The sequence below is a fragment of the Equus asinus genome, chromosome 6 (genome assembly GCF_041296235.1).
Source record: "Equus asinus isolate D_3611 breed Donkey chromosome 6, EquAss-T2T_v2, whole genome shotgun sequence".
NCBI lineage: Eukaryota > Metazoa > Chordata > Mammalia > Perissodactyla > Equidae > Equus > Equus asinus.
Genome location: NC_091795.1, coordinates 8,264,226 through 8,408,404, shown reverse-complemented (window position 1 = coordinate 8,408,404; position 144,179 = coordinate 8,264,226). Strand labels below are relative to the sequence as shown.

Here is a 144,179-nt window from a genome sequence, read left to right as displayed (position 1 = left end):
TTTTTTTCTGCTCTATTTCTTCATCTTTAAATAGTTTTTCTTGCCTAAAAATGAAAACAAAACTGTCAGCCTTCCAGTTACCTGTGCTCTGCTGTGTGCTGTGTTTTATTTTTATCGTAATCACGCACATTTGGCAGGAAACCAGGTTTCTTGCCAGCTTCTTGCAAAGGACTCTAGTGAGGGTGAGGACAGGGATCCATCTCATATATGTGCTTTTAGATACACTATGAATGGGTCTTTTTTTCTTTCTTTTTTGCCAAGGAACAGTCACCCTAATCCAACATCTGTTGCCAATCTTCCTCTTTTTGCTTGAGGAATATTAGCCCTGAGCTAACATCTGTGCCAGTCTTCCTCTATTTCGTGTGTGGGTCTCCACCACAGTATGGCTGACGAGTGGTGTGGGTCTACACCCAGCATCCAAACCCCTGAACCTGGGCTGCTGAAGCAGAGCACGTGGAACTTCAACCACTCGGCCATGGGTGTGGCCGCTGTGAGTCATTTATAAAATGAGGAAAATGACCAGAGTAATGATTCCTAACTTTTTTTAATTAAGATTATGATAGTTGACAACCTTGTGAAATTTCAGTTGTGCATTATTGTTAGTCATGTTGTAGGTACACCACTTCACCCTTAGTGCCCTCCCCCCACCCGCCCTTTCCCCTGGTAACCACCGATCAGTTCTCTTTGTCTTTATGTTAACTACCACCTCTGAGTGAAGTCATACAGGGTTCGTCCTTCTCTGTCTGGCTTATTTCACTCCACATAATACCCTCAAGGTCTATCCAGGTTGTTGTGAATGGGACGACTTTGTTCTTTTTTATGGCTGAGTAGCATTCCATTGTATATATATCTATCATATCTTCTTTATCCAACCATCAGTTGCTTGGCACTTAGGTTGGTCCCATGACTTGGCTATTGAGAATAATGCTGCGGTGAACATAGGGTTGAATGGGACTTTTGGAATTGCTGATTTCAGGTTCTTAGGCTAGATACCCAGTAGTGGGATGGCTGGGTCATAAGATATTTCTATTCTTAACTTTTTGAGAAATCTCCATACTGTTTTCCATAGTGGCTGCACCAGTTTGCATTCCCACCAAAAGTATATGAGGGTTCCTTTTTCTCCACAGTCTCTCCAACATTTGTCACTCTTGGTTTTGGATATTCTAACAGGTGTAAGGTGATATCTTAGTGTAGTTTTGATTTTCATTTCCCTGATCTTCCTGCCTTTACAACAGAAGTAAATATTTAAAGGATGGTTATTTCTTGCTATTAACCCATGACCTATGCTAATTACCCATGCTTTACAAATGCTCCTTGTTTATAGATTGTTTCATTAGGTTAGTTAAAAAGTAACTAGGGAGAAAATGATGAGAGGTGAACTGAGGTCAAATGCAGACTTTCAACTTTAGGATATCACCTCCACTAAAAAGCCTTGTTCATCCCAACAGGGGTACCTCAGAATCCCATTAACTCTGAATCTTTCTGAAAAGATTGTAGCTTCTATTTAACTGTCTTTTAATATCAGAAAGGTTTTAAAAAATTAAAACCAGATTAATCTGGTATTACTGATATTAAACGATCTTTCCAAATTTTTCTTCTCCTCTTTTGCTTATACATTACTTTCACAAAGTACTGGAATAACTTTTAATTTCACTTTATTAATGAGTAGAAACTGTTTAGTCTTGAGAATAAGTAGTAAAAGTTCCCTATCATATACTGAGGGATTATCCAAATTTGGATCTCTGCCTTCAGAGAATATATTTCCTCAATGCAGTACTTCTTAGAATTTTTATTTTTTAAAGAGAAATTTTAAGAAAAGAACTCAAATTTCTTGCTAAAAGTAGGTATATTTAATAATGCAAAGAAAATTGGTTAGTATATTCCTCTATAAATGTGTATGCATGCACAAAAATGGAAAGTTATTATATTTTCAAAAATAACTTTTTATCTTTATCAAAAGTAGAAGTTTATTCTAGAAAATATACAAAACAGAGGGAAAAGTAAAGGGGAAAAATCCTACACGTATAGAGCATGTTCATTTCTTAGTTTATTGTCACTTCTATAAAAATAAGATATTACAAACTGTTTTAAATCAAGCTTTTCCCCTTCAGCAATATCTGGTGAAGATCTCTAAACATTATCTGGTGAAGAGCTAATTTCTCATTTTCAAATATTTGAAACACAAAAGTTTGTGCTATTCCTTATGGATTAGTAGTCACTTTGATTCTAGTCACTTTGACTCCAATATTTCAAAAATATACTTATCATTTATCTTTATATATACTCATTTTATTTCCAGCAGACAGTTCTTAAGAAAAGAATTGCTGGAATGAAAGATGTATAAATATTTAATTTTCATAGAAGTTGCTCCTCTATTTTTCTTGGAACACTGTGCATTTTCGACTTTTTAATTCAGGCTTCTTAGATTTTTATATCTGGTTATATTTTTGGTTTAATTATTACAGTTCTTTCCTTAAAAGGTGCCAGTAATGTGCATGCTGATATCCCTTTGCCAGTTTACCATTTTCTTTCAACTCATGTTAATATTTTGTTCATTTCAACTTAATTGGCTCTACTATTCAAGCACTTGCCTTATTTTCATTAGTGATTATTCTGTTACTCATACTTCTGATTTGACCTTCCTTTCTGTGATGGCCTTATTTTACTCTTCAACATTTGTTCTTGAATTATTCTATTTCATTTTGTTATTCCTTTCCTAGATTTTTTCTGTCAGCCACTCATTCGCTTCTATAAAGATAATTCCTTCATTATTATTTTTTTTAAATTCACAATAATATGCAGCCATACTTCCTTTGTGGCAAGATCTTTAAGGCAGTGTTCTCTCTTTGACATAGATTAATGGTTTATTCATCTTTTTCTTATCTACTTTATATGTACATATATATATAATATATATTAACACACACATATATATTAATTTGATTTATTTTTAGTTGTCATTCTTCTTTCTAAAAGTTTCTGTCTTCCTGGAGTATTCAGAAAGTTCATAAGGGAGTAGCAAGATAAATATTCCTAATTCCCGTGACACAGTTTTGTCTTTATGAATTAGAGTCCATTTAACATTTTATGGACAAACATAACCCAACACGGACAGCAGCTCCATGAGCCTCTATTCTACTCCTTGTGGGACAGTCGCCTAAGTCTCTGCCAAATGAGTTTAGGAAGCCACCTGGCCTCAGACTATCTATACTGGCCAAGGAAGGAGGGGTCGGGGCCCTCCCATGGTCTACCACCTGCATGTACTTCAGCAACTGACAAGTTCAAACCCAACTACACCAGAGGGTCCAAGAGGTGAGAATACTGCCGAGTATTACTGAGATCTCTGAACAGATTCCCAGGGCCCCCAAAACCACTGAGCTATTTTCTTGGCTGGTCTTTTCAAGGTGGAACCATGACTATGGACTGGATCTCAGATGGTTGCTTGTGAGATTATAGTACTTGCCTCTCTTTTTACTGTTTACTCTCAGGGCTACAACGTGCCTTACCCCTAATAGCTGCATGAATTACCCTAATTTCAAATTTTCACTGAAGAAAATCTGCTCAACATAAAATACACCATTTTAAGTATTTGAAAGTACACAAGTCAGTGAGGTTTAGGACAATGATAATGTTGTGTGGCTATCACTACTATCTAATTCCAGAACATTTGTAATACCTTGAAAAGAAACCCAGCCTCGCTGTCTCTGTGCTTTGCCCTAACCCAAGTCCACGGAAAGACCTTATCTGTTTCCTCTCCCTGCAGATTTGCTATTCTGGGCATTTCATTCAAATGGAATCATAGAATCTGTGGCTTTGTGTACCACTTCAATTAGCACACTTTTTTGAGGATCATCCAGGGCCTAGCACGTGGCAGTGCTTTCTTCCTTTTTAGGGCTGTGTTATATCCCATGGTATCAATATGCCACATTTGCTTTATGTGTTCATAATTTGGTGGAAAATTGGGTTTATTTCATTTTTGGACTACTGTGAATACTGGTGCTTTGAATGTCCATGGACAGGTTTTCCTGCGAACATATGTTTTCCATGTTCTTTTGGAGATGCCTCACAATGGACTGTCCAACTCAAAGTCAATGATTGCTTGAAGATCTTAAGAAATGCAAAGGTGTTCTCTACAGTGGCTGCATCATTTTACGTTCCCACCAGCAATGTATGAGGGCTCCCCTTGTTCCTCATCTTTACCAACACTTGTGATTTTCCTTTATGTTGAATACAGCCTACACATTGAGTTCGAAACAGTAGCACATTGTGGTTTGAATTTCCCTTTCCCTAATCATGAATGACATCGAGCATCTCTCTTGTGCTTATTGGCCATCTGCATATCTTCTGGAGAAATGTCTATTTCAACCGTTTGCCTAGTTTAATTGTTTTATTTGTCTTTTATTATTGAGTTCTAAGAGATATTTATGTATTCTGAAGACTAGATTATACAAGTTGAAAGTCGGAGAATTCAAGACCCAACTTTCAACAATGGATAGAACATCCAGCCGGAAAATAAGGACATGGCAGAAATAAATGACATTAAATACTAAGAACATTTTATTGAAGAGCAGCAGAATACACCTTCTTCTCAAGAGCACACAGAGTATTTTCCAGAAGAGATCACGTTTGAGGTCACAAAACAAATCTTAGCAAAATTAAGACGATTGAAATCATACCAAGCATCTGTCCTGAACACAATGGCGTGAGACTAGAAATCAACATCGGGAGGAAACCTGGATCATTCCTGAGAGATGCAAATTAAACAGCAGCCTCTTACACAGACATTAGGTCAAAGAGGAAATCAAGAGAGAAATTAAAAAATAGCTCAAGACAAACAAAAAGAATTAAAAACACACCAAAATTATGGGATGCAGCGAAAATAATACTGAGGGAAGTTTACAGTGATCAACTTGTAACGTCTTAAAGAAGAAGGACCTCAAATTGACAACCTAAGTGACAACACACAGAACTAGGAAAAGGGAAAACTGAATCCAAAGCTAACAGAAGGATGGAAGTCACAAAGGTGAGAACAGAAGAAAGCAAATAGAGGAGAAAGACAAAAGATCAAAAGGATGAGTCAATTTTTTGAAAAAATAAAATTGACCAACCCTTAGAAGACAGAACGCCTGACAGAAGAAAAGAGAGAACAATCAAGTAAAGTAAATGAGAAGTGAAAGAGGAGGCCTCACAATCGATGCTTCAGAAATAGGATCATAGAGACGCTTCTGAGCTCTTGCTCACTAACACACCGGGTGACCCAGCAGACTGAGTGAGTTCCTAGCAACAACCTACCCAGTCTCACTCATGAGGAAACAGACAACTGAACAGATCAGTGACCGATACGGAGGCTAAGTCAGTGATCACAAATCTATCATTTAAAGAAAAAGACCTTTCTAATTTCCACTAGACACACTTAAAACAGGTTACACGCCAAGCCAATCTTTATTTGAGTTATTTACTTAATGTTAAAATACAGCTGATAAATATATTCACAATGCTCTTTTATGTAGAGAGTTTGAAGGTAAAGTTTCTTGAGAAAACTACAGGTTCTTGTACTTGGTATACAGGGAATGAAATTCTAAAGCACGGAGAATGCGCATTTCTTCACATGATTAGCGCCCCAGTTTTAGTGAATACCTCTGAGAGATGAGCAAATACAATAAAGTGTATGACTAAAGCATCACACTTAACTCAAGACTCATTCTATATAGCCACCCTATCTGCAAATATTTAGTATGTTATTTCTAATACTTCACAGTATCACTGCCATCGATGATAGTAATACTAAATTTCCCTTTGAAAGCATCCTAACTTGCCAATTTCTTTGACTTTCTAATACTAGAACACTTACACAGGTAAACTGAATATGTTAAAAATGAAATGGAAAACAAGGTAAAATTAAGCTAGCATAACAAAATTATTTGACGTACTTAAATATTTGAAGAAGATAAAGTTAGGTAAAATTTATTGGAAAAAGTAAAATGTCAACAATTTTAAAATTAAATAAGGTGTTTGAAAAATGGTTATATGCATTTAAATGTAATGTATTTAATATTTATAATTAATTTTATATTTGTATGATTTAGTGATGCTGCAAGTATACATTTTTACCAAATCAAATGGGTGTATATTAAAATTAATTCCCTGTCAAAGCCCAGCTCAATGGCAAACATTGCTAAAAAGAATAAGCTTCTGAGATTAAGAATTAAATCTAAAAGCGGAAAATTTTTATTATCAAATGTAAATTACAAAAGTTGTTTTTCGTCAGATTTTTTAAAGGAAAATTATTTCTCAGCATTGCCGGATCTCACAGCATGCACAAGATGGCAACATTCTAAATAATACCCACTTTCTCCAGAGGGGTGTGGAGAACCACATTAGATTTTGGCCAGCTCTGAAGTGGCTGCCACCAGGTTGTTTGTCCTAATTCTCTAATAGTAAATGAACTTGACAAAGATTTCTCTTTTTTTCCACACTTGGACTTGAAACATTTCATTGTTTGTGGTCAAGTAGATTGATTCAAATAATCTCACAAAGTAAAAGGGTTCGTAGCTCAGGGAAGATGCTTTCCGAACATTTCCTGAATTGAGTTTGGATTGTTATCCTCATTAGATCTTTTACTTCTCGTGTTTCTCATACGCCTGCTGCCTGATTAAAACTCATCCTTACAATATGAATCAAGACATGTGGCCAAAGAAGGAAGTGATTGGTTTTCAAAATAGACAGATAATCTCTGAATTTTTAACTACGAAGACATGCCTTTTATTCTACACGCATTGAATAATGCACCTTTCCTGATACAAAATGTTAAGGGCTCTTTAGAGCAAGCAGCAAATTAGAATCCCCTTGACTGTCAACGAGTGGTTCCAGCAACATATCGATTATGACTGCTTGTAAAATAAAATTTGTCCCCAGTTTGTGTTATTATTTACAAAGTACAGTATTTGCTTTTTGTGTGTGTGAGTAGAAATTTAAACTTACTTGTTGGATATTGTTGAAATTATGCTGTTGATTTTCCCTCAATTTTTATTATCAAAACACTTACGTATATAATATAGTTAAATAAATACTTTTACTCCTTCTGCACAGATTTCACGGTTGACCTCGGGCCTTGTTTGCTGACTCTCCCTCTCTCTCTTTTTCTCTGTCTCTCTTTTATTTATTTTAAATCACTTGTAATTCACGTATAGATTCCATGATACTTCATGCCTAGATAGTATATTTATGCTCTGAGTTTTTCCAACAATGACTTCATAAATATTTTTAGATATATGATACAATTTAATTTCACTCGTTGAATTTGGTTGTTACATCTTCTTAGTCACTTTTCGACTCTCAGCTTGCTTCAACTTTTGTATTTTGTGACATCAATTTCTTATGAACTAATGACAGTTGTCTTATAGATTGTCCTGCTTCTGGATTTACTTAATGATTTCTTCTTAATTCCATTTATTTCCTATAATTTAGAAACAAGGTTTAAGGAATTAATTATATTTAGATTAAATATTTTAGCAAATATACTTCATGATGTATCATATCAGAAACACCATCAGTAGTTGCTTTTTCATTTTCTTTCAACATCATGTACAAGTTTGTGACAAGGCAAAATTTTTTTCCGCTTTATTGAGATACAATTGCTAAGGTAGATCTTAAAAGGTCTCATCACCAGAAAAAAAACTGTAACTACATGAAAATGTGCTTTTAATATCATTTTTAACTAGTGTCTGGTCTTTGAGGAAAGATAATGAAAACGGGCTTCTTTCTTCCCCACATTCAGCAATTCTGTAACATTAGGCTATGTGATAGTCACAAATAAAGGGTTAAAAGAGTATTCAATTTTTGCAATTCCTACCTCACTCATGGACTTCATCATGCTTGTTTCATGAGCTTTAACATTTGTGTGACTCAAATATTTCACCAATATCTGAAAGTCAATATATAGCTATTAGCATCATTTTATCAACGAGCTTTCCTCATGGTATTGGTGTTTTATTCTAATTTGAAATGAAGGTAACCTAAAAGATTTCACAGTTATTAGTCAAGAATATGCTCGATCAGCAATAGCAGTGTGAAAATCAATACACAGGAACCTCACTTAAAATAGAGTTGAGAGGCCAGAAAGGAGAGCTCTCACATGTATTAACCATTGCAGAGCACAACAGGAAGAAGGCTTCCTCTTCCTGCCCAGTAATAGCCAATGAGAGACTGTCACAACACAGCCAATGAAAAGCCGCCACGCTTTGATCTCCCAGTCTCCTCCAATGGACTTTTTGCTTACAATAGCTCTCCCAACTTTCTTTGCCCCTCTATAAGAGGGTTTCTCCTCCCCTTGTTGCTCAGGACTTGCATGTGGCTCGCCATAGTTGCAGACTCCAAATTGCAGTTCTTTGCTGATCCCGGTGAAGCCATTTTTGCTGGAGAAATAATTGGCTGTCTGTTTCTTTAAGGTCAAGACCAGAAACAATGTTGAAGTCACCATGTAATAGAGCCTTCTAAATACTGACACTGAAATCAAATTGTAGATTAAAGCTCTTGTTTAGTTTATCCCTAACATGTGAATGCGTTTGCATTTGTATAATGCAAAAATGAACAGTTTCTTATAGAAAAATGAAATCTAAAATAAAAGTCTCTCTGTATCTTGAATCTAACTTACAATTTCCACTGTGTCATTCTATATCGGTCAAATGTTGCCAAAATAATATTGTGAAACAAACTACCCCAGAATTCTGGATCCTGAAATGGGAATCATTCATTTTCATCTGTGCGTTTGTACGTAAGCTTATTTAGGGTGGGCTCATCTGGGCTTAGCTCCAAGCTGGAGATTGCCAGTTTCTTTCATCTGTCTCCCATCCTCTATGTATCAGCAGGCTAGCAGAGGCATCTTCTTCTTCTTCTTCTTTTTTTTTTTGAGGAAGATTAGCCCTGAGCTAACATCTACCGCCAAACCTCCTCTTTTTGCTGGGAAGATTGGCCCTGAACTAACACCTTTGCCCATCTTCCTCTACTTTATATGTGGGACGCCTGCCACAGCATGATTTGATAAGTGTGTGTAGGTCCACACCCGGGATCGGAACAGGCAAACCGTGGGCCTCTGAAGCGGAGCATGCGAAGTTAACTGCTATGCCACTGGATGGGCCCCAGAGACATCTTCTTACTGTGGCAATACAGGAACCTCATGAAGGAAAGTCCAACTGTGCAAGTCCATTTTAAGCCTCAATTTGCACAATGTCTGCTAGCATTCTTTGAATCAGGGAACCACATGCCCCAGTCCAAAGACAAAGGTTAGAGAAATAACCTCTGCCTCTAAAGGGAGAAAACGCAGGGTTATGTGACCAACTGCCTGGATACAGAAAGGAAAGAAGCATTTGTTCCAATTACTCCATTTAGTACACTTCCGATGTATTGTCCACTATGGACTCATCAAATGTAATAAGTATTTCCTGAACTTTCTATAGGCTTTCATGCTTTGGGCATTTAATTTCATTTGCCAATGACTTTTCCTAAATTTGTACTCTTTCCCTCTGTGTCTCCCTCTGTCTCTGTCTCTCCCTCTTTCTTAGCCTATGAAAACAAGATGAAGTGTATATTCTCAGTGAGTTATTTTTCAAAACATCTAAATTTTTTTGTCTGTGACAGAGAGCAAAGAGAACAGAAAAAATGCGAAAGTCGTTAAGATATTTCGGGGGATAACTGAACTAACGAGGAGGAAGAGTACACAAAACAACCTTGGTTACCTGTCCCCCTTAGCGAACAAGTGTGAGGAATGTGCCCGTGCAGGGTTTCCTATTGACCGGGTCCCGGCTTCCTTTGCACATGTAGCGCTGTACAGAGATCTGCGCTCATGCTCTCCATCAGTACTGTGAATACAAAGTACACTGTAATTACAATGCAATCCACTGCCGGGAACTGCTGAGAGGCTAATTAAGTAATTTCTACAAATTACTTTTAGGTGCTTCAAGGAAAGTAGTTTATGGATGTCAATTGTAGTATCGAAGTATTTGCTGCTAGTTATTGTCTGAAAAAGATGACTACTCCCATCTTTGTTTAATGTGTTGAATATTGTCCTTAGTTATATAACGTGTTGACAATTTTCCCTATTTTCCTTCCTAGAGAAGTAAATAAAGTTTTGTTCAAATTAACTGTGAACATAGAATTTTTCAAACAAATAAATGGAAAATTACCTTAATAGATATTAATAAGAATAATTAAATAGAAAACAAATCACATGTGATTCTATAACATCAGAATAATTGTAAAATCTCAAAATACTTTATTGAGATGTTAAGGAAACTTCGAGCAGAACTTTGTGTGTCATTAACCATGAAAGCCTCTGTTCTTCAAAAGTCGAAGTAATTTTTATTATAATCTTGCTAAGAGAATTTTTTCTGTAAAAACATTTCAACGATGCAATAAATGGACAAAGAATAAATCTATAGAGCTATGCACAGCTAGATACATGGATAATCCACAGCTTCCTGGATGTGGGAGTAGTTCTACAACTCCATCATTCAGCATTAAAAAAGGAGTATTTTTTAAATATATTTTACAAAACAAAGATACATGTGTGCATCATTTAAAGCGATTAGAAATCTACCCATCTTTTTATTCTAGTGGGGGATTCTATAAACATTTCATAATACTGTAATGAAATGGAAAATGAAAATGACTATGAAAAGTAAGCCAGACCAATTATCACAAAAGGAGGAAAGTCCGCACTATTTCTAAAATGACATTACCCCTTTTCATTTAGAAAATAGTAGGGAATGTCTTCATTAAACAATTAGTAACTTTGAATTTGGGCACGTTTAAAGAAAATTTCCAAGCATTTCAATATTAAGGAATATAATGTATGCAGAATATTCGTGTGTGAATTGTGAACAGAAAAAAATCAGCATATATAAAAAGGACATTTTGTCCTAGACTTATAGTCTCTTTTATTATATGATATTTATATATTGCTGCTAGTATTTTTCTATTGACACTTCTACCTAGACTTATCTAGACTTACTTTTAACAGTTTCAAGCTGAATATACTTACACTTATAAGTATGATAAAAATGATGTGATAATGTTTCTCATACACTTTAATGCAAAAAGCTTAATTATATTTCACATTATATCTTAAATATATCAACAGGCCAAAATACAAAAAACTGTGTTTTCATGACATAATTTGCATCTCATATCTTAAAACATTTTAACTGACATGGATGAATATGAATAAACATCAACTGAAATATTAATCTTATGGACCAAATTCAACTAATTATCACTCTCAGAAGAAGGCGATCTTTCTTTTGCTTTCTTTTTATTGAGGAAGATTCACTCTGAGTTAACATCTGTGCCAATCTTCCGGTATTTTGTGTGTGGGTTGCTGCCACAGCATGGCTGCTGATGAGTGGTGTAGGTCTGTGCCCGGGAATAGAACCCAGGCCACTGAAGCGGAGTGTGCCAAACTCAACCTCCAGGCGGCGGGGCCAGCCCCTAACACTTTTTTAAGATTGTAAAAATTGTAAGGGAAAACAAACTTTAGAATACGCATACACACACACACACGTATTCACAAAATAGTTCATTTAATAAACATTTACTAATTATTAATTAATAAATGAATGAAATAGTTAATAGATTAAAAATTCTCAGAATTCTCTAATTATAGCCATTTAAATCAGCATAGCCATAGATGTATTTGGAAAAATTCCTATACCGTTTTTATGATTATACAAATTTAATTAGCACAACTTTCTCATTAAAAAGGTTATCCATAGCATCAGACTTCAGATGCCCCTAAATTGCTATTGTTATTGGCAAATGAAATTAATAAAATAATATAGGGCAAATAAGAAACCTAGATGTTGTTTCTCTCACTGAATTTGATAGACACTGGCAAGTGACCCTAACCTCCTGGCAAATCCCTTACCCTCTCTGCACCTCAGTTCCCGCCACTGTAAAATGAATGGCTGTGCTAAATGAACACCACATTCACTTCGTTCTCTGAGATTTCCTGCACCTCTGAAAAAGACTTCTGAATAGTAGGATGTAAAGACTCTGATTACCTGCTAAACCTTACATTTCTATTTTGTAATATGTTCATTTCCTAAAAATTTGAAACTTTGTTTGTACATTTCCATTATGTTTATTTATGGACTTTTCACTAACAGAATTTTGAGCATATGTATCTTCCTAGAGCTTAAGACATTTCTCTCAACTTCACCTTCATCTGACTCACTTTTGCAAATAATTAAATGTCTCAAGGTGTCAAAACTAATTTGTTCACAGTAAGATGTAGCTTGGTTGTTCAGGGTTCTGAAAAGGGAAAGGCTAAAAGGGTTGGCAAATGGATTGCACTGTGAAAAATGAAGAAACTATGGCCTTAAGTTGTATATCTTTAAAACTTTCTTGAAAAAAATAGATCACCTCGTTTGTACTTTCCTATGCTGTGTTATAGCTATGAGAATACACAAGTTGTAAGAGCGCTATCCTAGGAAAATAACATGTACTCTTTTTATGTTTTCTCTTACAGTTTTGATCCTTTAGCTTATAGTTGATTAAAAACAAAGTAATAGAGAACATTTTAACTAAGAATTTGCCCCATTAAATTTCTTAGTCTTGGAATTACACAATTGTCATTATTTTAAATGCTGAGAAGTAAATAATATATAGTATATGCCAAAACAAAAGCAAACAACACTTATAGAAATACCTGAATGTGGATATAGGTCCATAGCCATTAAAAAAAATCACTGGCTTTGGCTTACAAGAGGTGAAGTAAGTAAATCTTGAAAATTGGAAACTAATTCCACTTTACTTTTCTGAAGTTTTCATATCTTAAATCCATGTTTCTAAAATCTATTTCACATGTATTAATTAACTGAAGTTCAGTGTTTATTTTATTTCTTAACTATACATAATATCACTTTCTAATTTTATTTATATACTAAAATAGCACATTTTTGCTTCAGATTATTGAATGAATTGGACTTTATTAAACCAATTTAATTCTAATGTTTCCTTCTAATCATATTAATATGGACATCCTATTGCTTTTCACTAGTCAAAGTAGAATATCATTACTTTGATCCTTAAACTCAATACACCTATATACAATTAATCTTAGGAAGACAGAATTTTTAAGGAGTACTATTTACTTTTTTTTTTTTCTGCTTTATCTCTCCAAACCCCCCGTACATAGTTGTATATCTTAGTTGTAGGTGCTTCTAGTTGTGGGATGTGGGACTCCGCCTCAAAGTGGCCTGACGAGTGGCGCCATGTCCGCACCCAGGATCCGAACCCTGGGCTGCTGCAGCGGAGCGCGCAAACTTAACCACTCGGTGACGGAGCTGGCCCAGTATGATTTACTTTTGACGGATCTGAGCGTAGAAGTTTGGTACATTAGAGTCAGAGCTTTCTATCCCTTTCAAGTTTCAAAACATAGGATCCCAACACTCAGAGCTACATTAATATTACAAATAGATTGATGATAATAAATTAAGCTACACAATGAGAAGTAGGATTCTAAATATGTCTACCTATTGAGTGTTTTAAACAAGCCAGGCACTGTGTTAATTATGTTATAGATATAATTTTTAATTCTCACAGCCTTCAAGTTAGGTATTTTTCTTCTTTTCATTTTTCAGTGAAAGTAATTAATTCACCCAAAGTCACACAACTGAAGGTTGACCCAGTATTAGAAGTCATCATTTCTCCAACTCCAAGGCATTTTTTGACTTCTTGATTCTACACACTAATACGTGACAACTATAAATAAAAGAATCGTGTATCCTGCTTTGCTCAAGTGAGCCCGTCTTTCCTCCTGTTGTCTTAGAAAAATAAATATAGAGCTTTCTTCATTATCAGAAAAGTCCTGGCTTGGATGAAAAATTATATGGTGTCCCTAAATACAGAAATTACATAAGGGATTTTTACTTTAATATCTAATCAACAAGGCATTTGTGAAAATCATTAATTAGCTCAGGATAATCTGTATTCCAGTAAAGTCTAGCTCCTTTTCTGTGGTTCCTCAGCTGCTGTTTTCTCATTACGACTGTGCAAAGTGCCAGTCTGTTGTGTCAGGAAACTTATTACTGAAATTGTGATTGTTTATTACGTTGTTCAGTGCATAGTTCTTTAAGCGCCAGATTGTCCGTTGATTTCCGAAGAAGGCTTTGCCAATTCCAGTCTGCCTGTTCTTGGAATTGAAGAGTGGGGGTAAAATTTAGTTCTGTTTAATCAAGCAACCAGTTCTATGGTTGAGCCTATATGGGTTTTTGTTTGTTTGGATTCTCTATGTAGATACACCTGGGTCAAAGTTCAACATGTTGGCAGGGTAGGAGGTGTATTTTTAATTTTTCCTGGCAATGTCAGTTGAAAAATGCATCTCTCCTCTCGTAGTGCCATAAGATCCTGAAAAACGCGGCTAACCCTTACCTGGCCACAGCAGTTAGGGAGCAATTCTGATTAATGACGTGGTCACCTGCTTAGAGCAGGTTATTACACATAAACATCCATTTCTCGAAGAAGCATCGTGGACCTCTGGCCTTGAATAAAACTTGTAACTCCACATTTCTTTTTAAACTACTTAAGATCTACAATTTCTCTAACTAATGGAAAAAGCAGAATGTAGAGTATGAAGAATAGGTTGTGAGTCATATAGATGCAATTGTTAATCCATGTCCTGCCACTTATCAGGATGTGACCTCAGATAAATCTCTTAAACACCTTCAGCCTCCAGGTTCTTATCATCATATAAAGATCTGAGTGCATAATACACTATGCTGTCCAAGGAAGATGTGATTTACAGCTCAGACAAAGCGTTTATCTCAGGGCCTGGAGCCTAGTACTCGCTCAGTAAAATATAGCTACTATGGTATGATTGTTACATTGCACACTCAGTTTTAAACATCAAGTTTGCAACTACCCAGAGACACAAAATTGTGAAAATCACAACATAACTTCCACAGTCTAGATAGATGGACTGTAATGCAGAGTGAAAATACAAACTCAACTATTTTAATTGTAGATGTGAGAACACTTTATAACATTTGAATTCATCATTAGTATTTATTATCTTCTACTGGTTTCCATACAAAACTCTTTTCCTCATTTTCTTAAAAATAGACTCAAATAAATTTTAGGTAAATTAATGCCTTAAACAAAAATCAAGGTATCTGCCTTCTAGTTCCTAGACTGACAATGTGTTCTTTGGGGAAAAAATATCGAATTGATTAATCCTTATTCATAAGGAGGAAATGTGTAAAATAATCTGTCCACAACGATAAAGATAAGATTTCTGTTAACTCTTGTAGGAGATGGATTTGTGGCTGCTAAGTTTAATACCTAATGGGGAAAATATCTGTTAATATTCAGCAACTCTTAGGAATATGTGTTTGTTCCCTAAAATGAAATAAATATGATGGAATATTTACAACAGATAAAAATCAATAACATTTCACCCATGTTATTTCAGAACTAATATGACTCTATGGGAGATCTTCATTCCATAATTTCTTATGTTATAGAAACTTTTTAAAGACTCCTTAACTATATTTTTTTCTCAATGGTATATTATTTTATGGTGAATACCATTCTAATAATAGTAGTTAAAATTTATGATCCCCATATCAATAATACGATTATGTTTCCAAAGACACAGAGTTTCTTACATGTTTGACAAATAATTTTTAAAATTTTACTTAATAATTTTGATCTGAGTAAATCATTTTGAAACTTAATACCCATTTTGTAATCTTCACCGTGTCCATGGTGACTTCACAACAGTCCACGCCCTTTTTATAAATGCAGTTAAGCTTGTATCCTTAGCAGATCAAGTACAAATGCTTCCACTCTGTTCTCTTAACTTTTAACCCACTATTTTTCAACTCCAACTTAAAATTCTCATTTTACCCTCCTATTTTTTTCAGATAAAAGTGGCCTTCCATATCTAATAGAACAAAGGTTTATCTCAGTTCAGGGAAAATAGTTATTCTAATTGCAAGTGCCATAGAATATGTTTTCTGTAAAAGATGAGATTTTGCTAAATACACTCACAAATTAGTTCATCATACTTTTTCGATCTCTCTAATGTATACCAGGTAGTTCAGCTTCTGATTATTTGCTAATATTCAGGGACACTGAGCATTAATAAGAAACCATACCCTTTAATTTGTGTGAAATCATAGATTCCTATAGAAAGAACAGGAACCTGAGTTACATTGCTATTCAGGAAGTTTTGGAAATTATCACGTGTGAAGATGTGTTGAAGAGTTAGGCGTGCACTAAAAGAGAAACCTAAATATTACTGTGGGACTTTGCCTTTCCAGCCTCAAACCTTGAACTTCATATCATTGTTTGTGTTCTCTGATGAAGCAAGAATGTGGTTGAAATCAAGAACCACTTTCCTGAGGGCAGCAGAGCTTCTTCAGGACCCATGACCGCCTGTGCAAGTAGATTATTAGAAGAGGAAGAAATTCAGATAGACAAAGAGAAATATCAGACAGCATTGGTTAAGAGACAGTTAGCAGCAGCATCGGCAGCAATCCATGAAGAGAAAAATAATAATAATGTAAAAGAGTAGTATGAGTCCCCTCCACGTTCCTCCATAAAGATCCTTGTTTTCTGAGATTAATAGAAACGATACTACGGTGGAAGACATTGGATTTGCATGGTAAAGAAACAAGACTACTTCTTTGGGAAAATGTCTGTGCATACCCTCTGCCCATTTTTTGATCAGTTTGTTAGTTTTTTTGTCATTGAGTGGTATGAGTTCTTGTATATTTTGGAAATCAACCCCTTGATTTGCAAATATATTCTCCTGGTTGGTGGGCTGTCTTTTCATTTTGTTCATGGTTTCTTTTGCTTGCAGAAGGTTTTTAGTCTGACATAGTCCCATTTGTTTATTTTCTCTTTTATTTCCCAGGCCTGAGTAGACACGGTATTCAAAAAGATGCTGCTAAGACTGATGTCAGTGTACTGCCTATATTTTCTTCTAGGAGTTTTATGGTTTCAGATCTTACATTTAAGTCTTTAATCCATTTTGAGTTAATTTTTGTGTATGGTGTCAGATAATGGTCTACTTTCATTCTTTTGCATGTGACTTCCAGTTTTCCCAACACCATTTATTGAAGAGACTTTCCTTTCTCTATTGTATGTTCTTGGCTCCTTTCTCAAAGATTAGCTGCCCATAGATGTGTGGTTTTATTTCTGGGCTTTCAAATCTATTCTATTGATCTGTGTGTCTGTTTTTGTGCCAGTACCATGCTGTTTTGATTACTATAGCTTTGTAGTATTCTTTGGAGTCAGGGATTGTGATGCCTCCACTTTTGTTCTTTTTTCTCAGTATTGCTTTGGCTATTTGGGGTCTTTTATTGTTCCATATAAATTTTAGGATTCTTTTTTCTATTTCTGTGAAGAATGTCATTGGGATTCTGACTGTGATTGCCTTGAATCTGTAGATTGCTTTCACTAATATGGACTTTTTTTTTTTTTTTGAGTAAGATTAGCTCTGAGCTAAGGTCTGCTGCCAATCCTCCTCTTTTTGCCGAGGAAGACCAGCCCTGAGCTAAGATCCATGCCCATCTTCCTCGACGTTATATGTGAGATGCCTAACACATTATGGCTCACCAAGCAGTGCCATGTCCATACCCGGGATCCCAACCAGCAAACCCTGGGCCGCCAAAGCAGAACATGTGCTCTTAACCACTGCACCCCCCGGCCAGCCCCTGAGCATTTTAACTATGTATGTTCTTTCAATCCATAACATTGAATATCTTTCCATTTCTTTATTTTATCTTATTTTATTTTTCAGTTTTTTTTATTGAGTTATTGATAGGTTACAGTCTTGTGAAATTTCAATTGTACATTAATGTTTGTCAGTCATGTTGTAGGTGCACCACTTCACCCTTTGTGCCCACCCCACACCCCACCTTTCCCCTGGTATCCACTAAACTGTTCTTGGTCTGTAGTTTTAAATTCCTCATATGAGTGGAGTCATACACAGATTATCTTTCTCTCGCTGGCTTATTTCACTTAACATAATTCTCTCAAGGTCCATCCATGTTATTGCAAATGGAATGATTTTGTTCTGTTTTGCAGCTGAGTAGTATTCCATTGTATATATGTACCACATCTTCTTTATCCATTCGTCTGTTGATGGGCACTTAGGTTGCCTCCACGTCTTGGCTATTGTAAACAGTGCTGCAATAAACATTGGGGTGCACAGGACTTTTGGGATTGCAGACTTCAAGCTCTCTGGATAAATACCCAGTAGTGGGATGGCTGGATCGTATGGTAGTTCTATTTTTAGTTTTTTGAGGAATCTCCATACTGTTTTCCATAGTGGCTGCACCAGTTTGCATTCCCACCAGCAGTGTATGAGGGTTCCTTTTTCTCCGCAACCTCTCCAACATTTGTTGCTATTAGTTTTAGATATTTTTGTCATTCTAACGGGTGTAAGGTGATATCTTAGTGTGGTTTTGATTTGCATTTCCCTAATGATCAGCGATGATGAGCATCTTTTCATGTGCCTATTGGCCATCAGTATATCTTCTTTGGAGAAATGTCTGTTCATGTCTCCAGCCCATTTTTTGATTGGGTTGTTTGATGTTTTGTGGTTGAGTTGCGAGAGTTCTTTATATATTAAGGATATTAAGCCTTTGTCAGATATATGACTTGCAAATATTTTTTCCCAGTTAGTGGGTTGTTTTTTTGTTTCAATCCTGTTTTCATTTGCCTTGAAGAAGCTCTTTAATCTGATGAAGTCCCATTTGTTTATTCTTCCTATTGTTTCCCTTCTCTGAGAAGACATGGTGTCCGAAAAGATCCTTTTAATACTGATGTCAAAGAGTGTACTGCCTACGTTTTCTTCCAGAAGCCTTATGGTTTCAGGTCTCACCTTTAGGTCTTTAATCCATTTTGAGTTTATTTTGGTGAATGGTGAAAAAGAATGGTCAATTTTCATTCTTTTACATGTGGCTTTCCAGTTTTCCCAGCACCATTTGTTGAAAAGACTTTCTTTTCTCCATTGTATGCCCTCAGCTCCTTTGTCAAAGATAAGCTGTCCACAGATGTGTGGTTTTATTTCTGGGCTTCCAATTCTGTTCCATTGATCTGTGCACCTGTTTTTGTACCAGTACCATGCTGTTTTGATTACTGTAGCTTTGTAGTATGTTTTGAAGTCAGGGATTGTGATGCCTCCAGCTTTGTTCTTTTTTCTCAGGATTGCTTTAGAAATTCGGGGTCTTTTGTTGCCCCATATGAATTTTAGGATTCTTTGTTGTAATTCTGTAAAGAATGTCATTGGGATTCTGATTGGGATGGCGTTGAATCTGTAGATTGCTTTAGGTAGAATGGACATTTTAACTAGGTTTATTCTTCCAATCCATGTACATGGAATGTCTCTCCATCTCCTTATGTCGTCATCCAATTCTCTCAGAAAGGCCTTGTAATTTTCATTATATAGGTCCTTCACTTCCTTAGTTAAATTTACCCCAAGGCATTTTATTCTTTTTGTTGCGATTGTGAATGGTATTGTATTCTTGAGTTCTTTTTCTGTTGGTTCATTACTGGAGTATAGAAATGCTACTGATTTATGCAAATTGATTTTATACCCTGCAACTTTGCTGTAGTTGTTGATTACTTCTAACAGTTTTCCAATGGATTCTTTGGGGTTTTCTATATAATATGTAGCCTTTTCAGTCTGGCTTCTTACCCTGGGAGATATAAATTTTAAAGTTCCTCCATTTTTTTTGTGGCTTGATAGCTCATTTATTTTTTTCTGTGAAAATATCCCAGTGTGTGCATGTACCGCAGTTTTTTCATCTGTTCATCTATTGAAAGATCCGAGTTTCTGACTCACAGCATTTTCCTTCTTTCTGAAGAACATTTTAACATTTCTAACAAGCCAAGTTTATTTTCTGAGTCTGTTTAAGAATTATATTTCTCTTTCTTCAGATGTTAGAAGTTTCTTTGTGGGAAGTTGCTTACTTAACAAAAAAGTTTTTATTATTTTTCATGCATACAGAGATATTCAAATTTTCTATTTCTTCATGGGTCATTTGTATCTTTCAAATAGTTTGCATATTTCATCCAAGTAGTCAAATTTTCTGGCATAAAATTTAATACCATCTCTTGATTATGTTTTTAATGTCTTAATAACTATAGAAGTTCCTCCTCCATTCTCCATACTATTAATTTTTGCCTTTGCTCTTATTTGTATTAGCCTAATTAGAAGTTCATCCCTCTTATTGATTTTTTTATACTTTTTTTATTAATGTTATGATAGATTACAACCTTGTGAGATTTCAGTTGTACATTTTTGTTAGTCATGTTGTGGGTACACCACTTCCCCCTTTGTGCCTTCCCCCCACCCCCCCTTTTCCCTGGTAACCACTGATCTGATCTCCTTATCAATATACTAACTTCCACCTCTGAGTGGAGTCATATAGAGTTCGTCTTTCTCTGACTGGCTTATTTCGCTTAACATAATACCCTCGAGGTCCATCCACGTTGTTGTGAATGGGCCAATTTTGTCTTTTTTTATGGCTGAGTAGTATTCCATTGTGTATATATACCACATCTTCTTTATCCAATCATCAGTTTCTGGGCATGTAGGCTGGTTCCACGTCTTGGCTATTGTAAATAATGCTGCGATGAACATAGGGGTGCAACGGACTCTTGAGATTTCTGATATCAGGTTCTTAGGATAGATACCCAGTAATGGGATGGCTGGGTCATAGGGTATTTCTATTTTTAACTTTTTGAGAAATCTCCATACTGTTTTCCATAGTGGCTGTACCAGTTTGCATTCCCACCAACAGTGTATGAGGGTTCCTTTTTCTCCACAACCTCTCCAACATTTGTCACTCTTGGTTTTGGATGTTTTTGCCAATCTAACGGGTGTAAGGTGATATCTTAGTGTAGTTTTGATTTGCATTTCCCTGATGATTAGCGATGATGAACATCTTTTCATGTGTCTATTGGCCATATTCATATCTTCTTTTGAGAAATGTCTGTTCATGTCCTCTGCCCATTTTTTGATCGGGTTGTTTGTTTTTTTGTTGCTAAGCAGTGTGAGTTCTTTGTATATTATGGAGATTAACCCTTTGTCGGATAAGTGGCTTGTAAATATTTTTTCCCAATTAGTGAGCTGTTTTTTTGTTTCAATCCTGTTTTCCCTTGACTTGAAGAAGCTCTTTAGTCTGATGAAGTCGCATTTGTTTATTCTTTCTATTGTTTCCCTCAACTGAGGAGTTATAGTGTCCGAAAAGATTCTTTTGAAACTGATGTCAAAGAATGTACTGCCTATATTCTCTTCCAAAAGACTTATTGTCTCAGGCCTAATCTTTAGGTCTTTGATCCATTTTGAGTTTATTTTGGTGCGTGGTGAAAAAGACTGGTCAATTTTCAATCTTTTGCATGTGGCTGTCCAGTTTTCCCAGCACCATTTGTTGAAGAGATTTTCTTTTCTCCATTGTAGGCCCTCTGCTCCTTTGTCGAAGATTAGCTGTCCATAGATGTGTGGTTTTATCTCTGGGCTTTCAATTCTGTTCCATTGATCTGTGGACCTGTTTTTGTACCAGTACCATGCTGTTTTGATCACTGTAGCTTTGTAGTATGTTTTGAAATCAGGGATTGTGATTCCGCCGGCTTTGTTTTTCTTGCTCAGGATTGCTTTAGCAATTCGCAGTCTTTTGTTGCCCTATATGAATTTTAGGATTGTTTGTTCAATTTCTGTGAAGAATGTTCTTGGGATTCTGTTTGGGATAGCATTGAATCTGTATATTGCTTTAGGTAGTATGGACATTTTAACTATGTTTATTCTTCCAATCCATGTGCAAGGAATGTTTTTCCATCTCTTTATGTCATCGCCTATTTCTTTCAAGAAAGTCTTGTAGTTTTCATTGTATAGATCCTTCACTTCCTTGGTTAAGTTTATCCCTAGGTATTTTATTCTTTTCATTGCGATTGTGAATGTGATTGAGTTCTTGAGTTCTTTTTCTGTTAGTTCATTGTTAGTGTATAGAAATGCTACTGATTTATGCACGTTAATTTTATACCCTGCTACTTTGCTGTAGTTGTTGATTATTTCTAACAGTTTTTCTATGGATTCTTTGCGGTTTTCTATGTATAAGATCATGTCGTCTGCAAACAGCGAGAGTTTTACTTCTTCGTTACCTATTTGGATTCCTTTTATTTCTTTTTCCTGCCGAATTGCTCTGGCCAGCACCTCCAGTACTATGTTGAATAGGAGTGGCGAAAGTGGGCACCCTTGTCTTGTTCCTGTCCTCAGAGGGATGGCTTTCAGTTTTTGTCCATTGAGTATGATGTTGGCTGTGGGTCTGTCATATATGGCCTTTATTATGTTGAGGTACTTTCCTTCTATACCCATTTTACTGAGGGTCTTTATCATAAATGGGTGTTGGATCTTGTCGAATGCTTTCTCTGCATCTATTCAGATGATCATGTGGTTTTTGTTTTTCATTTTGTTGATGTAGTGTATCACGTTGATTGACTTGCGGATGTTGAACCATCCCTGTGTCCCTGGTATAAATCCCACTTGATCATGGTGTATAATCTTTTTGATGTATTGCTGTATTTGGCTTGCCAAAACTTTGTTGAGGATTTTTGCATCTATGTTCATCAGTGACATCGGCCTGTAGTTCTCCTTCTTTGTGTTGTCCTTGTCAGGTTTGGGGATCAGAGTGATGTTGGCTTCATAGAATGTGTTAGGGAGTTCTCCATCTTTCTCAATTTTCTGGAACAGTTTGAGAAGAATAGGTATTAAGTCTTCTTTGAATGTTTGGTAGAATTCTCCAGAGAAGCCGTCTGGTCCTGGACTCTTATTTTTGGGGAGGTTTTTGATTACCGTTTCTATTTCCTTACTTGTGATTGGCCTATTCAGATTCTCCATTTCTTCCTGATTCAGTTTGGGGAGATTGTAGGAGTCTAGGAATTTGTCCATTTCTTCCAGGTTGTTCAATTTGTTGGCATATAGTTTTTCATGGTATTCTCTTATGATCTCTTGTATTTCATTGGTATCTGTTGTGATTTCTCCTCTTTCATTCCTAATTTTATTTATTTGCGATTTCTCTCTTCTTTTCTTGGTGAGTCTGGCTAAGGGTTTGTCAATTTTGTTAATTCTTTTGAAGAACCAACTCTTTGTTTCATTGATCCTTTCTATTGTCTTTTTTGTTTCAATATCGTTTATTTCTGCTCTTATTTTTATTATTTCCCTCCTTCTACTGACTCTGGGCCTTGTTTGTTCTTCTTTTTCTAGTTCTGTTAGGTGTCGTTTGAGGTTGCTTATGTGAGCTTTTTCTTGTTTAGTGAGGTGAGCCTGTATTGCGATGAATTTCCCTCTTAGGACTGCTTTTGCTGCATCCCAAATGATTTGGTATGTCGTGTTCTCATTTTCATTTGTCTCCAGATAAAATTTGATTTCTTATTTAACTTCTTCAATGATCCATTGTTTGTTGAGAAGCGTGTTGTTTAGTCTCCACATTTTTGCATCTTTCTCTGCTTTTTTCTTGTAGTTGATTTCTAGTTTAATAGCATTATGATCAGAAAAGATGCTTGATATTATTTCAACTCTCTTGTATTTATTGATGTTTGCTTTGGTTCCCAAAATATGGTCAATCCTTGAGAATGTTCCATGTGCACTTGAGAAGAATGTGTAACCTGCTGTTTTTGGATGAAGTGTTCTACATATATCTATTAAGTCCATCTGGTCTAATTTTTCATTTAATTCTATTATTTCCTTGTTGATTTTCTGTCTGGATGGTCTGTCCATTGGTGTTAATGGTGTGTTGAGGTCCCATACTATTATTGTATTGTTGTTGATGTCTTCTTTTAGTTCTATTAAGAGTTGCTTTACAAATTTTGGTGCTCCTGTGTTGGGTGCATATATATTTATAAGTGTTATGTCTTCTTGGTGGAGAGTCCCTTTTATCATTATATACTGTCCCTCTTTGTCTTTATCTGTTTTGCTTTGAAATCTACCTTGTCTGATATTAGTATAGCGACACCTGCTTTCTTTTGTTCATTATTAGCTTGGAGTATTGTTCTCCATCCCTTCACTCTGAGTCTCTGTTTGTCTTTGGGGCTGAGGTGTGTTTCCTGGAGGCAGCATATTGTTGGATCTTGTTCTTTGATCCATCCTGCCACTCTGTGTCTTTTGATTGGGGAGTTCAATCCATTTACATTTAGAGTGATTATTGAGATGTGGGGGCCTACCACTACCATTTTGTGTCTTGTTTTCCGGTTTTCTTCAATTTCCTTTTTTTCTCGTCCCATGGTTTAATCTGTTCTGATGAAGAGCTGCTACTCTCTGTTGTTGTCCTTCTACTTATCTCCTCTGCTCTTGGTTTTGTTGTCACTTTCCTTTTTTGGGTTTTTCAGGAATGAGGGTTTTCCTGAGGATTTCCTGAAGAGGAGGTTTTGTGGCAATGAACTCCCTTAATTTTTGTTTATCTGGGAAAGTTTTTATTTCTCCATCGTATTTGAAGGATATTTTCGCTGGGTAGAGAATTCTCAGCTGTAGATTTTTGTCCTTCAGATTTTTGAATATATCATTCCACTCTCTTCTAGCCTGTAAAGTTTCTGCTGAGAAATCTGCTGATAGCCTGATGGGGGTTCCTTTGTAGGTTAGTTTCTTTTGCCTGGCTGTCCTTAGTATTTTCTCCTTGTCGTTGACTTTTGCTAGCTTCACTACTATATGCCGTGGAGTTGGTCTTCTTGCATTGATAAAGTTTGGAGATCTATTGGCTTCTGTCACCTGAAGATCCATCTCCCTCACCAGATTTGGGAAGTTCTCAGCCATTATTTCTTTGAATAGGCTTTCTGCCCCTTTCTCCTTCTCTTCTCCCTCTGGTATACCTATAATCCTTACGTTGCATCTCCTAATTGTGTCTGATAATTCTCGGAGAGTTTCTTCATTTCTTTTTAGTCTTGCTTCTCTCTCCTCCTCTGCCTGCAGCAATTCTATATTGCCATCTTCCAAATTGCTAATTCTTTCCTCCATATTATCGGCCCTACTGTTCAGAGCATCTAGATTTTTCTTAATCTCCTCTATTGTGTTCTTCATTTCCAATATTTCTGTTTGGTTCTTCTTTATCGTATCAAACTCTTTTGTGACATAGCTCCTGAACTCGTTGAGTTGTCGGTCAGAATTCTCTCTTAACTCATTGAGTATTTTAATGATGGCTGTTTTGAAGTCATCATCATTTAGGTTATATATCTCATTTTCTTTGGGGTTGTTTTCTGTGTATTTGTTATTTTCTTTCTGTTCTGGAGATTTAATGTATTTTTTCATATTGCTTGATGTTGTTTATTTGTGCCTCCGCATGGAGATAGAGTTTAGTTGCTCCTTTCACTTGTTTCAGCTGCTGTGGCAGGGGAGCAGCTGTTTATACTGCACCAACCAGGAACCCTGTCTGCAGTTGCTAACTGGGTCTGGGCCCCTCCTCGTAGTCACAGTGGTCCTTTGGATTCCCTTCTCTGCTGTGGGGGCCATCACAGGGGGGCTTCAGGCTGCTGGTGCCTACTGTTGCAGCCCACCTAGACATGCTCCCTCCTTGGGGTCTGCAACGGTGTTATGGGCTTTTCCAGCGGCCAGGGGTGGGATCACTTATATTTGTCGCTCCGTTGCTGTCGGCACCCACAAAATCTCACTTGTCCACTATGGGTCGCAGGAGAGCTGTTGGCATCTTCTACAGTCTGTGGTTAGTTCACCTAGATATGCTGCTTTTGTCCCGGGGTCTTCCAGGTTTGTGGCTGCCGGCTGGGTGCTTTCTACTGGTGCTGTGCAGAGGCTTTCCCTGAGGCTGCTGTGAGCCTGTAGGGTTTCCCCCTAGGCTACAGAGCTGGGTCACTGGAACTCCCCCCAGCCCCAGTCCTGTTCCCCAGGAACTTGGGGAGCCCTTTGCCCTGTCTTGGGGGGATAGCCGGAGATGCTGATTTCAGTGGTAGCTGGTCAGCTGCTACCCTGCCTAATATTCTCCTCTCCGGGACCCTCCCGGTATTGTGGATGCTGGGTGTGGCCTCTCCGCTAATAGCAGACAGAGAGTTTTGTCTGCTGCCCGGGCAGAACTCTGGATCTTCCCCTCTGGGGCATGGAGCGGGCCTCTGGAGCTTCACCCAGCCCCAGTCCTATCCGAGATCTCCGGCAATCCCTAGTCCCACGGGGCGGGCAATGGCAGCTGGGGGTCACCCCGCCCTCTGGGATTCTCTCAGGGACTTTCCCACAGTTGAATGCTGGGCGTGGCCCCTCCGCTAAAGGCAGACAGAGAGTTCTGTCTTCTGCCCAGGCAGAACTCTGGAGCTTCCCCTCCGGGGAGCAGAGCTGGCCTCTGGAACTTCCCCCAGCCCCAGTCCTCTCCGAGATCTCCAGCAATCCCTAGTCCCACAGGGCAGGCAATGGCAGCTGGGGGTCACCCCGCCCTCTGGGATTCTCTCCAGGACTTTCCCAGAGCCGTGAATGCTGGGTGTGGCCCCTCTGCTAATGGCAGACAGAGAGTTTTGTCTGCTGCCCGGGCGGAACTCCGGAGCTTCCCCTCCAGGGCGTGGAGTTGGCCTCTGGAGCTTCAGCCAGCCCCAGTCCGCTCGGAGATCTCCAACAATCCCTAGCCCCACCATGCCGGCAGTGGCAGCTGGGAGACCTCCGTACCCTCAGTGACTCTCTCTGGGACCCTCCGGGCACAGCGAACACCAGGCGGGATCTCCCCGCCAATGGCGGGGAGAGACTCTCCCCACAGGCCCAGGTGTGCAACTCCAAAGTTTCCCTCTGCGTTTAGGAGTAATTGCGGGGGGTTTAGGTAGGGTTCTGGTCACCTGTTTCCACCGTCTCTCCTCTGTTGTGTGCTCACTCCTGCCCTAGATGTGTGTTGATCTTCTGGGGGCGTCCATTGGAAGAAAGCCGCTTGCGGGTACTAGGCTGTTTGGTCGGGGTCGGAGAGTTTTCACCTATTTCCACATCCTCCCGGAGGAAAGTCCGTCCACCTTCCAATGTATAGTCGCGTGGGTATCTCAGACGTCCTGAGATGCTGTCTGGATATCCTTTGTTAAGCGATAAGTGTCCAAATAATTGTAGACTCGAAGGGGGAGAGACAAAGAGGACTACTCACGGAGCCATCTTGGATCCCCTCCTCCCTCTTATTGATATTATTAAATAATCAATTTTTCATTTTATTAATTTTCTTCATTGTTTTTCTATTTTCTATTCCATTGATTCCTGTTCTTTATTAGTTTCTTTTATTTGTTTACCTACTGTATAATTTCCCCCTTTTTTTTAAAGTATTTTAACCAGGAACCTCAGACCATTGATTTTATAACATTTGTCTTCTCCAATATTATCATATATGGCTTTATTTTACCTTGTAAAGACTACTGTATCTGGATTTCAACCATTTTGAATGTTGTATTTTTACTATTATTCCTGTTGAAATCTTAAGAAAATATTGTGAGAAACTTTCCCAATATTTTCTTAATATTGTGCTCAAGCAGTGGGGACATTTCTCTACAAAATGAACATGTAAGCCCTCGCAACAAACCAATGTAGAGATGCCAGTTATGGGATGTGACTGTAGTTCAAACAAGGACCATGAGAAATGGAAAATCTCTTACAGGCTGCATGAGACCTGGAGACAGAACACAATGTGAGTTGACCTTGGAAGATATGATAAATATCCTCATGACTAAGCTCTGAGCTTGGCACAAGGAAAATGGGTGATGCCAATAGAAAAGATCAGAGGCCCTTCCTTAATATTTCTGATGTGGTAAGCATCAAGGCCTTGATCATCAGGTGGGAGGAGAAGGGAAAGGAACATTACTGTAACTAAATGTTTTCCTATTCCAGGTTGGGTCAATTTGAGTGCAATTACTTCCACTTAGGACAGCAAACTTTGTGGCGTTGCCTGCTTCTGAGTCTTGAGAAGCAATTTTCGCAGGTTAAATTTTGCAAACAAAACCAGCAATGTATAAAATAACCATACTGGAAATCTCTTAACAAAGCATTAATTTCAATCTCTGCAGGTGGACTCAACTGATTTATGACAAATAAGTTCTAACCGTTTGAGCAAACTGACCTAGAGACAAGCAACTCCAGTCACTGTTGATTTGGGGCATGCCTCCGGTTTATGAAGAATGAGAAATGATCCTGCAGAATACTTTATAGTGCTGGGGCAGATAAAATGCAGGCAATTTTTTGCTCAGAAAAAAAGGGGCAATAAAAGAAGCTTTATTAGAGGTTGTCAATAAAATAATCATTTTTTCTCTAATTCCAAGGATAATGCTGAGAAAAGGAAGTTCAAAGACAATGATATTGAGGCCCTGTATTTCAGATTCTAGATTCATTTTACAAAGTGGACAATTTTACGGAAAGAAGATTCACAAAGAATTAAAGTTTGGACAAAATCCGGCATTACGATTTTCCACAAAATCTTGAACAAAACAATAAGCACTGTGATTTTTCTTATACCCATGCGGCATGATGCAATCTGTACAATGCATTAGCTTTGTAATAAGAAGCTTCAGATCCACGAGTCAGTGGTTAGCACTCTTGACCTATGATGTGGTAGGTACCTAAACCCATCCCAGTATAGCGATTTAGATGGTGTTGTGGCACAGAGCTGGCTGTGGGCATGGCCTGCAGAAGAGAACATTGTGACAGTGCCTTTGGCACTTTATTTCTAAGTAATCTGTTAACCTATCAACACATTTCACTATATGATCTTTGGAATAATGAAACTTTAATTATTCAGATACCTTCAAAAATTGGAACCTCACACACTTCATGCATTTTAGATATGTGATGAATGTTTGGCAGACTGAGCATTAGTAGCCTTGAGTCCTCGTAAACTGGGGATGCACTGGGGCATTTTCATTGGCCCACTAAGGGGAAAAGAGGAGAGGGCCGCTCTACTTTCTTACACATTGTACAGTGAACAGGAGAAAGCATGCTTCTCCACCTGAGTAAATTAATCTAAGCCTGATCTTGCTTAGTTTACAAGAGAAAATTTTCCAAAAATTGTTAAGAGTAGAGGAGAATGTTGTGCCAGTTATAAAGTTTCCCCAAATCATATAGCCAACAATGCTTTACTACAGGTTTTCAAAAGATTTTTTCCCTTCTCAATGCTTTGCCACTTGCTCATTTCCAAAAACAGTTCTGCTGCTGCTGGCAAATTCTCTGTGCTCCTGTAAAAGGCCTAGTCTCCTGAGCCACAGAAACACGTGCTGTAAAATGGAAGAACATTTGCTTTCACTTCTCTAAGAAACATCCATGTACTATAAGGATTAAATCCATCTCCATTTGTTTAAAAGTTCTCTTATGTCCCAAAGCCAAATGGTTACACCCTAAGATGGGCACCTAAGTTAGTCAGGGTGAACCACTAAGACATCTCCCTAGGGACTGTCGTTTCAAGGAGAAATAAGACCCAAGGGTTGGAGACACCTCTAGTTGGTAAAAGCCAAAACCGTGAGGCTGTCTGACTCCTGGAGAGAATATTTACATGCCAAAGGGTTCAGTTAGGATTCAGGCCCATTGTATTTCAGGAGGGAACAACTGCCCCCTTCCCCTTTATAAGCAGAAGTTAGTCATTTTCCCCCATATCTTGCCTACGAAGTGTCCAGCTACTCATTAGGACAACTGACCTGGCTCTCATCAGGTTGCTCTAGGGGTAAGGACTAGGGCAACGGGCACCAACAGACATATTACTTACTGGGAGGCATTTCATGAGAAATCTGTCTCTTATCTAGAATACTCTATGTACACATTCAGGATTAAATTAATAAAAACAAATGTTAAAAGCCAGCGGGAGCTATCTTTCATCATTGCCTTTATTTCCTCCTGTTCTCCTTTTATGGTTTAAAGTGCCCCAGAAAAATATTTTATATTTAGGGACAAATTGTGCATTTTAATATGATATTTAAATTATGTAAGCCTATTTACATTTTTACATTTGATATAGTTTTTTTAACAACAAAAGGAATACCATGGGAATATTTCTTCCATGGGATCGTGGAAACCTGTGCTTTAGTATCTCATCCACAACAATTAATCCTGGCTCTACATCTCAAGAATTGTGTGACACAAGAAAAGAGTTAGTCCCTCCTCTGAGGGAGTGATAGCAATTTTAATTGCCTTTAGATTGATATAATGATAAAAATAAAAATTTAGCCATAAATTCACCAAAGAATTCATAGCACATATTCAGAATTTAATAAATGGAAGAACCCTTTGTTTGCTAATAGAAATTGTTAATACTTTAAATTAAGTTAGAATTAAAACTTGGAAGTGAAGGAATACTTCACTTGCTGGTGAGTGGATACACATAAAGACACTTCTCTGAACATCAGCACTCTTGTTTTTCTTTTCAATTATTTTATTGAGGTCATAATGGGGGTTATAACATTGTGTAATTTCATGGTGCATTATTGCTTATCAGTTTGTGTATAGACGGCATCATGCTCACCACTAATAGTCTAGTTTTCATCTGTCACTATACATATGTGCCTGTTTACCCGTTTTGTCCAGCCCTCCAACTCTTCTCCTCTGGTAACCACTGATCTGTTCTCTTTGTCCACGTGTTTGTTTGTCTTCCACATGCGAGTGAAATCATGCAGTATTGGTTTTTCTCTGTCTGAATTAGTTCGCTTAACATCATACCCTCAAGGCCCATCCATGTTGTTGCAAATGGGACAATTTTGTCTTTTTTATGGCTAAGCAGTATTCCATTGTGTATATTTACCATATTTTCTTTATCCATTCATCAGTTGATGGGCACTTGGCTTGCTTCCATGTCTTGGCTATTGTGAATAATGCTGCAGTGAACATAGGGATTTATAAAGCTCTTTGAATTGTTGACTTCAAGTTCTTTGGATAAACATCCTGTAGTGGGATAGGTAGGTTGTTTGGTATTCTATTTTTAACTTTTTGAGAATTCCTCATACTGTTTTCCATAGTGGCTACACCAGTTTGCATTCCGACCAGGAGTGTATGAGTATTCCTTTTGCTCTGCATCCTCTCCAACATTTTTTACATTTTGTCTTGGTAATTATAGCCGTTCTGATCAGCGTAAGGTGATATCTCAGAGTTTTGATTTTCATTTCCCCAATAATTAGTGATGATCAAAATTTTTTCATGTGTCTGTTGGCCATCTGGATATCTGCTTTGGAAAAATGTCTGTTCATATCCTTTGGAGCAGAAATAAAGGAATGGAAAGATATTCAATGTTATGGATTGGAAAAACATACATAGTTAAAATGCTCAGGGGCTGGCCGGGGGGTGCAGTGGTTAAGAGCACATGTTCTGCTTTGGCGGCCCAGGGTTTGCTGGTTGGGATCCCGGGTATGGACATGGCACTGCTTGGTGAGCCATAATGTGTTAGGCATCTCACATATAACGTCGAGGAAGATGGGCATGGATCTTAGCTCAGGGCTGGTCTTCCTCGGCAAAAAGAGGAGGATTGGCAGCAGACCTTAGCTCAGAGCTAATCTTACTCAAAAAAAAAAAAAAGTCCATATTAGTGAAAGCAATCTACAGATTCAAGGCAATCACAGTCAGAATCCCAATGACATTCTTCACAGAAATAGAAAAAAGAATCCTAAAATTTATATGGAACAATAAAAGACCCCAAATAGCCAAAGCAATACTGAGAAAAAAGAACAAAAGTGGAGGCATCACAATCCCTGACTTCAAAGAATACTACAAAGCTATAGTAATCAAAACAGCATGGTACTGGCACAAAAACAGACACACAGATCAATAGAATAGATTTGAAAGCCCAGAAATAAAACCACACATCTATGGGCAGCTAATCTTTGAGAAAGGAGCCGAGAACATACAATAGAGAAAGGAAAGTCTCTTCAATAAATGGTGTTGGGAAAACTGGAAGTCACATGCAAAAGAATGAAAGTAGACCATTATCTGACACCATACACAAAAATTAACTCAAAATGGATTAAAGACTTAAATGTAAGATCTGAAACCATAAAACTCCTAGAAGAAAATATAGGCAGTACACTGACATCAGTCTTAGCAGCATCTTTTTGAATACCGTGTCTACTCAGGCCTGGGAAATAAAAGAGAAAATAAACAAATGGGACTATGTCAGACTAAAAACCTTCTGCAAGCAAAAGAAACCATGAACAAAATGAAAAGACAGCCCACCAACCAGGAGAATATATTTGCAAATCAAGGGGTTGATTTCCAAAATATACAAGAACTCATACCACTCAATGACAAAAAAACTAACAAACTGATCAAAAAATGGGCAGAGGGTATGCACAGACATTTTCCCAAAGAAGTAGTCTTGTTTCTTTACCATGCAAATCCAATGTCTTCCACCGTAGTATCGTTTCTATTAATCTCAGAAAACAAGGATCTTTATGGAGGAACGTGGAGGGGACTCATACTACTCTTTTACATTATTATTATTTTTCTCTTCATGGATTGCTGCCGATGCTGCTGCTAACTGTCTCTTAACCAATGCTGTCTGATATTTCTCTTTGTCTATCTGAATTTCTTCCTCTTCTAATAATCTACTTGCACAGGCGGTCATGGGTCCTGAAGAAGCTCTGCTGCCCTCAGGAAAGTGGTTCTTGATTTCAACCACATTCTTGCTTCATCAGAGAACACAAACAATGATATGAAGTTCAAGGTTTGAGGCTGGAAAGGCAAAGTCCCACAGTAATATTTAGGTTTCTCTTTTAGTGCACGCCTAACTCTTCAACACATCTTCACACGTGATAATTTCCAAAACTTCCTGAATAGCAATGTAACTCAGGTTCCTGTTCTTTCTATAGGAATCTATGATTTCACACAAATTAAAGGGTATGGTTTCTTATTAATGCTCAGTGTCCCTGAATATTAGCAAATAATCAGAAGCTGAACTACCTGGTATACATTAGAGAGATCGAAAAAGTATGATGAACTAATTTGTGAGTGTATTTAGCAAAATCTCATCTTTTACAGAAAACATATTCTATGGCACTTGCAATTAGAATAACTATTTTCCCTGAACTGAGATAAACCTTTGTTCTATTAGATATGGAAGGCCACTTTTATCTGAAAAAAATAGGAGGGTAAAATGAGAATTTTAAGTTGGAGTTGAAAAATAGTGGGTTAAAAGTTAAGAGAACAGAGTGGAAGCATTTGTACTTGATCTGCTAAGGATACAAGCTTAACTGCATTTATAAAAAGGGCGTGGACTGTTGTGAAGTCACCATGGACACGGTGAAGATTACAAAATGGGTATTAAGTTTCAAAATGATTTACTCAGATCAAAATTATTAAGTAAAATTTTAAAAATTATTTGTCAAACATGTAAGAAACTCTGTGTCTTTGGAAACATAATCGTATTATTGATATGGGGATCATAAATTTTAACTACTATTATTAGAATGGTATTCACCATAAAATAATATACCATTGAGAAAAAAATATAGTTAAGGAGTCTTTAAAAAGTTTCTATAACATAAGAAATTATGGAATGAAGATCTCCCATAGAGTCATATTAGTTCTGAAATAACATGGGTGAAATGTTATTGATTTTTATCTGTTGTAAATATTCCATCATATTTATTTCATTTTAGGGAACAAACACATATTCCTAAGAGTTGCTGAATATTAACAGATATTTTCCCCATTAGGTATTAAACTTAGCAGCCACAAATCCATCTCCTACAAGAGTTAACAGAAATCTTATCTTTATCGTTGTGGACAGATTATTTTACACATTTCCTCCTTATGAATAAGGATTAATCAATTCGATATTTTTTCCCCAAAGAACACATTGTCAGTCTAGGAACTAGAAGGCAGATACCTTGATTTTTGTTTAAGGCATTAATTTACCTAAAATTTATTTGAGTCTATTTTTAAGAAAATGAGGAAAAGAGTTTTGTATGGAAACCAGTAGAAGATAATAAATACTAATGATGAATTCAAATGTTATAAAGTGTTCTCACATCTACAATTAAAATAGTTGAGTTTGTATTTTCACTCTGCATTACAGTCCATCTATCTAGACTGTGGAAGTTATGTTGTGATTTTCACAATTTTGTGTCTCTGGGTAGTTGCAAACTTGATGTTTAAAACTGAGTGTGCAATGTAACAATCATACCATAGTAGCTATATTTTACTGAGCGAGTACTAGGCTCCAGGCCCTGAGATAAACGCTTTGTCTGAGCTGTAAATCACATCTTCCTTGGACAGCATAGTGTATTATGCACTCAGATCTTTATATGATGATAAGAACCTGGAGGCTGAAGGTGTTTAAGAGATTTATCTGAGGTCACATCCTGATAAGTGGCAGGACATGGATTAACAATTGCATCTATATGACTCACAACCTATTCTTCATACTCTACATTCTGCTTTTTCCATTAGTTAGAGAAATTGTAGATCTTAAGTAGTTTAAAAAGAAATGTGGAGTTACAAGTTTTATTCAAGGCCAGAGGTCCACGATGCTTCTTCGAGAAATGGATGTTTATGTGTAATAACCTGCTCTAAGCAGGTGACCACGTCATTAATCAGAATTGCTCCCTAACTGCTGTGGCCAGGTAAGGGTTAGCCGCGTTTTTCAGGATCTTATGGCACTACGAGAGGAGAGATGCATTTTTCAACTGACATTGCCAGGAAAAATTAAAAATACACCTCCTACCCTGCCAACATGTTGAACTTTGACCCAGGTGTATCTACATAGAGAATCCAAACAAACAAAAACCCATATAGGCTCAACCATAGAACTGGTTGCTTGATTAAACAGAACTAAATTTTACCCCCACTCTTCAATTCCAAGAACAGGCAGACTGGAATTGGCAAAGCCTTCTTCGGAAATCAACGGACAATCTGGCGCTTAAAGAACTATGCACTGAACAACGTAATAAACAATCACAATTTCAGTAATAAGTTTCCTGACACAACAGACTGGCACTTTGCACAGTCGTAATGAGAAAACAGCAGCTGAGGAACCACAGAAAAGGAGCTAGACTTTACTGGAATACAGATTATCCTGAGCTAATTAATGATTTTCACAAATGCCTTGTTGATTAGATATTAAAGTAAAAATCCCTTATGTAATTTCTGTATTTAGGGACACCATATAATTTTTCATCCAAGCCAGGACTTTTCTGATAATGAAGAAAGCTCTATATTTATTTTTCTAAGACAACAGGAGGAAAGACGGGCTCACTTGAGCAAAGCAGGATACACGATTCTTTTATTTATAGTTGTCACGTATTAGTGTGTAGAATCAAGAAGTCAAAAAATGCCTTGGAGTTGGAGAAATGATGACTTCTAATACTGGGTCAACCTTCAGTTGTGTGACTTTGGGTGAATTAATTACTTTCACTGAAAAATGAAAAGAAGAAAAATACCTAACTTGAAGGCTGTGAGAATTAAAAATTATATCTATAACATAATTAACACAGTGCCTGGCTTGTTTAAAACACTCAATAGGTAGACATATTTAGAATCCTACTTCTCATTGTGTAGCTTAATTTATTATCATCAATCTATTTGTAATATTAATGTAGCTCTGAGTGTTGGGATCCTATGTTTTGAAACTTGAAAGGGATAGAAAGCTCTGACTCTAATGTACCAAACTTCTACGCTCAGATCCGTCAAAAGTAAATCATACTGGGCCAGCTCCGTCACCGAGTGGTTAAGTTTGCGCGCTCCGCTGCAGCAGCCCAGGGTTCGGATCCTGGGTGCGGACATGGCGCCACTCGTCAGGCCACTTTGAGGCGGAGTCCCACATCCCACAACTAGAAGCACCTACAACTAAGATATACAACTATGTACGGGGGGTTTGGAGAGATAAAGCAGAAAAAAAAAAAAGTAAATAGTACTCCTTAAAAATTCTGTCTTCCTAAGATTAATTGTATATAGGTGTATTGAGTTTAAGGATCAAAGTAATGATATTCTACTTTGACTAGTGAAAAGCAATAGGATGTCCATATTAATATGATTAGAAGGAAACATTAGAATTAAATTGGTTTAATAAAGTCCAATTCATTCAATAATCTGAAGCAAAAATGTGCTATTTTAGTATATAAATAAAATTAGAAAGTGATATTATGTATAGTTAAGAAATAAAATAAACACTGAACTTCAGTTAATTAATACATGTGAAATAGATTTTAGAAACATGGATTTAAGATATGAAAACTTCAGAAAAGTAAAGTGGAATTAGTTTCCAATTTTCAAGATTTACTTACTTCACCTCTTGTAAGCCAAAGCCAGTGATTTTTTTTAATGGCTATGGACCTATATCCACATTCAGGTATTTCTATAAGTGTTGTTTGCTTTTGTTTTGGCATATACTATATATTATTTACTTCTCAGCATTTAAAATAATGACAATTGTGTAATTCCAAGACTAAGAAATTTAATGGGGCAAATTCTTAGTTAAAATGTTCTCTATTACTTTGTTTTTAATCAACTATAAGCTAAAGGATCAAAACTGTAAGAGAAAACATAAAAAGAGTACATGTTATTTTCCTAGGATAGCGCTCTTACAACTTGTGTATTCTCATAGCTATAACACAGCATAGGAAAGTACAAACGAGGTGATCTATTTTTTTCAAGAAAGTTTTAAAGATATACAACTTAAGGCCATAGTTTCTTCATTTTTCACAGTGCAATCCATTTGCCAACCCTTTTAGCCTTTCCCTTTTCAGAACCCTGAACAACCAAGCTACATCTTACTGTGAACAAATTAGTTTTGACACCTTGAGACATTTAATTATTTGCAAAAGTGAGTCAGATGAAGGTGAAGTTGAGAGAAATGTCTTAAGCTCTAGGAAGATACATATGCTCAAAATTCTGTTAGTGAAAAGTCCATAAATAAACATAATGGAAATGTACAAACAAAGTTTCAAATTTTTAGGAAATGAACATATTACAAAATAGAAATGTAAGGTTTAGCAGGTAATCAGAGTCTTTACATCCTACTATTCAGAAGTCTTTTTCAGAGGTGCAGGAAATCTCAGAGAACGAAGTGAATGTGGTGTTCATTTAGCACAGCCATTCATTTTACAGTGGCGGGAACTGAGGTGCAGAGAGGGTAAGGGATTTGCCAGGAGGTTAGGGTCACTTGCCAGTGTCTATCAAATTCAGTGAGAGAAACAACATCTAGGTTTCTTATTTGCCCTATATTATTTTATTAATTTCATTTGCCAATAACAATAGCAATTTAGGGGCATCTGAAGTCTGATGCTATGGATAACCTTTTTAATGAGAAAGTTGTGCTAATTAAATTTGTATAATCATAAAAACGGTATAGGAATTTTTCCAAATACATCTATGGCTATGCTGATTTAAATGGCTATAATTAGAGAATTCTGAGAATTTTTAATCTATTAACTATTTCATTCATTTATTAATTAATAATTAGTAAATGTTTATTAAATGAACTATTTTGTGAATACGTGTGTGTGTGTGTATGCGTATTCTAAAGTTTGTTTTCCCTTACAATTTTTACAATCTTAAAAAAGTGTTAGGGGCTGGCCCCGCCGCCTGGAGGTTGAGTTTGGCACACTCCGCTTCAGTGGCCTGGGTTCTATTCCCGGGCACAGACCTACACCACTCATCAGCAGCCATGCTGTGGCAGCAACCCACACACAAAATACCGGAAGATTGGCACAGATGTTAACTCAGAGTGAATCTTCCTCAATAAAAAGAAAGCAAAAGAAAGATCGCCTTCTTCTGAGAGTGATAATTAGTTGAATTTGGTCCATAAGATTAATATTTCAGTTGATGTTTATTCATATTCATCCATGTCAGTTAAAATGTTTTAAGATATGAGATGCAAATTATGTCATGAAAACACAGTTTTTTGTATTTTGGCCTGTTGATATATTTAAGATATAATGTGAAATATAATTAAGCTTTTTGCATTAAAGTGTATGAGAAACATTATCACATCATTTTTATCATACTTATAAGTGTAAGTATATTCAGCTTGAAACTGTTAAAAGTAAGTCTAGATAAGTCTAGGTAGAAGTGTCAATAGAAAAATACTAGCAGCAATATATAAATATCATATAATAAAAGAGACTATAAGTCTAGGACAAAATGTCCTTTTTATATATGCTGATTTTTTTCTGTTCACAATTCACACACGAATATTCTGCATACATTATATTCCTTAATATTGAAATGCTTGGAAATTTTCTTTAAACGTGCCCAAATTCAAAGTTACTAATTGTTTAATGAAGACATTCCCTACTATTTTCTAAATGAAAAGGGGTAATGTCATTTTAGAAATAGTGCGGACTTTCCTCCTTTTGTGATAATTGGTCTGGCTTACTTTTCATAGTCATTTTCATTTTCCATTTCATTACAGTATTATGAAATGTTTATAGAATCCCCCACTAGAATAAAAAGATGGGTAGATTTCTAATCGCTTTAAATGATGCACACATGTATCTTTGTTTTGTAAAATATATTTAAAAAATACTCCTTTTTTAATGCTGAATGATGGAGTTGTAGAACTACTCCCACATCCAGGAAGCTGTGGATTATCCATGTATCTAGCTGTGCATAGCTCTATAGATTTATTCTTTGTCCATTTATTGCATCGTTGAAATGTTTTTACAGAAAAAATTCTCTTAGCAAGATTATAATAAAAATTACTTCGACTTTTGAAGAACAGAGGCTTTCATGGTTAATGACACACAAAGTTCTGCTCGAAGTTTCCTTAACATCTCAATAAAGTATTTTGAGATTTTACAATTATTCTGATGTTATAGAATCACATGTGATTTGTTTTCTATTTAATTATTCTTATTAATATCTATTAAGGTAATTTTCCATTTATTTGTTTGAAAAATTCTATGTTCACAGTTAATTTGAACAAAACTTTATTTACTTCTCTAGGAAGGAAAATAGGGAAAATTGTCAACACGTTATATAACTAAGGACAATATTCAACACATTAAACAAAGATGGGAGTAGTCATCTTTTTCAGACAATAACTAGCAGCAAATACTTCGATACTACAATTGACATCCATAAACTACTTTCCTTGAAGCACCTAAAAGTAATTTGTAGAAATTACTTAATTAGCCTCTCAGCAGTTCCCGGCAGTGGATTGCATTGTAATTACAGTGTACTTTGTATTCACAGTACTGATGGAGAGCATGAGCGCAGATCTCTGTACAGCGCTACATGTGCAAAGGAAGCCGGGACCCGGTCAATAGGAAACCCTGCACGGGCACATTCCTCACACTTGTTCGCTAAGGGGGACAGGTAACCAAGGTTGTTTTGTGTACTCTTCCTCCTCGTTAGTTCAGTTATCCCCCGAAATATCTTAACGACTTTCGCATTTTTTCTGTTCTCTTTGCTCTCTGTCACAGACAAAAAAATTTAGATGTTTTGAAAAATAACTCACTGAGAATATACACTTCATCTTGTTTTCATAGGCTAAGAAAGAGGGAGAGACAGAGACAGAGGGAGACACAGAGGGAAAGAGTACAAATTTAGGAAAAGTCATTGGCAAATGAAATTAAATGCCCAAAGCATGAAAGCCTATAGAAAGTTCAGGAAATACTTATTACATTTGATGAGTCCATAGTGGACAATACATCGGAAGTGTACTAAATGGAGTAATTGGAACAAATGCTTCTTTCCTTTCTGTATCCAGGCAGTTGGTCACATAACCCTGCGTTTTCTCCCTTTAGAGGCAGAGGTTATTTCTCTAACCTTTGTCTTTGGACTGGGGCATGTGGTTCCCTGATTCAAAGAATGCTAGCAGACATTGTGCAAATTGAGGCTTAAAATGGACTTGCACAGTTGGACTTTCCTTCATGAGGTTCCTGTATTGCCACAGTAAGAAGATGTCTCTGGGGCCCATCCAGTGGCATAGCAGTTAACTTCGCATGCTCCGCTTCAGAGGCCCACGGTTTGCCTGTTCCGATCCCGGGTGTGGACCTACACACACTTATCAAATCATGCTGTGGCAGGCGTCCCACATATAAAGTAGAGGAAGATGGGCAAAGGTGTTAGTTCAGGGCCAATCTTCCCAGCAAAAAGAGGAGGTTTGGCGGTAGATGTTAGCTCAGGGCTAATCTTCCTCAAAAAAAAAAAGAAGAAGAAGAAGAAGATGCCTCTGCTAGCCTGCTGATACATAGAGGATGGGAGACAGATGAAAGAAACTGGCAATCTCCAGCTTGGAGCTAAGCCCAGATGAGCCCACCCTAAATAAGCTTACGTACAAACGCACAGATGAAAATGAATGATTCCCATTTCAGGATCCAGAATTCTGGGGTAGTTTGTTTCACAATATTATTTTGGCAACATTTGACCGATATAGAATGACACAGTGGAAATTGTAAGTTAGATTCAAGATACAGAGAGACTTTTATTTTAGATTTCATTTTTCTATAAGAAACTGTTCATTTTTGCATTATACAAATGCAAACGCATTCACATGTTAGGGATAAACTAAACAAGAGCTTTAATCTACAATTTGATTTCAGTGTCAGTATTTAGAAGGCTCTATTACATGGTGACTTCAACATTGTTTCTGGTCTTGACCTTAAAGAAACAGACAGCCAATTATTTCTCCAGCAAAAATGGCTTCACCGGGATCAGCAAAGAACTGCAATTTGGAGTCTGCAACTATGGCGAGCCACATGCAAGTCCTGAGCAACAAGGGGAGGAGAAACCCTCTTATAGAGGGGCAAAGAAAGTTGGGAGAGCTATTGTAAGCAAAAAGTCCATTGGAGGAGACTGGGAGATCAAAGCGTGGCGGCTTTTCATTGGCTGTGTTGTGACAGTCTCTCATTGGCTATTACTGGGCAGGAAGAGGAAGCCTTCTTCCTGTTGTGCTCTGCAATGGTTAATACATGTGAGAGCTCTCCTTTCTGGCCTCTCAACTCTATTTTAAGTGAGGTTCCTGTGTATTGATTTTCACACTGCTATTGCTGATCGAGCATATTCTTGACTAATAACTGTGAAATCTTTTAGGTTACCTTCATTTCAAATTAGAATAAAACACCAATACCATGAGGAAAGCTCGTTGATAAAATGATGCTAATAGCTATATATTGACTTTCAGATATTGGTGAAATATTTGAGTCACACAAATGTTAAAGCTCATGAAACAAGCATGATGAAGTCCATGAGTGAGGTAGGAATTGCAAAAATTGAATACTCTTTTAACCCTTTATTTGTGACTATCACATAGCCTAATGTTACAGAATTGCTGAATGTGGGGAAGAAAGAAGCCCGTTTTCATTATCTTTCCTCAAAGACCAGACACTAGTTAAAAATGATATTAAAAGCACATTTTCATGTAGTTACAGTTTTTTTTCTGGTGATGAGACCTTTTAAGATCTACCTTAGCAATTGTATCTCAATAAAGCGGAAAAAAATTTTGCCTTGTCACAAACTTGTACATGATGTTGAAAGAAAATGAAAAAGCAACTACTGATGGTGTTTCTGATATGATACATCATGAAGTATATTTGCTAAAATATTTAATCTAAATATAATTAATTCCTTAAACCTTGTTTCTAAATTATAGGAAATAAATGGAATTAAGAAGAAATCATTAAGTAAATCCAGAAGCAGGACAATCTATAAGACAACTGTCATTAGTTCATAAGAAATTGATGTCACAAAATACAAAAGTTGAAGCAAGCTGAGAGTCGAAAAGTGACTAAGAAGATGTAACAACCAAATTCAACGAGTGAAATTAAATTGTATCATATATCTAAAAATATTTATGAAGTCATTGTTGGAAAAACTCAGAGCATAAATATACTATCTAGGCATGAAGTATCATGGAATCTATACGTGAATTACAAGTGATTTAAAATAAATAAAAGAGAGACAGAGAAAAAGAGAGAGAGGGAGAGTCAGCAAACAAGGCCCGAGGTCAACCGTGAAATCTGTGCAGAAGGAGTAAAAGTATTTATTTAACTATATTATATACGTAAGTGTTTTGATAATAAAAATTGAGGGACAATCAACAGCATAATTTCAACAATATCCAACAAGTAAGTTTAAATTTCTACTCACACACACAAAAAGCAAATACTGTACTTTGTAAATAATAACACAAACTGGGGACAAATTTTATTTTACAAGCAGTCATAATCGATATGTTGCTGGAACCACTCGTTGACAGTCAAGGGGATTCTAATTTGCTACTTGCTCTAAAGAGCCCTTAACATTTTGTATCAGGAAAGGTGCATTATTCAATGCGTGTAGAATAAAAGGCATGTCTTCGTAGTTAAAAATTCAGAGATTATCTGTCTATTTTGAAAACCAATCACTTCCTTCCTTGGCCACATTTCTTGATTCATATTGTAAGGATGAGTTTTAATCAGGCAGCAGGCGTATGAGAAACACGAGAAGTAAAAGATCTAATGAGGATAACAATCCAAACTCAATTCAGGAAATGTTCGGAAAGCATCTTCCCTGAGCTACGAACCCTTTTACTTTGTGAGATTATTTGAATCAATCTACTTGACCACAAACAATGAAATGTTTCAAGTCCAAGTGTGGAAAAAAAGAGAAATCTTTGTCAAGTTCATTTACTATTAGAGAATTAGGACAAACAACCTGGTGGCAGCCACTTCAGAGCTGGCCAAAATCTAATGTGGTTCTCCACACCCCTCTGGAGAAAGTGGGTATTATTTAGAATGTTGCCATCTTGTGCATGCTGTGAGATCCGGCAATGCTGAGAAATAATTTTCCTTTAAAAAATCTGACGAAAAACAACTTTTGTAATTTACATTTGATAATAAAAATTTTCCGCTTTTAGATTTAATTCTTAATCTCAGAAGCTTATTCTTTTTAGCAATGTTTGCCATTGATCTGGGCTTTGACAGGGAATTAATTTTAATATACACCCATTTGATTTGGTAAAAATGTATACTTGCAGCATCACTAAATCATACAAATATAAAATTAATTATAAATATTAAATACATTACATTTAAATGCATATAACCATTTTTCAAACACCTTATTTAATTTTAAAATTGTTGACATTTTACTTTTTCCAATAAATTTTATCTAACTTTATCTTCTTCAAATATTTAAGTACGTCAAATAATTTTGTTATGCTAGCTTAATTTTACCTTGTTTTCCATTTCATTTTTAACATATTCAGTTTACCTGTATAAGTGTTCTAGTATTAGAAAGTCAAAGAAATTGGCAAGTTAGGATGCTTTCAAAGGGAAATTTAGTATTACTATCATCGATGGCAGTGATACTGTGAAGTATTAGAAATAACATACTAAATATTTGCAGATAGGGTGGCTATATAGAATGAGTCTTGAGTTAAGTGTGATGCTTTAGTCATACACTTTATTGTATTTGCTCATCTCTCAGAGGTATTCACTAAAACTGGGGCGCTAATCATGTGAAGAAATGCGCATTCTCCGTGCTTTAGAATTTCATTCCCTGTGTACCAAGTACAAGAACCTGTAGTTTTCTCAAGAAACTTTACCTTCAAACTCTCTACATAAAAGAGCATTATGAATATATTTATCAGCTGTATTTTAACATTAAGTAAATAACTCAAATAAAGATTGGCTTGGCGTGTAACCTGTTTTAAGTGTGTCTAGTGGAAATTAGAAAGGTCTTTTTCTTTAAATGATAGATTTGTGATCACTGACTTAGCCTCCGTATCGGTCACCGGTCTGTTCAGTTGTCTGTTTCCTCATGAGTGAGACTGGGTAGGTTGTTGCTAGGAACTCACTCAGTCTGCTGGGTCACCCGGTGTGTTAGTGAGCAAGAGCTCAGAAGCGTCTCTATGATCCTATTTCTGAAGCATCGATTGTGAGGCCTCCTCTTTCACTTCTCATTTACTTTACTTGATTGTTCTCTCTTTTCTTCTGTCAGGCGTTCTGTCTTCTAAGGGTTGGTCAATTTTATTTTTTCAAAAAATTGACTCATCCTTTTGATCTTTTGTCTTTCTCCTCTATTTGCTTTCTTCTGTTCTCACCTTTGTGACTTCCATCCTTCTGTTAGCTTTGGATTCAGTTTTCCCTTTTCCTAGTTCTGTGTGTTGTCACTTAGGTTGTCAATTTGAGGTCCTTCTTCTTTAAGACGTTACAAGTTGATCACTGTAAACTTCCCTCAGTATTATTTTCGCTGCATCCCATAATTTTGGTGTGTTTTTAATTCTTTTTGTTTGTCTTGAGCTATTTTTTAATTTCTCTCTTGATTTCCTCTTTGACCTAATGTCTGTGTAAGAGGCTGCTGTTTAATTTGCATCTCTCAGGAATGATCCAGGTTTCCTCCCGATGTTGATTTCTAGTCTCACGCCATTGTGTTCAGGACAGATGCTTGGTATGATTTCAATCGTCTTAATTTTGCTAAGATTTGTTTTGTGACCTCAAACGTGATCTCTTCTGGAAAATACTCTGTGTGCTCTTGAGAAGAAGGTGTATTCTGCTGCTCTTCAATAAAATGTTCTTAGTATTTAATGTCATTTATTTCTGCCATGTCCTTATTTTCCGGCTGGATGTTCTATCCATTGTTGAAAGTTGGGTCTTGAATTCTCCGACTTTCAACTTGTATAATCTAGTCTTCAGAATACATAAATATCTCTTAGAACTCAATAATAAAAGACAAATAAAACAATTAAACTAGGCAAACGGTTGAAATAGACATTTCTCCAGAAGATATGCAGATGGCCAATAAGCACAAGAGAGATACTCGATGTCATTCATGATTAGGGAAAGGGAAATTCAAACCACAATGTGCTACTGTTTCGAACTCAACGTGTAGGCTGTATTCAACATAAAGGAAAATCACAAGTGTTGGTAAAGATGAGGAACAAGGGGAGCCCTCATACATTGCTGGTGGGAACGTAAAATGATGCAGCCACTGTAGAGAACACCTTTGCATTTCTTAAGATCTTCAAGCAATCATTGACTTTGAGTTGGACAGTCCATTGTGAGGCATCTCCAAAAGAACATGGAAAACATATGTTCGCAGGAAAACCTGTCCATGGACATTCAAAGCACCAGTATTCACAGTAGTCCAAAAATGAAATAAACCCAATTTTCCACCAAATTATGAACACATAAAGCAAATGTGGCATATTGATACCATGGGATATAACACAGCCCTAAAAAGGAAGAAAGCACTGCCACGTGCTAGGCCCTGGATGATCCTCAAAAAAGTGTGCTAATTGAAGTGGTACACAAAGCCACAGATTCTATGATTCCATTTGAATGAAATGCCCAGAATAGCAAATCTGCAGGGAGAGGAAACAGATAAGGTCTTTCCGTGGACTTGGGTTAGGGCAAAGCACAGAGACAGCGAGGCTGGGTTTCTTTTCAAGGTATTACAAATGTTCTGGAATTAGATAGTAGTGATAGCCACACAGCATTATCATTGTCCTAAACCTCACTGACTTGTGTACTTTCAAATACTTAAAATGGTGTATTTTATGTTGAGCAGATTTTCTTCAGTGAAAATTTGAAATTAGGGTAATTCATGCAGCTATTAGGGGTAAGGCACGTTGTAGCCCTGAGAGTAAACAGTAAAAAGAGAGGCAAGTACTATAATCTCACAAGCAACCATCTGAGATCCAGTCCATAGTCATGGTTCCACCTTGAAAAGACCAGCCAAGAAAATAGCTCAGTGGTCTTGGGGGCCCTGGGAATCTGTTCAGAGATCTCAGTAATGCTCGGCAGTATTCTCACCTCTTGGACCCTCTGGTGTAGTTGGGTTTGAACTTGTCAGTTGCTGAAGTACATGCAGGTGGTAGACCATGGGAGGGCCCCGACCCCTCCTTCCTTGGCCAGTATAGATAGTCTGAGGCCAGGTGGCTTCCTAAACTCATTTGGCAGAGACTTAGGCGACTGTCCCACAAGGAGTAGAATAGAGGCTCATGGAGCTGCTGTCCGTGTTGGGTTATGTTTGTCCATAAAATGTTAAATGGACTCTAATTCATAAAGACAAAACTGTGTCACGGGAATTAGGAATATTTATCTTGCTACTCCCTTATGAACTTTCTGAATACTCCAGGAAGACAGAAACTTTTAGAAAGAAGAATGACAACTAAAAATAAATCAAATTAATATATATGTGTGTGTTAATATATATTATATATATATGTACATATAAAGTAGATAAGAAAAGGATGAATAAACCATTAATCTATGTCAAAGAGAGAACACTGCCTTAAAGATCTTGCCACAAAGGAAGTATGGCTGCATATTATTGTGAATTTAAAAAAAATAATAATGAAGGAATTATCTTTATAGAAGCGAATGAGTGGCTGACAGAAAAAATCTAGGAAAGGAATAACAAAATGAAATAGAATAATTCAAGAACAAATGTTGAAGAGTAAAATAAGGCCATCACAGAAAGGAAGGTCAAATCAGAAGTATGAGTAACAGAATAATCACTAATGAAAATAAGGCAAGTGCTTGAATAGTAGAGCCAATTAAGTTGAAATGAACAAAATATTAACATGAGTTGAAAGAAAATGGTAAACTGGCAAAGGGATATCAGCATGCACATTACTGGCACCTTTTAAGGAAAGAACTGTAATAATTAAACCAAAAATATAACCAGATATAAAAATCTAAGAAGCCTGAATTAAAAAGTCGAAAATGCACAGTGTTCCAAGAAAAATAGAGGAGCAACTTCTATGAAAATTAAATATTTATACATCTTTCATTCCAGCAATTCTTTTCTTAAGAACTGTCTGCTGGAAATAAAATGAGTATATATAAAGATAAATGATAAGTATATTTTTGAAATATTGGAGTCAAAGTGACTAGAATCAAAGTGACTACTAATCCATAAGGAATAGCACAAACTTTTGTGTTTCAAATATTTGAAAATGAGAAATTAGCTCTTCACCAGATAATGTTTAGAGATCTTCACCAGATATTGCTGAAGGGGAAAAGCTTGATTTAAAACAGTTTGTAATATCTTATTTTTATAGAAGTGACAATAAACTAAGAAATGAACATGCTCTATACGTGTAGGATTTTTCCCCTTTACTTTTCCCTCTGTTTTGTATCTTTTCTAGAATAAACTTCTACTTTTGATAAAGATAAAAAGTTATTTTTGAAAATATAATAACTTTCCATTTTTGTCCATGCATACACATTTATAGAGGAATATACTAACCAATTTTCTTTGCATTATTAAATATACCTACTTTTAGCAAGAAATTTGAGTTCTTTTCTTAAAATTTCTCTTTAAAAAATAAAAATTCTAAGAAGTACTGCATTGAGGAAATATATTCTCTGAAGGCAGAGATCCAAATTTGGATAATCCCTCAGTATATGATAGGGAACTTTTACTACTTATTCTCAAGACTAAACAGTTTCTACTCATTAATAAAGTGAAATTAAAAGTTATTCCAGTACTTTGTGAAAGTAATGTATAAGCAAAAGAGGAGAAGAAAAATTTGGAAAGATCGTTTAATATCAGTAATACCAGATTAATCTGGTTTTAATTTTTTAAAACCTTTCTGATATTAAAAGACAGTTAAATAGAAGCTACAATCTTTTCAGAAAGATTCAGAGTTAATGGGATTCTGAGGTACCCCTGTTGGGATGAACAAGGCTTTTTAGTGGAGGTGATATCCTAAAGTTGAAAGTCTGCATTTGACCTCAGTTCACCTCTCATCATTTTCTCCCTAGTTACTTTTTAACTAACCTAATGAAACAATCTATAAACAAGGAGCATTTGTAAAGCATGGGTAATTAGCATAGGTCATGGGTTAATAGCAAGAAATAACCATCCTTTAAATATTTACTTCTGTTGTAAAGGCAGGAAGATCAGGGAAATGAAAATCAAAACTACACTAAGATATCACCTTACACCTGTTAGAATATCCAAAACCAAGAGTGACAAATGTTGGAGAGACTGTGGAGAAAAAGGAACCCTCATATACTTTTGGTGGGAATGCAAACTGGTGCAGCCACTATGGAAAACAGTATGGAGATTTCTCAAAAAGTTAAGAATAGAAATACCTTATGACCCAGCCATCCCACTACTGGGTATCTAGCCTAAGAACCTGAAATCAGCAATTCCAAAAGGCCCATTCAACCCTATGTTCACCGCAGCATTATTCTCAATAGCCAAGTCATGGGACCAACCTAAGTGCCAAGCAACTGATGGTTGGATAAAGAAGATATGATAGATATATATACAATGGAATGCTACTCAGCCATAAAAAAGAACAAAGTCGTCCCATTCACAACAACCTGGATAGACCTTGAGGGTATTATGTGGAGTGAAATAAGCCAGACAGAGAAGGACGAACCCTGTATGACTTCACTCAGAGGTGGTAGTTAACATAAAGACAAAGAGAACTGATCGGTGGTTACCAGGGGAAAGGGGGGTGTGGGAGGGCACTAAGGGTGAAGTGGTGTACCTACAACATGACTAACAATAATGCACAACTGAAATTTCACAAGGTTGTCAACTATCATAATCTTAATTAAAAAAAAGTTAGGAATCATTACTCTGGTCATTTTCCTCATTTTATAAATGACTCACAGGGGCCACACCCATGGCCGAGTGGTTGAAGTTCCACGTGCTCTGCTTCAGCAGCCCAGGTTCAGGGGTTTGGATGCTGGGTGTAGACCCACACCACTCGTCAGCCATACTGTGGTGGCGACCCACACACGAAATAGAGGAAGACTGGCACAGATGTTAGCTCAGGGCTAATATTCCTCAAGCAAAAAGAGGAAGATTGGCAACAGATGTTGGATTAGGGTGACTGTTCCTTGGCAAAAAAGAAAGAAAAAAAGACCCATTCATAGTGTATCTAAAAGCACATCTATGAGATGGATCCCTGTCCTCACCCTCACTAGAGTCCTTTGCAAGAAGCTGGCAAGAAACCTGGTTTCCTGCCAAATGTGCGTGATTACGATAAAAATAAAACACAGCACACAGCAGAGCACAGGTAACTGGAAGGCTGACAGTTTTGTTTTCATTTTTAGGCAAGAAAAACTATTTAAAGATGAAGAAATAGAGCAGAAAAAAATCCACTGACATGCTCCTGTGAAAGAAACAGGACGGCCTTCTAAAAGAAAACAACATCTAGGTCAATGTTGTCTGACGCCCTAAGACTATTTTCCCTTAAAAATAATCACTGGGGTCCATTTCCAGTAACATGGGGGCCAAAATCACCTGCAGGTCCTCCCACAGGGCGACACACTTAGAAATAAGGATTAAAAACCATCAGCCTGTTAAATGTACAGCTGAGTTTGCGAGTAACTGAAGAAACTCCTAGGGGTCCACACCAGAGCATTTAGCGGATGTGGAGTTCAGCAGCTCTGAGGCTGTGCCACGGTGGCTTGGTCATTTCCCTAGTGAGGTGCTTAGGTTCTGGTGGCCACGTGCAGGCAGGAGACAGAGCCTTGGACCTCAGTAGGGCCGGGGGTTGGAATCAAGACCCCTGCAGAGAGTCGGAGCCTTTACAGGCCCGCACCTTCAGTGAGGGTGAGCTAGACGAGAACCGGCTCAGGAGCGTGGAGACAGCCTGGGCCTGGGGAGGTGGAGGGAAAGGTCCCCCATGAGGATGGGGAGCTCCAAGCCTGCTTCCACGCGGGCCTGGGCCTCAGGATGTGTCTCTCCTGCAAGGTCCAGCGATCCTCCAGGTCAAAGTCAGCATGAAGGACCCCTCGCTGTTGGTCTCCCTCAAATCCAGGCAGAAGCAACAAAGACGGCTCCAGAGGGTCATCTTTCCCGCAGGATCCCCACAGGCAAAGCCGCCCTGAGCACGATGCACAACGAAAACTCACAGAGCACACGAGAGCGCCACCACGAGCCCCTGTGAGAAGCAGCAGCCCCATTCACCAGCCCTTCAGACAGTGGAATCACCTGACCCACAGGCTAAAACGGCCGTGTTAACACGACTAAAGGTGTAAGTGAAAACAGGGAGTAAGAACAGACTTTTGTTTTTAAAAAGATCAAGTAGTTTTGAAAGAGAATTCCAGAAATAAAAAAATGTTTTAAAATTAAAAACTCAATGGAGAGGTTAAACCACAGATTGAGCACAGCTAAGGAGAAAAGTGGTAAAATGGAATACGGACACAGAAGACAGCACAGAGAGATAAACAGAAATAGGAAAGAGAGGGAAAGAGACACAGAGAGCTAAGGGAAAAAAGTCACCTTCACAGAAGCAATGGGGAGAGTGTTCCCGGACAGGTGGAGTGCGATGCGAATGCTCAGCTCAGGAAGTGAGTCCTGAGCAGGAAGAACACAGCCGCCTTCACACCCAAGGCACTTAGGTGAGTCACCAGAACACCAGCACAAGGGATCACAGCGAGAACACAGCATCTCCTGTGTGCTCAGCGCTTTACTCAAAGCTCATCCTTTTAATATGTTGGCCTATTTCCTTCCAGTCTTTCATCTATGCATGTTTAGTACACATACAAAAATTTCAGGGGAAAATCAGATTGATACAATACACATAATTTTGTATGTACTTTTTTTACTCAGCGTTTTCCCATGAGCATTTTCCCAGGTCATTACGCAGCAGCAGCAGACTGCATCAATAAGAGCGAAGACTTGAGTTGTGGTTACCAACGTGGGATGTGAAGTCAAGCGTTCTGTGTCTGAGTCCCAGCTCACGACTCACCAGCTGTGTGACCTTGGGTAAGTGACTCGTCCTCTCTCTGCTCCCATTTTCTCATCTGTAAGTTAGTGTGAGTTGCTATTTACTAAGCTATCTGCCAGGCACTGTGCTAAAAACTTGAAGAATCCCATTTGATTTTCACAAAACCCCTATGGATTACATGTGTTATTGGCATTATTTTACAGACGAGAGACTGGGCCTTAGAAAGAATGTGAAGTGATTTGCCCCAAATCACACGGCCGCTGATGGTGCTTCGACTTGAATTGAGATGTGTCTGCAAAACCTGCGCCCTTGATGCCACACTCTTCTTCCATACGTTTGAAGGGGCTCAGAGTACGCACAGACCGTGAAGGGGACCACGAGAGGCCCCGAGTGCTGCCCATCTCCACTTATTTCCTATCACACACAGCCCAGGAAGAATGTCTTTGACCATCAAACTCCGTGTGCGCCTCAGGTCGTGCCTGCAGGGTGGTTACTCCGACGTGGACTCACTAAGTCAAAAAGTATGAACATTTTAAGGCTCTTAATCCATGTTGGCAAACTGCTTTCCAGAAGCGACGAAACCATTTACAAACCCAGTGGCAGTTTAGGAGAGTAGAACTGATTTATTCTGTTATTCACCTATTTAAATGCTTTGCCCAAGTTTCTTTAGATGTTCGTTTGTCTAATTTGTATTTTACATAGTTATATATTTTATGTTCTACATTATGCTATATGTATTATATGCTATGTGTGCATGTATGCATATATGTTATATATAACATATTAAGTTGTCGATTATGTTTTATATAGTTATATAGTATAGATATCAGCCAGTTTTATCAGGAATATGTTTAATAAACTTTGATTGTAGAACAGCTCTGGAGTTGCAGAAAAGTTGGGAGATAGTAGAGAGCGCTGTCACAGGCCCCATACCCAGTTTCCCCGCTGTGAACACCTTCCGTGGGATGGTACGTTTGCCGATATTAATGAACCAGTACTGATGCCCTATTTCAAGCTACAGTCCACATGTCACTCTATTTCCTTGTTCCCACCTGTGGCCCTCACTGTCCCAGGGTCCCATCCCAGATGCCACCCCACGGTTAGCCGCCAGGGCTCTCTGGGCTCCTCTAGCTGAGGTGGGTTTTGCCTAGCATTCATTTTTGCAAATCTCCCTTCCAATTTATAATTTCCCTTTCTCATTTATGTGTGCTGTTATCTGATGTATATGAAAAATAAACTCTATATTCGAATGGATCAGTGTTTTGTTCTGTGGTATCTTCTGCTGTATTTATTCTTAGAACGTTCTTCCCTACATCAGAATGGCAGAAATGTTTACCTATAGAAATTCTCACTGCTTCACGTTTTCACTTTTTATGTATATCTAATTCACCAAACCATATGGGATTTCTTTTGGAATATGGTATGAGGGGGGTCTGATTTGCTCTTTTCCAAATAGTTACCATTCCTCTGAGTACCACCTCTTACAGAGTCCTTCCTTTGCCCCTGGAGGTGCTATCATCGGTCCCCTGTGAAGGTTGGCTTCTGGGCTGCCCGCTCTTTCCCATGGCTACGCCGACCAGGCACCCCAGTGTGCTCAGGACTGTGTCAGTTTTAGCGCTGGCAGCCCCGGTCCTGGGCACCCTCAGTCCCGGGCAAACTGGGACAGTTGGTCACCCACCCACGACCCAGCCTTGCACCACTGCCATGCTGTCCTGCTTACTGTTGTGCGCCTGTTGTGCTCCCCCAAAATGGGCTGTTTCTCTTCCATGAAATACAGAATATTTCACCAAATTGCAACATAAGAATCCTATGGGAGCTGCAATCCAGGGAAAAATAATTTCAGAGCAGCCAGTGTTGCAGTATCGAGTCTCCTCCTGGGAACAAGTTACGCCTCTGTCCAGCCTTCTTTATGTTTCTCAGTAAGACGCAAAGTTCTCTACATACAGGCCTTTACATCCACCTCATTCCCGGGCAACCTAAAAGTTTACACTGCTATATTAAATGGTAACTTTTCCCCCATTATATTTGCTAAATAATTTTTAAAATATTCCATGTATATTCACACAGTTTTTCCTAGATGCACCAGTGTGAATATGCCTGTGCTTTATTGATCAACCGCAGCCTTTTTTTCTTTTTCTTTTTTCTGGGTTACCCTAAGGCTTCTCCACTTCTACCCCGGTCCCACATCTCAACAAACTAGTACGTATCTTTTTATTTTCCCCATGCGTAGATACGCCTAGATAGACAGATGGATAGATAGGTAGATACATAAAGTAGGTATGTTTTTCGGATCATCGACTGTTTGGAAAAATGAGATGATATTATATGCATCTTTCAAATCTTTACTACATCTCACCAGATTGCTTACCATGGCTATAATGCTAAATATTTCTCCCATCAATGTGATAGTGCCTGTACGGGAAAAACGCTCTTCCTCCCGGGTGCCTCTGACTCTCACACCGCTGCCACACAGCACTCCTGATGCCAGATGTGAGGGTGCTCCACACACCAAGCCATCCTCCGACCCCAGCTGGGTGTCCCACAATTCAACTCTGTTTTAACGCTGACTACTCAGAGTGGGCACCACAGCTCACAAGTTAAGGGCTCAGTCCCATGAGACTGTCCCCACTGCAGACGCTAGTTGAAAAGGCCCAGGTTGTCACCTGCACTTCTGACTGACCAGCTATCAACTGGGGTACCCATGACCCCCTCCCTGAGTGTGACAATTAGCTAGAATGGCTCACAGAACTCAGGGAACACTTACATTTATGGGTTTATTAAAGGACATTATAAAGGATGTGAATACAGAGCCAAATGAAGACATATATAGGGCGAGGTCAGGAAGGGCCCTGAGCATAGGAGCTTCTGTCCCTGTGGGTTTGGGATGTGCCACCCTCCTGGAATGTGAATGTGTTCACCAACTCAGAAGCTCTCCAAACCCTGTACTACTGGGATTTTTATGGAGGCTTCATCACATAGGCCTGATGGACACTAATTCCGTTTCCTGCCCCTCTGCCCTTCCTGGAGGATGGGGTTGGAGTGAAAGTGGCTAACTTCTAATCACCCCTTGGTCTTTCTGGTGATGAGCTCAGATCCTGTAGTTATTCAGGAGCCCACGAAGAGTCACCTCGTTAAAACAAATGATACTGTTACCACTCAGGACATTACAAAGGATTCAGGATCTCCGTGTCGGGAACCAGGCTCAAAGAGCAAGCACTAGAACAGACAATGCTACTGGTGCTTCTACCGCTTAGGAGAGCACAAGGGTTTGAGGAGCTCTGTGCCAGGAACTGGGAGCAGAGGCCAAAATAGATATTTCCTATTATTTCAGAGTACTTTTTCCCCACACACCCAGCAGCAATAAATTTTGCCAGCAAGAGTCCATCATAAAAGATTTCCTGGATAAAATATGGTGCATTGGAGCAATGGAACCCCATGCAGCTGTCAAAGGAAATGAGGAAGGCTTCCATGTATTGCTACAGACTGATCTCCAGGACATACCACGACAGGAACGAGCAAGGTTCAGGACAGTGTTACAGGAGGTACTTTTCACGAAAGAAAAGGGGAAAATAAGACCAGATATAACTACTTGTTTATGTTTTCAAACTAAACAATGGCAGTAGGAACTAAGAGCTAATAAAAATGGTTACCTCTAAGAAGAAGGAACAGGACGTTGGGGGTCAGGAGGGGAAGCTAGACTTCTCGGAATGTGTTTCGTCATTTTCACTTTGGAATTATGTCATTTTTTCACAATTATAAAAATTACACCAAAAAATTCCTAAGACATGAAAAAAAATAAATACAACAAATGACTCCTAAACATACATCAGCTGTTGACAGGAGCAACACAGAGAATTATTCCATGCTTCTTTAAGGCACAGTAATTGCACAAAACTGGTAGGAGACACCCCAAAGACAAAAGGAATCCAAAAGAAATTGTAAGTGACATTCAATAATCATATTTGTTAATAATAATAATGGAATTGTTATTTTTAAACTGTAAGATATATATGGTAGAATAAAGTAAAAAAATGATTATATCAATCTATTAGCAACTGAGATTTCAGCATAAAAGAAATACAAATATAAAATTAAGGAAGTTGAGGGGCCGGCTCTGTGGCCGAATGGTGAAGTTCGCGCGCTCTGCCGCAGCGGCCCAGGGTTCGGATCCTGGGCACGGACATGGCACTGCTCATCAGGCCACGTTGAAGTGGTGCCTCAAGTCCCACAACTAGAAGGACCTGCAACTAAGATATCCAGCTATGTACAGGGGGAGTTTGGGGAGATAAAGCAGAAAAAAGAAAAAAAAAAAAAAGATTGGCAACAGTTGTTAGCCCAGGTGCCAATCCTTAAAAAAAAAAAAAAAAAAATTAAGGCAGTTGAGTACAAACCCTATAAGCTTAATGTTGAACTGGAAATATCAGAATAAACTGATTTATATTTCTCTTTCTAAAAATACAGTTTTAATGTTTATAGTTGAATAAGTCTCTCCTCTTTTCTGGAGCTTCTGGGTACTCGGTCTTCCCTAGAAAGCGTTCCTCTAGCCCTGCGCTGTACCCACTCAACCAGACTTGCCATGTTGACCATTTCACTTTGATATTCAGGATTAAGCAGGCTGAACTGAGTTTTCAAAATTGTGTGAGATAAGAATCCACTTTTCTTTTCTTCCAAATGGACAGTCCATTGTGCCAGTACCAACGATGACACATCTACGCTTTTCCCGCTGAACCGATCCATTGCCTTGCTCACACGCGAACTTTCACACATCCTAGGAACTCACTCTGGATGCTGTTCTGTTACACTGATCGAGTTGTCTAACCTTATATTCATATTCTGTCACCTTGATCACACTGGCTTCAGAGCATCCCCTGACACCTAGCGAGGCAAGGTATTCCTCAGAGTTCTTATTTTTCAGACTTTTCCTGACTACTCATTTGACCCACTTCCCACTCAAAAATTTCACCAGGATTCTAACCAGAATTACATTACATTTATTTGTTAATTCTGGGAGAATTGGTATTTGTATGATATTAAGACTGCTCATTAAAGAACACTGCATGATCTTTTTCATGAGTTCACGAGGTTGTTTTATATTTATAAAATTTTTATAATGATGGTTTATAGTTTTCTTCATATAGGTCCTGTGTCTTTCTGGCTAAATTGATTCAAAGTATTTTATGTTATTTTTAAATTTTTTTTCCAGCTTTCCTAGGGTACACTTGACTAAACAAATTGTATATATATCAATAGGGTGTACGATGCAATGTTTGATATAGGTATACTTTGTGAAATTATTACCACAATCAAGGTAATTAACATATCCACACCTCCCACAGTTATGATTTTTTTGTGCTGAGAACACTGAAGATTAGCTCTCAGCAAATTTCAAGAACGCAATTCAGTATCGGGATCTGCAGTCACCATGCTGGGCATTAGATCTCCAGCACGTGTTCATCCTACAGCCCTGGAACTTTGTACCCTTTGACCCACGTCTCCCCATTTCCCGCCAACCCCCCAGACCCAGGGAACCACTACTCCACTCTGCTTCTATGAGTATGACTATTTTACATTCCACACATAAGTGAAATCAGGCAGTATATCTATTTCTGTGTCTGGCTTATGAGTTGTTTTTTCAGCTATTGTAAATGTAATGTTTGTCTCATTTCCCTTTCTAGGTGTATACAGCTATAACACAGATAATTAGTCATTGTTGTGTGTTTATCTTGGATCCAAATTTTCTCATTCGTTAGAGATTTTTGTTACTAAAATCTCCTGGGTTGTTACGTATATAAACACATGTTAACTAAAAGAGATGGATCATTTAATCTAATCTTTCATACTATATATACAGATATTCTTCTCTGACTTCATTCTCTAGAACAGCATGGCCCATGGAGTTTTCTCTGATGGTGGAAACGTTCTACAGCTGTGCTAACACAGTAGCCACTAGGCACACATAGCTGTAGAGCACTCTCAATGTGCCTAGTGAGACTGAGAAACATTTTCAATTTTATTGAAGTTCAATTCCTTTACATGTAAACAGCCACATGTGACTACTAGCTCCCCTAATGCACAGCACAGATCTAGAATATCTGAAACAATGTCAAATAATAATGAAATCGTAGGAACGTCTGTACAGTCCGGACTTTTAATCAAAATAGTTTGAGTCTTTTGCTACTTAGCGTACTCTTTGCTGTCAGTTTTTGGTAAACAGACTATCATATGTAGGTGTTTTTTTCTATTTCTGTGTTACTTAGACTTTCTATTAAAAATTCTGGCTGAAGTTTAGCAAATTACTTTTCACTATTTATTTATGTGATTGTGGGACTTTGTCCTTCATTTTGGTGATGTAATGGACTATGATGACAGATTTTCGAATATCTGACTAGCGTCAGTGCTGAAATAAGCCATATTTGGTCATAGTCTAACTTGTTTGTATGTGATTTTTAAAGTAAAAATTAAAAGGTGACTTTTCACTGGAAATTATGTTCCAGCTTCTTCAGCAGCACCTGGCTCTTTCCGTTTCTTCCCCATCGGTGACAAGGGAGGACTCTGCCCTCCCTGTTGGGCAGAGACCACCCTCACTGCAGAGTCAAGAACATCACGATGTGGCCGCCTTCCCGGCATAGCCAGTTCCTCATTCCGAAAGGAGGAAGGTATTTTCTCCCACTTAGCGGGATGTCTTTTCATTTTGTGCGTGGTTTCCTTTGCCTCCTGGAAGCTTTTTAGTCTAACGTAGTCCCATTTGTTTCTCCTTTCTTTTGTCTCCCTTCCCTGAGTAGACATGGTATTCAAAAAGATACTGTTGAGACCGATGTCAAAGAGTGTACTGCTTATGTTTTCTTCTAGCGTTTTTATGGTTTCATGCCTTACATTCAAGTCTTTAATCCATTTTGAGTTGAGTTTTGTGTTTGGTGTAAGATAATGGTCTACTTTCTATTTGGTACGTGGCTGTCCAGTTTTCCCAATGCCATTTTCAGAAGAGACTTTCCTTTCTCCGTTGAATGTTCTCGGCTCCACTGTTGAACACTGTCTATCCAAAGATGTGTGGTTTTATTTCCGGGCTTTCAGTTCTGCTCCATTGACCTGTGTGTCTGACACTGTACCACTGCCATGCTGTTTTGATTATGGTAGCTTTGTAGTATATTTCCAAGTCAGGGACTGTGATGCCTCCAGCTTTGCTCTTTTTTCTCAGGATTACTTTGACTATTTGGGGTCTTTTGTTGTTCCATATAAATTCTAGGATTCTTTGTTCTACATCTTGAAGAATGTCATTGGGACTCTGATTGGGATTGCACTCAATGAGAAGATTGCTTTTAGGTCATATGGACATTTTAACTATCTTTAGTCTTCCAATTGAGGAGCATAGAATCTCTTTCTATTTCTTTAAGTCTTCTTTGATTTCTTTTAATAATTCCTTACTTTTTCAGTGTACAGGTCTTTCACCTCCTTGGTTAAATTAATTCCTAGGTATGTTATTCCTTTTGTTGAGACTGTAAATGGGATTCTATTCTTCATTTCTCTTTCTGCTATTTCATTACTAATGCACAGAAATGCAAGTGATTTCTGTATCTTGCTTTTGTATTTTGACTGTTCAACTTTGCTGTACTTTTCGATTATTTCTAATAGTTCTTCTCGGATTCTTTAGGGTATTCTATATACACAATCATGTGAACAGACATTTTTTCAGAGAAGATATACAGGTGCCCGAGAGCCACATGAAAACAGTTCAACATCACTAATTATTAGGGAAGTGCAAATCAACACTGCAATGAGATATCAATTCACACACGTCACAATGGCTATAATTAACAAGACAAGAAATAACAAATCCTGTTATTTGTTGAGAGGATGTGGAGGAAAGGGAACCCTCATACACTGCTAGTGGGAATGCAAACTCATGAAGCTACTATGGAAAAAAGTATGAAGATTTCTCAAAAGATTAGAAATAGAAATACCATATGATCCAGCTATCCTGCTACTGGGTAGCAAACCAAAGAACAAGAAACCAACAACTGAAAGAAATGTATGCACCCCTGTATTCATCGCAGCATTATTCCCAACAGCCAAGATATGGAAGTAACCCAAATACCCATCAACGGACGAATGAATAAAGACGATGTGGTACGTATATACAACAGAACACTACCGTCACATAAAAACAGACAATTTGTGCCATTTATAACAGCATGGATGGACATTGAGGGTATTATGCTAAGCAAAATAAGCCAGACAGAGAAAGACAAACATTATGTGATTCACTCATATGTGGAAGATGAACAGAACACATGGAGAAGGAGAAGAGATTCGTGGTCACCAGAGGGAAGGGGGGGTGGGAAGGGCCAAAGAGATAAAGTGACACAAATGTACAGTGATGGATATAAAGTAGACTATTGCTGGTGAAGAAGACTCAGTCTGTACAGAAACTAATTCCTGATGATAAACACCTGAAATTTACACAATGTTATAAGCCGATATGACTCATTAAAATAATTAAACTTTTTTTAAAAAAGTAAGAAGATTAATGGGTGGAAAAAGAAAAGGGAAATAAACCTAGAGCCCCTTCTCTAGACTTAGCCCAGGCAGTTCTTGTAAAAATGCTTAGGAGAACCAAGTTAACTACAATTTCCATGAGCCACAAACATTTTGTTCTAGTGTTTCAATACAAATAAAAATGGCTAATTAGTTCAATTCTACTGGGTAACTCCTAGGAATAAAGTAAGGAGCAGCAAAGCTCACGTAGAACATATACATTAAAGTAAAGAAAAATTGATCTTCTCTTTACTGCAGAGGTACCAATTTAAGCAATGTTAGATGGCAGGCATTATATATGGGCAAATATTCACTGAAATATATAGTATTTTCCAAACACTCTAAAAAGTAAAATATCTCCTAAATAAAGAAAGAGGTCAGGGAAATAAAAGATCATCCTCAGCAGAAGTAAAACACTATCACCTAGAACTAATTTGGGAGTATCCACATTTGAAACAGGAATGAGGAAGATAAAAGAAAACTTATGACGATACTAACAGGGGTCCCAGATAAAGCATCTTCACGCTGTGTACCTGACTCACACTCAGTCTACCCAGGGCTTGTGAGGACAAAGGCACAGGCTAAAAAACCTGCAGCCTCTCCACTTCCTATGGCAAAGAAGACACGAAGTCCATGGATAAGTGAGGGAGGCGACTATAGACAAAACCTGGTGTGTCTGTAATATTCTTTACATAGACTTCACTTCTGAAAGTTCAGTCCAGCCCATGTAAATAATCAGAGCTCTTAAATGGAAACACGTGCTGCATAAACCCAGAACCCTTACCAAACGCCAGTTTAGTGCTACCTGTTTTCCTGATGGAATAAATCCCACAGCAGCTATAAAACAAAGTTCTTACTGATGCCCTGGTGGTTTTTATTGTCATTCCAGTGAGCCCAGAGTGAGGTTTTTTACAGATTGATAGTTTCTAATATGTTATGACCCACTAATAAAAGCAGAAAAGCCACAAGGTACAGAACATACGAAAAAGTTCATAACGAGGCTCAAAGGCAAGAGAGGAGACAAAAAATAAGGACATTAGAGGAATCTGATGCCCTGTCATGTACAGTGGCCACTACAGTAGAGATTAGACACAGCCAGAATGCTAGCCAGGTTAACATGATACCTCAAGCTAAAGACCTAGTTCCATCAGTTTCTATTATCTGATACAGCATGTCCACCTTTCAAACGAAAAATACGAGACATGCTAAAGGCGAGACAGAACATAGTCAGAAGAGACAGAGCAAGTATCAGAACTGTGCTCAGATATGGCAGAGATTTTGGAATTATCAGACTTAGACTGTAAAATTACTGTGATTAATATGCTAAGGACAATAATGGAAGCAATGGACAACATGCAACAACAGATGAGTAATGCAAGAAGAGAGAGGAAGTGGTAAGAAAGAAGCAAAAGAAAATGCTGTACACCAGAAACACTGTGAGAGAATGAAGAATGCCTTTGATGGACAAGGCTGAGGAAAAAATCAGGGAATCTGAACGCACACCAATAGAAACTTCCCAAACTGAAATCCAAAAAGAAAAAGAACGGGGGAGGGAGGAAACAGGATATTGAAAATTTTTGAACAATTACAAAAGTGATACCTATCCACAATGGAAATAACAGGAGGAAAAGAAAGAGAGAGGACAAGACAAATAGGTGAAGTATTAATAGCTGAGAACTTTCCCAAATGGGTGACAGATGCCAAAACACAGATCCAGGAAGCTCAGAGATCACCACACACAACCAATTCCAAAAAATCAACATGTAGACATATATTCAAACTGCACAAACCCAAAGACAAAGAGAATCTTGAAAGAACCCAGAGGAGCTAAAGCCTTACTTTAGTTCAAAAAGGATAAGAATTACAGTGCCCTTCTCATTAGAAGACACGCAAGAGAAGAGGAGAATTCTACATCCAGTGAAGCCATCCTTCAAAAGGAAAAGAGGAAATGAAGAGTTTCTCCAACTCAAACTGAGGGAATTGCTTGCCAGCAGACATGCCATACACAAAATATTAAAAGAAGTGCTTCAGGAAGAAGGAAAATGATATAGGTCAGAAACTCGAATCTATATAAAGTAAAGAAGAGCATTGGCGAAGGAATCAATGAAGGTAAATAAATCTTTCCTTTTTCTTAATTGACCTAAGAGATAAAAGTTTGTTCAAATTAATAGTAATGATGTGCTTACAGCATAGGCATGAGTGAAATGAATGACAATTCTATAAGGAATGTGGGAGAGGAATTGAGAATATCCTGTTACATGGGAATTGCACGACCCAAGAAGTAGTATTGTGTTCTTTGAAAGTGGACCTAGATTACTTGTAAATGTATAGTGCAAACTCTAAGACAAACACTTCAAGGATTTTAGAAAGAACTATAATTGATATTCTAAGAAAGAAGACAAAATGAAATAAAATTAAGTGCTCAGTTTAAAGCAGAGAAGGAGAAAAGAAGAAGAAAAGAAGGAAGTAGAAAGCCATTACAAATGTGACAGATATTAACTCAAATGCAGCAATAAAAAGACTAAATGTGAATGGTCTGAGTACACCATTACAAGATGGAGACTGTCAGAGAACAGAAAAAAACACTATATGTTGCCTGTGAGAAACCCACTTTAAATATAAACACAGATTAAAAGTAAAGGGATAGAGAAAGATATGTCCTGCTAACACAAATTACAATAAACCTGGAATAGCTATATTATTTCAGACAAAGCAGACATTAGGACAAAAAAAGTGATCAGGGATAAGGAACTACGTAATAACAAAGGTGTCAATACTTCAACATGTAATAATCCTTACTATCTATGTACCTAAGAACAGAGCATCCAAGTGTGTGAGACAAAAACTGATAGAACTGCAAGGGTAAACAGATAAATCCACCATCATATTTGGAGACTTCAGCATCAGCCTATCAGCAATGGACAGATCCGGCAGGCAGAAAATCAGCAACATAGTTGACCTCAATAGCACCATCAATCAACCAGATTTGAGTGATATCCATAGACTACTCTCATGGTGCGTATTCTGTGTCAACTTGACTGGGGTAAGAGGATGAGCAGACAGCTGGTAAAAGATTATTTGTGGGTGTGTCTGTGACGGGGTTTCCAGTAGAGACCAGCACGTGATTGCTGAACTGAGTAAAGCCGATGACCTCCCCTACATGGGTGGGTACTGAAGGACTGAATAGAACAGAGTGCTGAAGGAGGGCACATGTGCTCTCCCTGTTTCAGCTGGGACCTCTGTCTTCTGCCCTGGGAAATCAGTGCTCCTGGTCCTTTGGCCTTCAGATACAGACTAAAGCTTACACGATCACCCCAACTCCCTGACCCTCATACCCTCTGCCAATTCTCAGGCCTTTGGACAGGGACCGAAGTACTCGACCAGCTTTCCTGGTTTTCCAGCTTGCAATGCATAAATTTGGGGGCCAATACCTATAATAGTGTCCTTTACATATGTATATGTGTACATCTGATTGGTTCTGTTTCTCTGAAGAACCTTCACTAACAACTGTTTCATCCAAGAACAGCAGAACACACATTCTTCTCAAGCTCACGTGGAACATTCCCCAAGATAGACCACATTCAGAGCCATAAAACATATCTTTACAAATTTAACAAAATAGCGACTATCCAACACATGTTCTCAATGCAATAGAATTAAACTAGAAATCAGTAACAAGAAGATAATTTAAAGTTCTCAAGTATTTGCAGACTAAACAAGACACCTTCTAACTATCAAGTGAGAAAATGAGGAAGCCTCAAGAGGAATAAAAGTATATTTAAACTAAGAGGTAATGAAAAATGCAACTCATCAAAATTTATGGGATGCAGGAAAAGCAACATTCAGAGGGAAATTTATAGCATTGAATGCATATGTCAGGGAAGAAGAAATACCTAAAATTAAAAATCTAAGTTTTCATCTTAGGAAAGTAGAAAAAGAAGAGTGAGTATGTTGAAGGTAAGCAGAAGAAAATAAAAAGTAAAAATTAGGGCAGAAACCAATGAAATTGAAAACAGGAAATGAAAAAAATCAACAAAGTCAAAGGGTTCTTTGTTTTTTGTTTTGGGGAAAGATCAATAACACTGACTATCCTAGCCCAATTAAGTGAGAAATAAAAAAAGAGAAGACACAAAATACCAATATCAACTATAAAAGAGAGATATAACTACTAATCCTATGAACAGTAAAATGTTAATAAAGGGATAATATGAATGACTCTATTCCCACAAACTGGATAATGGGGGTAAAATGGACAAATTCATTAAAAGTCAAGTGTACTATGAAAGTTCACACAAGGAGAAACAGATAATCTGAATAGGCTTACATCTATTAAACAAATTGCATCAATAATTAATAACCTTCCAAAACAGAAAGTACCAGGCCTAAGTGTGTTTATCAGTGAATCCTACCAAAAATTTAAGGAGGAAAGTATACCTATTCTCTACAATCTCTTCTACAAGGTCGATGCCGGGGAATATCTCCTAATTCATTCTATGAGGGCAGCCAGACATAATACCAAAGCCAGACAGGGTACAAGAAAGGAAAACTAAAAACAAATATCTCTCATGAAGATAGATGCAAAAATCCTTAAGAAGCATTAGCAAATTGAATCCAACAATGTAAAAAAGGAGTTATATACCATGACGTAGTGGGCTTATTCCAGGAACGCAGGGCTGGTTCAGTGGTCCAAAATCAATTCATGTAATCCATCAATCAACACACTAAAGAAGAAAAATCACATGATCATATCGATAGATACAGAAAACATATTTGACAAAATTCAACACACATTCATGATAAAAGCTTTCAAACACTAAGAAGAAAGGGTAACATTCTCAAGGTGATAACGAGCCTCTGTTGCAAAAACCCTACAGCTCACATCATACTTAACGGGGAGAAACTCACAGCTTTCCCCCAAGATCAGGAAGCAGGCGAGGACACCCCTCTCCCCGCTCATACTCAACACAGTACTGGAAGTCCTTGTTGATGCAATAAGACAACAAAAGGAAAAAAAGATATGAGATGGGGACAGAAAAAACAAAACCGTCTTTATTTGCAGATGACATGACTTTCTATACAGAAAATCCCAGAGAATCCACAAAAAAAAGGAATGAAATTAATTAGCATTTATAACAAAATTGCAGGATACAAGGTTAACCTATAAAAATCTATTGTTTTCCTATATACCAGCAATAAACAATTGGAATTTGACATTAAAAACACAGTAACATTCATACTTGCACCTAAAAAAGAGAAATATTTAAGTATAAGTCTAACAAAATACGTGTAAGATTTAGATGATGAAAACTATGAAACTCTGATAAAAGAAATAAAAGTTCTAAATAAATGGACAGACATGTCCCATGTTCATGGGTCGGAAGACTTCACATTGTTAAGACGTCAATTCTTTCCAACTTGATCTATAGCTTCAACACAATCCCAACCAAAATCACAGTAAGCCACTTTGTGGATATCCACAAACTGATTCTAAAGTTTGTGTGGAGAGAAAAAGACCCAGAACAGCCAACACAATATTGATGGAACAGAATAAAGTTGGAGAACTCGCAGTACCCTAGTTCAAGACTTACTAGAAAGCTATAATAATCAATACAGCATGGTACTGACAGAAGAGTAAATACATAGAGGAATGGAAAACAACAGAGAGTCCAGAAATAGACTCACACAAATACAGGCAACTGATTTTTGACAAAGGAGCAAAGGCAATACAGTAGGGAAAGAACAGCCTTTTCAACAAATGGTGCTGGAACAACTGGATGACCACACCAAAAAAAACAAAAGAAAGAAAAAGGGATCTTGACACAGACCTTACAGCTTTCACAAAAATTGACTCAAAATGGGTCATAGACCTAATGTGAAATGCAAAAGTACAAACACCTTGTAAAAACACAGGAAAAACATCTATATGACCTTGGATTTGGCAGTGAGATTTTAGATATAACACCAAAGGATAATCTATGTAAGAAAAAATTAGTAAATTGGACATCATTAAAATTTAAAATTTGTTCTGCTAAAGACACTCTTAGGAGAATAAAATAAAAAGAGAAGAAAAAGACAAGCCAGAGAGAAACACTGGGAGAAAATATTTGCAAAAAAGAAGAAAACATGCCATACCTGTCACCCTCCCCATCACCTCCTTGGGCTTGCAGGCAAAACATCTTCCTTTGGCCCCTAGTTTTGGAAAAACTCATGTTCTTGACCCAGGTTTAGTTTTTTCCTACCATTTCTATTCCATACATTATCATACATTTAACTTGTAAAATAGACTGTGATATTATGTAGTGAATTAAGGCAAAAAAGGACTTGTATCCAAAAAACATAAAGAACTCATGACACTCAAGAAGAAAATCAACACCCAATTAAAAGATAGGCCAGGGGTCAGCCAGGTGCTGTAGTGGATAAGTTTGCATGCTCTGCTTTGGCAGCCCAGGGTTCCTGGGTTCAGATCCCAAGCAGGGACCTAGGAGCGCTCAACAAGCCAGGCTGTGGCAGCATGCCACACAAAATAGAGAAAGATTGGCACAGCTGTTAGCTCAGGCCCAATCTTCCTCGCACAGAATAAATAAATGAATGAATAAATAAGTGGGCCAAATATCTGGATACAGCCACACCCTACTCTGCCACCTTCATCCCCTCTGATCCCACACACGCCAGCCCGGCCACACCATCGGCTGGGATCATTATCGGTCCTGGTTAACTCCACTCTGTGTCGACTGGTGCTGCGGCAGGCAGAATGGTTCCCATGCCCTAATCCTCAGAACCTGTGAATATATTATGCCAGAAAAGTGATTTTGCAGGTGAAATTCTGGCTATATATGCTAAGCAAAATAGGTCAGATGCGGAAAGACAAATATTGTATGATTTCAATCATATGCGGAAGATAAAAAAAACCATTACAAAAACATGGATATGGAGAATACATCGGTGGTTACCAGAGGGCAGGGGGGTGGGGAGTGCAAAAGAGATGAAGGGGGACATTTGTACAGTGACATTTGTAAGGTGACATTTGTGCGGAAACTAGATTTTTGGTGGTGAACATGATGTAGTCAATACAGAAGTTGAAATATGGTGATGTACACATGGAATTCATATAATGCTATAAACTGTTACCTCAATTAAAAAAGGTTAAAACATTTTCAAAAAGGAAATGCAGGTTACAGCTTTTAAAGTGGGGAGATTATTCTTTATTGTCTCTGTGGCCCAATCTAATCACGTAAACCCTTAAAAGTCGAGAACTTTCTCCAACTGGAGCAGAGAGATGCTGCCGAAGGGGAAGTCAGAGAGACACGAAGCGTGAGCAGCACTCCAGGCTTCTGCTGGTTAGAAGATGGGGGAGCCAGGCCACGAGGAAGCCAGGTGGCCTGGTGCTGAGAGCCTCGCGGCCTGAGGCCAGCGAGGAACGGGACCTCAGCTCCACTACTGCAAGGAACCGCACTCTGCCAAGCCTCAGAGTGAGCTTGGAAAAGGATTCTCCCCCGAACCTCTAAATAGGATCGCAGCCGGCTCACTCCTGACTCTGGCCCTCTGAGCCGTGCAGCAGAGGAGGCAGCAAAGCCCGCCTGGGCCCGTGATCCCCAGAACTGTGAGGCAGTGAATGTGTGTTGTTTGAAGCCTCCAGGTCCGTGATAATCTCTTACAGCAGCAACAGGAAGCTGTTACAAGCACCCACCATTTCTGACCCATCATGTACTTCCCAATACGGTGGGCACCTGAAATGAGTTGACAACCATGACTCCACTTTGTACCCTGGACTCCATCTTGCTAAAAATAGGAAACTGTGCTGACATTGCTGACTTACCAAAAGGGAGTTATTTGCTGAGAGACGACTGTCTGAAGAACTGTGCCAAAATATACTCTTTCTGGTCACAAGCAGATGCCCTTGAGCAAGCCCATGAGCCATGACGTGAATGGACCCTCCCTGACAAGCCGTGAGGTGGCTGCTCTGGGCTCTCCTTTGTGATGATAAAAACTCCTGACTTTTATGACTTGGGGGACCCTTTTCTGGCTGCTGCCAGAACCTGTGTTCCCCAAACTTCAATTCGAAGACCCCAAATAAAGCCTCTCCTTTTCTTTTAGGTGCCTCTTTTTCTAAGCACGGTCATCCCCGTCACTCAGGTGAGGAACCTGAGACTGTCGCACAGCAGGTGTCCAGGTCAAAGTTTCACAGGCGGAGCTCAAGACATCACAGGCTCTGTTCCCCAGCACCCCCAATAAAGCCACTGTCGCAATAAAGCGAGTCACACGAATCTTTTGGTTTTCAGTGCATATAAAAGTTACGTTTACACTACACTGTTGTCCATTAAGTTTACAGTGGCACTATATTTTTGAAACATGCACATACCTTGCTAAAAAAATAATTTATTGATAAAAACACTAACCCTCGTCTGAGCCTTCAGTGAGTTGTAATCTTTTTGCTGGTGGAGGGCGTTGGCTCAGCATTGATGGCTGCTCACTGATCAGGGTGGTGGTTGCTGAAGGTTGGGGTGGCTGTGCCAATTTCTTAGAATAAGACAACAATGAAGCTTAGCACATTGATCGACTCTTCCTCTCATGAATGTTTTCTCCGTAGCATGTGACGCTGTTTGATAGCGTTCTACCCACAGTAGAATTTCTTTCAAAATTGGATCAATTCTCTCAAACCCTGCCTCTGCTTTATCAACCAAGTTTATGTAACATTCTAAATCCTTTGCTGCCATCTCAACAGTCCTCATGCATTTTCACCAGGAGTAGTTGCTCTCTCAAGAAACCACTTTCTTTGCTCGTCCATAAGAAGCAACTGCGCATCCGTGAACAGTTTATCAGGAGATTGCAGGACTTCAGTCCCATCTTCAGGGTCCACTTCTAGTTTAGTTCTTCTCCTGTTTCCACCGCATCTGCACTTACTTCCTCCACTGGATTCTGGAAGCCCTGGAAGTCATCCGTGAGGGTTGGAGTCAACTTCTTCCAAACTCCTGTTAATGTTGCTATTTTGACCTCTTCCCATGAATCACGAATGGTCTTAATGGCATGGAGAATGGTGAATCCTCTCCAGAAAGTGTTCCATGCCCTTTGCCCAGATCCATCAGAGGAGTCACTGTGTACGACAGCTGTAGCCTTACAAAATGCAGTTCTTACACAATAAGACTTGGAAGCCAAAATTACTCCCTGATCCCTGGGCTGCAGAATGGATGTCATGTTAGCGGGCGTGAAGACAACATTAATCTCATTGCACCTTTCCATCCGAGCCCTTGATTGACCTGCTGCATCGTCAATGAGCAGTAATATTTTGAAAGGACTCTTTTTTCCTGAGAAGTTGATCTCAACAGCGGGCTTAAAATATTCATTAAACCATGATGTAAACAGATGTGCTGCCATCCAGGCTTTGTTGCGCCATTTATAGAGCACAGGTAGAGCAAATACAGCATAATTTTTAAGGGCCCTGGATTTTCAGAATGGTCCATGAGCATTGGCTCCAACTTAAAGTCACCAGCTGCATTAGCCCTAACAAGAGAGTCGGTCTGTCCTTTGAAGCTTTGAAGCCAGGCATTGCCTTCTCTCTGGCTGTGAAAGTCCCAGATGGCGTCTTCTTCCAGTAGAAGGCTGTTTCATCTACGTTGAAAGTCCGTTGTTGAGTGTAGCCGCCTTCGCTGATGATCGAGCCAGATCTTCTGGATGACGTGCTGCCCCTTCTACAGCAGCGCTTGCTGCTTCCCCCTGCGCTTCCACGTTATGGCGACGGCTTCTGTCCTTAAACCTCATGAGCCCACCTCTGCTGCCTTCACACTTTCTTGGGCAGCTTCCTCCCCTCTCTCGGCCTTCCCAGAACTGAAGAGAGTGAGGGCCTGGCTCTGGATCCGCTGCAGCCTCTTGGAGTGTTGTGGCTGGTTTGCTCTTCTGTCCAGGCCACTGAAACTTCCTCCATATCAGCAACGAGGCTGCTCTGCTTTCTTATCATTCGTGTGTTCACTGGAGCAGCACTTTTAATTTTCATTAAAGGAAAAGGAAAAGAAGTTTTCCTTTGCACTCACAACTTGGCTAATAGTTTGGTGCAAGAGGCCTGGTTTTTGCCTGTCTTGGCTCTTGAAACGCCTTCTGTATGAGCTTGAGCATTTCTAGCTTTTGATTTGAAGTGAGAGATGTACGACTCTTCCTTTCACTGGAACGCTTAGCGGCCACTGTAGGGTTCCTAATCGGCCTAATTTCAACATTGGTGTGTCTCCGGGAATAGGGAGGTCTGAGGGGAGGGAGAGACGGGGGAACAGCCGGTCGGTGGAGCAGTGGGGACACACACAACATTTATTGATTGTTTGCTGTCTTATATGGACGCAGTTCGTGGAGCCCCAGAACAATTACAATAGTAACATCAGCGATCACTGAGCACAGATCACCAAGACAAACAGAATAGTAAGGAAAAAGTTTGAAATACTGTGAGAGTTACCAAGATGTGACCCAGAGACACAAACTGAACACACGCTGTTGTAGAAACGGCACCAGTAGACTTGTTCAACACAAGCTTGCCACAAACCTTCAACTTGTAAAAGACGCAACATCTGGGAAGCACAATCAAATGAAATAGGCCTGTATCACCCTTTAAACCGTGGGGGCGTGTCAGTTACTCAGTTGAAACCCATAGGAGGGAAAATTAGGTGTCCTGGTGAAGAGGAAATTATGCCTCAGGTGGCAGCTTAAAATCTTGCTGAGTTTCTAGTCTGCTGACCTTCCCGTCGTTTCAAACTTGCCAGCTCCCACAGCCACAAGAGTAACTCCGTGAGATAAACCTCTCGCTGTGTGTCCGTGTGCACCTATGCATGCACATGCATGTACAGTCATGCGCTGCATATGACCGTTTGGTCAGTGACGGGCTGCAAATACGATGGTGGTCCCATAAGACTAGTACCACATAGCCTTGGTGTGCGGTAGGTCACACCATCTAGGGTTGTCTAAGTGCACTCTGTGCTGTTTGCACAAGGACGAAATTGCCTAACGATGCATTTCTCAGAACACATCCCCGTCGTTAAGGGAGGCGTGGCTCTATGTATGTTCATACATGTGTAAGTTCATGTTATACATATATGTTCCTGTTCTCTGGAGAGCTCTAATACAGATTGTGGTGCCAAGGATGGTTCTAGAGGAATAGAATATTAAAGATGTGTTTCTAAAATGGTTCTGGGTTTCTGTAATTGGCTAATTTGATGAAACATTCTAGCAGCCCTACTTCCAGTGTTCAGAGGAAACTAATGGTCCATGGCAATTTCTGGCAATAGAGATATACGAAGTATCACCATTGTGTAATCCTAATCAAATATTTATAAAAGGCAAGGTTCTGGGTGGCCGTGAATTTGATACTTTAGATCATTTCGGACTAACTAATGTAATGAAATTAACTAACTGCTCCTAACTGCACTGATTATGTGAGGAAAGAAAGAGATGAGTCCAGAGGTCCAATTCGCAGCTCCAGCACCATGTAATGGACCTGAAGCATCTCCTTCTTCCCTGAAATAAACACTTATTTCCTGTAGCTTCAGAGCTGAGATTTCGGAAAACCTAACCCAGAGTCTGCCTGCAAGTGGCTGAATCACAGCCCAAATGGAATTCCCGTCCACACAGCAGTGAAAGTGATGGCGTAGATTTAGAACGAGTGGGGTCCTGAAAGTGGAACGGGGACAACAGGCCATTTCTGGGTGAGCTGGACTTCAGGCTCCACAGATGTGCAGCGTCTCTTTGTCCATAGAAGCAGCGCCTCCTCCTCCTGTCTGAGGAGATCACTCTGCTCCTCCTGAGGATCCCTGAGGGCACTGCCTGGCAAGACACCGCTCCTCCTCAGGACTACGCCCACCAGCCTCCTTGGCTTGCAGACCAAGACTCCATCCAGGTGAACCTGACTCCCAGCTGGTCCCAAAGGGTGAGGCGCAAACTGGGCCCCCTGAGGAACTGCGCTACACTCCAGAAGAACTGCGCCCATTTCCTGGGGCACACAGACAGGAACCTGGCAACACTGTGAAGAACTGGAATAGGCAGGGTTTGGGAGAATGCTGGAAGGAACGTACAGTAGGATTAAGTGGAACGCAGTGGTAGGGCCCCACTCGGCAGAGGTTCTCTGTTCAGTGTGTGTCTCACGGGGGGACAGAGAGCTTAACAGTCTGCTCAGTTGACCGGCTCCAACGTGGAGCCATGTGGAGGACACACAATGAAAAGCAGCGTCCTGGGAATACTGTAGAAGAAGGGATCAAAAGAATCATTCTGAAGCAGCACAGAGAGCTAAAAGAGAACACAGCCAACCGCTTAGTGAAATGAGGAAAGCAAGAGCAGGACAAAATGAAAAGTTCAGAAACAAGAAACACGAAAAAACACAAAAAAGAACCAAACAGATATTTTGAAGCTGAGAATGAAAAAGAAAACAACAGCATGTTAGGGGTCCCTCACTGCAAACATGGGTCTCTCCGGGGGACTGTCAGCACTTTTGGCCAATGGATGCCCAAGGATGCAATGCGCTGTCCCCCGCTGCCACACGATAGGCATGGAACATGTTAAAGGTCGCTCCATGCAGGCTGGCCTCGCAGGAGCCCCACAGTCCTGCAGGAGAAACCCTTCGGACACCCGTGCCTTCATCCCGGCCCTGGACCAGCCCTGGCACCTGGCACTTCTGCTTCCCTTTGGAGCGGAAGGACAGCCATTCCTCCGTTGGCAACTCTCTTTCCTGGATGGCTGTGCCGTGTCAGGAAGGGTCTGGGCTGCTGGGAAGCAGCGTTTATCCTCAGCGGTTGGCTGTCCCGAGAAGGTGCCCTGGCAGAGTCCAGCCTGCAGGGAGCTGGGTCACACTTGCGGCCATCAGGCAGTGCCAAGCTCTTCCTCTGGCCCTTGTCTTACAAGATTTTTCAGGGCTAACGTTCAAAGCATCAGGTGGTAACCCTTTAGCTCCTGGTCAGCGGGTGGGTTCTTGGGCTGAACTCAGGGCGCTGTCTGTTTACGCCCACATGGGAAGCATTTCAGTATTTTAACTGGTAAGGCATTTTCACATGTCCACGCATGTCCAGAGGTCATCACGTTGGGGGCATCCCCGCTGCACCCCCACCCACGCTCCTCTCATGTCTCAGCTTTCAATGCTCCCAACAGGAAAGGCTCACAACCCCGGGACACAGTCACAGCTCAACTGTGGAAAAGAGCACAGGCGTCCAGGGGCTGCACGCCGTAGGGGCTGGGCCAGCTGCCCCTTAGGATGAGCTGGAAACAACACAGCTGAGTGTGTAAACAGGCACTTGTGTGAGACCATGGACCTCAGAACCATGTGGCCCAGAAGTCACTCTGGACAGCAAGGGAGAGTGTAAGTGCACTCACTAGCCAGGATTATGGCCTCTTAGCCTGCAAATGACAGCTCACCAGGATCCATCAGGCCCAGCCAGGGAGGAGTGGCCTTGAGGCACCTGAGGGATGGGGGGCCTTGAGGGGACTTCTGACTTGACAAGAGTAAAGAAGGAAGCGCAGGGGCTGGGGGTCCTGGGTCCCAGGGAGCAGGAGAGTGTCGGCAACGGGCCCCAGCTGCAGCCTGGCGGGCTGCACCACAAGTGTTCCCCTGGAGAGGAGACGAGCAGGGAGAGGACTCTGGAGCCAGGGACACGGTCCCAGCAGGAGTCCCGTCCAGGGAAAGGGTGAGCACGGACCCCAAGGGACACTGAGGAGGGCAAGTCCTGCCTGCCCGAAGTCCCTGCACAAATGACCTTCCCCTGGCCTTGTCCTCTCCACACGCACAGTTTGATCTCTGCCTGTTTTCCCCACTTAGAGCTGATGCGTTTCCAGAGGCTGAACTAGGAAACTCCAAGTTCCCAAACATGGTGTCCAGAGAGACCTCCACAAGAGACGCAGGAAATGTTTCCTCTCCCTCCGGAGTGTGGATGGGCAGCCCCTCTCCTGGGGCACAGAGTGGGCCTGGCAAGTGGTGGCTCTAGGAACCCCCACATTTCCGTGGTGGATGCTCGGCCTGAGAAAACACCTCGACCTCCCATCTCAGGGGTCTGAGGGGCTGTCTCTGCTCCTGGCCCAGCTTCACGATGCTGACACGGACCTGTCCTCTGAGAAGGGGCCCTTGGGGTCTCCTTCAGCAGCCAGGGAGGGGCTGCACCTTCCCCCCTCTCCCACACACAATAATGGGATGACTGAAATAGGTCTTAATCCAGTGAGGAATCTGAGAGTCTGGACAGCGTTTAAATTAGCACAGAATGTGAAAGAACCACCACTCCCAGGCTGTAAGAGAAACATGACTTTAATACAACAGTGTGCAAATCTGGCATGAACTATTTACAAGAAGTGATTCTCACCCCTACAGAGATGGAAACTGTCCTCGGGGAAGGGGTGGCAGGCGGTGGGGCCCGTGCACCCCGAGTGCCGCAGCTGGGTCCCCGCTGCCAAGGAAGAGTTCATACGGCCATGGGACACTCACTCCCTCCTCAGCTTCATGATGGCCGTGCTCTCTGGGCCTGGAGAGATTTGCTGGCCAACTAGGATCGGGGCTCCAGCTGGCAGGACAGGCTGAAGCTACAGGACAGAGTGGCACCTGTGAGCCTCCCACACTCCACAGCTCAGGTGTCCCTCCCGGCATCTGCCCAGCACCCCAACAGGGCTGACAAGGGAGCCATGGACGCAGGCTCTCCGGACTGGCCAGCAGGGAGAGTCCACCTGGCCCTCCCCATCTCCTGGCCGGCCTCACCTCTCTTCCTCACTGAGCTGCTGCATGTCCCAGAACCAGGCCCTGAATCGCTCCTGGGGCTCTAGGTTGTAATTCTCTGCAGCCTCCTGGAGCTGCACGATCTCCATCATCACTTTGTGCTCCTGGGACCAGAGGGAGGAGACGATGCAGACAGAGCCTGCTGGGGACGCTGCAGGGTCTTCAGGGGGTGAGGAGTGGGGCAGGGGCTGGTCCTGGGTCCTTGCTCACATGGGACCCTCCTTCCCTCCAATTCCATGCAGGTCCTACCTGTACTCAGAGATGGGTATAAGCCCCTCCTGCAGGAAGTTTCGCTTGATGCCCACCACTGCCCCCACCCCGCCCCCACTGGATGGGTCTCCTAATTCTCTGTCATCCAACTCTCTCCATAAATGTAAGATGCAGGGGGTGGAGCCCAGGAGAGTTCTGCCTAGGGGTGTCTCTGGTTTCCACTCCCCTCTCCTCCCTGACATGGAAGGTCACAGCTGCTCACCTTTTTCTTTTTCTCGTGGTTGATCTCATTGCCCTGGAAGGTAGACAGCAAAAGTCCATCAGAACGAGCCCCCTACCTATGACCAGCCCCCGTGCACCTCTTCTCATGGTGCCCTGCTCCAGGTCCAGGAGGGGGCTGGGCATGACACAAAACAGGACTTGGACCCAGGCCAGGCTCTGGGCTCCAGTGAAGGGAGGACATGGGGGCCGACACTCAGGGACCTTGTAGCCCAACCCTCTGATGACGGACAGGGAGGCTGAGTCCTCAGGCAGGAAGGGACAGCTCCCTCAGTGTGCTGCCTGACTTGGAGGCCGAGTTCTCTCTCGCTTCCAACAAAACCCCTGCAGCTCTGCAGGCAGGCAGCTCTGCTGCTTCGCCAGCCTGGGGACCCAGGACGGGCTCCACGTGGAGCCTTCGTTCCCTCATTGCTAAGAGGGGCACACTATCTCAGAACACAGGGAAGCCAGGGAGCCTGTCATGACAGGAAGTTACCACATTCTGACCACTCAGGTCTTGGTACTGGGACGGTGTCTTCCCAAGTCCCAACCTGGTCACCCCCTTCCGGCCCCCGGCCTCACTCACATTTCCGTAATCCTCCATGGCAGTGTCCAGCATGATCAGGTCAGTTAGCATGCTGCCCAGGAAGGGGACGATGCCCTGTGCCATTGGGATTAGATGGCATGAGCACCGGTCTCAGGTGTCCCCATGACCCTCCCCTGAAAACTCCTCCTCCTCAGCCTCCTGGCCCAGCCCAGGGTCCCCACATGGAGTAGCCTCAAACCCTTCATAGCTGGCCCTCAATCCCCACCCCTCACCCTCCAAGAACACCAGACTCCTCCTGGTCACCTCCCAGGGCCTGCTTTTGGCTTGTCACAGGGCCTTTGATCCTGGGCCCCTCCACTCTCCTGACCCATCCTGCTGCAGCTCCCCAGGCCCTCCTCCTGGTCACTTCTAGGGGCGGGTGTCAGGCTCTGTGGCAACAGGAGGAGGGCTGCAGGAGGAAGGCCCCCTCTCTGAGTTGGAGCCCCCAGCTGGGAGGGCAGAGACCCCTCCTCTGACCTTGGAGCCCCTCCCCAAAGGCGCACTCACCTTCTGCTGCTGCCTCTTCCGGCCTCTCTGGAGGGTCCTCAGCAGGGTGGCAAACTTGGAGGGCTGCTTCTGCCAGGATCAGGGACAGGGTCAAGGAGGCCATCCTCCCCTCACCCCACTTCTCTTCAGCCCCTCTGACCTCAGCCCTGGACGTCTGAATCAAGTCAGCTGGTACCAATGCTGCTCCATCCTCCAGCATGCTCTGATTCTAGAACAATCCCAGCTCCAACACTCTTGCTGTATGACCTTGGACCTGAGGCCTGTCCTCCTTGAGTCAGCCTCCTCATCTGGAATGTGTGACAACTCCACCTACCTCGCAGGGTCTCCTGAGGACTCAGCGTCAGTGACGGTCTGCATGGTTCTGGCTCTCACCCCACCCGGCGTGAAAGGGTGGGGTGGGGCTGACAGGACACTTTGGTTTTTCTTTCACGGGAAGACTACGAGGTCCACTCAGGAAAGATCCACTGAGCACCACCAGTTTCCTGGACACTTCTCAAAAGCCACCTGGGCACCAGTTACTGCTGACTAGGACCCAGGTGAGGTTCCTGACAGGGACAGACTAGCAGCGACTGTGGTAGGGCCACTGGGGAGTCAAAACATGCACACACATCTGTCATGCTCCAGTCATTCCGACTCAAGCCTGGACAGCCCATTTGACCACCTGGCCTGGGGGAATGCCTGGCAGTGCCCATCCCGAGGGCAGGCAGGGTGCCCTCCTCATGGAGAAATGGTGAAGACAGAAGGAGCAGTGGGGGCCTGGCTTCCTAAAGACACAGTGAGCTGGTTCAGGGAAGAAACATACCCCCGCCCACCCCATCCACGCAACAGCCTGGAAGAATCTAAGTGCTGAGAGCGTGGACCAAAATGGAAGCCAGCCCCTGCTCAACCAGCCAGCTCAGCATCCCCACCTGGATCAGCCCAGACACCCCCAATTCCTGCCATGACCAGGGCTTCCCAGCCCACAGACACCTCCCCCACCTGCCCATGGACCAAACAGACCCCATCTTCCTGTTCATCCAGGGAAGACTGGAATTGTCCACAGAAACTTCAAGGGAGAAATTACCGTCCACATCCTGCCTGTCCCCGTTTCCCCCACCCCGCCTCTCCCTCCACACTCCAGCCTCCACTCTACCTTGATGAGCAGCTCCCAGCTCAGGGAGTTGTCCTCATCACAGAGCTTTTTAAATTTTCGGCAGCTCTTCCTGAGAGGGGAAAGGAGGAAGGAGAAGCTCAGGAACAATGGGGCAGGGGGCATAAGAGCAAGTCCCTTCTCTATGAGAATCTAGAAAATCCAAACTGCCTGGATGAGGATTTTTGCGTGGTTCCTCTAAGCACTGACGTAGCCATGGGACTGCAGAGGGGGCTCTCATGTTGGTCACCTGGGGCCACCACTCCCTTTTCTATGGAGCAGCTGTATTTTGACCAGTTAGGGTTTCCACTGGGCATAGAGTTCTGTGGCTGTATGGCAAACACTTGAAAATCTCCACCTTGGTTCAACCCACTATGTGACATCTAAGCAACTTGAGTCCTGAAGCAGAACTGGTGGCCTAAGTTGCCAGTGAGGATCAGGGACACTGCACACCCACCCAGGCCCTGTGCCCAGGGCTTACTGCCACCCAGGAAGCCCCAGCCGACGAGAGGGCAATGGCAGACACGTGGGAGCTCCCTCCTCCCCCTGGTCCTCCTGTGGAGAGGCCTCCCCACCTGGACACTTTCCCCCAGGTCTTGTTCAGTCTGTATATGGGCATGCTCTGCAGAGCCGAGACGATGGCGTACAAGGACGAAAAGTTCCTCAAGGCTTGGCACTCCTGAGGAGGGAGAGGAGGAGCTGGGAGGGGAGCAGGAGCCCTGTCTGCTCTGGCTTCAGTCCTCCTCCCTTCCACTCACCCCTCCTGAGTGGGACAGATGCCCAGGGTGCCAGGGAGGGTACAGGTGGACCAGAGTAACACTTCCAGGAGGAGGAATTTTGCTCAAAACAGGAAGGAGCCAGAGAGGAAGTGACCATCCCACCACTGGGACATGCCAGTCAAGGTCAGCGGGCCCTTGGCAGGAAGGACCTAGCAACTGTGCCGGGGCTTAGAGTACAGCCTTCAGTCCTGAGAGCTGATCAAGGAGAAGGGGCAGTTCCATGGCTCTGGAGAGGGTCTCCCCCTGCATACCCTGGCCACCTCGATCCACCGCTCCAGGACCTTGGCCCTGACCTGGGCCGTCATGTTTGGGTCCCCAAGGCAGGACGTCATGACACAATTTGCTACTCTGTTGAACTGCACCACTGTGGCCCGGACGGTGGGTGCCACGTTCTCATGTCCAGGCTGGTTTCTTTTGCCCCAGGTGAAGCCCAGATACTCAGAGGGCACGACGTTCTGGAACAATTCCTGGTGAAGAGGGGGAGAGTCACTCAGCCCTGTCACAGCCCAGCTCAGTGTCCAGGCAGGAGTCACTGGTCTAAGCTGGGGCTCAGGAGGCTGAGCATGTGTTCTCAGCCTGGTGGGAGCCCCTGGCTTTCATTGTTCTTCCACTGAGAGCACCCAGCACAGGAGGACCAGGGACTCGAGACTGTTGGGGAAAAGGCAGGAGCATTTGCACCCAGCCCAGCCCCACGAACTGCAAGCTCCAGAGGGCTGCTCCACTTGGCACCTCCCAAGGGGGCATCTTCCTGCATCCTGAGCATCCGCTGGTCCCAGTCCCCATTCCGCTGCACATTCCCCTGTGCCAGCTACACCCACGGGCTTTGTCAGGTTGTCTCCCTTTTAGTTAAGTACACGTCAGGTGCATCACAAGTGCTGAGGCTGCTGAGCCTCCGGGGCAGATGGCTGGACCGCCCGAGTTCCTGGCTGCACACAGTGCGTTCTCCTCCCCCACCTCTCGGGCCAGGCCCCACCGGGCTTGCTCTGTGTTCTACTTCACTCAATGTGCTCAGCCACTCTGTGCAGCGGGTCCTCTTGGTCCCCATCTCTACAGCGTGAGGGTGGAACATGAAGGCTGGGGAGTTGCCCAGATCCCAAGGTTGGGAAGTGGTGGAGCTGGGATTTGGACCCAGGTCATAGGAGTCCCCAAAGGCAAAAGCAAGTCTGGGGCAGCTGATGGCAGAGGGATGGCCTGCCCCACCCCGACCTGAGAGCCCAGGTGCTCACTGCGTCAATGACCGTCAGCTGTTCTGCCACCTCCCTTGGGGAGAAGGCCATGAGGCTAGGCTTTCCATCGGGCTGCTCCTTCCTGGTCACTTGCCAGGGGTGGGAAGCCTCTGGAACTGGAGCCGATTCTGCGTCTGTTACTGGAGTCTGAGGTGGAAATCCCAGCAGACCCCTAGGTTCCGTTGAGTCCAGTTCAGGACCTGCCACTTGGGCTGGGGCTGCTGATGGCACTCGCTCCGGGTCTGGAGCAGCTGATGGCTCCAGCGCTAGGAGTGATGGCAGAAATAGAACTGGACTTCCGTCCAGCTCCAGAGGTGGCCCCTTTTCTGCCTCTGCCGCTGGCAGAAGTGCTGGAGCTGGGGCAGGAGCTGGAGAAAGACAAAGGGTCAGCTACATAAGTTGCTTTCCATGTGCCTTTCCCCAAACAGCAAAGATCCCACTGTCTTTAAATGAATCCCCAGTCATGACCCACCCACTGGGGTAGTCTTCCAAGCCTACGGTCTCCCTTACCCTCTGTCTCCAACTCAGTGGCCTGGAAAAGATCCACCTGGATGAGAAAAGGGGTGGCCTGGTGCTTCAGGACTGAGCCAGGCAAGAGGTCCTGTAGATACGCCAACGTCAGCTTGATCCTGGAGTGGTGCAGCATCTGCCACATATCCTGGGAGTTCTCCTGATGCCAGGGGCCGCAGGTAGGAGAGAGAGCACTGGGGAGAGCCATGTGTGAAGAGAGTCACAGGCCTGGCCTGCTGTTCCACACTGTGTTCCCACAGCACCTTCTCTGTGCCTGAGCCCCAGAGGATGGACCAGGCACTCCAATCCCTGGGTGGCTGTCCTTGCACTGGAAGGCCTGATCATCAGCCAATCTAACAGAGAGCCTGTGTGCGTCTGGCCTTCCATCTGACACTCTTTTCCCAAAGGGCCTGGACACAGCCTACCCCATCCTGCACACTCGAGCATCAGGACTGAGGTTTGAGGCAGATTTGTGACCAGGCTGCTCACCACCTACTGTTCTGGGCCCCAGTGGCGGTGCTTAGGAGAGGTGCATGTGCAGAGGGCAGGGAGAGGGAGAGGGAACTGTGGAAGCGATGGGTCTCTCAGTGGCCGACTCAGCCCAGCCTCTCCTCTGCTTCCCATGGCGGGACTGGCACCCCATCAACACGTCTCTTTGATTCATTTCCTCCTGTAGGGAAGACCGCAGACCTCAGGCCTCCCACAGAAACCCCAAGAGGTGTGAGATCCAGGGTCTGCCAGTCCATCGCTAGCGACAGTCCCCATGGTCTCCTAGCCCCTTCTGTGGACACAGGAGGCCCTCCCTCTGGACTCAACACCACTCATGGTCTTAGTTGGTCCTTGAAGTCTGTCATCGTGGTCTGACTATAAGAGGATGCGTCCATATCTAGAGGAGGCCAAGAGGGTGTCACATCTAAGGTCCTGTGGGCATGAATACTCATGACGCCCAGAAGTGAGCATCTAGCTCTCAGGCTAGAATTGAGCCCCCGGGATAGTGTCTGCTTCCTTCCTTGGGCATCCTTAGTGTGTAGGAAAGGGTATGAATGTACTAGGAGCTTAACATATAGTATTGAATGAATGAACCCCATCCAGAGCCTTCCCAGAATTCTGAGTGGGCCTGCGTCTCCTCTGCTGCCCCCAGAGACCACTACTCTGGCCGCAACAAAGACAAGGACCAGGATCAGCTAGATGGAATCGCTAAATTGTCTTGCCAATAGGAAAACAGTTTGCTTTCCATGTGCTTTTCCACACTCGGGAAGGCCACAGGCCAGCGAGGGGAGAGGCAGAGAGTCTCCTCACTGGGGACGGAAGCAATAAGCCTGAGGATGCGCAGCATGAGCAGCAGCCCCTTCTGTGGAGTCCGGCACCAGGCAAGTGCCTGCCATGGTTTCTCCCGTGTTTTCCTTCAGTGACCCTGTGAGGTTCATTCTTTTACCACCCCACTATTCAGATGAGCAAGGTGATGCTCAGAGAGGTGTGGGGACGTTCCCAAAGCACAAGTCTATTAGGTGGGAGACTCCCTGCTGTGCTGTGGAGGGGTGGGAACTCACCTCTGGAACAGCTTATCCAGGACCTGTGGGGTGGAGTAGAAGGCCTGGTACACACACGGGAAGGTGGTGACAGAGATGGATCTTCCGTGGAAGGATGGTTGCAGGGAGCCTACCACCTTCTGCACTGCACCTGCCTTGAGGGTCAGCATCGTGCGGGCCTCAGCTACGGACAGGGTGGGTTCCTTGGCATACCACGTGGACAAGGTGGGACACAGTGTTAGTGGCATCACCATGAACCACCAGGAGCATCAGGGTCTGGAGCTCAGACCAGAACCTCCCAGCACCTCAGGAAGTTGTATAAGACGGACGAGAGCCCACCTGGGAAATGGTTTTGGACTTCCAAGTACAATTTGATTTTTAGGGGAATGACACTCAGTACTTTCAAGGTATTCTGTGACCTGAGGAACAATCGCACCTCTGTGCATTAAGAGCCTGTGTTAAGAGCATTATCCCAGGGAGTCATCAATAAACATCCCCACCACAGACATGAGCAAAGAGACGATTAGTGACCTTCCGCCAATCTGCGGTTCTATGTCATGGCAGACCTAGAAAACTCTGAGTCTATTGGGACACATTTAAGATGTGCCCTGCAGCGTGTTGCTCAAATGGCAACAGAATTGGGTCATGTCCAGGTCCAACAGCATTGAAAGACTGAATCACTGAGGAAAATGTCCTCCTATGTGGAATTATGATGAAGTCAAAAAGGCCTCAGCTCCTGACCTGAGTGGCCTATGATGAGTTGATGTGTTTCGTGAGATGCGAAGTTGCAGAGGAATGTATAGGATCCTGTAATCCACCCCCATCCTCTTTGTGTGTAATCAGCCTAGCAAGTGTGATGATTTGTGAGGCCTGGAGAATGTCTGCAAGGACAGTGGCCTGAGTGCTACACAGCTTCCCAGCCGGGCAGCTACATCAATCAAAACAGGAGCAAAATGCTAAGGTCCTCATGGCCTCGTGAAAAGTGATAACAACGTTAAACATTTCCTCTATGATTCCAAGAAACATGTGAAGAGTGTCTTTCCACCTTACCCCACAGCTGGCTGGGGAGGAGAGGAGGCCCAGACTCCTTCAGGAGCAAGGCCGTAGGACACTCCATTCGGAAAGCCCTGTGAGGGCCCCAGGGGTGTGCTCAGATTCAGACCTGGGGTCCAGGCCCACCCTGAACATCTTGGGGTGGTGGGCAGGGAGACCCTGTGCTCCTGCTCTCACCTCAGACCGGCACAGGATGCTGCTGGTGGCCTGCTGCTCCTGCCCCTTGACTAGGGAGGGAGAGAAGTCGAACCCGTCACATAGCTTTTCAAAGATCTCCTGCGTGGAGTTCTGGAAAGACAGAGCCCGGCAGACGGGCCAGGAGGCATCAGGAGCCTGCTGGACATCGCCATAGGGGGACAACCCCATGAGAATTTCTGTTCCCTAGTTCAGGCACACAGGGACATCTGCACAGACATCTGACCAGGGAGGGAACTAGATGAAACTTCTAAGGTTCGGGAGTAACACAAGGGCAGAGGAGCTTGATCTCCAGCACCCACCTGCTCAGGCTGCCAGCCTGAGCTATGAATATCACAGACTCACCAGTTTTACAGCACGTAACAAACTGCTCTGATTTGAAGTGTTTTGTGAGATGACAAGGTGCAGAGAAATGTATAGAATCCTGTAATCCACCCCCATCCTCTTTGTGTGTAATCAGCCTAGCAAGTGTGATGATTTGTGAGGCTTGGAGAAGGTCTGCAAGGACAGTGGCGCTGAGTGCTACACAGCTTCCCAGCCGGGCAGCTACATCAATCAAAACAGGAGCAAAATGCTAAGGTCCTCATGGCCTCGTGAAAAGTGATAACAACGTTAAACATTTCCTCTATGATTCCAAGAAACATGTGAAGAGTGTCTTTCCACCTTACCCCACAGCTGGCTGGGGAGGAGAGGAGGCCCAGACTCCTTCAGGAGCAAGGCCGTAGGACACTCCGTTGGGAAAGCCCTGTGAGGGCAACAGGGGTGTGCTCAGATTTGTACCAGGGTTCCAGGCCCACCCTGAACATCTTGGGGGGTGGGGGTAAAGACCTTCTGCTCCTGCTCTCACCTCAGACCGGCACAGGATGCTGCTGGTGGCCTGCTGCTCCTGCCCCTTGACTAGGGAGGGAGAGAAGTCGAACCCTTCACATAACTCTTCAAAGATCTCCTGCGTGGAGCTCTGGAAAGACAGTGCCCGGCAGACGGGCCAGGAGGCATCAGGGGCCTGCTGGACATCGCCACAGGGGGATACCCCCACGAGAAATTCTATTCCTTAGTTCAGGCACACAGGGACATCTGCACAGACATCTGACCAGGGAGGGAACTAGATGAAACTTCTAAGGCTCGGGATTAACGCGAGGGCAGAGGAGCTTCATCTCCAGCACCCACCTGCTCAGGCTGCAAGCCAGGCCCTGGGGTATGAATATCACAGACTTACCAGGCTGACAGCACATAACACTCTCCTCCTGCCCAGGAGGGACCCACTCCTCACCTGCTGCCTTCCCTGACAGTGCCCATGCGCACACACACACACACACACACACACACACAGAGACACTCACACACAAACACTCACACAGGGGGCAAGGGCTATGGGGCTGCTCAGGTGGGATCAGAGCTGTGTCCTGCCCTACATTGGGCTGCTCTGGGCTGCCCCACATTACCTTTGGGTACCTCCTGCCAAATGGCCTGTGGCTCCGAGGATGAGGGTTAAGCCAACTTCTACAACAACACAACAGTCTCACACTCTGGGCTTTCCTGAGCCTAGAGCCTCTGAAAACTGGGACACAACAAGCAAACATCTTGTTGTCTGAAGTGTGTCCAGTCAAATGAGCTGGCTAGGGGCCTGTGTCTAGAATGTAACTGCCTGGTTACCAGAGTTCTAAGTCTGTTGGGGTCTATCGCCAAGGAAGTGAGGTCACGTTTTCAAGATTCCATTACCTGGGCTGCTTCCTGTAATCAGACCTACCCAAACCACCCTCATGTCATCTTCTTAACTATACATGAGGAGCTTCCACAGCCCTAGCCACAGCTCCCTGGCAATGTCATGAGGGTCCCAGCTTTGAGGAGGCAGAGCAGAATTCAGACCTCCTTTATCTTACCAGTTCTCTGTCCTGGAAACCTCATGGTGCCTCTCAGGGCCTCCCCAGTCTCCAAACCTGCACAAGGGGAATCCGCCTAGAATATACTTGCCAGGGACATCATCAGGTGTATATGAGATAATATCCATACCACCTGTGAGCTGGTGTCCAGTGCAAGTAATGCACAAACAAGGAGATGGAAGAATTACGAGAAGGGATGTAGCATGAACACCACTCAAAACAGGCCTGGGTTCAGCAATGCGATATTGCAACAGGCACCTCCTCTCTTGGCCTCATTTCAATGTCAGCACAAGGAGAGGGTTGATGAATGAAATCCAGACACTGTCATCCTCTGGATTCAAACCACTCCATTGTTTCCTCTTCTATTTAGAAAGAGACCCAAGTGACACATGTTGAACTATGAGGTGGGCAGCCTTCACAATGGCTCCCAGAGATCCCCACCCGTGGCACACACATCCCTCACAGATTCCTGTGTGACCACTGAATGCTTAGTGACTGGCTCTCACCAATAGAACACAGCCAGTCGGGACGGATGTCATGCCTAAATTTTAAACACAAAAAGTCTCTCACTTCCTTCTTATTCCCTCTCTTAAGTTCCACCTCTCTCTTCTCTCTCTCTTTCCCTTCTCTCTCTCTCTTCCCTATCCCTGAGCTGGGGAATCAAGCAGAGATGTTTTGAGCTGCCATATACAGAGACCCACGTGGGAGGGAACCGAGGCAGCACCCAGGCCAACAGAGAGAAAGCAACCCATCCTCTGAGTCCAAACTGTACCCTGAATCCTTTGAGGAAACCTGGGAGGAAATTCTCTGCCAGTCGAGCATCAGCTGAGGTTGCGGCCCTGGCCTTGAGGCATCTTGAGCAGAGGAACCAAGCTCATGTTATGTCTGATTCAACCGCAAAAATTGTGAGATATGAGGCATTTGTCGTTTTCAGATTCAAGGCACTGGAACTGTGATTTCAAGCCCCAGGATCTGGCACTGCCCCCTCCTTCTCTGCCCCCCAGGCTTCCTCCAGCCACACTGGCCACCTTTCTCACATCCTCTGGCCAAACCCCCTTCTGCCCATGAGTGTCTGCAGCAGAGGTGCCTTCTCCCTGGCACGCTGCTCCCAGACTTGTGCAGGGCTGGCTCCCTCTTGTCATTCTGGTCCCAGCAAATGTCACCCCAGTGAGGCCTTTCAGACCCCTACCCGGTGACCCCCAGCCCTCCCTCACAGGCGCCTGAATGTCCCCTCAGCACTGGCTCTTTCCTCTCTCATGTCTTTCCTTTCATGCTTTTGTCCTTGTCCCCTCCAGAGTGTGAGCTCCTGACTGGCAGGGACCACTCAGTAACTGTCAGCCCTGCACTCACACCCACCTGAGCACCTGACACAGGGTGCGTGCTCGGTGCACAGTCGCTGAGTGAAGAATTGTGAAACTCGTGGCCCCTCCTCCTGCTCTTCACCAAGTCAGACTGTGGATAGGAGCGCTAGTACCAGGAGGAGTGAGTTCTCTCTGAGGCGGGGGACAGCCGGAAAGGCCTCTGCACGGCTATTCGCTGCTCCAGCAGCTGAAGCAGAGCTGAGTGGGCGCCGTGTAAGTTGAAGAAGTCAGCACAGGGACTCGATGCACACAGACTGCACAGTAACACCAGCAGTTCACTTAACATCCATCACTGAAAACAGAAAAATCAGTGTTTCCTTGTGATGAGAAGTTTAGCTTCTTTGTTCTTAGCAACTTTGAAATGTACCACACAGCAGTGTTAACTTAGGCAGTGTTGTGTGTCAATTACATCCCAATAGAAGTGACAACAATGAAAACCCAACCCCAGCGGGCACCACTGACACTGGAGGCTGCCTGCCTCCTGGTGGCCAGCGCCAGCACTGCAGCCCTGGCAGAAGCCAACAAACAGGAAGGAAGTTTCTTTGGGTGTCCTCAAGGCAAAGGCTCCCCACTGTCCCAGGGGTAAAGGAGCAGGACCTGCAGGCTTCCAGGCCATGGGAGGAACCTCAGGAGCCTCTCTCTCCCCATCTTTCTGTCCCTCCACTTGGGTGTCCTCTTCTCTCAGGAGGCATCCTAACCTCAGCCAAGGCAATGATTCCCCTCTCCTGCCAAGTGAGGACCTCAGGACTCCAACAAGGACTGGTCTTGTCCCTGGACTCTGGACTCAGTGTACAGTGCTCTGGCATGTTCTTCCTTATCCCAAGTTCTCATCCACCCAAGCCCCCAAGCCTGTCTCAGTTCTAAAGGATCTCCAGCTGGTGGGAAAGCATTTTCTCAGGTGCTCAGAGCACAGGGCGTCATCGATGGAGAACCAAGGGCCACAGACACTTCGTGAGCATCATACGGAACCCAGGGAGTCACCCACTGGATGCACTCCACTTTACTCAGGAGGACACCAAGGTCTTCTCTCCTCTACCCAATGTCTACACAAGAGGAGAACGGCTCATCAGAGTAGCAGGTGCCCACAGGAGTAGACTCCAGCTCCCCAGTCCTGTGCCCTCCAGGCTGGGCCAGGGATGCCCTTGGAACAGGTACACACCTAGAAACCTGAGGGATTCTTCAGTCCATCTCGGGCCTGCTGGGCATGTAGCCAGGAGGATGGATGCTACTGTTCATGGCAGAGCTGCCTCCGACTGCCTTCTCCTCGGCCTCTTGTCACTTCCCTGGTGCCTGCTCTTTCCTGGGGTCCCTGCATGGTCCACACAGGAGAAATCGGTGTGAGTGTGCCTGTGCATGATTGGATGCGAACAGGAAGACGACCCCACATGGACAGGGGTGGGCAGGGCTCCCCTAGGACCACGAGGTCCCTGTTTCCAAAGAAAACCCGAAGGGAAGAGGTGGAGCCTTGGCCAAGGAAGCCAGAGCCCTGACTGATCCTCTGGATTCTGAACCCCTCCTGAGGTCTGGGTCAGTCCCTCCAACTTTCTGGGCCTCAGATTCCCAAACGGACAAAGAACACGTTTTGTAAGAGCAAAGTCAAAATGGACCCTCCGCAAATGAAACAAGTACCATGCTTTGACCTCCCCCCACTGTTTATCCTCCAAGGAGACTTCGAACCTACACGGTGTCTTCTACTGGGTAAAATCACCCTCAGCACACAAAACTGATAATGGTTGAAATGGCACACGGTCAACTTTATCAGTGACTAAATATTGATGGAAGAAGAAATACATCTGAATATATTTTGATATGACTGATGACATTCAGGAAAGTTAACTTGCTGGAAATAAGAACATCTAAACAAAACTTAAAATGTCAGAACCTGTAGTCAGTACATTATGATGTAGATTAAAACAAATTCAGCCATTTGCATAACAATTAATTGATTCTGACAAAAAATAGATTCAGTGAATTAATAATAAAACAGATACACTGGAATTGTTTTATGGTGCTTATTTTATAGGAGTCAAGGAATTAATACTACTATATTGCATTTTGAAAGTTGCTAATAGCGTAAATCTTAGAAGTTCTCATCACAAGAAACACATTTGTAACTCTTGATGATAGATGTCAACCAGACTTCTTATAGTGATCATTTCACAATATACACACATATTGAATCATTCTGATGTAGACCTGAAACTGATATAAAACAAACTTAAATTTAATATTAAAAATGTCTTACTATGTTTTCTCTGAAAAATACATGGTCACAAAAATTTTGAAGAGTTTTGTCTAATTCTGATTTCAAGGTTCTCTTAGGCCCAGAATGAAAACATTTGTCTGATCAAAGTTGCCTCAGGTACAAGGGCTGAGACAAACACCAGGGTCAGAATGGAAGAGCACGAATGGAAACACTAAATCATCCTCTGCTCATTTCTTTGTATTTGCACTTTTAACAGAAAATATATTTTTATTGGCTTAAAACGCACATAATGTAAAACTTACCATCTTGACCATTTTTCGGTGTACACGTCATTAAGCACATTAAGTTCCTTAAGCGCATCTTCAGTGTGTTGACCACAGTCGTATGGTGGTGCAGCCATCACCACAATCCATCTTCAGAACTCTTGTCGCCCCACAGAACTGAAGCTCTGTCCCCACTCATCGGTCACTCCCCTTCCCCTGCTCCCACCCCTGGCCAACAGCATCCGCTGTCCGTCTCTCTGAATCTGGCCATTTCAGAAATGTCATATAAGTGGGGTCACACAAGGCCTCTGTTTTTGCGACTGGTTGATGTCATTTAGCATAATTTCCTAAAGGTTCATCCATGTTGTCTCATATCTCAGAATATCCTTAGTTTTTAAGGATGAATAACACGCAATTGTATATATATATGCCCATGTTGCTTCTCCATTCATCCCTGGATGGATCCTTGGGTTGTTCCACGTTTCAGCGATCATGAACAATGATGCCATGAACATGGGTGTTCAAATATGTCTTTGAGACCAAGTTTTCAGCTCTGCTGTGTATATATCCTGAAGTAGAATTGTTGGGTCATTTAGTGATTCTATTTTTAATTGTTTTAATGAAATGCCATGCTGATTTCCACAGCAACTATACCATTTTACATTCCAGCCACAGTGGACATGGGTCCAATATCTCCACATCTTTGCCAGCATCCTTTCTTCACTATTTTTTTGGAGTGCCGTCACATGGATGTGAGGTGGTATCTCATTGAGATTTTGACTTACATTTCCCCAGTGATTAATCACATTAAGCATCTGTTTATATGCTTGTTGACCATTTGCGTATCTTCTTGGAGGAAAAGTCTATTCAAGTACTTTGCTCATTTTTGATTTGGGTTGCTTGTTTTGTTGTTGAGTTGAGAAGTTCTATGTCTATTCTGGATATTCAGCCCTTGTCAGATAGATCATTTGCAAATATGGACTCCCATGCTGCATGGGTTGTGTTTACACTCTGTTGATATTGTCTTCAGAGGCAGAAAGGTTTTTAATATTCATGAATTTTGGTGTGTGTACTCTGTTTTTTATTGCCCATGCCTTGAGTGTCATATCTATGAAATCATTGCCAAGTCCTATTGTGAAACGTTTTGTCCCATGTTTTCCTAAAAGAGTTTCAGTTCTTACATTTGGGTCTTGATCCATTGAGAATTAAGTTTTATATGTGGTGTGAGGTCAGAATCCAAGTTTATTTTTTGCATGAAGATATCCACTTTTTCAGGAACCACTGGTTGAAAAGACTGTCTTTTCCCCGTTGAACAACCTTGGCCACCTTATTTCTGGGCTCTCTATTCTGTTCCGATGCTCGATGTGTCTGTCTTTATGCCATTACAATGCTGTTTTGATATTGTAGGTTTGTAGCAAGTTTTATATCAGTAAAAAGAGTCCTCCAACTTAGTACTTCCTTTTAAGACTATTTTAGACATCTGGGCATACTTGAGATTCCATATGAATTTTAGGATGGGTGTCTTTCAGCACAAAATGTCATTGGGATTTTCATAAGGACTGCATTTAATTGGCTCATGTCTTTGGAGGAAGCTGACATCTTAACAAGGAGGCTTCCAATCCACGATCACAGGACGCCTCTCATTTCTGTTAGTGCCGGGTGGTTGTTCAGGTGGAGGCGACAGCACTCTTCCAAGTAGTCACGCAGGGTCCCAGAATTCCTCCACACTGTGCCTTCAGCATTTCCTCAGAACTCATCGACATTGGCCTCAAGTCAAGGGAGAGAAAAATGCGTGTCAAATGCATGTGGGAAGTTTTCAAGGACTGGGTGTGGATGTAGCACACGTCTGTGCCACCCTCTCCCCAGGCCAGAACTACGCACGGAACCAGCAGACCCTAACAGTCGGGACTGCGGGCAGAATCAGCGGACCCCACCAAATTTGGGACTGTGGACTAACCAGGGGCTAGAGACTCAGTGTCTCAGGGAACCATATGCCAGCTCCAGCTGCCTGCTAACACTTTGACTGGCACTGTGGACTAACCCAGGGCTGAGAGAGATGCTCTGCTAGAGCATCCTGTCAAACTAGACTGGCCCGTTAACCTGGACATGGAAAGTCACTTAGGTCAGGAGCTCAATGCAAGGAGAGTGGAGCTGAGATGCACGAGACACTTACCCACAGCCCTCAGAGACAGCAAAAAAGACGAAGAATTCAAAGGCTTCATGGGTACCAATCCTTGTGTTTCTCATCCCCGAAGCCATGAGAAGTCTCCTTCCAATCCCGCTGCTGCCACCAAGCTGTTAAGAAAGAAAATACAACTGCGTAAGTCTAAAGAACTTCATTGCTTTATTCACCAATTCCTGCGTCCGGAGGCATCCAATCTAGCAGATAGAAAGCAGCTCCAAGGAGCTGTACAGAATGAAAGACTTTGAAAGGCAAAAGGGAGAAGAAAAAGAAGTCACAGCAGGCGGGAAGATCGCTCGGTTATTGCAAGGTTACTTTCCTCAGGGGACAGCAGCAGTCTATGACGTGGAATACCTACCTAGGGCTGATGGGACAATTCCTGATCCACTGGTTTAAGATTCTGTTTCCGGGAGAGTCGAAAATCTAATGAAGTCAAGACTCAGTTTGGTGACGTGGGGCTCAGCATAAGAGGCTCCTCTTGGGGCCTGCTGTCTGGTTTTGACACATGACTCTGCTGACCCCTGCTGTCCCCGGGTACACCCGGGTTTCCCTTCCTGACCATTGTTGGTCACACATCCACTGCACCTGCCTCCACTTCTCCCCCTTCCACACCGCAATCCCCGCCATGACTCCCTCTGACACTATCACGACTTCTCCCACCACACTGCCCTGCTTTCCACAAGGCCAGCAAGAGGCTTCGTAAGCACCACTTCCTCAGTCCAGTGGGCTGAGCGGGCTGCCCAGCATCGGGACTCAGAAACTGCTGGGCCTGTCACACGGCCTCCAATCACCGGTACCCCAGCTGAAGTGCCTGCCCTGATGAGATACTCAAATTTAGCCAGCTCCATCGAACAGCATCTTTGCCCCAAGCTTCCCTTCAAAATGCTCCACCCATTTTCTGCCCCAGCTGTTTTTTGAGGAGTCATTTTGGGGGAGCCTTTGAGGCCACCTTGGTGATTCTGTGCCCGGGCACAAGCAGCTCTTGGCCCACACACCCTTTGATTGTATCACCTGGGATAGTAGAGCACAGGGAGCCAGTGGATGGGCACCAATCACTGGTTTGACCACCAAGAGCCCTGTGAATATTTTACAGTGGGAACGTCCACTTTTGGGTCATCACACAGCGCTCCCTGGTACCCCGCTCTCCCCCACATCCTCTGACCAGCTTTCCCCAGGTGATGTTCTGCAGTACATCATTGTCTCCATGGACCTGCCCCTAGAGGTGTACCCCATAGGCCACAAGTCCCTGAGTTTCCTGCCCTGAAAGGCTACCACCGACCCAAAGAGATATGTCTGTTCTACTAGGATGACTGGACTGGCATAGAGGAGTGGCCCTAGCCACAGAAAATCAGGTAATTGAGGCCACCCAGAAGTGTGGACAAACATAACCCAACACGGACAGCAGCTCCATGAGACTCTATTCTACTCCTTGTAGGACAGTCGCCTAAGTCTCTGCCAAATGGTTTCAGGAAACCACCTGGCCTCAGACTATCTATACTGGCCAAGGAAGGAGGGGTCGGGGCCCACCCATGGTCTACCACCTACATGTACATCAACAACTGACAAGTTCAAACCCACCTACACCAGAGGGTCCAAGAGGTGAGAATATTGTCGAGTATCACCGAGATCTCTGAACAGATTCCCAGGGCCCCCAAGACCACTGACCTACTTTCTTGGCTGGTCTTTTCAAGGTGAAGACCATGACTATGGACTGGATCTCAGACTGTTGCTTGTGTGATTAGCGTACTTGCCTCTAGACCCTAATCAGATGTTTACTCTCAGGGCTACAACGTGCCTCACCCCTAATAGCTGCATGAATTACCCTAATTTCAAATTTTCACTGAAGAAAATCTGCTCAACATAAAATACACCATTTTAAGTATTTGAAAGTACACAAGTCAGTGACTTTTAGGACAATGATAATGTTGTGTGGCTATCACTACTATCTAATTCCAGAACATGTTTAATACCTTGAAAAGAAACCACACTCACTCCCTCTGTGCTTTGCCCTAACCCAAGGCCATGGAAGCACCTCATCTGTTTCCTCTCCCTGCGGATTTGGTATTCTGGACATTTCATTCAAATGGAATCAAAGAACCTGTGGCTTTGTGTACCACTTCAATTAAACACTTCTTTTAAGGATCATCCAGGGCCGAGCACGTCGTAGTGCTTTCTTCCTTTTTAGGGCTGTGTTATACCCCATAGTATCAATGTGCCACATTTGCTTTATGTGTTCATAATTTGGTAGAAAGTTGGGTTTCTTTCACTTTTGGACTACTGCGAATACTGCTGCTTGGAATGTCCATGGACAGGTTTCCTGTGAGTGACCATATGTTTTCCATGTTCTTTTGGAGATGCCTCACAATGGACTATCCAGCTCAATGGTTTGATTGCTCGAAGATCTTAAGAAATGCAAGGCTATTCTCTACAGCGGCTGCATCATTTTACATTCTCACCAGTGATGTAGGAGGGCTCCCCTTGCTCCTCATCTTTACCAACACTTGTGATTTTCCTTTATGTTGAATACAGCCTACATATTGAGTTCGAAACAGTAGCACATTGTGGTTTGAATTTCCGTTTCCCTAATCATGAATGACATCGAGCATCTCTCTTGTGCTTATTGGCCATCTGGATATCTTCTGGAGAAATGTCTATTTCAACCGTTTGCCTAGTTTAATTGTTTCATTTCTCTTTTATTACTGACTTCTAAGAGATATTTATGTATTCTGAAGACTAGATTATACAAGTTGAAAGTCGGAGAATTCAAGACCCCACTTTCAACAATGGATAGAACATCCAGACAGAAACTAAGGACACGGCAGAAATAAATGACATTAAATACTAAGAACATTTTATTGAAGAGCAGCAGAATACACATTCTTCTCAAGAGCACACAGAATATTTTCCAGAAGAGATCATGTTTGAGGTCACAAAACAAATCTTAACAAAATTAACACGATTGAAATTATACCAAGTATCTGTCCTGAACACAATGGCATGAAACTAGAAATCAATATCGGGAGGAAACCTGCAGCATTCCTGAGAGATGGAAGTTAAATAGCAGCCTCTTACACAGACATTAGGTCAAAGAGGAAATCAAGAGGGAAATTTAAATACAGCTCAAGACAAACAAAAAGAATTAAAAACACAACAAAACTACGGGATGCAGCAAAAGTAATACTAAGAGGGAAGTTTACAGTGATTAGCTTGTAACATCTTAAAGAATGATCTCAAATTAACAACCTAACTGACAACACACAGCACTAGAAAAAGGGAAAACTGAACCCAAAGTTAGCAGAGAGATGGAAGTCACAAAGGTGAGAACAGAAAAAAGGAAATAGAGGAGGAAGGCAAAAGATCAAAAGGATGAGCTAATGTTTTGAAAAAATAAAATGGACCAATGCTTAGAAGATAGAGTGCCTCAGAAAAGAGAGAAGAATCAAGTAAAGTAAATGAGAGTTGAAAGAGCAGGTCTTACAACTGATGCTTCAGAAATAAAAAGATCATAGAGATGCTTCTGAGCTCTGGCTCACTAACACAATGGGTGACCCAGCAGACCGAGTAAGTTCCTAGAAGCAACCTACCCAGTCTCACCCATGAGGAAACAGACAACTGAAGAGACCAGTGACCGATAAGGAGGCTGAGTCAGTGATCACAAATCTCCCACAAGGAGGAGAGGGAGTGAGGGCTCGACCTCATCGCAGACGCAGAGCCGGCCTGCCCAGCAGCAGGCTGACTCCTACGCACCTGCTGGCGCCCTGCATGCTCCTGCAGACCCAGGCCCCTGGCTCACCCTGGCGCACGCCAGCTCTAGTGGTCTCAAGCAGAGTCCTTGGCACCGGGGACTCAGAAGGCTCCAGAAACCCAGGCCCCCATCTCAGCCTAGTGCCTGCCATCTTCAGCAGCCCGAGGTGGCTCCTGTGACCCCAAGTTTTGTCCCTGGGACCAGGCTCCTGGTGGGTAGTGGAGGATCCACACTGTGGCTGACACAGTGCCTGCCTTCTCCCGTGGCCTCAGGCACCTTCCATGGCAGGGCTCCCAGTGGGTTCTGACAAACCAGGACCCCAGCTCACTCCAGCATTTACTGACTCCAGCGACCCCAGGCAGATCCCAGGGCACCAGGCTCCCGATGGGCTACTGGGAACTCAGGCCCATGTCTCACCAGGGCACCTTACAGGTCCAGCAGCCCCAGGCAGCTCCCAGGGAAACAGGCTCCTGGCAGGCCCCTCCAAAACCAGGTCCCCAACTAACACATGTGCTTGCTGACTCAGGCGGCCCCCGACAGCTCCCACGGCACCAGGCACCAACAGGTTCCCAGGAACCCAGGCTTCCACCTTAAAACAGCACCTGCTGGCTCCTGCGACCCCTGGCTGATCCCATAGCTCCTGGCTCCCAGCTGGCTCCCAGGATCCCAGACTTCTGACCCACTCCAGCACATGCTGTCTCTCATGACACCTGGCTCTGCCAGACTCCCGTGAACAAAGACTCCCAGCTCACCTCAGCACCAACCAACTCCCATGGCCCCGGATGACTCCTGCCGCCCCAGGTTCTCAATCACCACGTGCAAACCCATGCTGCAGGGCTGGTACTCACCAACTCAGGTCCCAGCTGTGCCCAGGACCAGACTGGATGACATGCACCAAGCTTTCCACTCACCCCAGCACCGGGCTGCCCAAGGATTCCAGCAGCAAGCCTGCCCCGGGACCCCACCAGATGGCCCGCATGGAACCCCGAGATGGGCTCACTGTGCCCAAGCCCGTCAGTAAAGCCTGGCAGAGGCACCCACTTCCTCAAATTTGCTGACCTCACAGCAAGGCCACAAAGATCGTGAATAACCAAAGACCCATAACACCACCAAAGAGAATTATAAGCCTCCAATATCTGAAGAAGAAATGGGGATATAAGAACTATCTGACCAACGCTTCAGAATACTGCTCTTGAAAAATTCAGTCAGCTATTGAATTCAGATCCCTACTAACGGAAGTTAGGAAAATCGGTCAAGAACAAATGAGATGATCAATACAGAAATAGAAATCATTAAGGCAAAACAAACAGCAATACTAGAGTTAAAGACACAAAGACTGCACTGAAAAATTCCATAAAGAGCTTCAAAATCAGATTCAACAAGGTAGAAGCAATAAGTAGGGAAGAAGAAAACACGACGTTTGAAATCATCCAGTCAAAGGAGCAAGAAGAAAAAAGCGTGAGTAGGGGTGAGGGAAGCCGATGCAAATTATGGGATGCCATAACCAAAACAGCTGTGCATTATTGGATCACCAGAGGAAAAGAGAGGGAGAACAGAAAACAAAGTTTATTAACAAAAATAATCGCTGGCAAGTTCCCAAATCTGGAGAGAGATTTAGACATCCGCGTTCATGAAGCTGATATGTCACCCCAACATTTCAGACTCAAATTATCTTTTCCAAGGCAGATTATAATAAAACGATCAGAACTCAAAAAAGGATCATACAACATGATCAAGTCCAACATTTGCAAATCAATAAATGTGACACGCCACACTAATCGAATGAAGGTGAAAATCATAAAATTAACTCAACAGATGTAGAAAAAACATTTGACAAGATCCAGCACCCGTTCAAGATAAAAACTATCAATACACTGATTATTGGAGGAACATACACAAACATAATAGAAGGTTTACACGACAAACACACACGTAAGAGCATACTGAACGGTGAAAGGCTGAAAGCTTTCTTGCAAAGATCGAGAGCAAGCCAAGGGTGCCCGCTCTCAACAAGACTCTGCAACATAGGACAGGAAGGCTTAATCAGAGAAATTTGGCAAGATAGAGGAATAAAACGCATCCGAACCTCAAAGAAAGAAATATAAGTATCGCTGTTTGCAGATCGTATGATCTTATTTAGAGAAAGTCCTAAAGACTTTCCCCTAAACTGTTAGAACTAATAAATGAATTTAGTGAAGCTTCAGGATACAAATACACAAATCAGTGGCATTTCTGCACGCTAGCAATGAGCCATCTAAAAAAGATATGAATAAAACAATCCTGTCTACAAAAGCATCACAAACAATGAAATGCTTAAGAATAAATTTAACCAAGAAGGTGAACCATCTATACACTGACAGCTATAAGACAGTGATGAAACAAATTGAAGACGACACAAAGAAATGGACAGACATCCTACATTCACGGATCAGAAGGAATTAATGGTGTTAAAACTGCTACCCAATGCTATCCAATGCCATCTCAAGATTCAAGGCAATTCCCATCAAAATTCTCAGGGTATTTTTAACAGAAACAGGAAAAACAATCCTAACATTCTTATGGACCCACAAAAGACCTCAAATAACCAAAGCAATGCCAAGAAAGAAAAATCAAAGCTGGAGACATCACAATTCCTGATTTCAAACTTTATTACAAGGATATGGTAATAAAAATGGTAAGGTACAGGTTTAAAAATAAACACATAGACCCACACAACAGAATCAGGAGCCCAGAAGTAAAACCACACACATACACTCGGCAAACAGTTCACAACTGAGGTAAGAAGATTCAAGGCAGAAAGGAAAGTCTCTACAATAATTGGTGTAGGGAAAACTGGGTAAGCGCATGCAGAATGAAATTGGACCCCAATTTCACACCACTCTAAAAAACTATCTCTAAAGGAATTAAAGACCTAAATGTAAAACCCATAACGGTACCACTACTACAAGAAAACACAGGGGAAAAGCCCCTTGAAATTGGTCTTGGCCATGATTATTTGGATGGAACACAGAAAGTGCAAGCAACAAAAGCAGAACTTAGCAAGTGGGATTACATCAATCCATAAAGTTTCCTCACAGCAAAAGAAACAATCAGCCAAAAACAGGGGGTTAACATCCACAATATATACGGAATTCTTACACGTCAAGAGCAAAGAAACCAAAAGTACGATTTACAAATGGTCAAAGGACTTGAATACTTTTCCAAAGAAGACATAAAAATGGCCAACAGGTACATGAAAAGATGCTCATAATCACTCATCATTGGGGAAATGCAATCAAAACTGTAATGAGATATCACCTAACACCTACCAAATTGGTTATCAGGAAGACAACAGACAGAAAGCATTGGTGACGCTGCATAGAAAAAGGAACCCTGTGCACTGATGGCATGAATGTAAATGGGTATAGCCACAGTGGAAAATAGTGGGGAATTTTCTCAAAGAAATAAAAACAGAACTACTCTAGGATCAAACAGTTCCATTCATGGGTGTATATCCAAAGGAACTGAAATCAATAAGTTGAGGAAATATCTGCATCCCCATCTTCATTTCAGCATCATTCCCAGAGCCAGGACATGGAAACGATCCAAGTACACATCAATGGATAAATACATAAAGAAAATGTGATATACAGATATGTAACTAGAAATATAATATAGAATGCAATATTATTCAGCCATAGAAAAGAATGAAATCTGGCCTTTTGCAACAACATGGATGGACCTTGAGGGCATTATGCCAAGTGAAGTAAGTCAGACAAAGAAAAATACTACGTGTTCTCACTTACATGGAATCTAAAAAAACTGAACTCAGTGAAATAGATAGAACAGTGTTTGCTAGGGTCTGCAGGGTGGGGGAACTGGGGACATGTGGGTCAAAGTGTACAAACCTCCAGCTATAAAATGAGTAAGTTCTGGGGATCTAATGTACAGCATGGTGACCATAATTAACAATATTGTATTATATAATTGGAAGCTTATAAGACAGTAAATCTTAAAAGTTATCACTAGAAAAAAAAGTTAATTATGTGATGGAATAGAGGTCCTAACTCACCTTATTGTGGCAATCATTTCTCAACATATACCTGTATCAAATCATCGTCTTTCACACCTTAGACTGACATATGTCTTACGGCACTAACATCTGAATAAATCTGAAAGAATTCTCCGAACAAATGAAAACTTAGGAGTAGGTAACGTACTGGTGAATTCCACCAAACTTATAAGGAAATATTAACAAACCTCCTTACACTCTTCAAAGAAGGGAAAGAAAGAGAATCGTTCCACACTCATTTTCTGAGGCCAGCATTACCCTGATAGCAACACCAGACAGGGACAACTAAAGAAAATAAATTTGCAGACCATTACCTCTGACGACTAGAGTTGCAAAATCCTCCACAAAATATTTCCAAACAAAATTCACCAGCATATTAAGAGTATACGACGTGACCAAGAGAGATTTGTTCCTGGAATGCAAGGATGGTTCAACATACAAAAATCCATCAATGCAACAGGCCAATCACAAAAAGGAAGGGAAGAAAAAACATTATCATCTCCATCGATGCAGAAAAGCATTGGACAAAATACAATACCCTGCCATGATAAAAACATTCTACAAATAGAAATAGAAGAAAATGACCTCCACATATTAAAAGCCATATAGGAAAAAGCCGCAGTGAACATAATACTCAATGCTGAAAGACTGAAAGCTTTTCCTGTTAGATCAGGAATAAGGCAAAGATGTGTGATCTCATCACTTTCATTCAACATAGTACTCGAAGTGCTGACCAGAGCATTTAGGCAAGAAAAAGAAATAAAAGCCATCCAAATTGGAAAGGAAGAAGTAAGACTATCCCTGTTTGCAGATGATATACTCTTAGACAGAGAAAACTCTATAGAGACCACTGAAAATCTATTCAACCTAATGAATGAATTCAGCAAACTAGCAGGATACAAAGATGGCACACAAAACTCAATGGCGTTTCTACACATAAATCATGAAAACTCTCAAAAAGGAAGTTATCAAAAAGACAGTCCCTCAGGCTCCCGCCCATGAATCCATGAGAGAACACGAGGGATGTGAGACACAAGGCAATCAAGCAAGAGCCTCATATTTATTTATGGTAAAAAACAGATCTCTATAAGGAGCTTGAATTAAAAAACATAACAAGGCCATGAACCCCATGTAAAATAGCCTTTACATGGAAAGCAGTTGATGCTCCTTATTTCTTTAAGCCCATTTTCCCTCATGTCAATACCTTCATAAAAAATCTTGGCCTAGGGAGATGTTATTCCAAAGACCACCCGAATACTGCTTTCCTTAAGACTCTTCATACTCTCCTCAAGCCTCATTTCTATGGGCATCTTCAGGACTCAAAAAAGGTGATGGAGAAAAATCTGCCAACCTTCCTTTTCATTCCATGGAGGAGGAAGAGATTGTTTAGATGTACTGATCTCAAGTCAAAGGGCAACAGGTATGGACTACAAGGGGCATCTCAAAAGGTACGGAGAAAAAACGTCCAAGAATGACAGAAAGGAAACCACAGGTGGTACCACTAAAGTTGTGGAGGGCCATAAGCTGCCATTCCTTGAAAACAACGGCAGAGCAGGTCATGACAGCAGTAGGGAGAAGGAAAGATGACATGGGAATGACTGCAGAGGGACAGATAACACCCAAGGCCTTGCTCAGATTGTGCATTTGAATCAAGCTCACACAAGTCACAGGCAAACCCAGGGTTCCAGCCCAGGGCTGCCTTCATGATTGGCTTCCCTAAAAAAGCTGCTTCAAGTCAACGCCCAAACTGGATGCCGGACACAGAAGGTGAGCAACAGAGGAGTGGGTGTGGACAGACACCGGGAGGTCACTGTGGCACCTCCAGGTCCCACGATGAACACAAGCGACTGGGACTGATCACTACACACGGGGCCAGAAAGAGGAATCCTGTGATAAAAGCATGGAATTACTATTGTTAGTACTTTTACAAAAAATGCTAAAGCAATGAGACCATTGAATCTTTACAATCTGTAACAGCTGAACGAGTGAGCAGCACCTGAGCGGTTCATCATTTGATGTATGAACAAGCAAAATTCGTGTTGTGTATCTAAAGCTCTATTTTGCAAAAATCACTCAGAACAGCAAAGCCTACACAATATAATTATGGTACTTTCTGTTACACAGGAATGCATACAAGGAACAATTAGCATACAGCAAACCGGGATTCCGATGTACTGATCAGGAACTCTAGAAGAAAAGGGCCAACAGAATTTGGAGATGAGTCTGCAATATAGTGATGATAAGAGCTGTGCTTATTGAGGGGATGTATGTTATCTGCCACACCTTGTTCTATGTGTTTCCAACGGATCACCTTTCTAAAAACTACAATTCTACGCAGGAGGAACTATTGCCACCACACCGTTTCACAGCTGGAGGAGCTGAGGCTCAGAGAAATTCACTTCTTCTAGGTTACGCACCTATTAGGTGTCAGGGACAGGATTGGAACCCAGGCAGGTTGACTCCAGAGCTCATGGTCTGAACTCCTATGGTAAACTGCCTCCTAAGGTGAGTCAAGATAGGAAGGAGCCGTTCTCTAAGAGGCAGGCCCGCAACGACTGGAACATCTCATTCGGGAGAGTGCGGGAGAGCGGGAAGAGCAGAAGTCTTAGAGTTAGGCCGAACTGGGTTCACATCCCGACTCTGCCAACACCTGTGTGACCACTGAGACGTCACTTCCTTCACCTCTGTGATCCTCAGTTTCCTTATCTGAAAACTGAGATGGTCAAGCCTACCTTACAGGGTTGAAAAATGAGATCCCACGGAAGGCACTGGGCTCACTGGTGAGGCCTCACGGTAGCTGCTATTTGTTGTTAACCGGAACAGAGCATCTCTGAGAACCCTGGCAGAGTGTCTGTCTGGGAGAACAAGAGAAAACCAAGAAGGCACTTCAGGAAGCTGACAGACTGAGGAAGTGGCAGAGCTAACGGAGCATATAACATTGAGAATTTAGTTTCCTCCTGCAATCAATGGAAAGCTATTGGATGATTTAAACAATAGGGTAATATAGTAATATTTGTACTTTTTAGTGATAAAAGTGCTACACGCCTGTTTTGAAACTTGCAAACAAGATAGAGTTGCTTAAAAGGAAGAGCTCCCCTGACCCTCCCATGAGCACTTAGAAACGTCACTGCAGCAGCCACATGGGAGTTGGACTGAGGCAGAGGACAGTGGTTAGGGTACTTCTCCAGTCCAGGCAGGAGACCGAGGAGGACTGAACTCAGAGGGTGGCAGTGGGGCCGGGCAGGAGGGGACAGAGGAGCTCGTGGGGGAGCTGTGAGAAAGAAGTCTGCAGTCAAGTGGAGAGGGAATCAATGCGATGCTAGGAAAGGAGGTCAGATGGAGAGTCACGTGCCAATGAGAGGAAGCCTTGGGCTTCAAAGGGCGCACAAGTGACCAGGAAGAGAGGAAGGTGACAGACCTGCTGGTGTTGAACGGGCTGCGGAGTGGAAGCGATGCAAATGGGTATCCCAGGTCCAGAGCTCCAGTGTCTGGGGGACCCCGGGAACGGTTTATTGCCACCTGCTGATTCAAGGACCATGAGCACACACCTACAGTCAGAAACACTTAAAAGATTACCCACAAATGCAATGTTCTATGAGTTTTAACAGAAAAATTTAGAAACGAGCCATGAGAAACAAGGCTAAGATATCATTTGGCTTTGAACACTGGACTTTGATGAAGAAAGGAGGAAGGAGTAGAAAGACAAAAAGGAACGAGAAGGAGGGAGTGGGGTCAGGGACTCAGCGGCACTTGTTAACTGGGCTTCAGACCTTTAGTCAATTGCTTCAGACTCAGGCCATCTGCTTCCTAACGTGACTGACCTGTGTCCTCAAGCAGTGTCATTCAAATTAAAACTACCATGTGGTCAAGCTATTGTAGAGGCGCCTTCTCACTACACAGGGACCTTATCAGCACTGCCTGGCGCTGCTTCTGAGCAGCTGTCCTGCATCATCGCTGTGTGGCAGGATGTCCCACCAGGTGGAAAGTGCCCATCCCCATTTCTCTAGCACTTTCTTCCTTGTCCTTCCCTCAGGCAGGTCCAGGATGCTCTCTTTTCTGAAAACTGCTCCCACGCTGAGATTCTTCGTCCCATCAGATTGACTACTGTTCCCCCTGTGCTCCATTCTCCTGTTCAAGACAAGCACAAGGGCCCTCCGCACGGTGAGGGTTTTGCTTTGACTCACTCTGGGGAGACAGACAGAAGACAACACAAAGAATCAATCTGGGGAATTGCGAAGGTCATGGAGCTGTATAAATTCCTAAGAGGCACCTCTGATTCACATTACCATCCTCAGTGATATGGCGATTACGACGATCCCCCTGGGCCTTATTCCTGAGTGGGCTCTCATCCAGCTTCCCCACTTCACACAAAGTTCCGAAGCCATAAAATAAAAGCGTGTTCATTCCATCTACATAAAAAATCTCAAACAGCAAACACTTCCATGAGCAAGGTTTAAAAGAAAGACAACACTTGGGGAACAAGTAACTGAAACTTCCCTACAAAGGACCAATTTCCTTAGTATACAAAGGGCTCCTGCAAAGCAATAACAAAAGACCACTCATTCAGTAGACAAACGGGCAACGGATATAACGAGCCAGTGCAGAGAAACGGGAATACGGATGGCTCTCGAACATGTGAGAAGATGTTTCTACTGAAGAGAAATTTAAAACCCTACCACGAGATGTCCCTCACCCCTTAGACTGGCAAAGCAGGAGTCCGGCCACATTCTGTGTGTGTGCGTGTGAGGAAACACGTGCTCTCTGACACTCCTGCTGGGAGTGTAACCTGGCACCACCTCCACGGACAGCTGTCCAGCAATATCCACCACACTACAAATGCACAAACCTTCCATTCCAGAAATCTGACTTCCAGGAATTCACCCTCCAGATATCCTCACGTGTGCAAAATGACATAGAAACAAGGTGACTGACAGCATTGCTTCTCACACAAAGGGACTGGAAACAACCCACGTGTCTCTCAATAAGATAGTGCTTAAATACTGTTTCTGCGCGACATTGTTCCTACCAGCTATAAGAAAGACCGTGGGGTCAGCCCAGTGGCGCAGTGGTTATGTTCGTGTGCTCCGCTTTGGCAGCCTGGGGTTCGTAGGTTCGGATCCCTGCTCTGGACCTGCTCACTGCTCATCTGGCCATGCTGTGGCACTGTCCCACAGATAAAACAGAGGAAGACTGGCACAGGTGTTAGCTCAGCGACAACCTTCCTCAAGCAAAAAGAGGAAGATTGTCAACAGATGTTAGCTCGGGGCCGATCTTCTCAGTAGAAACAATAAACAAAACAGAACAAAGAACAGGGGCTGGCCCCGTGGCCGAGTGGTTAAGTTCGCGCGCTCCGCTGCAGGCGGCCCAGTGTTTCGTTGGTTCGAATCCTGGGTGCGGACATGGCACTGCTCATCAAACCACGCTGAGGCAGCGTCCCACATGCCACAACTAGAAGGACCCACAACGAAGAATATACAACTATGTACCGGGGGCTTTGGGGAGAAAAAGGAAAAAAATAAAATCTTTAAAAAAAAAAAAAACAGAACAAAGAACAGAAGCTGGGGCCGCGCCGATGCTGTAGTGGTTAAGTTCATGTGTTTGCTTTGGCGGCCTGGGATTTGCAGGTTCGGATCCCAGGCGTGGACCTCCACACCAGTCATCACAGCATCCCACATCAAAATAGAAGAACATTGGCACAGACGTCAGCTCAGGGACAATCTTCTTAAAGATAAAGAGGAAGATTGGCAAGAGATGTTAGCTCAGGGCCAATCTTCCTCATCAAAACAAAAAACAACAAACCAGAAGCTTATCCTAAGAAAGTGTAGACTTTGGGGGAAGTCCTAGGAATCTGGTGCAACTTCAATGCAAGGCAGACGTTGGAGAATCTCTGGAGATGAGAATCGCAAGGTAGACACGGACTATTCAGTGACGCTGTGCTAAGGAGTTTGGATGTGGTTTTGAAGTCATGGGGAAGCTCTAGAGAATCATAAGGAGGTGCTTTAGAAAGATGCGACCACACCAGTGCCCAGGACTGAAAGGACAAGATGCAAGGACAAGATCGATGTTCACTGCACAATGTCATTCCAAGGGAGACAGGCTACCTGTGGACGACTAAGGCAGAGAAGCAAGAGGAAAACACGGGGATGACCAACCACTTACAACCTGCTCTGTGTCCGCGTCACATTACACGATTGTTTCTGAAAGGCATGAAAGGAAATAAATTACACTCTCCTTTCTAAGAAGCATGCCAAACAGCTTTTACGTTTGCAGCAGGGCTCATCAAAAAAGTTTGGAATCATTACTCTGGTCATTTTCCTCATTTCATAAACGACTCACAGGGCCAGACCCATGGCCGAGTGGTTGAAGTTCCACGTGCTCTGCTTCAGCAGCCCAGGTTCAGGGGTTTGGATCCTGGGTGTAGACGCACACCACTCATCAGCCATGCTGTGGGGGTGACCCACACACGAAATAGAGGAAGACTGGCACAGAAGTTAGCTCAGGGCTAACATTCCTCAAGCCAAAAGAGGAAGATTGGCAACAGATGTCGGATTAGGATGACTCTTCCTTGGCAAAAAAGAAAGAAAAAAAGACCCATTCAGAGTGTATCTATAAGCACAGACGTGAGATGCATCCCTGTCCTCACCCTGACTAGAGTCCTTTGCAAGAAGCTGGCAAGAAACCTGGCTTCCTGCCAAATGTGCCGTGATTAGGATGAAAAAACGAAACAGGACACAGCAGAGCACAGGTAACTGGAAGGCTGACAGTTTTGTTTTCGTTTTTAGGCAAGCAAAACTATTTAAAGATGAAGAAATAGAGCAGAAAAAAATCCACTGACATTCTCCTATGAAAGAAACAGGATGGCCTTCTAAAAGAAAACAATTTCTAGGCCAATGTTGCCTGACACCCTAAGACTATTTTCCCTTAAAAATAATCTTTGGGGTCCATTTCCAGTAACATGGGGGCCAAAATCACCTGAAAGTCCTCCCACAGAGCGACATACTTAGAAATAAGGATTAAAAAACGTCAGCCTGTTTAAGTAGAGCTGAGTTTGCAGGTAATTGAAGGAACTCCTAGGGGTCCACGCCCAGAGCATTTAGCGGACGTGGAGTTCAGCTCTGAGGCTGGGCCACAGCAGCTTGGTCATCTCCCTAGTGAGGTGCTCAGGTTCTGGTGGCCATGTGGAGGCAGGAGACAGAGCCTTGGACCTCAGTACAGCCGGGGTTGGAATCGAGACCCCTGTGGAAAGTTGGAGCCTTCACAGGCCCACAGCTTCAGTGAGGGCCAGCTAGACGAGAACCGGCTCAGGAGCGTGGAGACAGCCTGGGCCTGGGGAGGTGGAGGGAAAGGTCCCCCATGAGGATGGGGAGCCCCAAGCCTGCTTGCATGCGGGCCTGGGCCTCAGGATGTGTCTCTCCTGCAAGGTCCAGTGATCCTCCAGGTCAAAGTCAGCATGAAGGACCCCTCGCTGTTGGTCTCCCTCAAATCCAGGCAGAAGCAACAAAGACGGCTCTAGAGGGTCATCTTTCCCGCAGGATCCCCACAGGCAAAGCCGCCCTGAGCACGATGCACAACAAAAACTCACAGAGCACATGAGAGCAGCACCACGAGCCCCTGTGAGAACCAGGAGCTGCATTCGACACCAGCCCTTCAGACAGTGGAATCATCAGACCCACAGGCTAAAACGGCCGTGTTAACACGATTAAAGGTGTAAGTGAAAACAGGGAGTAAGAACAGACTTTTGTTTTTAGAAAAAGACCAAGTGGTTGTGAAAGAGAATTCCAGAAATTAAAAAAAAAAAAATGTTTTAAAGTTAAAAACTCAATGGAGCGGTTAAACCACAGATTGACCACAGCTAAGGAGAAAAGTGGTAAAATGGAATACAGACACAGAAGACAGCACAGAGAGGTAAACAGAAATAGGAAAGAGAGGGAAAGAGACACAGAGAGCTAAGGGAAAAAAGTCACCTTCACAGAAGCAATGGGGAGAGTGTTCCCGGACAGGTGGAGTGCGATGCGAATGCTCAGCTCAGGAAGTGAGTCCTGAGCAGGAAGAACACAGCCGCCTTCACACCCAAGGCACTTAGGTGAGTCACCAGAACACCAGCACAAGGGATCACAGCGAGAACACAGCATCTCCTGTGTGCTCAACGCTTTACTCAAAGCTCATCCTTTTAATATGTTGGCCTATTTCCTTCCAGTCTTTCATCTATGCATGTTTAGTACACATACAAAAATTTCAGGGGAAAATCAGATTGATACAATACACATAATTTTGTATGTACTTTTTTTACTCAGCGTTTTCCCATGAGCATTTTCGCAGGTCATTACGCAGCAGCAGCAGACTGCATCAATAAGAGCGAAGACTTGAGTTGTGGTTACCAACGTGGGATGTGAAGTCAAGCGTTCTGTGTCTGAGTCCCAGCTCACGACTCACCAGCTGTGTGACCTTGGGTAAGTGACCTGTCCTCTCTCTGCTCCCATTTTCTCATCTGTAAGTTAGTGTGAGTTGCTATTTACTAAGCTATCTGCCAGGCACTGTGCTAAAAACTTGAAGAATCCCATTTGATTTTCACAAAACCCCTATGGATTACATGTGTTATTGGCATTATTTTACAGACGAGAGACTGGGCCTTAGAAAGAATGTGAAGTGATTTGCCCCAAATCACACGGCCGCTGATGGTGCTTCGACTTGAATTGAGATGTGTCTGCAAAACCTGCGCCCTTGATGCCACACTCTTCTTCCATACGTTTGAAGGGGCTCAGAGTACGCACAGACCGTGAAGGGGACCACGAGAGGCCCCCAGTGCTGCTCATCTCCACTTATTTCCCTATTTCTGTGCTTTGTCCATGTTTCTTTAGACATGCTCATTTTTCTAATTTCTATGTTGTATAGTTACATATTACGTTATGTTATACATTACGGTATATTATATGTTATGTGTGTATATATGCATATGTGTTATATATAATATATTGTCTATTATGTTTTATATAGTTATAATGTATAGATATTAGCCAGGTAGTTGAAATTAGGGCAAGGATTTTCTGCACAGGAAATCCGCAGGGACAACCTTCACCAAAACCGGCAGAAGAGCCCAGAAAGATGGCTCCAGACCTCCCACTGCTCTGGAGCCAGAGGGACAGATTCCTGTGTGTGTCTCACTAGTTCCTCCCCAGACTGCAGAATCAGTATCCTGTCAAGTCAGATGTTTTGCCTGTTGTTCAGACTAATGCTTCCCGGACATTTCCATGAGATGGCTCTAGTGATGATATTTTTTTCCCAAAGAGGACAAGACAGACTTGGTTCTTCCTTTCACGTAATCAATGCATGCTCATCTCCATTACGGACTAGTCCATCCTCGGGATCGTTAATTCTCTATATTACTATATCTTGAATATCCTTTCTTCTTTGGCTCTTACTTTAGCACTGGTTTTCATTTTTCATTATATCAGCAAGGAAACTTTAGCCCTATTATCCATAAACTGAAGCCACCTCATAGTCCCCTCATGTCAAGCTTTTTAACTAACCTCAAATACAGGAACATGATAACACTCATTATCAATGAGAATTCAGAACACTATTCTGTTCTAGTGAATGAAGTGAGGCAGAAAACAAAAAGTCTAACTATTTAGAAGGGAGGAGACAAAATTACATTATTTGTAGACAACATGAAAGCATATCTTTGAAAAAAAAAAAAGAGAAAGACTGAATCGCCAGAAAAGCTACTAAAACTAAATGGGAATTCAGTCAGTGAGCACTGCTATCGTCTGCCAATAATGGGTGAGGAAAACACAATGAAAAGATGCCCTCATTTTCATCCACTTACAGCACCAGCAGCAGGACGAGTACTTCATCCTCACACGCAGAATCTACTCCAAGTGCGTTCACTTGGCCCACAGAAAAGTCCGAAGACTGTAACATCCTCCCCCCCCCACTGTAGCCTAGACCACTGCCAGGCTGTCCCCCTCCAAAACGGGTACAAAAATTCTGAACCTTCCAGGAATCTCTTCTCTTTGGCCTGGAGGAGATTTGAATCTTTTAAAACAAAATAATAAAACTTAAGATACGTAGGGGCCGGCCCTGTGGCCAAGTGCTTAGAGCTCCGTGCACTCCGCTGCAGTGGCTCAGGGTTCGTGGATTCGGATCCCAGGTGTGGACCTGCTCCACTCATCAGCCAAGCAGTGGAGACATCCCACATACAAAGTAGAGGAAGACTGGCACAGATGTCAGCTCAGAGCTAATCTTCCTCGGGCAAAAAATAAAGGAGGAGGATTGGCAACAGATGTGAGGTCAGGATGAATCTTCCTCAAAAGAAAACAAACTTATGATATGTAAAAATTAAGGGATAAAACTCCTTCTAAATTTGACCAGCAAATTCATTGTCTAAAACAAGAAGATAGTAAAATCAAAATGAACAGCCAACAAAAGAACTGCTATGACACTCCCACATTCATCAGTAGCATTAGTTGTGCTGAAAACTGAGTTAGAGAGAGAGAAAAACCACACGCTGTTGTTCTCAAACACTCAGGCCCCTGCTTGTGCTAGTTTACACAGAACTGAGAAAACCTGAGTGAGAAAACTACCTACTAATAGCTTCTTAAAACTTGTTGGGACCCTAAAAAACCAAATTTACATCTCAGCTCCTAGGCAAAGTCATCTCTAAGCCAATCCAAAAATAAGATGGTTTACTCTTTTCTACAGCCTTGTTAAGCTAATTTTTCCCCATGTCAGTGGTATATACTTTACAGCAACATTCTTCAATGCACTTGCTAACGTGCAGACAAGAAATGTTCCAGGCCATCTTCTCTGAACTCCCTTCCCACCCGTGTGGCCCACGCAAAAACCATTCTTCTTCCTAGCTAGCACAACTCTAGTCTTCTTCACCCTCCTGGGCTGTCACGACCTCCAGAGAAGGCCAGACTCCTCCCCCAGCCCAGGGTGAATTACGTTGGGTCAGAGTTCATCACAGTGATGGTATTTCCATGGCCAAGCCACTGGTTTAGGCATGGACACAATTCTGGCCTGGGAGATGGGAGGGGTAGTTTCTGGAAAGTTTTCCTCAGGCTTTAAGAACACAGAATGGGTACAGTCTCTTTTTCATGTCTCTGGATGTGTAGTTACATAAAGACTTGAAGTCACTGAGCTGCTGGACCAACCAGCCTTGGAAACTCCCACTTAGAGACCTTTTGTTATGTGAGATAAGAAATGCCCCCCGTGTTCAAGCTGCTTCTGTTGAGTTTTCTGTCACTTACATCCAAAAGCTTCCAAATAAAGCACCATCTAGTCTTCTAGCTAGTATTACTCCACCTGTAGAAGAAGCCTCCGACAGCGGACAGAAAAGACAAAATCAACCAATCTGTAAAACTGGAAGAGGACCTGTCCTTTACGGCCAAACTAGCTCTTCACAAAGAGGAGCTGTTATTGATCATCTGGAAATTATTCTGTCTTTGGTAGCAATTACCCCCTCTCTCCTTTTTTTGAGATGAGTGCTTCTCCCATAAATCGAATGACCTTATTTCATATGGGGGGAGGCAGGGAAGAGATTTTGATTACTATATTCTTACTAATTTACAAACAGTAACAACCTAATCCTAATTTATCTCTATTGACACCAGACTAAGAAATAGACCTAAATCAAACGGACCTAGTTCACACATAAAGATGAATTCCCTGAGAGAAAGGACTATGGAGAAAAAATTCTCCAGGGACAACGTGGAATCTCCTTGATGAAAGCCTGTAGGAATAGAAGATTCATGCAGCTGTGAAGCCTTAGGCACTATACTTGGATCATACGGCAATTCAAGATCCCTGCCACGCTGATCTAAAGAGAACATTTGACTTCTTTCTAAACAGATATGTGGAAAAACATCTAAGTGTTAAAATAAAAGCAAAAACTTCTTAATCTCAAACTCTACGACAATTATATGTACTCATGCAAACCATCTGCTATGGCAAATCCACCTCATTACTCTAGGGAGCAAAAAAGGCAAACAGTATGACCAAAACTCCTACTATGTCTCAATTCTCATCAAATCCTGATGGTGTCAGGAAGTGCCTTATTCAGCCAGAAAATGTCCAGTGACTAATTTAACTGAAAGGTAATTTATTTAATTAAAAAGAGACATGGAAGCACTTACTGGATTAAAAAAGAAATGGTATATATACTTATCAGAATCAAACAGTTTCCGCCCTATGGCAATTCGATAACTAAGTGAATACACCTTTTTAAATGTTTTTAGATTAAAAACTTTACTGTCCAAGAGTAGTGCTGACTATAGACTGTCCTGTCAAAAATAGTTTGAAATATTTAAGATTTATGGCTCCAGGGCACTAAATCCCCACTCACATTTATAATGACCAAAACGTAGAAGATGAACATTGAAAAGCAACTGCAAATAAGTGTTCATTCTCCAGGGAAGTCGTAAGGTTTGCCGACATCATGTGCAATGGATAACTGGTCTTCGGTTCAGCAACTAAGACATAAATTATGTGTGAGCTGCTCACACAGGCGCAGGACAAGGAGGGCAGTGATGGTATGGGAAAGAACGTGAGTCTCAGAAATACAGCCTACTGCTATCGTCCCTTTCCCGCTTGTACACATTACATTAAGGCACCCTTTCCAAGTGATTACAGACCCAGAGATGCCTAGCCTGGGGAGCAGACAGTTCTTCTGCACACGTTAGGAAATGGAGACTCTATCTGGTATCGCTGTACAATGCACATCTTGCACCATCATACGTAGTGGCCCCAAACTCACCTTCCGGAGCCCCGTGCCCGGCAGCAGACGGGAACTCCCAGGTCTTTTAGGAATGGAGGAAAGGAAGTCTCATTCTTAACAAATTCAACCACCAAAACCTTCCCTCATTCTAGAAAAGTTGGAGGCAGCGAAAGTTCCATTAAATTGGGCCCTATTTCTCACTAAACAGAGAAAGAAAGAATTCTCCAGTGAGATCGAGTCAAGATTTATAGGTTTCTTGTTCAGATGGAAAGTAAATCTTCACGTTTTCAGCAAGGCTTTTTACAGCACAGACTTCAACTTTATTGAGAGGATATTAATATATCTGTATTACGATTTTTCTGTTTATGATTATTCACTTAAAATGCTCTGTATTTTTCAAAGGCGGGCCTATAACTATAAAAGAAGCTATAAAAGTTACAATGTGCCATTAACGATTTTTTAAATGATGGCTTTATTTGTTTTTTATTTGTTTATTTAAACTTTGCCTTTGAAGATTTATATGAAAAGCAGACTATAACTGGGGCCAGCCCAGTGGTGTAGTGGTTAAGTTCTTGCGCTCCACTTCGGTGGCCCGTGGTTTGTGGGTTTGGATCCCAGCCACAGCCCTACACACCGCTCAGCAAACCATGTCGTGGTGGCATCCCACATACAAAATAGAGGAAGACTGGCACAGATGTTAGCTCAGGGCCAATCTTCCTCACACACACAAAAAAAGATTATAACTAACCATCACCAAAGCTTGAACTTGACTTAGGTTAATTGAGGGAATAACGTAGTAAGTAGTCTTCTGGAATAGAAATACAAGACTAGCATCTACTAAATAGACCAACTCAGTATTACAAACAAATGAGAAAATATTGTGCTGTTTAAAACTGGCAATCATTTATATATTAGGAAATTATTTTGGTCCTCAAAAAAAAACTGCTTCAGCATAAAAGAAATTATACAAATACATACATACCCCTACATACTTACCCTAAAGTCAAGCCTTTGGTACTTAGAAGTAAAATAAAACATAAGTCACTATTGCTTATTGAGAATGGCTATGTTAATACCACTCTAAGTTCTATGCAAGCTTTTCATGAGCCAACAGGCAAAAATGTTAGATTCTCTGAGGCGGGACGGAGATTCTGCCAGCGAACAAGGGGAGTGGGTGAGAACAGCTGTTTGAATGTGACTCACCGTCTGCTCTGACTTCTGACCCCACTATGTTTTTAACTGCAGGACTTTCTTAAGTAATTGCGAGATCCACCGACTAAGGATTCCAGCACAGAGTTTTCAAGACCACCACCACATGTCGCAGGGACACAACCATCAGAATCAAACAAGAATCTCCCAGCCCTACTGGGACTGCAACAGGAGAAGACCAGGCAGCGTGCACCTAACAAGGCTGTGCACGCTCCATGACTCAGATGATGAGATCTGCGAGCTTCAACCAGAAACTGATAGCACACGCTCTGGAGACAGGCGGCTCCAAGTCTGAATCCCAGTTTCAAAGCCTCCTTTCACCACCTGTGAGCTGTGAGAGATCCTGGGTAAATCACTTCACCTCAGTGCCTTTATTTCTACATAGATACAATGGGGACAACATAGCACCTACCTCGAAAGCTGTTACGATAATTAAAATTAGGTGATATGTATCAAGTACTTGGAAACACTGCCTGGCATTTTATACACAGTCGATAAATGTCAGCCATTATTATTATTACCAGTAATAGTGGTTTCTTTACTTCTCCTCCAATCCAGAAATCCCACTTCTGGAAATCTACCCTGGAGAAATAATCCAAACTACAGTAGAGGCACAAAACTACTTAGTACCATGTTATTTACAATGGTGAAAAGTTAGAGAAACCTAAATGTACACTAATAAGGAAGCAATTGAGTCATTTATCCAATATCCATCCAGCAAAATATTAGTCCGTAACTAAGAATACATTAGAAACACAGTAAAGAATTATGGAGCAAAATGGCTATGTGTTTATACAATTACACAAAGCGAAAAGAGCCAAGATTTAAAACTATATGTACATCATTATAACAATGTAAAATTATACTTAAAATGCATATTAAAAAAACTTAAGCAAGTAATACACCAAAATCATCACAGTGGATGTGAAGATAACATTTGGGGTGAATTTTTTTCTTTTCTGTACTATCAAATAGTCATATTACTTTTATAATTTTAAAATTATTTTTAAATGTTTAACTTGCTACAGACTTATTTTAATATTAATTAAATAGGGTGAGGAAAATGGTAACAAAAGTTAAACCACAAATATATTACTGAAGTGGTTAAGAATCCAAGTAGAAATTAAGAATAAAACAAGTGCTTGAAATATTAACACTCAAAATAAAAATATTATTTAAAAAACTGAGTCCCTAATGAGTTATCCAGTACTTAAACTGGACAGAGTCCAGGGACCACTTACATCTGAGACTGAATGATATACATATTTTTTATTGTAAAATGACTGTCAGGGAAACGAAATGATTTCAGAGAAATGAAGACATTGCACTGTTTTTTAGTCTTGGAAAAGCTATCTCCTGTAACAAAACCTAAATTAGTCTCGGTAACAAAGTAACACAGTAATAAATGCCTTTCCATTGAATAAATCAGACCTTATATATAACATATCTTTTCATTGTTTTAAAATGAGTCCATTTAGATAAGGTATGACAGAAATAACGTTTTACAAATTGGGGAGGAAATGGTCGATGAACATTTTATGAATTCCAGAAAATATCTAAATAGAAGGGAGGAAGGAAACAAATTCTAGCCAAACTCACTATTGTCCAAATCTGTTAGCTCAGGGCTAATCTTCCTCACCAAAAGAAAAAAAGGGGGGGGAGGGCTCATCTCTCCAAGTAGATGGAATGCTCCCTGAGGGCAGAGAATGCACTGATTGATCTTCAGGCATCAGAGAGAGTTTAACACTGTTTTCCACACGTGGCAGACTATATAGAAAATGCTGGTTTAACTGAACTGAACATCTAAATAATCCATTCAGAAGAGGCAGCAAGGTCAGCAGTCAACTCAAAAAGGTTCCTAAACACAGGATGGGGGCAGGGGGAGGGGGCTTATTAAGGGGGAAGTGCTCCTTGCCTTTTGGCAGAAATCTTAATGTGCCACTTTAAACCAAAATAATGTGAATTTTCTCTTAAACCATAAGGCATTTGTCCATACTAAATCCACAGGCCTCTTGTACATCAGTAATGTGGGAACCCAACATTTACTAAGAGCAGCTGTAACATCTGAGAGCAGATCACTCATTGTGCCACTCGTCATTTATTTATTCAGAACTATATCTAATTTCAGAAAGGATCCACTGAAACGTACATAAGTACATATACCACAACAAGATAAAATGACATACCTAAGAGGAGAAAGAGAAAAATGGGACAAAAGAAAGCTGAAGGCAGGAAAGAGAGGCTGTCCTGGGAGTAGGTTCATGCACCAAATTAACGTATTCTATAAAATTCTGCACATTTGCTCGAGGAAGGTCAGAGGTTTGGCTCTAAGAATTCTAGCAGCCAACAAAAACAGGACAATCCAATCAGTTACACGAGTCAGCATCTTAAGATAAAAATACAAGCTATCAGAGAACTCTCTCCCCCTTGGTCCTCATAAGAGGAAACTACATCGTGTAACAAATGAAATACTCAACGACATCCTTGCAGCTGACTTGTCACGGCTTCGGAAGACCATCCCTCATAATGACCCTCCCAGGCACATGACAGCACACAAGTCAAATCAACGCAAATGATGAAGAGGAGGGCAACCCACCCAAGGAAAGGGTCCACTACACAGCCCCTGCAGGTCTAGCTTTATAAGAAACAGATTTCATTCCACCTAGACTAACCTAAAATCCAGAGGCTTCATGCATCCACTTACCTTGAAATTATAAACAAAACTTGATGCACAAGTCCGTTTCTCGGAGGGATACATTTGTAGTTTCATAACATCCTCAGAGAAGCATGACTCAAGAAAGGATAAGAGCCCCTGATCTACAGCACTAGACTGTGTGCATCCTTCAGGCATCCTTCCACAAGCACTTTCTCTTCGGAGATTTGGAGAAGTGCTGAGCCTCAAGACCGCAGCTCCTGACAAGCATCTGATGGGTGCTCCTCTCTGACGTGAATGTGGAACTCTGAGCTTAACCACTGGCGAGGCTGTGTGTCAACCGTACAAGACAATGATACGTGACCTTTCATACCATAATGCCCACAAGCACATGGAGCACCTAACAATCTGCTCTTCTGGGCAGCTTTCCGCTATAAGCATTCACAAAGTTGCCTCAAAGGACTGGTGATATTTCCTCTAGATAACATAAAAAGTAAAAACAAAAACCCATCTTTTGCTTGCGGATAAAAATTACAGATAAGCACAAAAAAATCATTTTCCTACATAAACATTACTTTTTAATTTTAAAGATAACCTTCCCACATCAGTTGATACAATTTGAGCTATGTTCTTTTTTGCCTTTTTGTTGTCTTCATCTTTTGCTATATCGCAACACAAGCACTGCCATAGCCTTAGACACACACACACACAGTCAACCATCCACCCATAGTATCGTGGTTAGAATGTCTCAAGGGCCCAAGGCCATCAAGTGAGGAAGCTGGCCTGTGGGGCCACCGAGACAAGGCCCTTTAAGATCTCACCCATCTAGAAGTCACAGGCATCCAGAGTCTCGTCCTCAGCATAACAAGGCCAAAGACACATCTTTATCAAAAATACACACTTGAGCAGACTCAAGAGAACTAACTCATCCTAACCCAACTAGAAGGGACTGAAATGCAAATGAGAATACCAATTTACTAATTAATCAGAGAAAATATCCCTTCTCACTAATCAGAAAATTCACATCTGAAGCCACAACGCTGCTTGCCTAATGCTAGGATACGAGGTATCCTGGATTGATAGTCAATTCACCAGAAGTTAGACCAAAGAGAGACAGAGAGTTTGGGGAATACCCAATGAATTATCCAACCTACACCTTTTTAGGGACCAAAGTTGTCCCTTTCACATGCAGGTCTCCTTCCCTTGGACATCACTGCCCTAACACTGCAGACTTCTTGGTCTGTAAGCTTTCTTCCTCCACATTCTTCTCTCCATTAGGAACTTCTCTAGAGAGGGTACAGTACAACTGATGAGGGTGTGCCGTACATGCATTAGCCTTGTTTCAGATCAAAAACTCCCAGATAAAGTTGCTCAAGCCACCCACCCGAGGCCAGAGCTGGATAAGGCAGAGATTCAAAGCCAGATCTCAAGCCCAAGCCCCCTTTTGAGCTTGCAGTAAATGACTGCTTCCAAGTGTCTTTCCACGGCTTCCACCTCCCAGCCTGATTGAAATGCATCTCCTCAGGGTCCCCTAACACCCTAAGCACCCCATGGCACTAAGTGCTGGTACACAAATCTCTCTCTCACTACACTGAAACGTTCTGAGGATGGGGATCATATCTCACTCATCTCTGTATCCCTCGTGTGCTATCCGTCTATCCAGATAAATATGCAAACTAATTTGTCAGTGGTTTTAATATGAAGGTCACCAAACTGAAGGCCTTGAACGAGCTGTGGAAGCTTAGGAAGGTCACAACTTCTCCAGCCAGCAACAAACATCTCATCTAACACATGGGATGAAATGGATATATGAGGCGGCTTAGGTCCCTTCTGGATCAAAAAAGCACTAGCAGTATAGATGGGCCCTGGTTTTTTATAGCCTACCTTAGTAGTTTGAATTATTAGAAATAAGTTAACCTCGTTGGTCTTCTGTACCACTCAACAGGAAGCATATATATAAATAATAGTTCAGAAAAAGCTTCCTCTTTTCTGAAAGGAGATAACTATCATTTACACCGAAATCAAACAGTGGCACCCTCCTCTAGTGAGTGTTCAAGGAGCTGAACACCACAAAAGGCAAGAATTTGATAGTGGGATTTTCTTTGAATAAAAGAAAAATCAGGAGAGAAATTAGCACCTAATATTCTTTGTTATTATCATATTCCCAATAGCAACTAACTCACTCCTTTTTACAGCACTTTCCTTATTTTGCTCTAAAACAAAGCCAAAATGAATGAACTGGCTCCATACTGCAGGAGGTCAGAAATAGAACAATTACTTTATTTTTAAGGGTACTGATAATATTAATTATTTTGCAAACAACAGGCTTTCTAATGTAAGGCACAACGGAAAGCATTTCATAGTTTGGCTAACAATGATCACCTTCTTGTTTAGCATTTAAGAACTTAATGAAAAGCCCTGTAAATGTAAAATACTCCTGGTTAAATAAGAGCATTTATCATGTCCCTTTTCTGGATGGTATATTTACTGGCGGATAGTACTGGAAATTTTTCAACCTGAAATCTGTTTGGGTCTGTAACTTTCAGGTTTTAAAATATCAACTTAATAGAAAACTTAAAATACTCATTCACTTACACGTGCGGGCTCAAAACATGTCAATATAGCACAGCCAAACAAGTACAACCCAAAGTTCCACAACATTAACAGTATATCCAGACCTTTCAACTAAACACAAAACTGTGCTAAGGCCAGAAGCAGACTATCATCTGCCAACAATTTTAATGTAAAAAGTATACAGTAAATCTAAGTTTTGCTGAATGGTTTACAACAGGCCAGGCACATAAAATGAAAATATGCACATTCTAACTCAAACCAAGGAAACAAATCAGTCATTATAGCGGCGACCTCATCATTAAGGTGTGTCTTCCTCAAGTACACAGCATGTCTGTCAATCAAGTTCACATCCTCCTCCTCCTGTGAGGGGAAAGGAGGCCCACACTACACCAGAGGCTGCGAATCACAACCAGCGAGAAACCCTGAGTAGCAAAGCCAGAATACAGAAAGGGCTGGGGCGGGCGGAAACAGGAGAAACTGACTTCAGCTCTACCAAATACACTTTCCAACTAAGTTTGTCACTCCTGGCAAAGCTGGTTCTACAAGGCAGGAAAACACACTGTCCTGGAAAGAGGAGCAGAGCAATGGGTGAAGTCATTTTGCATCGAAGATGCAGATAAGCTAACCAATTGAAAGCTTTCTCAACGTCCACCCAAAACAAAGACTGAAGAACAAGCAAGCCCTTGAAAAGGAGTGACATGCCCTACCGCCCATCCAGACGCCAGAAGGGCCGAGAAGAGAGGTGGGGGAAAAGTTGGATGGGAGCATGGGGGTGTGGGGGAGGGGGAAATGGCGAAGGAGGGCGAACATGAGTAAGAAATTATGCTGCAGAAAAACAAAAAAAAAAGGATTCAGCAATAAACTGTCACAAACTGCCAAACTGAGAGAGATGGGGCCGGCCTGGGGCTCTGTGGAGCGCGGCGCTGCGGCCACCTGTGCCACTCACCCCGCCTGAGCCCATGCCGAGGACCAGAGCCAAGCCCCCAGGAAATCCGAGCCCCGCGCACAACCAGGGCGCCACAGAAATGCGGGAGAGAGCCCTGACTCGGCCTCTACCTTCGCCTCTGGCTCCGACTGAGACAACCCCAAATAAAGGGGTTTAGCAGCAAGGACACCTCTTCGCGCTCACGCCGGCCAGGGCGTGGGGGTGAGATCCGAGCGCCGCCACCCCTGCAAAGGCCGGAGGCAGCTCGGTCCCGCTCCCCGATCCAGCCAACGCGGGCGGCCGGCTGTCACCTGGCCGCACTGCACCCGCCAAGTTAATGGAGCCGGGAAGCAGCGCAGAGACGCCCCTCGGGCGCCTCCTGGGGCGCAGGCAGGGCACGGAGTCCCAGCTCCTTCACCCTCCCTGACTCGCCTCTGAAGATTCTGCCCCTTTCCCCAACGAAGCATCACAGACACTTTCTTCCGTCTTTGTGCCCAGCTCAGCCCAAACCTCAGAACTGAAGCTCTGAGGCCCCGGGCCAAAGGCCACCCCAGAAACCACTCACTCTTCCCGCGAAGCCCGCACGGACACCGCTGGGCTCCGGCCCTGGGGAACCTCACAAGTCACGAGGCACGAACCCGGCTGTGGACGGCCCTCCCTCCCCCAAACGGGATCCAGCCGCGTTTTGGGCAACTTGAGCCGCATTTGAACGAGCTGCCTTGTCCAGCCGGCACCAGGTCATCACCACGCCCCTCGCACCCAGGTCCTACCCCGCGGCGCAGGCAACGTCCTGGTGTGCACACACACTCACACAAGCACACCCTGTCAAACAAAGCCCCGGAGAACTCCTACCTCGCCCCCGTGCCCGTCGAAGATCCCGAAGATGGACGGCTGCGACTTGTTGGCCAGGTCCGTGAGAACTTCGAAGCGGTCCTCCATGTGGTCTCTCCGGCCCTGGATGGAATACACCGCCACGTTGTGGCTCTTGAACTCCCAGGTCTTGGAGAATTCCGCCTCCAGCACGTCGAGCCCCCCGAGCCGCTCGGCCTGCACGATCTCGGCCACCTTGCCCTTGACCATCTTCACGCCGTCCCGGCTGGACTTGACGATGGTCTTCACCTCGTCCGTGTGGAAGAAGTAACTCCACAGCGCCAAGCTGATGCACAGCAGGAAGAGCGTCTCGGGTCTCAGCAAGAAGTAGCGCATGAGGCGACCCAGCAGAGACAGCAAAGTCACTGTATCCTCGCTAGAGCCCGACCACCAGCACGCGCGCGCCCCGAAGGCTCGCCGGTCCGGAGCGCGGGGGGACGGCCCGCGGGAGGGGCAGCAGGAGGCTGCGGAGCCGGGCGGGGGGCGGACGCAGGCGGCTCGGCGCGGCCCGGAGAGCAGAGGCAGCCTCCATTTTGTCTCCCGGCCTCGCGGCCCGAGGCCCGCGCCCTGCGCACCGGCGCCCGCGCCCGCCGCCCCCGCCGCCTCCCCTTCCTGCGCCCCTTTGTGAGGCGGCGGCGGCGGCCCCGGCGCCCGGGCTGGGCGGCGGCAGTCAAGCGAAAGTTGCGCCGGGCGGCTCGGCCGCGGCGGGCGGGAGAGTCCAGGGGCGCCGGCGCGCGCGCGGCCCCTCCGCGGGCCCCTCGCCGCTCGCGGAGCCGTCAGCAGGTGAGGCGGCGCGGGGCGCGAGAGCCGGCGGGGAGCGAGGCGAGTCCCCTCGGCCGCCGCTGTAAGGGAGCGCGGAGCCGAGAGCCCGCCGATCCCTTCAGACGCCGGTCCCCCGAGAAAAAAGTTTTGCGGGAGCCTGGGCAGAGGCGGGGTCCGCGGAGCCCGGCGACGCAGCACGACGGGCGCGGAGCCGCAGGCGGCCGCCGGCTCTGCGTGCCTCTCCCGGCAGCTCGCGCTCCGCTCCACTCGGCTCGGCGTCGCCCGCGCGCCCGCTCCTCGGCCCGGCTCGCGCTCGCCCCGCCCCACGCTCGCCACGCCCCCCACGCTCGCCACGCTCCCCGCGCTCGCCCCGCCCCCGGAGCCGGGACTCCAGGCCCCGGGGCTCCGGGCGAGCTGTCAGAGGCCAGGGAGCCTCGGCGGCGGCCGGCGCGCACGCAGCCCGGGGCGGCCCAGCGAAGCGAGGGCGAGGCGAGGGGCGCGTCCACGGCCGAGCTCGAGCGGACGCTGGTTCCTCCTCCCGCGCGGGCTGCCGGGACAACACGACACTGACCCTGGTCGTCGTCACGCTCCTTGCCCGGGAGCCGCGGCCGCCGGCTGGAAAGCAGAGGCCCGGCCGTGAGCGCCCCCCTCCGGCAGGCCGCGCGGTAGCGCCGTCCCCGCGTCGCCCGCATAAGGCAAGCGAGAAGGGACGCACGTCTGCCGCCTCGCAAAGCGGGGCGGAGCGGGCCGGCCGCTGGGGTTCGGTGGCGGGGGCCTGCCCGGATCCCCCGAGGCGAGGAGGATCGGGGCCTCGCAGCCTCCTCGCGACGGGCCAAGACCCACTGGAGGAGGACAGCAAGTGAGGACTGGGGCGCCTGGAGGTCGCTCAGATTCTCGCCCCCGGAGGGCGAGGAGGGGCTGCCTCTGCGAGCTGCCGCCCGCGAGCAGGGGACTCCGGCACGGAGGCTCCCCTGGGCGCTGCCCTTCCCCGGAGGGACAGGGAGCCTCCCAGCGTGGCCGGCGCGGCCAGTCTTTCTCAGCAAAAAGAGGAGGATTGGCGGCAGATGTTAGCTCAGGGCTAACCTTCCTCAAAAACAAACAAATAAATAAACTACATGAGATATTAACACTTTATTGTAAAATAGGCTTCGTGTAAGATATTTTGCCCAAGTGTAGGCTAACGTAGGTGTTCTGAGCACATTTAAGGTAGGCTAGGCTAAGCTAAGATGTTCAGTAGGTTAGATGTATTAAATGCATTTTCCACTTAGGATATTTTCAACTTTCAATGGGTTTATCGGGATGTAACCCCACTGTAAGTCAGGGAAGATCTGTAGTTCATTTGTGTGAAAATCAATAAAATGATTTTTCAAGCAGACCCTATAGACATCTTCTTCTTTCTGCTGAGAAATTCATGTACTTTACATAGTAATTTTTAAAAGGCCTAAATATGCTTTTTCTAATATTTTACTCTGACTCTTATTATGTTTGATTAATAAAAAACACCTTCCTCTAGTGACAAACTAATATTTGCATATTCCTTGAGGGTGTAAAGTTTTTTCATGTGTATTGACTTCCAGCCTCATAACAATCCTATGAGGAGGATAAAGGAGCTTTTATCACGTTATTAATATGAAGAAAATGAGGCACAAAGATGTTAAATGAATATCACAATTCAGCAAATAAGAAGTTGGAAACTCAAGCTCAGTTCTGACCACCGATTCAGTACTCTAACATCCACTGATTGCCCGGGGATGCTGAGATGATTAGTCTAATTTTTGTATTTCTCTAATAACATTTCAGTAGATCTCTGTTACAGAAATCTCAGAAAGAATACATGGGGTCCTATTCCACAATTCTGGCATCAGCCTTTGGGACCAGCACTGCTCTATGAATATTGACCGCATCCACTAAAAACTCTTGTGGGGCAGAAGACAAGCGTAGGTAAGCTCCGTCTCTAGGTAAAGCCTAAAAGATCTGTTGCTAGAGTAAAATACTATCTGAATTTCACAGGGAAGAAAGAAGTACCATGGGATGTACGTTATGCACACATTTTACCATTACAAGCGACGTGGTAATGAATAAAGAGCTAATTGTAATCCTAAGTTTTCATGAGATACAATAATAAGGACAAAAGAGTTACCAGGTAATTATCATTTTCAATTACGCAACTTATGTTAGCTTTCCAAATATATAAAGAACATAAAATATAGCTTTTAGAAGTAATATATTCTCAGAAAAACTTTCAGAGTTGTAGCTCTTAGGTTTAAGAAATCTTTAAGACAGAGTTTAATAAAAAATAAATCTATTTTCCAGTATGATGTTGTCCCATGATGTCCTCCTTTCTTTTTGTTTTTGCCACTTATTACAAAGTTATAAAACTCAAATGTAAAGTGCCTTATCGTCTGAGCCTCTGAATGTAATAAAAATCCCCTGAAATAAATTTTAAATGAACCTTTCACACACACAGAAATTCTCTGCACATTTTTCAATCTCCCAATTATCAGTGTGGTTAGTGTTCTTATATTGTTCCTGCTATCTGCACGTAAATATGCGCTGAGTATCGAGTAGGACTCGTACTAATATTCTCTCAGTATACGCTTATGTATGTAAACCTTTGAAACTCTACATACAGAAGAGCACATGGAAGTGTTGTTGGGAAGCGCAGCGACCGTGAGTGCTGCACCCACCAAACACCACCTGACCTAGAAACTGCACTGTGACCAAGATCCTTGTCCCGGCCCAGGAGCTCTTGCCCTATCCCCCCTCCCTGCCTGTCCACCACAGGTACCACTATCCTGAATTTTGTGTTTTATCATCCCCTCCCCTTGTCTTTTTAAAAATAACTTCATCACATATCTCTATATCCCTAACTAGTATGTTTTTTAGTTTTGCTTCGTTTTGAGCTTTATAAAAATGGAGTCTTACTGTAGAAAGTTCTCTGGTCCTTATATTTTCACTCAATGTTATCTTTCTAGATCCTTCCATGTGGTTACACACAGTTCTATCATTTTCTCTCATTTCTATCACTGCTATATAACATTTCACTGTGTGACTGTTCTATAATTTATGTGTTCATCTTCTTTCTGTAGATGTTTGAGTTTGTAGTTTTTTTGCTATTATGGTCAATGATTTCATAAATTAATTTTGTACTCTCTCTTGGTGCATGCCTGCAAGAGTTTCTCTAGCATATACACCTGGGAGTAAAATTACTGGATAGTAGGGCATCAAAATGGTCAACTTTACAATTTAGGGCCCAACTGTTTTGGAAAATACATTGCTCTTGTTTCCACTCCCACCAGCGTGATCAAAGCACCTTAACGTGAGGGACCATTGCTACAAAATCTATCTTAAAAGTGATTTCAATGTCCTTTTGGTAAGTTGGTAGCCATGATCATTATATTGAACTGTGTTAAATCTGCAGTGCTTCTCATAAAACCCTTCTAGATGCTAAATTTAATAATAAATCTTCATTTTAAATGTCCTTCAAGTGAAAATGAATCTGTTTTAGTAGTACAGCTAAGAAAATAAATTCATCATTTTAAATAAGTATAATAAGTATATGAATCTGGACTTAATTTTAATATCTCAGGTGTTCTGTCAAATGGAGAACTAATGTAACAGCCCCCAATCATGCTGGGGTGCAATGTGATTATATTCCACTGTACTCAAGAAGCACAAGGGGCTATTCTATGACCCAAGTTTTTAAAAATAATTCAGAGATGGGGCCAGCCTGGTGGTGCGGTGGTTAAGTTCACACATTCCGCTTCGGCAGCCGAGGGTTCACCGTTTCCGATCCTGGGTGGGGACCTACGCACCGCTTGGCAAGCCATGCTGTGGCAGGCGTCCCACATATAAAGTAGAGGAAGATGGGCATGGGCCTGTCTTCCTCAGCAAAAAGAGGAGGATTGGCGGCAGATGTTAGCTTAGGGCTAATCTTCCTCAAAATAAATAAATAAATAATTACAGAGATAGATCAAGCATAGTTGTTTTCCGAATAAAATTTTTATACCATTGCACCAAGTGTTTACATAAACCCAACTTATCCTAAGAATCTTTCATCTGATTGGCCTAGGCTTCTCTAGGAGAATCTTCAAACAAGCTTCCTAAATTATAATCTTAATCTAAATCATCACCTAAATTTTTTTATCCTAATTAACACACATCAACATTCTAGCTAATTTATAATATGAAACATTGTGAATAGTTGAATAATCCTGCTTAAAACCCTTAGATGACTTGTCATTGCTCTTAGAATAAAGACAAAAGTCTTAGCTATGGCCTTCCTCTCCTTCTCAGCCTTATTCCATGCCCCCTGCTCCCTCAGCCCACCCACTTCAGCCACATTTGCCTCCTCACACTTCCTGTAAAGCATCAAGCTCCCGCTTGCCTCGGGCCTTTCTTCCTGCAGTTCCGTTTAGCTGGAACGCTGGCCTTCCCAGGCCCACTCTCCCACCCACACTCCTAACTGCCGTGCCTCAGGCCTCAGCTCACACATCCTTTCCTAGAGCCTTTCCGACTCTGCAACCTGAGTCAGCTGCCTCTTGCCCCGCCTCATGGCAACTTGTACTTTTACTTCAGAGTGCTCATCAAAGTTGTAAACACATATTTTTTGTGAGTTTTTAAAAATTAACATCTGTTTCCCCCCACTCTCACTATGATTTATATGCTCCATGACGGCAGGAATGTGTCTGTTTTGTCCTCCATGGTAACTCCACCACCTAACACACTGCCTTGCACACAGTAGGCATACTGTAAATGTCTGTTCATGAATGAATGAAGTTATTCTCAAATCATTATTTCAGCCCAACTCCAATTTTCTCTACTATTGCTGGTAATAAATGAAACACATTAATGTGCCTTTGAATCCCAGATAGCAATGAAAATAAAGAAGTCAAAGAATAGCTCAGCCATTGGTTAGTTGAAAATTGATTTTACTAACAGATGGAAAACATCAAAGGCCATTCAGATGTTTTTACTGTTTTTTTGTTTTTACATCTTTGCTCATCTTCTCTTAAGATTATATTTTCATTACAAAGGGAAATTCTTTGCAAGAGCAAACATCTTTTCAAAATGAGTGTCCTGTGTCCATTTTTCTACTAGGATATTTGTCTTTACTTCTACAGTGTAAAGGGTTTTTTATATATTAAGGCTATCATTCCAGTTGTAAAGATATTTCCCATCTTGTCATTTACCTTTCTATTGTTTACAATGCTTTGAAATATAAGGAGCTTTATTTGATTTCATTTTTGTTGTTTATATTTTATTTTTATAAGGCAAATTCTATCTTTTCCTTCAAAATTTGTGCTGTTTATGTCGTGCTTAGAATGGGCAAGTAAGCTTTTTATTCCTCCATGCACAGCAGAATCTGCAATGCACCCAGGGTACTTTTCTCCAGCTATTTTTCCCAGCACCCCCAAGACAATGTAGAGCATAACTCATTCATTTACTCATTCCTCTATTTATAACTTTGTCATTTATTCGGCACCAGGAACCAGGAAAACTGACACAATGCCTATCTTCATGGAGCCTGTAGTGAGAAGAACCAATCATAAATATACTACAAATAGACAAATGTCATTAACAAAAGCATACGCGTACAGTATTAATTCCTGTGGTGAACTTGCTGATTGTAAAGTCACGCTTAAGGGGCCGATGGCCCTTCTATAATGGAAGGAATTGCCATTCTCGGGTTGGCCCTCCCTCTTCCAGAGTTCACTACTTCCACCATGTTGATCTCTTGTCACGTCCACCCAAAATCACAAGCCCATCTCCACCACTCAAGTTACTTAACCTTTTTGTACCTCGATTTTCTCATCAGTAAAATACATATAATTATCACACCTAATCTATAGGTCATTTTAAGGATTACAGGAGCTAATATACATGAAGCGCTTAGAAGAGTGCCTGGCACATAGTAAGGACCCAATAGAAGTGAATTATTATTAGTTGAAGGGCGTGAATAGATACAATAAGTTTATAGGCAACTCATAAATACAGAGCAGGGTATGATAAGACCCTGCCTGACAGAAGACCTTATGAGGATTCTGAGGAGGAGGCAATCGTACCTGGTTAGAGGGATCAGGAAGGCCTCGTGAAGGTGGGATGGGGCATTTGGGATGGCAGGGTTTGGACGTGCAGAAAAAGGGGGGTAGGACTGGGGGTATAGACTTCCAGAAGGAAGGAATGGCATGCATTCTGTTTGCTCACTGTGTTTCAAAAGAGGAAAGCTTAGAGGACTAGCATGAGGGAAAGCAGGATTGGTCCCATGACACTGTATTTTGAAGAGCTTTGAATAATAAGTTTATATTACTTCATTGGCCATACAGATAGGCTGGCAGTTTTCAAAAGGGGAACAGTAGCAAGATCGGAATGTGGTTACTAGAATGTGATTAAATCTACTCAAATCCATCATGGTAATAGGAAAAGGTTCCTCCGAACTTACACATTGTATTTGCACACCCATGTTCACAGGAGCACTATTGACAACAGCCAAGAGGTGGAAGCAACCTGCATGTCCATTGACGAATGAAGGGACAAATAAAATGTGGTATATACATAACACGATGGAATATTATTCAGCTTCAAAAAGAAAGGAAATACTGTCACATGCTGCGACATGGATGAACCTGGAGGATGTTACACTAAGTGGAATAAGCCAGTCACAGAAAGACAAACTGTATGATTCCACTTACACTATGCCGTATCTCGAGTAGTCAAATTCCTAGAAACATGAAGTAGAATGGTGATTGCCAGGGCTGTGGGAGGGGTTAATGGGGGGTTGTTCTTTAATGGGTATAGTGTGTCAACTTTGCAAGGTGGAAAAGTTCTGCAGATTCGTTGCACAACAATGTAAACATTCTCAACCTAATGAACTGTACGTTTAAAAATAGTTAAGCTGGTAAATTTTATGTTTTTTACCAGAATAATAAAAATAAAACGTAGATTTGCTGCTGGTGACTTGAGTTTTTGCCACTAATAAGCTGATTTGGAGTCCTTTTTGAAAGAAGAGTCAGCCTTATCAACGTTCATTTAGGAATCAATAGTGTCAGGTGCCTCTTTTCCCCAGTCGTCCTTTGAAACGGGCTCATCACAGCTGGACTTGGCGGCCCCACAGTCACAGTCCTAGGGAAGGTGAGTGCAAACCAATGCGACTCTAGTGCCAGAGTATCTAGAATGACATTAAGAAACAGTAGATCTCAGAGGTTGGGACAGCCACACGTGAAGTGACTGCATTTAGGACACATGCTGAAATCCTGGGTACACTTCTGGGCGGAGAAGTTGTGAGCAGACATAAAGTAAGTGTAAAATGTCACTTGTTGTGATTGTCAGCATTTTATTCAGTGAAAATGTTTTTCCATAAGAATCCAGGCTTGCTGGGTGAGACCCAGTTGGAAGTTGAAGAAAAGACCTGATTGCAGTGATTATGTGTCTGAATCTAATTTTAAAATATCCTGAACCTTACAACAGAAAAATCCTGTGGTTTGGTAGCTTAAGAGGGGAGTACATTTTTATTTGAGATTCATCCTGTTGACCTTAAGAATAAAACAGCCAATTATTTTACCTTCAAAACAAGTTTACTTGGGAAGAGCCAAAGAATAGCAATTCAGGTTATGCATGCTGTGGGAATCACGGCAAATCCAACAAACAAGGGAGAGGGACGTTATTTTATAAAGAAAAAGGAGAAATTTGGGAGGGGTTGTTTTGCAGGAAAGTCCATTGGAGAAAAGCAAGCATTCAAGGATGGTTTCTCATGCTGAGTGTTGTTGGGGTAGCCAATTTCTGTTTGGGATACAGGCACATTTCTTCCTGTAATTAACGAGTCTTTCCTGTTAACGACTTCTGTTGGGGTCTGTAATTGACTATCTTTCCTGTAATTTAGGTCCAGTGGTGTTCCTGGGGGCTCACCCTTCTGGCCTCCTGACTCCATTTTCAATGAGGTTTCCCCTATCAATCTTCACAGTCCCAAAGATTAACAGTTACTGAACAATAAAGCCTCGTCATTCACACAGATGATTCTCACCGGGGATGAGGGCGAGGAGGAGAGATAAGAACATTTCTGAGAATTAGATCCGAGGAAGAGGGAGACGTAGTCTGACAAAGCATATTGTCCAAGCTCCCTTTTTAAATGAAATGTGAATGTAACAGGTTGAGTTAAAAAGAAGTAGATCCTTTTAAAAAGAATTGTTTTTTATGTTTTGCTCTTGTAGCCTTGAGAACAAAACAACAAAGTGAAAAGGTAACTTCCCTCCTCCTCTCTTGGGGAGGAAGAGCCTCCAGACCTCGGGCTCTGGGCCTCTGGGTCCCTCACACAGGAGGGCACTGACAGCTCTTCAGTGCTGGGAGCTTGTTCCGCAGACTACCCTGGCGGTTTTCAGAGAGGTGCAGCACCAAGCGGTAGGACCCTAGCACCCTGGGGTGGGGGGTGCTGTGTGAATTTCTGAGGATGGAGCACCAGGTTCATGACCTTGGGAGCCCAGGCCAGGCTCAGAGGTCCAAGCTGGGGACAGAGGGAGTGGATGCCACGTCAGGATCGTCTGCTGCCTCAGGGTGCAGCCAAGAGTGAGCTGACCTGGGCCTAAAGCCGGGTGAGCAAGCCCTGCTTCTCTTGCATTCGGGGTTCCTTAAGACCCCGGTTGACAGCGCTGCTCTACAACAGTCATAATCCCCAAGCACGCACTTTCAGAGACCCCATCTTACATCATATAAAAGGTACTGAAATGCACCTGTGTCCCACATTAAATAAAATTTCTTTGGCCAAAACATTTTTTTGAGTTTTCATAATTTTGCTTCTGAGATTTTTCTATGCCTAACTCATTTAATTTATGTTTGGCTCTAATTTCTGAGGAAAATATTGTGTGTATTGTAAAAATTTGTTTTTTTAAGTCTTTTTATTTTCTCTTTTTCTCCCCGAAGCCCCCCGGTACATAGTTGTGTATATTTAGTTGTGGGTCCTTCTAGTTGTGGCATGTGGGATGCCGCCTCAGCATGGCCTGATGAGTGGTGCCATGTCCACGCCCAGGATTCGAACCGGTGAAACCCTGGGCCACCAAAGCGGACTGTGTGAACTTCACCACTTGGCCACGGGGCTGGCCCCTAAAAATTTTTTTGAACTGTTTTCGAATTTGACAGTTTTTTTTTTTTTTGAGAAAGATTGGCCCTGAGCTGACATCTGTGTCAATCCCCCTCTATTTTACATGTGGGACGCCTGCCGCAGCGTGGCTTGACATCGCTGCTAGGTCTGCGCCCGGGATGTGAACCTCGAGCCTCCAAGGCGGAGCACACAAACCCAATGGCTCTGGCACCGGGCCAGTCCCTGTGGCAGTTTTTTAATACTAAATTTAATTACTAATAAATAGGCAACAATAGAACATTTCGTAAAGTTTAATTAAGCATCCATTAATTGCGACTTGGCTAGTTTTTTTGAAATGAGTGGCCTTTTTTCATCTTCAGGTCTACGAGATTCTCATAGGCCCTGAAAAGCTCGTGGGTCCTGGCACTCTGACTCTAGGGTCTACTGGATAAAGTATTCCTGGATGTGTCGCAGGAAAAGGGAAGGGGCTAGAAGGATGACCAACATTCCATCTATTACCAGCCTTGTTGAGTGGAAAGCTGAAATCACATTTAATTTAGGATGTTCAAGAAATGCAGTATTTCTTGTCTCCAGTGTCGTGGAAGGATCCATGCCTGAGACACACACTGAAGAGAGTAGTTACAGGGGGCACAGCTGTAAAAGTTTGGGAAGCCCTGACCTGGTCAATCTTATTCCAAGGGTCTTCAGGCAGTACCTAAAAAAGGTGCTAACTGGGAGGGGCTGGCTGTCCTGATGGCCCATGTGAGGTGCCCATACATCAAACTCACCCACTAGTTCCCAAAGTGTTTTGAATAGTTGCACGAATTTTGAAGTTATTAGCCTCCAAGAGTAAATATCTCTCTCTATTTTGGTGAGAAAGATTAGCCCTGAGCTAACACCTGCTGCCAATCCTCCTCTTTTTGCTGAGGAAGAGTGGCCCTGAGCTAACATCTGTGCCCATCTCCCTCTATTTTCTATGTGGGATGCCTGCCGCAGCATGGCTTGACAAGCTGTGTGTAGATCAGCTCCCCGGATTCGAACCGGCAAATGCCAGGCTGCCAAAGGGGAGCACACGAACTTAAACCCTGCGCCACCGGGCCGGGCCCCAAGAGTAAATATTTTTAAGGACAAAACTCACTTAGCTGGATGTTTGCTAGTGTGTTTAATTTAATTTTATGTTATGCTTATTGCTTGTGTGCTTGTGGTACATAGGTTAAAATGCTGATTTACAAGAGGATATTTTAATTTAGCAAGCTGGCTGTGGTATAAAGTTTTAATTTTCTTTAAAAAATGTAAATTTGCATACCACAGAAAATCAAGTGGTGGTTCTGTCTAGCAGCAAGGAAGTAAACTCGAGAGTCTTGTTTGTCCAGATTGATGTATTGTGTCTTGATGGTCTGCTCTACTGGGCACCAACACTTTCCCCCAGTGTGTGTTAGTCTCTGCTCTCAGCATGTGATGCTTCTTTGTAAGAGAAAATGATATACTGTCTTACCCCAGGTCCTCTAGAAAACAGAGCCTGAGGCAAAACTAATGTGCAAACGCTTTATGTGAGGGGTGCGATACCAGGAAGCAAGAGCAAGGGGAAGGCGTGCTCAGTCACGCCATTCGGCTCTCAAGCAGCTGTATGGGAACCTTACTTCTCAGAACAGTTCGTGGGAGGGAGTGCAGGGAGAAAGGAGAAGTATTCATTTTTCTGCTTCTTCACATTTACTCTCTCTCAGTGGTCAAAGTTAGCCCCAAGGGGCGCTCACTCCTGCATTCTTCCCAATTGTTACCTGGCCCTAGGGGGAGCTGTTGGACACGCCAAAGCCTTTGTCAGCAGAAGGGCCTTCCTCTGAGTGAGCTATAGGTCGAGGGAGAGCCAGCAAGATGAGGGCAAGACCCAGGGACACTCCTGCCTGCCTACCTGCAGCCTCAGGACTTGCCTGGTCAAACCAGCACATGTCAGGAATGCTAGGCAGGTCCTGCGGTGTGTCATGCCTCAGTCGTGACCGTGAGGCCCCAGGGGAGCAGATGAGAGGGATAAGGGGTGAGGCCTGAGGTGAGGTGCTAATGAGTTGTTCTGTGAGCACAAAGGACCGGGAGCAACTGCTGCAGAGAGCCCAGCTGGCACCCTGGCGGAGTGCCGTAAGCCCTACTTCCGAGGTGAGCTTGTTGAGAGCCTCCCTCCAAAAATGATCCAGACCTTCTCTCTAAGCCGTAAGAACAAGGTCCATGGCAAGCAATCTTCCCAGAGGGCCATCGGTAGCACTGAGCAGAAAGGCATCTTAGAGGAAAAGCGGGAAGGTTCATAACTAAGTCTAGCACTTACTCCACTAGAAAATAAGTAGAGACCCTTGCAAGGCAGGACAGGTATGTCCCACAAAACATCTTCCCTGGGAGGATGCCTCTTGATTTCAGTGGTTTTTAATATATTTACAAGGTTGTGCAATCATTACCACTATCTATTTCCAGAACATTTTTGTCATCCCAAGAGAAACCCCATACACGTTAGCAGTCAGCCTCATTTGCCCTTCCTCCAGCCCTGTGAACCACTAATCTAATCTATTTCTGTCTCTTTGTTTGCCTATTCTGGACATTCCATATAAATGGAGTCATACAATGTGTAGCCTTTTGCATGTGGCTTCTTTCACTTCTCATATTTTCAAGGACTATCTGTGTTGTAACACGTATCAGTATTTCATTCCTTTTCATGGCTGTATAACATTCCACTGTTCATATATAGCACATTTTGTTTATCCATTGATCAACTGATAGACATTTTGTTTGTTTCCAATTTTTGATACTTCTTGATTTTTAATGCTCAATTCCATACAATGTCATATCTCTTGAAATAATGTTTTCAGTAATATTTATATAGAACGATTTATATTTCTATCCTGAAAACTTAATACATTTTAAACAAAGGGAAGTAGGAGAAAAGTAATGATTTACATTCTAAATAAAATTGGTAGAATCACACATAGATATTTTGAAAAGTGTGCTGAGTGTCAATGAAGGGGATGTGCATCTGGGACGTTGCTGGAGCTAAGAAAGAGATCAAAACATCATAGTCATCCACAGTGCATAAAGTTTGTGGTTAAATATTTGGTTTAGTTTCCTCAAAAGCAGAAAATAGAGACAAGGATCCGAGTTTAAATATCTTATTTGGTTAAGGATCTGGGAAACACCGGTAAGGTAGTCAGTGTTGGACACATGCCTCAGAGTTACTCCATCAGGAGTGAGGGAGCAGCGGTCTTTATCCACCCACTCTGTCAGTCATTGGGTGAGAACTGCTCCCAGGGGGCGTTATTGGAGACATTTCGACCCTGTGACAAAGTCCTAGTCCGGGGACTGTGAGCTCAGTGGACTGTGAAGCCCTCAGGTGGAGTCTCAGGTGCTGGCAGCCGGAACTCAGCAGCTGCAGGAAAGGCCAGGGCCTCAGACAGGGTCCGCTGCTGCGTGAGTCGGGCTCTCCAGAGAAGCGGAACCGGAAGAACCAACACGTGAAGGGAGTAGAGGAGATCTCCTGCAGGAGCTGGCTCACGCTCTTCCGGAGGCTGAGTCGTCCCACCATCTGCCATCTGCAAGCTGGAGAGCCAGAGAGCCAGCAGAGCCGGTGGTGTCCTTCAGCCTGAGGCCTGAGGCCTGGGACCAGCCCAGTCGGCCAGTGTCATGCCCGGAGTCTGAAGGCCGAGAACCAGGAGCTCTGAGCTGAGGGCAGAAGATGGACATCCTCGCTCAAGAAGGGGGGCGGGGACGGCCCAGTGGCTGCTGCAGGGGTCAAGTTCGCGCGCTCGGCTTTGGCGCCTGGGGTTCTCTGGGTCAGATCCCAGGCTCGGACCTACGCACTGCTCATCGCGCCATGCTGTGACAGGCGTCCTACATATAAAATAGAGGAAGATGGGCACAGGTCTTAGCTCAGGGCCAGTCTTCCTCAGCAAAAAGAGGAGGATTGGCGGCAGATGTTAGCTCAGGGCTAATATTCCTCAAAGAAAAAAAACGAAGAGAGAGAGGGCATTCATCCTTCCTCCACCGTTTTGTGCCTTTGGGGCTCTCAGTGGATTGGATGGTGCCCGCACACATTCGTGAGGGCCATCGCTTTACGTAGTCTACTCAAGCAAAAGCTAATTTCTTCAGAAACACCCTTGCAGACACACCCAGAAACAATGTTTTACCTGCTGTCTGGGCATTCCTTGGGCCAGTCAAGTTGACACATAAAATGAACCATCACAGCAACATAGGACATGCAAACTGTTCACAGTGCTGCATACGAAGCAATCATTAATACAAGAATAATCCTGTTAATTTTTTGGTGATCCGAAAGTCACAATTTGAGACATTTACATTTTAACATGAACATTGTTTATTACATTTGGGCTTTTCACTGTGTAGTGTTGCGTTTTAGGAAAAGCTTAAGCATTGACTGGTAGCCGTTACAGGTTTTCCCTTTGAAAACAATGGCAAACAGGACCGGTTGTGGTTGTGGCATTTAACACTGGATTTTCAGGACTGGAGTACTCATGTTCAGAGCGAGACGCCTATTTATAAGCAAATGCTATATTCTAGGTCAGATCTCATTCTGGAAAAAGACACCGTCCGTGTGCACCTTAGTAGGTGGGAAGTGCTTCACTGAAGAGCCTGCGAGGAGCTGTCAGTGAGGAGCAGAGCTGAGGGCTGAGGGGGCGTGGCTGGGGGCGTGGCGTGGCTGGGTGGGGCTTGGCTGGGGGCGGGGCGTGGGTGTGCTTCCCACGTTCCTGGCAGTGTAGCCACAGCACCGTCTTTATTGAGCTACGCTTCACTAGCGGACATCTAAACCTGTCTTTTACTGAAACGTCCCTGGAACCACGCTCACATGACCACGGGAACTGTTTACCAAACAACTTTGTCCCATGAACTTTTACAACAAATCAGAGATGAAGACACAGCAATTTATCAGCTACTGAGTAACGTTGTAACAAATCCTTAGTAAGCCATTTATGAAAGATCTTTCCCAACAATGCATTCATAAAATAAACATCAAAACAGGAGATATTTTTCTTTTTCCCATGGTCTCAAACCCTTGTACCAACTCGGAACACGTGAAAGGCGTGTCCCACCCTCACTAGCTGTCGGCTGCTGGGCAGCGCTTCTCCCCGAGGCCGCAGGGCCCACGGCGTGAGGACATCTCGAGTTGGCGGAGGGGCTGGGCTTGGCGGTGGTGGGAGACGCAGAGACAGCTCCGCGGGTGATCCAGTTACCTCCTCTGTGGCCACGAGACCGCGCCTCTCCGCCGTCACCCGCGGCGCAGCTGACGGAGGGCCCCGCGCTGAGCTCCATCGCCGGGCTTGCGGGGAGGCTGGTCCCAGCCAACGAGCGAGGGCTGCAGGGACGCCGGGCACCACGACGGGCCGGGCCTGGAGACAGGCCTGCTCCAGCGCGGGACGCGGCTCCGGGACTCTGGCGGCCGCGCTGAAGCTCCCTCAGGCTGTGGGCGCCCTGGGACGGCTGCCCAGCCTTCCTCCTGGCTCCTTCCCTCAGTCAGACCCGCAGCAGTTGGACGGGCCCCCAGCTCGTCTGCCTTTCTCCCCGTTTTCTCTCGCACAGATGTTTCCCCTAATAAAATCCTTTGCCTTCTAATCCCATCTTGGAGGCTGATTCTCAGCAGACCCAGAATAACACGCTTTCTTAGTTTAGAACCACTGATTCAGATTCTCTTTACCCAGAATTTCTGGCTCTGCCTCTGAAATAGAAAGCTTATAATACTCAGTGGTGCGTGTTCCTCCAAATCTTGCTCTCGCCAGGTGGCTGCTTTTCTGTGAAGTCACCTGCTACTGTTTACAAGTTGCCCTCAAAATAAGCTCTTCCAGACTTACCTCCTCAGCTTTAATTCCGCTGATTAGTAATTTTCTAAATGGTGCCCTATCCACAAAACCTTAAAAATGAATAAATAAAAGCAATTGTTTTCCTTTATATTTCAATTTTCAAATTAAGATTATCAAAAACTTGTCTACTTTTCTGTTACATTTTTGTTCCTTTGTGATTTTTTTTTGAAAACAAAAATATTTCAGATTTCTGAAACACTGTTCACTGACGTGGTTATTCTCAAGTTTTACTGGGTTCAGGGACCCAGCACTTGCCCCAGAAAAAGACTTAGACATGCAAAATTTTCACAAAAACCCTACACCAAGGGTCTTTCTAGGCTAAGGAACATTTCAGAATGTCCTCGTTGCTGCTCTTAATATATATTTTGCTTCCTACTCTGAGCTACTTTTGAAAAGGAAAAGTTAAATTCATTGTTCATGCTGATTCTTTGGAATTCATGTATAAGTCAATGTAACACATAAATGTAAGATTATATAACTTATATTTAAGTCAGATGACCATTTTTTCACATAATCTTCCTGTCTGAAGCAGAGAGTTTATGGAGGAAAGTGCAGAAGATAATGTGGGACTATGGAATTCAGGTTCTGGAGACAGACTTCCTAGGTTTGCATTCCACATTGCCATTCCTTACATATAACAAGCACTCTCCCACCTCAGGGCCTTTGCACTTGCTGTACCTTCTTCCTGGAAACCCCTTCTCTCAAATATTTACATGGCTCATTCACTCACTTCTTCAGGTCATTTCTCAAGTGTGACCTTATCAGAGAGACCTTCCTTATGGGCGCCACTCTCCATCAGTCTCTACCCTGACTCTGCTTTATATTTCTTCATAGAACTTGTCACTACCTGACATATCATCTATTTGTTTCTTTACTGTCCATGTCCTCTTGAAAGGATACAAAGCTCCATGTAAGGAAGGATTTTGCACAAACATGCACACACATACCCATCAACCCCCTTCTAGAACAATGCCTTACACAGGGTAGGAGCTCAATAAATATTTGTTAAGTAAATTGTAGAACCTTAAAATAATGTACATTTTGGGATGTTTGCACAGAACAAAGACTACTTCTAATATAATAGTCTAAATTACTTTTAACTATAGTTCTATTCATCTTTTAATGAGATAGATAAATGACCTTTTAAAGCAGATACTTTGGTCTGCAAAAACATAGTATGGAAGTACACATTGATTTAGTCATCTCGAGATTCCAATAAAACTTCCTTCAGTAGATGTATGTGAAAGCTCACAAATAATTCTAACTAATGCGTAAATGGTGCTTACTGCTTTAAATGGTCTACTTATGTTAGTTCAGTAAGTCTTTTAACAGCCCTGTGATACAGACAGTGATCCCCAGGTTACACATAAAGAAGCCAGGCATGGAAAGCTTGTAATCTACCCAAGATCACCCAGTTAACCAGTGGCAGAGCTGGGATTCAGGCAGTCAAGTCTTGACGCAAGCTCTTAACCACTGCCTTATACGGTCTTTCTAGAACATGAAAGAGAAAACTGGAATTAATGGTCAGGGAAATGTCTATGTTTCCATTGTTTGTACTTCCTACTTACAGTGTGAACATAGCACTGCCGTGGTTATTTAAAGTGCCCAAATTGTCTTTTCTAAAACTCGAAGAAAAAAACCCAAAAGGTTAATTGCTTGAACAACCATCCCACACCACTAGTAAAGCACAATCCTCGGCCGCCTCTTTCCTGCCCCTCCTGAGCAGCTTGTTTCTACACACATCGCACCGCACTGAGTTTTCAACATCACCCTTGCAGTTCAGCCCGGGAATACGTTTCCATACCAAAGGTAGTTAGCTTGTAGAATGGTTTTCTGAGAGACAGTAGCAAAGTTGTTATAGTTTGGGGCTTGGAGAGCATTACCTGTCTAGGAATGTTCCTGAGGGGAGACGGCCCCGGGCCGGCCAATCCTGGGAGCACAGCTTCTCCTTCCTAGTCTGTGCTGCCCTGGTCCTCTGAGGGCATCAGGGTCCTTTCTGAAGGAGACATCACATTTTTTACTGATTCCAGATGTCCAATGAATTTGAGAACTGGATTTAGTCTGATCTATAATTTCGTACAATATGCTGGAATTTTTGCCAAATCCATCTGGGAAAATAAGTTGGCAGTATTTCCAGTTTCAAAAGCAGGTGTGAAATGAATTTAAGCTTTGCAGGATGGTGAGGACCTAGGCCAGGCTCTTGATGACCACGGCTTACCACAGAGGACCGTGTGCCGGGAAGCTGTGCAGACACAGGCTGTGGATTGCAGGTGCCTCTGCAAAGACCTAGTTGTGCATCCGGCCAGTTCTGCTTCATTTTCTGGTGCAAATGGCAGCTGTGCCAGTAAGCGTCTACAGATTTGACTGAGTTGCAGTGTGTTCTTTTTTTATACTCGTAATTTTGGATTTCAGAAAAGTGAAGGTGTTGAAAAGAGTTCACAGATTTTAAAACTTTACATTAACATTTTTAAAGAGCATAGAGTTTGACATTTCTCCTGAAGCAGCTGCTTCGTCACTATTGATTGCCTTGGCTTCTAGTTCTAGAAATAAACAGAAGTTCTATCTCACAAATGTTCAAACTAGGACTTAGCAGAGGCTCACAGACAACTAAGTCTATTCTTAGTTCCCCAAGAGCTCACCAAATCTCGTGCTTTATTCGTAATCCATGGGCCTAGCATTATTGGCTCTCTCTATCTCACATTCTTTTGAGAATAAGTAGAATATAAATAAATTGCAAACACATTTTTTAAAAGTCCCTTTGTATTATAACCCTCATCCATGCAGTGGACGCTTCAGGATTGGGTCCCAGTATTTCATTTCTCCTTTCTAACCTCCACTTTCCTTTTAGGGACCCATGAGGTTCTCGGAATACTGTTTCTATCCTCAGCCCCTAAGATAGAGCAGGTGACACAGGCTAAGTCAATGACTCAGTCAGAGTCTGAGGGGTGGGATGTGGAAATGGGAGGCTTGAAACAAGAGCAAATGTTTTGCTACCATGAAGAAAGGCAACCTGAAGAAGAAGCCAGTGCACGGGGCAGGCAGAGTTGAGAACATGAGGCGGGGAAAAAAGCCAGAGTACTGATGACATGAGGAAATTCTAGCTCAAACCCCCTGAAGCCTGCCTCCCTCTGGACTTCTCATTTACATGAGCCAATGAATTGGTTTTATTGTTTAGATCTGAACTGTGGCTTCTGTTACTTGCAATTTAAAGCTTTCTAATAATAGTCTTTTGCAAGGTATAAACTGGTACACAGAGGCAGGTTCTTAATACTGGAACTCTATCTGCCCCACTTTATGGACTAGGATGCTTTTGGCTGCAACCGTAGTGGCTTAACCAATGAGATCCAGGACCGCCATGCTGTGCGACGTGGAGAGTTCTCCCCGGAGTTATGCAACACAGTGGCTCTGATGAGGCTGTTTATAACACCACTCAACAAGAAGTTCAGAAGCAGGCCTGCTGCAGGCTTGGTTAATTTGCAGCTCGAGAAGTCTTGAAAGACCTGGATCCTTCAGCTTTCCACTCTGCATCCTCAGTGGGTTGGCTTGGTTCCTCATAGTCCCAAGACAGCTGACAAGGAGGGGATATTTTCCTCAGAAGTGCCCCAAAGACTTTGATTCCTATCTCATTGACCAGGACTGCGTCACCTACCTACACAAAAGCAAAAATAGATGGGGTTGGGCAAATCATAATCTATATTTTGGGGCTCAGGATGGATCCCACTTCCCTGTGTACACTGCCGTTTGATAATCTGAAAAAAATTAGGGATCTTAACATGGCTGCATTGGCGACTAACAGTGTTTGCCACATCCACCAAGGATATCATCAAAAATATCTATTACAAACCATTTTATGTTCTACCGTGAGAGAAATATTTTTATCAAAATGTTCAAAGCACAATCATACAGTGGAAATAAAAAAGTGACTTTCAAACCCAATTTTTTATGTCTGTTTTATTGTATGTCAATTTTACCTCAATAAAGCTATTAAACTATTTGATATTAGTAGTGGTATCACAACTGTCTTGCCTGACCCATATTTTAATATTAAAACACAAAGTCCCTGGACCCGGGCGAATTCAACATCAAAGATATTAAAAGAAGAGGACGCTCAATTAATCTGTTGTGTAGCAAGATCTATCAGATGTAGAAGCTACTATCCTCTCAATACCCTCTCTTGAGGAAAATAAGTTGAGAGCCACACAGGAGTTAAAATATTTGTTTCGTATGCCTGTGATTCAAGATATATTATTGCAAAACCTAGTTATATTTTTGAGACTAGAAGCAAAGTTTAAACAACAACAACTTAAGAAATGACAAAATGAAGAAACAGAAAAAACTAGATAGGTAAGGAAAAGGAAATTGAACTAAAGAAAAAGGAAAATAGACAAGGGGAGTAATACAAATATTTTTCAAAAATTATATATGCCTGGCTATCATTAAAAAACCACCCAAATATGAGTGATATCTATGTTTTCAGAGATATTGCTATTCGTATAATACTCATTTCTTTTGAGTTTTCCAGTATCATCAGTCTCTCACTATAGAATTACATTTGCTATGCCATATTATTTATTCTGTATTAAGTTGCTCTGGCAATAATCACAGACATGCTGTGGGTTTCTGTGACGTCCTGACCTATGGTTCTCCTTCAGTCCTCTTACTTTGATTAGTATGGTAGTTCTCCTGCTACCCTAGAATGGATTCCAGAAATGGAGAAATTGGCTTTGGCTTAATATTTATTACTTCCACTTTTCTTATAATAAGCTCTTAGGTCCCACTTATTTCAACATACATCTCCTGCCTTTTCATTGTTTTGTTGTTTATAATGTCATTGGCAAACACTGCGGGGGGGAAAAACAGGTCTAATATAGAGAAATTCTGTCTGTAATTATCATGGTAGATAGTGGTAACAATGGTATTATGGCTTCTCTTTGTTTAATATAATTCAGCTTATATTTGTTAATCAAACGTTTAGTGACAATATGTTGTAAATTGCTGCTTCTGAGATGCATCATTTTCTAGTGTCACATCCTCTACATCTTTCTCTCCTTGACTGGGGTTAAATTGACACACATTTCTTTGTGTCCACATGTACTGGATGGATTCCAAAGCTGCAGCTGCAGAAGTCTCAGGTGAATTTTCAATGACGTTTTGAATTGGTGCTTCAACTGGAAAAATCTCAGATGGTGGTTGTGATAGGCAGCCTCTAAAACAGCTCCCAGCAATCCCCTCCTTCTGGTGTTCATGAGCTTGTGCAGGCCCACCCCTTGAGCCTGGGCTGGACCAGTGCTCCCTTCTAATAGATAGTGTACGGCAAAAGTAAGTGATGGGATGTCGCCCCTGAGATAAGGTTACAAAATGACGGTGGCTTCCATCTTGGGCTTTCCCTCTGAGGGAAGCCAGCTGCTGTGTTGTGAGTCCCCAGTGGAGAGGCCCATGTGGCAAAGAGCTGAGGGAGGCCCCCAGCCCACAGCCAGCAGGTAGCTGCAGCACCTCAGTCCAACAACCCCTGAGGAACCGAATCCTGCTGACAACCACGTGACTGAGCCTGGGGGTGAATCCTCACCCAGTCAAGGCTTCAGAGATCACCCTGACTGCAACTGGAGCCCCAGGCACCCTGCTAGGCTGCACCCAGACCTCTGACCCAAAGGAACAGTGACGTAACAAATGTTCCATGTTTTCAGTCTCTAAATTCTGAAGTAACTTGTTAAGCCAGAATTGATAACTAATATAGTGGCCAATTTAGTCCTTTTTTCCCCCAAAGACTGAATTGAGAATATTGTAAAATGGACTGTTAGCTCTGAAAAAACAAGAGTGGTCCAAGATTACCAGCTCACTTCTTGAAGTAGCCGCACTCCCTCTGTTTTAATGGCGAGGTGGGAAGTGGGGGGCAGGACCTCCTCTACCACCATATAGTCTGTCCATAATTAGTATTGTTAAATATATTAGGGTCCGTTTTTCATTGCCTCTTTTTCAAAATAGGTTTGAGGCAGTTTATATTAAAGAGCATAAACACAATACAATTAACATTGCAATAGGAAATCAAGGCCAGGAGAAGGAGACTGCATTGCATCTACTGAGGGCGATGGTGGGAGGCAGAACGATGGCCCCCAAAGATGCCCACATCCCTAATCCCTAGATCCTGTGAGCGTGTTATGTTAGATGGCAATGGGGAGTCAAGTTTGCAGATGGAATTAGATGTGCTGAAAGCTGACCTTAAAATAAGGAGATTATCCTGGATCATCTGGGTGGGCCGGGAGTAATCCCAAGAGCCCTTAAATGGGGAACGGGAAGAACCAGAGACTTGGCGTCAGGAGAAAGAATTGACCGACCACTGCTGGCTTTGAAGATGGAAGGGGCCCAAGCAAGGGAGTGATCTTTTTCTAAGTTTTCAGACCCTTGTCATTTTATCTGGTCATCAGACGAAAAGATTTCAGGGGCAAGTAGGCACCAAGGCAGGCTAATAATTTCAAGCGACTTCAAGCCTCTGCTCTTTCACTGTTGACTCACCGTTTACGTAGAGAGGCTGAGAGTAGTGTGCAGGAAGGGCCCTGCTCTGAGAAGTTCAGCTTAGGCTGCAAATCTGCAAGTCCCACACACCTGGGGAAACAGAAGCCCCGTCACAAACACACTGCACAGACCTACACATCTTAGAAGGAGTTTAGCCATGATTTGCTGCTTCTTGAGCAAGCCGCCTTGGAGACTGGTATCCCCCACCCATCACTGTAGAAAAGTGTTCTGACCCATCCCCTTCCCCTGTCTTTCTCCACTGCAGCCACACTGGCCTCGTTCCTGTTCCTAAATGCCCCTGCAAGCTCCTGCCTCCTGGCCTTTGCGTTTCTGTTTCCTCTTTCTGGTATGTTCTTCCCCATTGCTCCCTCACCCTTTTCAGATCTTGGCTGCAAGTCACCTTGACAGAAAAGCCTTCCCTCTCCATCCTGTGTAGAGTGCTCCTCCCCTGTCACTGTCCCCTTAATCCGCTTTCCTCTCCTTCGTAGCCCCGTCACTGCCTGACATTTTCTATAGTGATTCTGCACCGTCTCCGTCCCCCACTAGAATGTGGTCTCCACAAGGGCAGGGTTCTGGCTTTCTGATCACTCTTCATCCCCAGCATCCAGGACAATGCTAGGTGTACAGAAAGCACACAGTGAGTATTTAATGAACAAGTGAATGGATGCTTTCTAACCACCTATAGTCATCTTCCCCAGAGAAGTTTCCATAAATGGACTTTTCTCCATCTTGCTTCATTTTCACTGCTGTCTATACCATCCAGTGATGTGGGGAGTTCTCTGGCACCTGGGACGCTCCTTGTTGGCCCCGTCCTTGACTGGACTCTGCGAATCCACAAATTTGACCTGTATATGCTCATTAGAGGGTCAGTAACATCTGTTCTATTCACCTAGAACTTACTTATCCCAAGTCGAATCTAGATCTCTAATAAATAACAGATCTTAGTGCATTGTTTTCAAACTTATTTTAGCCCCAATCCCTTTGTTCAAAGGAGGAGCAGAAGTCTAACACGTAAAACTAAATAAAGCAGCTATGCTCATTCCTGCTCCAAACTCACCCCTCCACACCTAAAACTCCCCAGGGGGCTCCACACCTCCCTGCTCTTCTGAGACCACACAGCGGAAAACTTCCGTCTCCAGGCATATGTTATGCCTGGGGATCCCTCAGTTCAGGGGTCAATAACAACAAGGTCTCCTGAGCACTGTATACTCTGAGCATTCTTTTACCACTTTACTACCATCGGAGTCATGGGAATATGTCTAAAGAGTAAGAATTTAGGGAGTTCCACCATCTCTTTCTTTCGGCAGACATGTCCCTTTGGTCTGTGTAATCCAGGGTCTGCTAGTCCTTTCTCAGATTCCACAACACCTGCCCAAAGGTTTAAGATGTTTAAATCCAGGCAACGTTAATGAGACAATATCGTTACTGAAATGGAGGGGAAGCCCTACATAGTCTACTTTTTTCTGTTACAAAAGTCATATACGGTCATTGTAAAAGTTTTCTCAAATACAGAAATGAATGAGATAGACGTGACCCCCGGCGTCGGGCTGCAGCACAGCTATAGTAACGTCTCCCCTCTCTTCCCTTCCATCACCTTTGCCCCGTGTGCTCCTGTGTGCAGGAAGTCCAGGGCCTCCTTCCTGAGGCTCCCTCTCCTTCTTCCCTCTATCTGGCCAAGAACCCCGGGCTCACTCAGGCAGAAGTCCCAGGCCTGCTGCTTCCAAACAGGACAGTGTCACCAGTGAATAGCTGATCCCTTTCTTGGCTGAGTTTCTTGTGTTGCTTCCACTCAGGATTGCTGTGAAAGTGGTGGTCTGCTGCCCTTGCTGAGCCACACTTGACAACATCACCAGGGTCCCTGTATCCCTCCTCAGCACTGTGAACATTCACCATACACACGCGGCTGAATGTGGCCACTCAGACAGGGAGGAAGACTCAGGCAGGAGCTGCTCCACAGAGGAGTCCTCCTCTGGGGCCCACAGACCCCGGAATTTCACTATAATTTGCTTCTGTGAAATGATATGTATTCAATTTTGTGCTTTTAAAAATTTTATTCTGAGAACGTGTTCATAGGTTTCACCAGACTATCTAAAGAGTGCATGGCACAAAAATGGTTAAGAACCCGTTGGAGAATGACAATTCTCATGCTCAAAGTTCTGTATTCTCAGGCGCCCATCACATATAATACATAAAAAGTAAAAGTCTCTTGCAATCCTGGTCTTCGTTGTCTCCCCTAAGCCTGGTTCTCCTCTTGAATTTCCTAATAAATTTGAGATTCTTCCTTGAGCCCTCAAATGCCAACCGCTGTGGATTTTCCCTCCTAAGTATTTCTTGAATCCATCTACTCCTCACCTTTCATGGCTACCGTGCTAGGCCACCATTCTTCTCTTCCCAGGAGCATTGCCATGGCCTCCCCGCAAGTCCACTGCTCCCCTACTAGTGCCCATTCCTGCTCCTGAACTCCTGACATTTGAGCAGACACCTGAAGAAGGTGAGGGAGCAAGTTAAACACATGGTGGGAAATCTGGTAGGAGGATCGCGTCCAGGCAAAATGAATGGCAGGTGCACGGACTCTGAGAAGGGAGTTTGCACAGGGATCGGAAGCCAGTATGGAAGGAAAGGAATGAGTGTGTCAGGGTGAATGGTAAGAAGGTGGGGGACAGTGCACAGATCAACTAGGGCATTCTAAGTCACTGTAAAGACTTTGGCATTTACTCAGAATAAGACAGAAGCCATTGGAAGGCTCTCGGCAAGGAAATAACATGACTTGACTTCCGGTTTTTGTGTTGACAATGGACTGCAGATGAGCTAGGGTGAAATCAAGGAGACCAGTCTGGATTGCAGTAATCCAGGGACCCACGGTGGGAACAGAAGTGGTCAGATTCTGTATATATTTTGGAGATAGAGCCCACAGGATGTGCTGATGGGTTAAGTGTGGGTGAGAGAGAGAGAGAAAAGTCAAATATGATTCCTAGGTTTTTTCCCTGTGCACCTGGTAAAATGGAGTTGCCATTTACTGAGATATTAACCTATCAATAATGATGCCTATCTTTCTAGATTCATTTTTTCAATGCACAGAGAAAAATAGGTTTATTTTACAAAAATAGGATCAACTTGCTTTAAAAAGTCACACTTATAAGAGTAACACATCCTCTGGGTAGAAATTCAAACAGGAGAGATGGGACTACATTGAAAAGTGAAGTACTCCCCAATCTCACATTTCCACACACTAGACACAATCACTTTTAAGATTTCTTTTTGTATCATTTCAGAAAAAAACTTTTGCATATACAAATATTTATGTATGTTCTTTTTCATATTAATAAGATGATACTATTCGCAACATTTTTTATACTTGATTATTTTTATATCATTTATAGATCTACCTCTTCATTCTTAATGTTCGCACAATATGCCACTGCATGCATGTACAATTATCCCTTACCTAGATAGATATTTTAGATTAACTCTAGTGTTTTACGACTTTCTTTTTTAAATGCCTCTACTGTCTCAGCGAGGTGATCAAGAACAACATCAACAGTGATAAATCATGTTAATAGCATGCACACTTG

General features: G+C 42.7%; 2 protein-coding genes across 13 annotated transcripts; both read right to left on the bottom strand.

Moving 5' to 3' along the window:
- Positions 1–73,320: 73,320 nt before the first annotated feature.
- On the bottom strand, positions 73,321–87,689 carry LOC139039704 (ral guanine nucleotide dissociation stimulator-like). Of its 12 annotated transcripts, XM_070511525.1 has the most exons (16): positions 87,532–87,689; positions 86,183–86,332; positions 85,019–85,315; positions 82,630–82,740; positions 81,765–81,875; positions 80,556–80,737; positions 79,006–79,199; positions 78,496–78,863; positions 77,521–77,736; positions 77,066–77,169; positions 76,494–76,563; positions 75,362–75,430; positions 74,855–74,929; positions 74,273–74,305; positions 73,783–73,904; positions 73,321–73,610 (listed from the first exon to the last, which is right to left on the bottom strand). In XM_070511525.1, the coding sequence occupies exons 6-16, from the start codon at positions 80,702–80,704 to the stop codon at positions 73,574–73,576; spliced, it is 1,437 nt and encodes a 478-aa protein (XP_070367626.1). In that variant the 5' UTR covers positions 80,705–80,737; positions 81,765–81,875; positions 82,630–82,740; positions 85,019–85,315; positions 86,183–86,332; positions 87,532–87,689; the 3' UTR covers positions 73,321–73,573. The 12 variants fall into 12 exon arrangements, 6 of the variants coding, with proteins under 6 accessions (XP_070367626.1, XP_070367622.1, XP_070367627.1 ...); XR_011503817.1 differs by lacking the exons at positions 85,019–85,315; positions 86,183–86,332 and adding an exon at positions 75,675–75,944; XM_070511521.1 differs by having other exon boundaries at positions 81,765–82,740.
- Positions 87,690–87,825: 136 nt separating this feature from the next.
- Positions 87,826–133,552, bottom strand: LOC139045587 (collagen alpha-1(I) chain-like). The gene is made up of 6 exons (XM_070512776.1): positions 133,339–133,552; positions 131,781–131,919; positions 119,637–120,216; positions 118,402–119,595; positions 89,666–89,787; positions 87,826–89,259 (listed from the first exon to the last, which is right to left on the bottom strand). The coding sequence occupies exons 1-6, from the start codon at positions 133,550–133,552 to the stop codon at positions 89,160–89,162; spliced, it is 2,349 nt and encodes a 782-aa protein (XP_070368877.1). The 3' UTR covers positions 87,826–89,159.
- Positions 133,553–144,179: the final 10,627 nt, after the last annotated feature.

What these genes read in the sequence shown, in the direction of transcription:
- LOC139039704 (XM_070511520.1), bottom strand. An exon ending in GCTGGGAGCTGCTCATCAAG is followed by an intron (nt 75,431 to 76,493) that starts GTAGAGTGGAGG and finishes TGATCCTGGCAG; the next exon opens with AAGCAGCCCTCCAAGTTTGC. An exon ending in ACCACGAGAAAAAGAAAAAG is followed by an intron (nt 73,905 to 74,272) that starts GTGAGCAGCTGT and finishes CTCTGGTCCCAG; the next exon opens with GAGCACAAAGTGATGATGGA.
- LOC139045587 (XM_070512776.1), bottom strand. Translation starts at nt 133,552, where the DNA reads ATGGAGCTCAGCGCGGGGCCCTCCGTCAGCTGCGCCGCGGGTGACGGC. An exon ending in TGCCCAGCAGCCGACAGCTA is followed by an intron (nt 131,920 to 133,338) that starts GTGAGGGTGGGA and finishes CTCGGCCTTCAG; the next exon opens with ACTCCGGGCATGACACTGGC. An exon ending in TCGACGGGCACGGGGGCGAG is followed by an intron (nt 89,788 to 118,401) that starts GTAGGAGTTCTC and finishes CTTTCTTAACAG; the next exon opens with CTTGGTGGCAGCAGCGGGAT.